At 39.2% G+C, this 144,179-nt stretch overlaps 1 protein-coding gene and 1 non-coding gene across 3 annotated transcripts; both read left to right on the top strand.

Annotated features, from left to right (window-relative positions):
* Nucleotides 1-36,021: 36,021 nt before the first annotated feature.
* On the top strand, nt 36,022-78,887 carry PCSK1 (proprotein convertase subtilisin/kexin type 1). 2 transcript variants are annotated; one of them, XM_058276446.2, is made up of 14 exons: nt 36,022-36,473; nt 40,140-40,244; nt 44,205-44,315; nt 44,926-45,072; nt 46,362-46,438; nt 51,105-51,193; nt 53,613-53,785; nt 54,733-54,945; nt 57,361-57,461; nt 67,806-68,039; nt 68,941-69,098; nt 70,467-70,600; nt 73,123-73,284; nt 74,782-78,887. In XM_058276446.2, exons 1-14 carry the CDS (start codon nt 36,294-36,296, stop codon nt 75,157-75,159), a joined length of 2,262 nt encoding a protein of 753 aa, XP_058132429.1. In that variant the 5' UTR covers nt 36,022-36,293; the 3' UTR covers nt 75,160-78,887. The 2 variants fall into 2 exon arrangements, with proteins under 2 accessions (XP_058132429.1, XP_071065222.1); XM_071209121.1 differs by lacking the exon at nt 36,022-36,473 and adding an exon at nt 36,675-37,089.
* Nucleotides 40,466-40,572, top strand: LOC111763576 (U6 spliceosomal RNA). The gene has a single exon (XR_002796418.1). It is a non-coding gene; the product is annotated as a U6 spliceosomal RNA (small nuclear RNA).
* Nucleotides 78,888-144,179: the final 65,292 nt, after the last annotated feature.

Raw genomic sequence — 144,179 nt, 5'->3', positions numbered from 1 at the left:
TCCACCTGTTATTAATATCCAGCTTCATTCCATTATGATCAGAGACAGTGCTTTGTATAATTTCAATCTTTTAAAATTTGTTGAGACTTATTTTGTGATCCAAAATATCATCAGTCCTGGAGAGAGGTCCATTAGCACTTGGGAAAAATGTACATTCTACTGTTTTGGGGTGCAATGTTCTATTTAGGTCTGTTTAGTCTAGTTCATTTATCACATTATTCGCACTTTGTTTCTTTATTGATCTTCTGTCCAGATGTTCTATTCAGTGATGAGAGTGGTATATTGAAGTCTGTAACTATTATTGCAGGCATCTATTTCTGCTTTCAGTTTTGCCAGAGTTTGCCTTATGGTTTGGGGGAACACTGGTAAGGTTCATAAATATTACTGTTATTTCTTCTTGGTGAATTGCCCTTTTTATTAATTTATAATGTCCCTCTTTGTCTATATAACAGTTTTGCATTTAAAATCTATAAAATCTGATATGAGTGTAGCTGTTCCAGCTCTTTCCTGGCTACTGTTTGCATGGAATATCTTTTCCAACCCTTTCACTTTCAGTTTATTTGTGTCCTTGCATCTAAGTTGAGTACCTTGTAGAGAGCATATAGATGATTCATGTATTTTTAATCCATTTTGCCAGTCTTTTGACTGGGAAGTTTAATCCATTAACATTCATTGTTATTATTGTAAAGGCATTACTTGCTTTGACCATTTTATTCTTACTATTGTAAGACATGACATAGGATATGTCTCTTTCCTATTGCTCTTTTTACCCTTTTAGTTACCCTTACTAATAATCTTCATTTCTATGCTCTTCACCAAGCCTCTCTCTTCTGCCATTTCCTTTCATGCTGCAGCATTCTTTTTAGAATTTCTTATGAGTCTGGTCTTTTGGTGACAAACTCTCTCAGTTTTGTTTATCTGTGAGAACTTTAAACTCATATATTTGTTTCATAAGGGTTGGGAAATTTTAGGCCATTATTTCTTCAAATAGTCCACTCTTGTCCTTTTCCACTCTTTTCTCCTTCTAGGACACCCATTACACTTATGTTTGTGCATTTCATCCTTTCATTCAATTCCCTGATAACCTGTTCAATTTTTTCCCATTCTTTTCTGTTTGTTCTTCTATCTTTACAAATTCAGATATGCTGTCGTCTAATTTGCTTATCCATTCTTCCCCATTTCAAATCTACTGTTGTACACTGTAGCAGTTTGATATGGTTATGAATTCCAAAAATTGAAATTGGATTATGTTTGCAATCTGGTCTGTACCTGAGCATGATTGAGTTATGATTGGGACATTTTTTTTTTAAGATTTATTTTTATGTATTTCTCTCCCCTATCCCCCACCCCAATTGTCTGCCCTCTGTATCCATTTGCTGTGTGTTCTTCTGTGACCAATTCTATCCTTATCAGCAGCACTGGGAATCTGTGTTTCTTTTGTTGTGTCATCTTGTTGTATCAGCTCTCTGTGTGTGCGGTGCCATTCTTGGGCAGGTTGTACTTTCTTTCACACCGGGTGGCTCTCCTTACAGGGTGTACACCTTGTGTGTGGGGCTCCCCTACATGGGGGACACCCCTGTGTGGCAGGGCACTCCTTGCATGCATCAGCACTGAGCATGGGCCAGCTCCACAGGGGTCAAGGTTGCCTGCGGTTTGAACCGCAGACCTCCCATGTGGTAGGCAGATGCCCCATCCATTGGGCCAAGTCCGCTTTCGTGATTGGGACTTTGATTGGGCCACATTATTAGGGCATTGAGTCCCAATCCATTGGTATGCCAGGTAAAAGGCATGGCAAAGGACAAAGTTGAGGGTTTTTTGATGTTGGAGTTTTGATGTTGGCAAAGCCTTAAGCTGGGAAGTAAGCACACAGAGGAAAGAGAAGCAAGCCTCAGGAAGCGAGGAACCCTGAGCCCAGGAAGGAGCAATCTCTGGGAAGAGAGGAACCCTGAACCCAGGAAAAAGCAAGACCTTGGAAAGGAGGAACCCAGGAAGCCTGAACCCTGACAGACATCAGCAACCATCTTGCTCCAACATGTGAAAGTAGACTTTGGTGAGAGAAGTAACTTATGCTTTATGGCCTTGTATCTGTAAGCTCCTATCCCAAATAAATACTCTTTATAAAATCCAACCAATTTCTGGTATTGTGCATCAGCACCCCTTTGGCTGACTAATACATATGCCTCTAACTTATTTTTTTTAAGGAAGTGCCAGGGATTGAACCCAGGACCTCACACATGGGAAGCAGGTGCTCAGCCACTGAGCTACATCTGCTCCCTAATGAGAGTGAGAATTGTTCTTTTGTTTGTTTGTTTTTAGGAGGTACTGGGCATTGAAACTGGGACCTCATACATGGGAAGCAGGCACTCAACCATTTGAGCTACATCTGCTCCCTCTAATGTATTTTTAATCTCATCCATTTTGTCTTTCATTCCCATAATATCATTACTTTTCTTTGGAAGCTTGCAAATAATTCTTTATGCTCACCCAGTGTCTTCTTAATATCCCTTATCTTTTTAGCCATATTTTCCTTCAATGCCTTGAATTGTTAAGAGATTTGTTTCTATTTCATTGATTATTTGTTTTAAAACCTGTATTTTGCCAGGATTTTCAATTTACTCCTTTAGCTGGCCATATCTTCCTGTTTCTTAGTATGGCTTGTAATTTTTTGCTGATATCTAGGTATCACATTATGTTGGTGAGTTTACCCTGATGGTCAATTTCTCTCTCTTGCCTAGGATTTTACAGTTGAGTGGTTTTGTTTCACTGCTTTTCTTTGATTTTTGTTTCAATTTATTAAAATCTTTAAAATTGCCATAATTAAGTTATCAAAACAGGGCCAAGGACACACTAATGCGATATAGACCATATCCAAGGGAGTCTGGGGATAAGGGCAGGAAACACTCCCAAAAGTCTTTTTTCACCTTCATTTTCCTGGCCTGCCATCAGATGGGTGCTTTGGTGAATCTTTCCATGGTGGTGTCTCCTCTAAACTCCTCTGGCTGGTGTTTCTGCACCAATTAGAGCCTGGATTCAAAATCTGACCCTGTTGTTTAAATTCACTGAAAAGAAACCACATTCAGCGCTCCCCCACATCCTCCCTTTTCCCAGGGAAAAAATATCCACTCACCGTTCAGTCAGCAGCAGTCAGCCCCAGGTTTTGCTGAGGCTGTTCACCTTGAAGGTGGGAGGTGGATGCTGTTCTCTGCTACAGAGGTAACACAGTTTTTTTTTTTTTTTGTCTCTTCATCTCTCTGTCCCACTCCCTCCTGAATGATGTACAGCACTCCTCTGGTCTGCATATTTCAAAAGCAGCTACTTTGGACAGTTTATGCCATTCCTCCACTGTTTTTGAAAGAGAAGTGAGCCCTGACTATCTACTCCAATGCCATCTTCCTGGAATTCTCCAATGAAGATTTTAAATAAATGGTGATGAGAAAACTGAGTAGTCAGTTTGAAAAATATAAAATTAGATCCATACACCAAAATAAATTCCAAATGCATTAGGGGTCGAAATGTGAGAGATAATACCATACTAATACTAGAAGACAAACGTGGGTGAATTTCTCTTTAATTGCAAGTTAGAAGAAGTCTTTTTTAATTTGCCTCAAAATTCAGAGGCAATAAAAGAAATTATTAGTAAATACGATTATAAAAATTTAAAATATTTTTTCATTGAAAGTCAAATGACAACTGATGCACTGAGAGACAATATTTGCAACACATATCATAGACAAACAACTGATATCCCTAATATACAAAGCCCTCTTAAAATTTGAGATACAAGGAGCCAAACCAGTAGGAAAATGGGGAAAAATGTGAATAGTCATTTCACAAAAGTGACATTAAAATAACCCTTAAAAACATGAAAAGATGTTCAAAATCACTTATAATTACATGAAAATTAAAACAACACTAAAATAACAATTCTTGCCTATCAGATTGACAACTATTAAAATGCATGACAATATATTCTTTTGGCAAGCCTCTGTGGAAAGAGCTTTATACATCGCTGGTACAAATTTAATTTGTACAAGCATTCTAGGGGAACTGGGCAAGTTCTACCAAAGCTATATATGCATTTAAATTTTGACAATCTCCAACAATTCAAAAATACACATATACAAGGTTATTCATTGTTGTGTCATCTGTCATTGCAAAACATTGAAGACAATATAAATCTCCATATAAAGGAGAGTGGTTAAAGAAATTATGGAGTATTATGCAGCAATAATCAAAAGGACAAGGAAAGTATCTATGAACTGATATGGAGAGTTCATGATTTTTCATGATATATTAAAATTTTTAAAAGTAAGAAGAAAATATATCTGTGGTAAGCTACCTTGTAATAGACATGGGGCATGAGACAAAATTTATTTATATGCTCATTTATGCTTATAATACAGAAATTAATGAGAACTGGTCAGCTACAAAAGGTGGGAGAGAATGGGGTGCAAAGAACAGGAGAATGAAACAGGGCAGAGGAAAGAACAAAGACTGACCCCATTCTGAATATATCTTTCTGTATAGTTCTGACTTTTAGAACTGTGGTAATGTTTCCAATCTCAAAAACAATTTAAAAAATTAATCAAATTCAGCTAGGACATAGGGTCAACCCAAAATGAATACAAACAGTAGCAGCTGTACCTAACTATAACACAAACCAGCAGCATAATTACACGGAAAGGGGAGGGGAAGAAAAAAGGAAACAATGAACCATTGTAACTTTCTAGAACCGTATTTTCACTATATACTCTTAGACTTAGGACAAAAAGAACCATAAACAAATTATAGTACTTTAGTTCATTTGTTTTCACATGGGTATGGGTTAGAAATTCTGAAACTACTTTATGCATATTCCAGGGCTGAGTAAATATAATGTGGATAATGAGATTGGGGTTTCTCATGTTGGAAAAAGGAGTTACAAATAAGGAAAGGGGGATGTCTAGAATGAATCCTATGGAGGTGAACTGGAATCAGAAGTATCCTTGTAAAATCCTGGACACACACATACAAACATGAATGTATCTACACCTATATTTCCTAGAAGCAAATTCACTAAAAAGGCATTGAAGCAATAACCCACCAGCAGCAATTAGTTGCCTTGTAGCCAGATCTTGGCAAAATTCAATATCCATCATGATGAAAGAAAAAACAAAACCCCACAGCAAACTGAGGATAAAAGGAAACTTCCTTAATTGGACAAGGATTATCTATAAACCCCTATACTGTATATTATGCTTAATGGTAAAATATTGAAAGTTTTCCCTATCAAGACAGTATGCCTTATGAGGGAAATACAAATAAAACCATTATGAGATTCCATTTCACTTTCACAAGGATAGCTATTTGTGACAGTTTGAAATTATTTTATGAATTGGAAAAAGAGAAAGATTATGTTTGTGCTGTCCACTTCTGCGGATGTGAGACCTTTTTTCAATTGGACTACCCCAGTGAGGTGTGATGCAGGTTGAGTCTCCTCCCTCTTGCTAGGTCTGATAAAAAGTGAAGACAGACACAGGAAAAGAAAGCTATCCTGTTTGATTCTACCATGTAAGAGAGAGGACTATATAGGATTGCTTAAGCACAAAGCCTAAAGAGGCTGGACTATGAAGCAGCTCAAGAGGAGATGGTGAGCCTGGAGGGAAAGGCCGATACCTCAGCAGAGATCGGTGGCCTTCTTGCTTAACCTTGTGACAACATGCCCGCATCAACAGCAGCTGATTTGTTGGGAAAGCATCTCTGATGGTGCCTTGTTTTGGGCTTTGCACGGCCTTGGAACTGTAAGTTTTTATCCCAAATAAATTCCCTTTATAAAAGCCATTCCATTTCTGGTACTTTGCATTATCAGGCCTTCAACAAACTAAAAAACTGTTATTTTAAAAATGAAAAAGAACAAGTGTTGGAAAAGATGCAGAGAAACTGGAACTCTAGTGCATTGTGGGAATGTAAAAAGGTGCTGCCACTGTGGGAAGCAGTATGGCAGTTCCTCAAAAAGTTTTATATAGAATTATCATATGAGCCAATATGTAGAAAGAATGGGAAGGCAGGGTCTCAAACAGATACTTTTACACCAAAGCAGCATTAATCACAGTAGCCAACTCAACTCAAGTGTCCATCAACAAATGAATGGATAAACGAAATGTGATACATACGACACAATGGAATATTATTCCATCATAAGAAAGAATGAAGTTATGAGACATGCTTCAACATGGAATAACCTTGCAAACATTATGCTCAGTGAAATAAGCAAGGGACATAATAAAAAATATTATAGTTATAAGAGATGACTAGAAATAGCAAATTTGCAGAGACAGAAAGTAGATTAGAGGTTACCAGGGGATAAGAAGAAGGGAGATGGGGTATTGTTTGGAATAATAAAAAAATTTTTTAAAGTACTTAAACACAAATTAATATCTGATAGGTTTTATCAAATCTGAGTAATCGATTTCTCTAACAGAGGCTTATTTTTAAGAACATAGTTTCAGAAGTAAAGGAAATAAGATGACATTTTTTTTTCACTGGAAAAAATCAGGAAATCAAGTTTGGAGTTTCAGAGCATAGTTAGAAAACCAGAAAGGACTTGTATCTTTCCTGTAATATGGTTCCTCCAAGAAGCATTATACTCTGAAAATTACATTGGGAATTTGAAATGATCCACAACAATGACCTTTTCTCAATCAAAAAGCAACCAACCCACAGGATTTGATTTCAGCAAAAAGGACACTTGACATTTTCTGAAACTTTTCTAAACCCAACCTAATATTTCACTGTACACTATCAATGTACAAGAGAAAAATAAAAGCTGAGTTTTAAGTCACATATTACCCAAACAAAAATAGCAGTTATCAAGTATAATTTCATCTCCATAAATGAAATTGGACATTCCATTGTTGTCAAGTCCCTAAATACACATTTCCACCGGGGACACTGTCCTACCTTTCTCAGAAGTGGAATATTCATAAAGACCATTGATTTGGGTTTTCATGTTAATAAGCATATTATCAGAATGTAGGACTGTGAGGCATGTCAATGAAAATATCACTCAGACTCTTTTTTATGAAGACACTGATACCTTGGGGTGAGAATGTAAATAATGACGCACATTTGTATATGTTTACTATGCGCCACAAATTTTAGTGTCTTAACTTATCTTTAATGTAGTTCTCATAATAATTCTATGTGATAGGTACTGTTCAAAATCCCTGTTTTACATATTCTAAGAAAACTTCTCTGTAGAGGAAGGTACTATTGGACAAACGATAACATTCCATACTGATGTTAGTTCAAATTGCAATCTAGTGACTTGTAGCTCTTTGACCTTGAGCATTTAATAACCAGCTACATATATATCAGGTACTTGGCTAACGTGCTGAATATGTAATGGCAGGCAAAAGAGATAGTATTACCTAAACTCATGGAGCTTAAAATCTAGGATCTGAAGGTCATCAATTAAGCAAGAAACAATATAAAATCTTTTAACTGCACTGTAAAGGTAAACCCAGGCAGACTATGGTAAGCAAAGAGCAGGCACATCTAACCTGGCTGGAGGGAGGCAGTGCTGGGAAATAGCGTCGGGTATGGTTCATTCACAGAACTGGAATCCAGACCCCTTGATTCTCAGATCCCTTGACATCACAAAATGTGGTGTATCCGTATGGTAGAATAAAGGGCTGGGTTCTTTTGATACCTCACTCTGTACCTCTGTAGGAAAAGGAGCCATTGTTAGGGCTGTCTACCTGTGCTGCTCTGCTTGTTCAGAAAGCAGTTACAGTCAGTGTTGATCACATTGGAGTACTTACCTGTTTCAAGCTAGGGTTTAGTCACTCAGTGCTTACCAGCACTTAACACAAAACTTGACTTTGCAAATAAAAGTGTATATGTATTATGCCCATGATTAGGCTAAAATATATATTCTTAGTTTAATTCATCTAGTCTGCAACCCAAAAAGAAGATGGATGAGAGGATCACTAGATAGTAAAACCAGATGAAGGAGCCGGGTCTTTTTGCTGAGGCCAGGTCACTCTGGAGTCATTCTACCTAGCCGCTTCACACCCACGAGGATGGCAAGAATGAAAAAAAGGATGGAAAATAACAAGTGTTGGTGAAGATGTGGAGAAACTGGAACCCTTATACATTGCTCTTAGAAATGTAAAATGGTATAGCCCCTTTCAAAAACAGTTCTGGCAGCTCCTCAAAAAGTTAACTATAGAGTCATTACATGATGCCGCAGTCCCACTCCTAGGAATATACCCAAGAGACCTGAAAACATACATCCGCACAAAAACTTGTACATGAATGTTCCTAGCAGCTTCATTATAGCCAAAATACCCAAGGGCTGATAAATGGATTTAAAAAGTGAGGGGTATCCTTATGATAGAACATTATTCGACAACAAAATGAAGTATTGGTATATGCTACAATATGGAGAAAACTTGAAAACATTATGCTAAGTGAAAGGAGGAAGACGTAAAAGGCCACTGTTGCATGATTCCATTTACATGAAATGTCCAGAATAGGCAAACCCTTAGATACAGAACGTAGATTGGTAGTTAGAGGGATAGTGGGGAGAGACTACTAATGGGTATGGGGTTTCTTTTGGGATGAAGAATGTTCTAAAATTAGAAAGTGGTGATGTTTGCATAACTGTAAATATATGAAAACCACTGAAGTGTACACATTAGTTAAATTTTACAGTAGGTCAACTATAACTCCATAAAACTATTTTAAAAATTATGTCTGTGGACATTCAACTTACACAGAAATCATGAACATGGTTAATATTTTCAGATATTTCTGCCCCTCCAATTTGAGGAAAATGTGAGATAATTCATCCCTAAAAAATACTTTTCCCATAAATTTGCAGCTACTTTAAGCAAGCCTGACTTTTTCCATTCCATTGTCTCTGTTCTCCACTTCGAGTACTGTATATTGTATATATCAATTTATATATCAAAGAGTTTAAAGGTCACTTTTACTTCTAACCTGGCTCTATTGGACTTGAGTTTGAATCCTCTTCTAATCTTGCTCTCCTCTTCCATTATTTTGTGAATTTTCTGATATACTTCTTCTGGGTTAGGTAATGAAAACGCTTTTCAGAATGCAGCTGACAGACATGATGTTGCAACTCCAGTCACTCGCAGCCTATCCTCCCATTAGGGCAACGCCTCTGGTAGTTCTGACATCAGGGTTACTTGTTAGCACTTTGGTTGTCTAGATGTTGACCTGTGTACTTTCCACCGCTTTTGGCTGAATGAGTCTGGAACTGTTAACCAAACAAAAGAAACCTGGTTGCTAAGCCTAAAAAAGACCAAAGCCGTTCCCGGACTGCTTCCTGTTTACACTGCGTGGTGTGAGCAGAGGGTAGGCCAGGCCTCATTTTGCTTACGTCTGTTTGAACAGAAAATGAGGAAGGTTTTTTTTTTTTGTGTCTTGCTTACCCAGACACACTCACTCAGAACTGCTTTCAGGATCCATCTGTGTTAAAATCTGAAAATGAGCTATGCACAATTACACAAGCAAACACAATGTCCCAAGACAAATATGTCCTATTAGTAAGCAGTCCAGAATTGAAGTAAAAACAGGTGTTTCCTATATTGGGTCTGATTGCCTACATGTGTGGCTACTCTGAAATTATTTCTTAATTACTCTGAAGGGTAGCTCCAGCAGGGAGGGAAAGAGAAAACTCTGCAGGAGTTCTAAGGACTCTCTGGTCCTTTGCTGAATTAAAGCTTAAGCAGCTGAATCTTGTAATTGCTTAAATTTTTTTTTTAAAAGAGCCTTCATAGGCCATTTTCCCTATGTTGGCAAAATATATACTTCAAGTGTTATATTAGTTTTCCTCTCTTGATATTATTTATGGAATATCACAAGCTTTATTAACCTGGCTCACCATTTTGAAGGAATCCTCATTGACTTTGTGCCATATGATTAGTATGTAAAATGCTCCCAAAATTGTAACCATTAAATCACAATAAGAGAAATGAATTATATAAAAAGATATGTAATTTCCTCAACATAAGGAGGGATTCTGTCTGTCATGTTTGTATTGCCAAAACTGTACCAATCAAATCAGTCCTGAGATATAACCATTCATTTCTAATAAGTAGAAAAGATTGATAATTGTATTTATTTCTCAACCTCAGTATTTAACATTCATAGGGCAGAAGGGACAATGTTGAAAGCAAGGATAATGCTCAGTCAAGGGAGCTATATATAATATAGGGACTTTAATTATATTTTTGGCATCATATTAGGTGCTAATAAGGTGAAAAAATGACAAATTGTAGTCACTACCTTCAATGATATTAAAATCAATTTGTAAAATGTGATGCCTAAATAAAGGTGATAAAATATATAAAGTAATGTATGCTGAATGCCAAAAAAATGATACCTTCCCCTGTTGCAGATGTTTCTTCATAGGACTGGGTAACAAATGACATGGGAGAATGAAGTAACCTAGAAACTTGTCAATTTATTGAAATACTAGAAAAGGGAAGAGTCTGGGAGTTCTTATGACAGCTGTGACGAGGAAATTAAGGACTAAAAGGGTTAAAAAATGTGGCCAATTTCCTACATGGAGAAAACTGGAGTCTGGACTTAAACCTAGATTTAACTCTAAAGTCAGTTTTCTTAACTGTACAATATTCCCTTTATTCTGAGATTACACCCCTTCTTACATCTTTGTGCTATAGTACACTTCCTTTCATTAAAGTCTGGTGATAAAAGGTAGCAGGATTAAGTATCTTTATTTGGGAAAAATAAAACAAAAGCAAACGGAACTGGCAACGCAGTTTGTCATCTTCCCTACCCCTTTAACTGTACTGATCCACAAAACTCCCAAATCTTGTAAACACTGCTCTAGATCAGGGATCAGCAAATTTTTTTTCTGTGAAGGGCCAGATATTTTAGGTTCTGTGACTGTTAGAGATTGACTGAGTCCCCCGTAAAGATCTGTTGAAGTCCTACCCTCTGGTACTTGTGAATGTGACCTAATTTGAGAATAGGGTCATTGCATATGGAATTATTTAAGTTAAAATAAGGTGACACTGGTATAGGTTGAGCCTTTAATCCGATATCACTGGTGTCTTTATAAGGAGAAAGGTGACACAGACAGACACAGAGGGAAAAGATGGCAAGAAACGCCAAAGCTTGCCAACCACCTCCAGAAGCCAGGAGAGAAGCATGGAAGGGCCTCCTCCCTGCAGACTGCAGAGGGAGCAGGGCCCTCCCAACACCTATTCACACGTCCAGCCTCCAAATGTACAGCGAGACAGTGTAGTTCTCTTGTTTTAAGCCATCTAGTTTGTGGTACTTTGTTAAGGCAGCCCTGAGAAGCTCAGATGGTATCTGTTGGAACTACTTAATTCACTTACTGTAGTGCAAATGCACCCATAGACAAATAAGTAAATGAGTCTGGTTGTGGTCCAACAAAATTTTATTTATGGATACTAACATTTGAATTTCAAAAATGTTCACACGTCACAAAGTAATATTCTTTTGATGTTTCTCTAACCATTTCTAAATGTAACAACCATTCTTAGTTCTCAGATGAGTTTGACCTTCAGGCCATAGTTTGGCAACCCATGCTCTAGATGGCAATAGTCTGGGCAAGCATTAACCCCTCAAACAGCTTTATGAGGCTCATCAGCACCTGAGTATGTCGGTATTTGTATAACTGTGGCTTATTTATTTAATTTTCGTCATGATGACTCTGACTCAAGGGGATAAGTTTGAGTAATGCTACAGACCATCTTTTAGAAATTGGAGAGGGGAGCCTCAAATGTGGGGTGGCTGCTTTATGTGGAATGTCCATTCTCAGCTGATGCTGGGCAGGAAGGTGTTTACCCATCATCATCCTAATAGAGCCACCTGTGTTTACATCATAAGGAGAAAGGGAATGCAGGAAGCAGGACCCTAAGCCTAAGTAGGAAATGTGTTACCTGCTTATTCTGGTTTTATCTTCTCAAGTGAAGTCCCTTTACTTCCTAGAACCAGGGTGTCAAGATCTATCACCCATATCTTTTTATAAACAACTCAGTCTTCTTTGCAGTCTCCCTGGAATAAAAGTCACCTATTGTTAACTCTATTTATGAGAGCTTCTAATTACTGAGAATGAGGCTTCCATGACTGACATTTTAACACACAATATCTCTTCCATAGAGAAGAAGTTTCCATTTTTGTTCATTCTTCACAGAGGCTGGGGACAGCTTTTCCCAGCAAATGAGCAGCGGCAGAGCCTAGTTCAGGATAGGCTTCCTAAGACTCTGCCTATTCTCTTTTGGCAGTCTGCCATTCATTCATAATCCAGGTTTGCTATTTTGTCACATCCTTTTACCATGTGTATTATTTTAAAAATAGCTATTTCAATTGACTCATTTTTAAATTTAAATTCATTTAGAAGGTACACTTTATATCACTACCATAAAAGGAAAATTAGCATCACTTGTAATAGAAGATACCAATAAAATAAATGCTCTACTGCTTGCCAAAGGCTCTGAGTCAAATGCTTACTTTCATTTTATTCGCAAAAGAGATTAAGAGGGGTTTTAAAAAGCGTTCCAAGGGAGTGGTTGTAACTCAGGCTTGAGCACTGCTTCCCATGTACAAGATCCTGGGTTCAATCTCTGGTACCTTCTTTTTAAAAAAAAGCATACCAGCACCAAACTAAGCCACCAATAGTTATTGAAAGGATAAGAAAGGAAATACATTTTTCTTTGAGATTCAATATTATTTAATTCAGGGTTTGGTGAGCCACCTGAAGTTATTTCAATTGCCACTGGTGTTTTGCTTGGGAAATACCAGAAAAATAAATTCTGAACAGAAACAATCTCTGGTTTATCAACTTCCAGAGTTGTGTATGTCTTTTGGCTCAGCACAGAGCTGGGTGCAGGACAGATGCTCAGCTAATGATTGCCCACTTGATTTCTACAGCCATGTTTGCACACCTGCCTCTGCCTGATACCCATAAAATTGCTTCTTTCGGTTACAAAGAAGAATAGGGCAGGGTGGGATGGCTGAATCATAAAATAAACACATAGTGCTCAGACTATTGACAGTGAATCACCAACACCTCTTTTATATTAATATGACATGAAAGGGGAATTGACTTTGGACCTAGGCTTAGGAACTCATTAGTTTCAGACCTTGGAAGGGTTATTTTCTCTCTCTGGCTTGGGTGCCCTTGTCTGGAATATGAGTCTGATAATCTATTTCTCATAGAAATATTGTGAATACTAATGAGGTAACATACATAAGATAACTGTCACATAGTAAGATCTCAACAATTTGGATCTGTTTTTGAGAACAACATATAGATAGATTACAGTAGTTCTAAAACCATGTCTTACAGTTGAGAGAGAAAAAAATATATTTGGAAAATTAGGCAAGGTCAAAAAATCATTTATAGGATATAAATTCGATGGTATCTTTGAGAAAATTATGTGGGCAATCCAGATGAAAAATCAGTCTCATAAGTACTATCCAAGGCTGGTTTGTATTGATTTGTTTTTATCTTGATTCATCTGGATGATTTCCTAAATTTTTCTCTTTTTGCCAATGTGGATACAGCTTTAGTATGATAGAACAGATGAAATGCTGTGTGATCCTTGTTTCAAGGATGTTATTGCTGCATATTAAAGGATTAATTTTAGATTTAAAGTTTCACTAGATGTCAAAGCATTTCTTCTGATTCAATCAAAATACCATTTTTTTAATTGAGTCTAGTTTCCTGAAAAGCCATAGAATCATATTCCATGTATACTTTGGAAACCATGTTTCCAAAGACTCAGCTAAACATTGCCCACTGAGAACAGCTCAGACTGTCCTAGTCAATAGGAAAAACCACACTTGGATCTCCTTCCACAGTGCTTCATGGTGATGCCCAGTATCTCTCCTGTAGCTACATTATCACATTATTGTGATATACCAGGATTACTGTGGTCAATTGAATGATGTGCCCCAACAATTACGTGTTCTTAATCTGTGTCCCTGTGGGTGTGAACCCACTGTAAATAGGACCTTTGGAAGATGTAATCTTTAGTTAAGGTGTAGCCAACTGAATCGGGTGGGTCTTAATTCAGATGACTAGAGGCTTTATGAAGAGAAAACCACAGGGAGGAACCAGGGCTAAAGTCTGCAGAAATGGGGAAAGCAGACATGAGAAAGGAGAGGACTTCTCCATGTGACAGAGGCAGAGATGCATGCAAGCCAAGGAACCCCAAGGACTGCAGCAAACCAGCCCCAGAAGGCGACACGGCAGGAAGCAATTCTTCCAGCCTCTGAAACTGTGAGACAATAAATTGTTGAAGTCAATCCATTGTGGAGTATTAGTCATAAGAGCCTAGCAGACTAAGACAATTACCATTTTTCATGAAGAAATTCTATTCCCTTAAAATTCAGAGTTCTCTTTCCTCCCAAGAAGCATTATATTAAGCTTCATTACATGTAGGTAATGGCAAAAGAAAGATAATCTAGAAAATAATTTTGTAGAGCAATTACAAATCTAATCACTTATATAATTCCCTTAAATACAACTAATGACTCTACCTAAATGAATGACAAGAGGGCTCAAAATTAGTTTAATGTGAACACATAGTGGGGAACAAAGCATTCAACCGGCATTTCTGAATAGTTGTTTTTCCTGTGTTTTGAGACTCAGAAGCATGACCAGAGGCCCTGCTTCTCATCATACCACTTGGACCTGCTTTTCTGTATGTATTCTTGACTGAAATAAAGTCTTTTTTTTTTTCTCTTCTACATGGTGGGGATTGTGTGTGTTCATTGGTGAAAAGTCATTTTTTAACTATTTGAAATTTCTGTGACAGAACTTTTTAGGAGGCATGTCAAGTTCCTCTCATTTCATTTATTAGTTATTCAATAGACATTTAATAAGGACTGGGTAGTGGTAAGCACTGCGTTAGATTATTGAAGGCAGATGAGGGGCGGTAGATGGTCCTCAAAGTTGTGTAATACCTGATCCCTTCCTCTAAGGTTTACCTAATACATTAGAATACAGTAGGAGAATATTTAGACTAACAGTTGATAATTTAGAGATGAACTGGTGATAAGTAAATACAAATGAACAAACACACACAGCAATTATTAAGTCCCCAGAAAACAAGAAGTGTGTAAGAAAAGGAAGTAATCATAATAGAAAATACAGCTTTTCCTCTTGTCTGTTTTGTCCCCAACTAACATTTCAAACCTAAAGAGGGCTTCTGTGTGTCTCATGTCTGCTCAGACCTTGGCTCATTTTATTTTACTGCTCCCTTGCCATGGTGCTGTGATGCACATCTGTAAGGCTGCTGCCATCTGGAATTCTCAAATGGGAGTCAGACATTACCCTTCTCCCTCCAAGTCTTTCATTTAGCAAGCATGTACTCATGTACTAGAATAGTCGTTTGGATTGACTGGCCATCTCTTTTAATTGGTCATTGTCTGTGCTTTGGTTATCAAATAATTAGAATCCTGCCTCTACTTTCAAGTTCCTCAAATTATGGAATAGTAAATTCAGTCATTCCAACCTGGTCTTATGGGAACAGGAGCTGAAGTTCCACACCTGTATTCCATGGTTGCTTCAAAGTAACTCTTTTCTCCCTTAGCCTAGGCAACCTTTATCTTGTGTCCAGGATATAGAAGCTTGACTCTTCATTTATTTTCTTTCCAATCTATCGTTATGGCACAGATTTCATGCCTGGCTTCTTTTGGGGCTTGGTTTCTTGCAGCTTGAAAGAATCTGGATCTTGAATCTTAATGCCCTTGGCTTTAGAGTGTACCAAGTCTACACTGAGGTTCAAATTTTTATTTTTAGATTCAAATGCTGAAAATAGACTGCTTATTTTCTTTTTTGTGCTCCTGGCATAAAAACCTGCAGCCTTCCTGAAGCAATGCTTGTTCCTGACTAAATAGGAATGGAGGTTGGAGAACCCCAGTTAATTTCACAAAATTTTATCCAGCCACACACACATATGAATGGTAGACCATCTTTCCTTCTGCAGACCCAGATAAAGCCCAGCAATTAAGGAGAAGCAATTGGCCACGGTATCCTTCAAAGTCACGTTAATGGAAGAGCAGTTTGTAATGTAACTCAGGGTTATGAGAAAATGTTTTTCAGCAAAATAAAATCAATTTATTTAAACTACAGGAATATGAACTTCTTATACAGAGCCAATGTAATCTTTGGGATGAGCCATGTGTCTAAAGTTCTTTTGGACACTTAAAATTATTGTGATAGGAGTGTAATAAAATTATTGTGATAGAGTGTGTCCTAATCTAAACTATGAACTTCAGTTAATGCTAATTATGTCAATCCATCAATTGTTACAAATGTGCTACATTAATGCAAGATGTTAGTAATAAGGAAAACTGTGAGCAGTGGAGAGGAGTGTATATGGGTACACTTTTCTATCTGCTCAATTTTCTGTAAACCTAAAACTGCTAAAAAATTAAAGTCGATTAATTAAAAACATTCCAGCTAGAAGACTCCCCCTCCCTCACCCCAACATACACACCAAGGGTACCTGGAGCTCATCCTTCCTCAGGAGCCAGGATGAAAAGAAGGTAGAAAAGAGAATGTCATGGATCTGAGTACAGGGCCAAGGAAATTTAAAAAAAAAACTGGCTGGACTAGGAATTAGAGGATCCCACAGTAAAAGCTAGCATGTTCCACCAAATAGAGAGAAAAGTGGAACTTTGGGTGAGGAGCTGGAGTTTTTAAAAAAAGAAGGACTTTAAGAAGAGAAAAGAGATAAAGTTGGAAAACCAGTTTCTATTGGAAGTGACAGTCCCTAGAGGCCCAGCAAGCATTCAGAAGGGAATCATTGGGCATAAGGCAATGAGACCAGTTGTCTTCTCCAGGGAAAGTAGATGAGGTAGTTACAAGCCTTAGTTGAGCCTCCACCAACCTCACTCTGCATAGTTTGGACTTATCACCAGAAGTGTATATGTATGCTCAGTCTGGGGACCAGTGGAACTTTGGGTGAGGACGTTGAGTGTTTTACTTTAAAAGGCTTCCTTTCTTTAAAAAGGAAGGAAAGGGAAGCAGATTTGCCTCAACTGATAGAGTGTCTGCCTACCATATGGGAGGTCCAGGGTTCAAACCCAGGGCCTCCTCACCCATGTGGTGAGCTGACCCACATGCAGTGCTGATATGTACAAGGAGTGCCATGCCACGCAGGGGTGTCCCCTGCATAGGGAAGCCCCACGTGGAAAGAGTGCACTTCTCAAGGAGAGCTGCCCTGTGCAAAAAAAATGTGCAGCCTGCCCAGGAGTGGTGCCACACACATGGAGAGCTGACTCAGCAAGATGACACAACAAAAAGAGACACGGAGTCCTGGTGATGCTGACAAGAATGCAAGTGAACACAGAAAAACACACAGTGAATGGACACAGAGAGAAGACAGTGGGGGTGAAGGGGAGATAAATAAATAAAATAAATCTTTGAAAAAAAAAAAGGGAGGGAAGTGGCTGTGGCTCAATCAATTGGGCTCCTGTCTACCATATAGGAGACTTGGGTTCGTGTTCCAGGGCCTCCTTGTAAAGGCAGGCTTGCCTGCATGCTGCAGAGTGCCACTGGCCCGCAAGCACTGCAGAGAGCCAACTCAGCAAGGTGACGCAACAAGAAAAGGGAGACAAGCAAAAATGCAGAAGAGCATACAGCAAATGGACAAAGAGAGCAGACAGCAAGCAAGCCACAAGGGGGGGAGGATAAATAAAAAATAATAATAAATACAGACACAGAAGAACGCAGAGCAAATGGACACAGAGAGCAGAAAGCAAGCAAGCCAAAAAAAAAAAAAAAAAGACTGCAAGGGGGGCTGTAGCAGTTTGATATGCTTATGAATTCCAAAACTAGATATTGGATTATGTTTGTAATCTTATTTGTACCTGGGCCTGACTGAGTTATGATTAGGGCTTTAATTGGGTCACATCATTAGGGCATTGAGTCCCCACTGCTTGGTAGGTGGGGATTCACAGATAAAAGTCATGGCAAAGGACAGAGTTGCGGGTTCTTAATGTTGGAGTTTTGGTGTTGGAATTTGATGCTGAAGCCTTAGGCAGGAGTAAGCTCACAGAGGAAAGAGAACCAAGCCCCAAGAAGAGAGGAATGCTGAACCCAGGCAGAAGCAAGCCCAGGGAAGAGAAGAACCCTGAACCCAGAGAGAAGCAAGACCCTAGAAGAGAGGAACCCAGGAAACCTGAACCCTCTCAGATATCAGCAGCCATCTTGCTCCAACATATGGAAATAGACTTTGGTGAGGGAAGTAACTTATGCTTTATGGCCTGGTAACTGTAAGCTCTTAAGCCAAATAAATAAACCTTTATAATGCACAGCAGATTTCTGGTGTTTTGTATCAGCACCCCTTTGGCTGACTAATACAGGGAGGGATTAAAAAGAAAAAAAGGAAGGGAAGCAGAAAGCGAACGTGGCTCAAGTGATAAGGCCTCCACCTAACATATGGGAGGACCCAGGTTTGATCCCTAGGGCCTTCTGGTAAAAAAGGAGAAGAGAAAGCATGCCTGTGCGGTAAGCCAGTGCCTGTGTGGTGAGCTGAGTGCCCGCAGGGTGAGCCGAGTGCCCACGCGGTGAGCCAAGTGCCCGCGCGAGTGCCCGCATGGTGAGCCGGCACCCACGTAGCAAGTGGAGTGTCCATGTGGTGAGCCACAGCCCACGCAAGTGAGTCACGCAGCAAGACGATGACACAACAAAAGAGAGACGGAGGAGAGAGTCAAGGTGAAGCACAGCAGAGACCAGGAACCGAGGTGGCACAACTGACCACAATTGACTCTCAGAGGTCCCCAGGATCGAATCCTGGTGAATCCTAGAGGAGAAAGATGAGAAGAGAAAACAAAAAAAAGAGATAGATAGAGAAGATCATACAGTGAATGGACACAGACAGCAAAAATAGCAGGGTGGGGGAGGAGAAAGGGGAAGGAAAAAGAAAAGAAAATAAATCTTTAAAAATGAAAGGAAGGAAGCGGGTCTTTCTCCTAGGACCTTGGTGGTGTCTTCCTCGCGGTCTGCAGGCCAATGGAGGACAGTATTCAGGAATGGCGACACGGACACACTGTCTTCGGTGTCCCAAACTCCCACCAAGGATCACTAGAGACATACACCTTGGGATTTCATGAAAAAGCATCCATTTCATGGGTTACAGATATATGTTTCCTTTCATTTTGCAGAAATTGAATCTTATAAATAAATCTTGCTTATTAGTTGTATAAAACAGACTGTGGCCACACCTAAGTGTGCTTACTGGGAAAATTCCTGCAATTAGAGCACAGATTAAAGCAAATCACCTACATGTTTCAAGATAAAAATCTCTGGGCCCAGAATCTGGACAATAGGCTCAAATGCTAGAGTTGCTGAGTGACAGAATTATTCCCTTACATTTGTTTGGGACAATGCAACAGCCTGGGTAACAGAAAAAAGACAAGCCTGACCACATTTTGCCCTGGGACTCTGCGACCTGTCAGATATATCACCTTCTCAGACTGCTGACCATCATGTTCTCCCTGGAGATGTCCCCCTTGGGAGAAGAAGAAGGAGAACACCTGAGCGCCTGCTTGATCAGAAGCCTTCTTGTCAACATTGTTGTCATACCCTTCTGATGCTTGATAAGATTGTGGCTAAAACTGGTAAGTTTCTGTGAGATCTATTTCTGTCATTTTTGAAATTAGTTCCAGTCTTCTCAAATCTGGGCCAAAGACACTGCGAGCTTAGACACATTGCTAAATTTCTCTAAGTCTCAGCTTCCTCATCTATGAAATGGATAATAAATGTGACTTCCTTAAAGAAATTTTTATGAGCATTAAGTAAAATCCATTTAAAGAATTTACCAAAAGGATGAGGACAGAGAAAACCCTTATAAGGACATGGATGGAAGCCCTTACAGTTTACTCAACTAATCAGATATTGGGGGTCATTTTAGTCTGTGTCTATTTTTGGCTATTAGGTAAAGTTAGCTAATTAAATATTCACTCCTTTCCAAAGCCCCTCAAACTACTGTGCAGGGATTTTTGAAAGGCATAATCTCATGAATGGGGAAAACAGGAGGGGAAGCAATAGCAACAAAATTCTAGATGAAAAACAAAAAAATTAACCAACCCAAGAAAATTAAATCTTAAGCCAGCAGTAGGGAAATAAAAGAATTAGCCCTTTCTATACCTCAGAACTCCCCAAACACAAAGGCAAAACCAAATACCTCTGGAAGTTGGGGTTAAATTATATAAAGCTACCAGCAACATGACATAAAATCAGAAAAGAATTCAATTTCTAAAAGGTCTTTACTTTAAACATTAAAACATAAAAAGCAGTAAAAGTCTATTGCCAAATGCCAGAACATCATGGCACAGACACCAAGTCCTAGAACATAATTAGTGATCTTTCTAAATTAAACAAGTCTTGTGCCTAGCACCAACAAAGTGAAAAATCTGTTACATTAGGTTAATTTAGCAAATCATGATCTCAATGCACCTGTTTTCAAAGAGCACTGAAAGGGTATAAGCCAGAAATACAACCCAGTGCAAAAAGCACCTCTCTCCAGCTGGTCTTTACCAGCACCAGAGAAGATGAGGAAGGGTGAATGTTCCAACCTTGCGACTACCTCTATGACTACTCTGATTCAGCCAAGAGAAACTGCTGACCAGCAGGCTTAGCTTTTTTTGAGAAAAGAAGAAATCGTAGACCTAATAGTTCACTACTAGGGACCTAAGTGTTCTTAAAAGTATCTGCATTGTTTTACTAGTCTTAAACAACGTCTATGCCTTTCAGAGGGATGCAGAGGGCAGGAAATTTTCAAGTGAATTTGATTTACGTATTTCAACAATCATCCCTTGATGCCCAATAGAATCACTTAGTAGACTTTTAAAACATGATCATGCTGCAGCTCCATGCCACACCAACTAAATTAAAACTTCTGCGTCTAGGACCAGGCCATCAGCATTGTTTAAAAGCTACTCAGTTGATTTTAATGTGCAACAGGAATTGACAGCCACTGATAAAAATAATCAAATACATAATTCAGGGTAAAAATACTTTGAAGCCTGTACTTTGGATTTGCTATTTACAAGTTATCTTTAAAAGCTGATAACTAAAAAATATCTACTTGGTACTAAACTATATAGGTGCAGTGTAAAAATAGGTGACCACACCTGGCTAATTTAAATGGTTTCATTCTCAGCAGTTAGCTTTCTTATTTACTTTGCCAGCACTTGGGTGCAACAATTTGAAGGTTGAGGTGGGGAGTGGGGAAGGATAATATCTTTCTTGGAGTACCTGACTGGTCTTCAAGCAAAAGATGAATATAAGTAAGATTTCTCTTGCAAGGATAATGATCCTATATCTAGTTCTACATCTTTGGATGAAAAACTTTAAACTTACTGTCAGGGCTTTCAATTTGTGTCTATCATTAATAAGCTCTGGAAGCAAGCATGGGTTCTTTTACTCTGACAGCAATGCATGAGCAAATGAGCACTTCAGCCTAATGATTATCTTCCTAACTGGCTCCACGGAAGTTATTTTTTTTTCTTTGAGTAATTAATTACTGTTTTTTTTTCCCCCAGGTTTAGTGGCATTTTCCCTAAGAGATAAGAATAAAGCCAGCCTAATAGTGGAAAATAACCACAGGCAATCTATTTGAAATGCTTAAAAACAACAGAATGCAAGGAGAAGAGGATGCAAAGGAAAAGGAAGAGGAAGAAGAGGAAGAGGAGGAGAGGGAAGTGGGAGACAAAGAGGCAGAAGAAGAGGTAGAGGAGTAGTAGCAAAAGGAAGAGGAAGATGATGAGGAAGCCACAGAAGCAGCAGGAGGGTAGGAGCCTCCATTAGTTAAGGGCTTTCCACAGTGCTTCTTACAACCTCAACAAGCATTTGTTCAACTCCAGAGATCCGTAGGCCCCACAGCACCCCAGAATCAGAATGGGGATGATGGTGGTGGTGCTCAGGAATCTGCATGTTAAAAAAGCACCCAGTGGTGTATTATGCACAAAAAGAATTTAAAACTTACTAGCCTACAAAATGCTGGGCACTGTTCCAGGGATGCTACCCATTTTAATGCAAACTGTTAATGGAAGGTAGACGCACTACAGACCTGAGTGAGTTCTAGTTTGGCTCTGTCAGGTTAACTATATGAACTGTAGTGGTTTATGTGTCTGTGACTTAGATACTTGCCTGTGAAATGGGAATGGTAATAATGGTGTAGCAAGAGACCTGCATGCCAGTAGACGTGAAGTCCCTGTGAAAAATACAAAGTACTATATAAATGTCAGTTAATATACTTCTGCAATCATGGCTTATGTGAACTGGATTCAGACCTTTTCACATGAAGTTACAAAATGCAAATGAAATAATTGTTTTACTATTCAATCACATCAGGCAGAATTACAGGTTGGTTCTATCAGTTGGGCAGCTGAAGGAATAAGCATGTCAAAGCTGTTCCCTTTGACTGTTTTTGCAGTGTGCCTCCATCTAAACACTACAGATGTTGAATATTGAACACACTGACTCTGCTTTCACACTTAATATCTTTCCAGCATACTCAACAATATTGAGTCAACATAGTATCTTTTTTTTTAACTAGAGAACAATGTGCTTTTTAAAATATAATAAACTTTATTTTTAAAGAGGTTTTAGATTACAGGAAAGTTACATGGAAAGTATAAGGTGTTCCCATAAATTCCACCCCCTCACCCTCCCACATCTTCCCCTATTAATAACATCTTACAATAGTGTGGTACATTTGTTACAATGGATGAACAAATAATGAAACATTACTACTAACCAAGGTCTATAGTTTGTATTGTGGTTTACACTTAACTCCAATACCCTAAAACGGCCCTATGTTCCTCCTATTATTCTCTCTCCCTCCCCTCAGAACCTCTGGTAACTACTATCTTTATATCAATGTCACATGTTCTTCCATTACTACAATATTAATAAGCTTACTTTGTCCATGGCATTTTTTTTTTCATGCGCCTGTTTCAGAGAATGTGTTTCAAGGGAACAACTCTGGAGCTCTCCACCCTCTCCTTAGCCAGTCACTGCTTTTTGTCCACTATGAAATCATGAAGTCAAATGCAAAGTGCTCCAAAAAGGAAGTGTCTGGTAACCAAATCAGATGTTTGAAATCAGTTGTGTGAGTCGTGGGTAAATTACTTCGCATCTCTGCATTTTGGGGAGCAGGGACTAATGAAATCTGTCCTGCCTCTCTCAGCAGGCTTATGGGAAAAATCAACTGAGAACGTGTATGACGATGGCAGAAAGAAAGAAAAGAAGGAGGGGAGCACAGTGGAAATTAGTGAGTAGGAAAAGAGGAGAGACAGATGTGGGCAGTAGGCACCTGAGCAGGGCAATTTTAGGTTCTGAAATCATCTCCCTGTCCAGCTTGCCTCCATAGCCACACAGGCTCCTCCCCATTCCAGGATTCGAAATACTCTTTTAAAACAAACTCTGATGTAATCAGGGTGCTATTTTCTCAATAAAATTAACTATTTACTTGTTCCAAAAAATGTTGCAAATATGTTACATATAATAAGTCCATGAGGTAAGTCACTATTATATCCCCATTTTATAAATGCGGAAACTAAAGCAAGGTGTATAGAAAATGTGCCCCAAAGTCCCCAGCTAACAATAGGCAGAGCTGGGATTCAAACCCAGGCAGTCTGGCTCCAAAGTCTGCTCTTATCTCTGTGCTTACTACCTTTTTTTTTTCCCGTATAATAAACTTTATCTTTAAAAAAGATTTAGATTACAGAGAAGTTACATTGAAGGTAGAGGGGATTCCCATATACCCTATCCTCTCCCCTCTCATACTTTCCCTATTAATAAATCTTACATTAGTGTGGCACATTTGTTATAATTTATGAACAAATATTGAAGCATTGCTACTAACCAAGGTCTATAATTTATGTTATGTACATTTGCACAGTACAATTTTATAAGTTTTGACAAAATGTGTAATGGCCTGTGTCTATCATTGCAACATCATGCAGAGCAATTCCAACGCCCTCAAAATGCCCTATGTTTTCCCATTCTTCCCTTCCCCTCTCCTCAGAACTTCCGGTAACCACTATATTTACATCAGCATTACAAGTTCTTCTGTTTCTGCAATAATAAGAAGTCTGCTTTGGTCCACAGTTGCATCATCTTCCCGCCCCCCCATTATGTGTTCATTCCTCAAGCTTGAGGATTTTGGAATGGTGATACCCACTCGGCTTCAGATTGAGAGGGAGCTTAGATCTTATGGAGCATTTGGAAGGATTATTTTGCTTGCAGTAATACATACTCTTTGTTTTTTGGGATGTGGGTTGTGGGTTATATAACCTTAGTGCTTTTTTAAAAAGTGTCCATCTAGAGTTTATGCCCAGTTTGGCAAATGGTGTCAGTATTTTGGGTCAACTCTTTTTTTTTGTCTTTATTTATTTTTTTAATGTTACATTAAAAATATATGAGGTACCCATATACCCCCCACCACCCTCACCCCACTCCGCACCCCATAACAACTTCTTCCATCATCATGAGACATTCATTGCACTTGGTGAATACATCTCTGAGCACCGCTGCACCTCATGGTCAATGATCCATACCATAGGCCACACTCTCCCACAGTCCTCCCAGTGGGCCATGGGAGGACATAAAATGTCCAGTAACTGTCCCTGCAGCACCATCCAGGACAACTCCAACCCCCAAAAATGCCCCCACATGACATCTCTTCCTCCCATTCCCTACCTCCAGCAGCCACCATAGCCACTTTCTCCACACCAATGTCACATTTTCTTTGATTACTAATCACAATAGTTCATGAATAGAATATCAGTAAGTCCACTCTAATCCATACTCTATTCCTCCATCCTGTGGACCTTAGAATGGTTGTGTCCCTCCACATCTATATCAAGAGGTGGCTTAGATTTCACATGGATGCTGGATGCAATTCTCCTGCTTTCAGTTGTAGGCACTCTTGGCTCCATGGTGTGGTGGTTGACCTTCTTCACCTCCATGTTAACTGAGTGGGGTAAGTCCAATAAACCAGAATGTAGGAGTTGCAAGTCTGTTGAGGTTCAGGGCCTGGCTATCACATGGTCAGTCCAGAGATTCAGGTCCCCTGGGTATACACTAAACTCCAGCACCAACTACAGATCTGGTAGAAGTAACAGGAGAGGCTTGTGGACAAAGATCACATCTGAGTCCAGCTCCATCACACAGAAACACAAACTCCAAAGTAGGGCCAACTGACATGACACTGAACTCCATCTGCCATGACCATAGAACCTGTGGATCTCTGTAGCCCTCAGAAGAACCAATACCTGGGGTTGTATCTACTTTATCTGTCTCTAGGACTCTGCTCAGGTGTGCATAAGGGCAATCCCTCTGATAACCTCCCAGCTCTTTTTGGAGACTCATAGCCATATAAACTCATTTGTCCTTTCCATTTTCCCCTTTTATTCAGGTCAAAAAGCATTTTCAACTCTTGGTATTAAATGTAGACTGAGATATTCTGCTGGTCCAAGTTGACCCTTTTATTCAAGGCCATTTTCTAATTACATCATCAGGTGGTACTTGGTAGTAATCCCTCGGCACCAGGGAGGCTCATGCCTGGGAGTCATGTTCCATGCTGGGGGGAAGGCAACACATTTACATGCTGAGTTTGGCTTTGAGACTAGCCACATTTGAGCTACACAGAGGCTTTCAGGAGGTAACTCTTAGGTACCCTGCTGCTCTAGGCCTTGTTCTTATTTCAGGTGCACAGGCTTACAAGCATAGTCATTGGTATCAAGGGCTCATTGTTGGACCTTCCTTCTTTTTTGGTCTTTGCTGTTGCACTTGGGGGATTGTTGCTGTTCCTTTAGGGACTGTGATAGAGCTCCCCTGGCTAGGAACCCAGCATTCCCTCAGTTGTTGTTTTTAATTGTAACCACTATGAAAATATCCAAACATTTTTATGTACCCTGGATATATGCCCTGGAGAACTCCCTGCCAACCATGTGTCCCCTGTCAATAACATCCCACACCAGTATTCCTCCCCTGCCATTGTTGAACCTCTCTGTGATCCAAAACTTCCTGAAAAGTGAAGCCCAATATATTGTAAGGTTCCATTAATAGTAAAATGGAATATAGAGATGAGTTTAAAGGTTAGATATAGAATACATATTAGTTTAGAAAAATTAAGGTAAAAATAAATTGGGGTATCAGAAAATTAAAAATGCAAAAGCTTTGTTTTTTATGTTTTGCCTTCCATCACTGCAATAAGTGTTGCCCTGGATGCAATTTCACAAGACAACTTCTTCCGTCTTTTCCTCAGTGTCTACATCCTTTCTTTTTCTTTTTTCTTTTCCTAATTATTAAGCTTATTTTCACAAAAGTTTTAGATCACAGTAATTCATATATACAATATACAGTACTCACACATATCCAACGTAAAACCCTTTTCCCTTCCACAGCAATAATCTTTTTACATATCATACTATATTTACTGAAACTGATGTATAGATATTGAGACAATAGCTTTCAAACAAGGTAACATTTGAGTTTACATTGTGGTTTTTATTTTAGACTATACAATTTTCTAAATTTTTAGTTATCTTATGTTTTACATTATGATTTACATTTTAGCCTATCAGCCCCTATATATTTCTGGTGTAATTTAACATGTTTTATATCCATCCTTGTGCAATCTTTTGGAACACTTCTATTGCTCACACAGTTACATTGATTTCATTTATTCAATACCTCTTTCCCCCTTCCCTTAGGGCCCACAGTGACAGTCAATCTTCATTGCCTGAAGGGCCATGTTCAGAGATACTTGCAACAGTGTTGAGGGCTTGATATGCTCAACTGCCCTAATGCATTGGGAGCCACGATTTCTCTTGAGAGATACAATTCCCTCTATTTGAGAGCATCAGTCCTCCCCAGGATGTGGGTATACCTTCACTCTCATTATATGGGTCTCTATCCAATGATATAACCTACTATTGCAAAATGAGCATTCACATATTCCCTAGGAGCCTGTCCTGCATCAGATTATCCCCTTTAAGCATCTTAAATAGGTAACCTTCCTTATTAAATTTAGAAAAAGTTTTCTCAGCATTGTACTCTCAACCAAATACCTAACAATCTCCTATGTTCGTATGTTCCCCCACCCTCCCCCCAATTTCTTGGGCAATATTACCCATCCTCCCATCCCTAGCCCCCCTCAAGCCTGCAAAGCCCCACCCAAAGGTAACCCTATGGTGTCATTTTATCCCTTCCTTGTACAAATAATTATCTCCAGCTTATCATAGATTTTATCCATGTAGGTGTCAGCTTACATCCTTCCTCTACCTCCCAATTTCCTTTAAGCCTATCATCCAGTCTCTAGCTCTCTGAGGCAGCTTGGTTTACTTATTTCATATCATTGAGGTCATGTAGTATTTGTCCTTCAATGCCTAGGTTGCTTCATTCAACATAAGGTTCTCAAGATTCATCCATGTTATCACATGTGTTTGTAGTGTATTCGTTCTTAAAGCTGTGTAGTATTCCATTGTATGTATATACCATATTTTATTTATCCATTCATCTGTTGATGGGCATTTGAGTCAACTCTTAACTAGCCCTGCAAATAAAATGGAAACTACTGCCCTCAGTTGCTTCTGTTTTGTCCATCAACAGAAGCTCTAAGAAAGGAAAAGCTGGGTTGTCAGCTACAGCCTGTGTTAAAATCTGACACACAGTCAGATTGCCAAACTTCCACATTACCCTCTCTGTAGGTGTGGTCTCACATTCCTGATTAAGCCAGACTGGAGTGTCAGAACTTGAGTAGCCTTAAATTGACTCCCTCACCCTGCTGCCATTCTCACCTTCTCCTTCCCCCGCAACTCCACCTCCGTGGCACCCACTAATTCATCTCTCTCTCTCTCTCTGTTTCATGGGCTTGGAATGAACTCTTGCTACTTGTTTGTTTCCTCCTAGGATGTAACAACCCAGACCGGGCCAATGTATTATGTTTGCCTGAGATGGGGGACCCATTGGTCTTTGCCTCTCTTTCTTGTTGAGAGTAAACAGCTATTACCATAGCACATACAGTGTATGAAAGAGTCTGCAGGAGGCTCTGGAGAAAGGGTTGCAGAAAGGTTGCAGAGGGGACAAGCAGATGATACAATTGAATAGAATAAGTCAGGGTTAAGAGAAAATTTTCTTTAAACACTTGATCATCTCTGCTGTATGTTGTTTTTCCATTTTGGATAGAGTTAAAGATTCTTGAATTCTGCTAAAAGGGGAAAAAAAAAAAAGGAAAGGGTAACAAAGGTGTAGAAATTGCCACTCTGTCTCAGTGTCTGAGAGTGGCAGGGACAACTGTTGCCTTAAGGGAATTCAGACCCATTATTTCCAGTATTTCAAGAGAAGCCAGAAAACCAGATTTTTATATGACATCTGAGTTTGCTGTAAACTAATATAGAATTTTTTAACTAGTGGACTGGATCCTTCTTTAGCAAATGTGTTTTCTCTTCCCATTCTTGGTAGCCAACAGGAACCAGGTGGGCAGAACAGAGATAAGCAGCTAAGAACTGAGTTGTCTCTGCTACAGTGGGAAGTAGCTTAATTTGCTACCTCAGCCTCAATGTAGGATCAGATTTTCTTTCTAGAACATGCCACCGAGGGATGAACACTGAACTGAACCTAAATTCAATTTGCTTCTCATCTCTCTCCAGTGAATGTGGAATTAATCTGTTTATTGTTTAAATAAATGTAATCCTTGAAGGAATGCATTGAAGCTGTTGTAAATAGGGAAAATAGATCTTCCACAATTGTCTCTAATTGCACCAGAAAATAATATTCAACTACGTTTTTTGGCCTTTAATTTAATGGTAGATATCAGTTGATATGATCTGCTTTATTCAACAATTTATGTGCTGCCATTCAATGGTCTGCACTGGTTGAGTGGGGCCTGGGAAGTCATGTTCTCAGTTCCACCCTTTGCCATACAGCAGTTTCTAATATGTGGCTAAAAGAATGCGCCAAACTTGATTCCAGATGTGACCAAAAAGAAATATACCCAGTAAGACTGAAAAGCAATCTCCTGACATGTGGACAAATAAGTAGTGAGGGTCACAAACACCAATGTCCCTGGAGGTGAAATTATATTTTCATTTTCTCCCCCAAAATGTGATTGTGGAGAATATTAATATATAACAGTTCTTCTTATCAAGTTTCAACATTTTTTTTGCATTGAAAGTATTTTTTCAAATAGTAACTTTATAGTGGAGAAATGTGGCAGATACCACCTTGATTAATCAAGTGATCAGAGATAACATCATCAATAATTAGCCATATTGACATCATGTACCACTTGATAACAATGCACTAAAACATAATATCTTTTCTTGCTAAAAAAAGGCATAAGTCCAATCTAAGCATGAGAAAACACCAGATAAAGCAAAATTGAGGAACGTTCTAGAAAATAAATGGCCAGTACTCCTCAAAAGTATCAAGTCATAAAAGACAAGAAAGACTGAGAAAATGTCCCAGATTGGAAGGGAAAAAAGGAGATGCAATAACTAATTATAATGGGGAGTCTCAGTTGAATCCTGGGCCATTAAAATAATATATTAGTGGGACAGTTTGAAAATGTGAAGGTCTGTAGATTAGTTAATAATATTGTATCAATTAATGATTTGGTTTAGATAATGTAGTTATTAAACATAAGATGAAGGAATGGTAGATAAGAGCTCTGTGTGTTATTATTACAACTCTTTAAAAATCTAAAATTTTCAAAATAATAAGGTAAAACATTTTTTCATAACCCTATCTTTAAATTTATTTGAAAGAATTTAAAAGTATTTAAATCTTTTACATGCTGTATTTATATTAGTTTTGTCTAAGTTAACTAGTTTACATTGATATTTACTCTTAAATGATGAATGATGCTTGAATTCATGAACTTCAGGAGGGCTAATGTTCAGAACGGGAAAATATGGACTGTCAATACCTAATCTTTGCTTGCTTTCTATCAGCTAAAGGGCATGGTGATTGTTTATGTTTCTCAACATATTTTTTCTTCCCTTGTTATGGTAATAGACCTCCATCCCATCCTTCCTTTGGGAAATTCCTCTTTCCTTACCGAAAACACTGAAATAATGACGTGGCTGCAAGTCACAGTAAAGCCAATACCCTCCTCCCACTTTCAACCCTATGGTTGGCCACATGACCTAAGCCTGGCCAATCACAATACTAAAATTCCCTGGCTACAGTGATTGGTCCAGGGTGAACAAATGGCCCAAGCCCAGCACTTATATTTCTTTTCTGGGATTTTTCATCCTGAGGATGGAAAGGAGGGACTCTCTTTTTCCTTGTATCGTGATCTGTAAAGCTGTGGTCCCAGAGGTGCCAATAGTCATATACTTTACAATGTAGAAAAGCCTGAATAATGAAATCTACAAATGTGTAGACATTGACAAATAAGGATGGGGGAGTTCGGAGAGGGATGGAGAAGGAAAGGAAGAGAAAGAGAACATTGTTAATATTGTATTTAAATATCTGGATCCAGTCTCCTTGGTCAGTACTACGTTTCTTTTTCCATGTTTTAATTTTATGAGTCAATAAATTCCCATGACCCTCCTTTCTTGCTTAAGCTAGTTTTAGTTAGGATATAGCTATAAGTGGAAGAAGGCTAGTTTCTGGAAAGAGGTAAAATTCCTGCTCTAATCAGCACAGGTTTAACCAACTATACTGCATTTAATTCTGAGTATCCTATTTTTAAAAAGTATGTTAAAAAAAAGATCCAGTTCAGATAATAGGAACAATAATGCAAAATCATTAAAAGTACTGGGGACCTTTAGCCTAGAGTAGAAAATGACAGAGACAACATAATAATCAGTTTTCAAAGCCTGAAGAGCTGTCATATAGCAAGAAGACTGAGACTTGTCAGTGTGGTGTCATTGGGAAAAATTAGCATGCTTGCCTGGTGACAGTTAATGAAGGAGGATTTCTGTCATTATAAAAAGGGACTTGGTAACCATTCGAGCCAATCCAAACTAAAGAACAGTTGCATTGACAGCATTATGAATTAACAAACCACTTGATAGGAATATCATAGAGGAGTGTCATATGCATGAAAGGATGTTGACTAGATCCATGTTTCTGAAATTTTAATTGCATATGAATAATCAGGGAATCTTATAAAAATGCAGCTTCTGAATCAGTAGGTGTTGGGAATTTAATCATGTTCCCCACAAGGCCTGTTCAAGTCCTAACACCAGGTCCTGTGGGTGTGAACTCATTTATAAATAAGATTTTCAAAGATCCTATTATGATGAGGCCAAATTGAATCTAGGTGGGCCTTAATCCAAGATGACTAGATTCCTTATAAGCAAAGGAAATTTAGACACAGAAGTCACAGAAGGAGGTAGAAGGAGACAGATCTCCATGAGAAGGAGGATTTCCAGCAAGCTTCCATCAGAATGCTACAGCTTTGGAGAAACCATGACTTTCCAATATCTTGATTTTGGACTGCTAGCCACCGAAGCTTTAAGACAAATTGCTTTTATTTAAGCCAAGCAGCTCTGTGGTATTTGTTATAGCAGCTCTGGCAAACTAAGACAGTAGGTTTATGATGGGGGTTGAGTCTGCATTTCTAACAAGTTTCCAAGTGATACCCATGATGCTGATCTGTGAACCACAGTTTAAGAAATAAGGTACCACATGACTTCTAAGGTTCCTTTCAGTACTAAAATGCTATAATTCTCATACTAAAATACTCATCAGATATAAAGAAAGCAATTATGTATAATGAAATTTCCATATGAAAATGACAGTGTGAGCAAAGAGGAAGAAGAATTGTCTGGAAGCAGAAACAGGAATACTGTAAAATTCCCCTAGTAGATGCATATTTGAAAAGCTTCTACTGTAAAGAAAGAAAAATTGCTAATAAATATTTGTAAATAACAACAGTTAATTATTCATTTTCATCAGAAATGACCAATCATTTCCAACAATTGAAACTAAGAGCACTCATTCCTTCAATTCTAATAATTCAGCTCAATTCTATATTAAATTCAAGATTTTAAGTGTCTAATTCACTCAACAGAAGTTCTCCATAATTTTTCATAATGTCAGAGCCTCCCAGTATAGATTTTGCTTTGTTAGTCTCTTACATCTCTTTCTACAGATTAGAGCTTTCTCACTGCTGTAGTAATACACGTTCCTCAAAATACTTGATCTTTTTCCTCAGGAAGGCAGGCAAACAGCTAGATCCTGGGTTCCTAAAACAAAGACTCAGCCAGATTGGTGACTATTCTATCATGATTAGTGGAAATAGATACTCATGGCTCTGGACTCAAGGCAGTGAGTTCACCCACCAGAATCCCCATCACTAGATATCACTCCAGCAACCTGCTGAAACATGTCATTTCCATAATGGAGCTGCTGGAGGAGTTCATTTTCTAGCATAGTATGTTTAGCCATGGGAGGAGGAATAATGAAGAAGCTAGTCAGGGGCTCTTGACAGATGTATCTTTAAGTGATGGTCCCAATATCGTTTTTATGTAAGGAGGTAATGGGGATTAAACACGGGACCTCGTATATGCAAAGAAAGTGCTCAACCACTGAGTTACACCCACTCCACTGGTCCCAATATCAATCTTCCATATATTTGATGTTTTTATCTATTTGTGGCAAAGTAGGTGTATGGTAACTTCTCTAAAAGGCATTGCATTCTCCAATTTAGAATTTCAATAGTTTGTAATTCTTGATATATAAAATTTACATGGATTCTAAATTTATTTGCATCATCGTATGAAATATCAATGGTAAATTTGGCAAGGAAACAGAAAGCTGTTAGATTATTTAAAATAATGTTGCAAGTTTTTAATGGTTGTAAAAGTGTTTTCAAATTCATTATTCCTTACTTCTGCAAATAAAATTTATCACAATGAGTAATTATCAAAAAGTTGAAAGGTTCTTTAAAATGTCTTGATCAGAAATGGTATACAGTCTTTGAAGCATACAACTTGAAATTAAAAATTTATGTTGATGGAAGCATGTTCACATTTCTAAATTTAAAATTATCCATACTCAATTTTAATATATTGCCCCAAATTTTGTTTTTTTTATCATAATTGTATAAATAAAATATAAATTTCATCACTAAGCCCATAAGGATGTCTCCAAATCCCCTTCAATTTAGGCCAGTGTTCCATATAAAAAGTATGATTTTCTCTGTTGGGAAACACAGCTATAGAGAGGCTTGCCTCTTTAATATGTTCTGCTACCCAATTTCTTCCTAGCTTAGTTACATATTGACTAATTACAGATTTGGCTTAATATATGGTCTTTTAGTTCTGCTCCCTACAGGAAAGTGATAAGTCTACATGATAACTGGAAAACCTAAGTTATTTCCTCACCCTGTATCATATGCCTCTTGAAAATCTTGGAATGTTATTAGGAGGGCTAGCAATGTTCTTTTGCTTGACCTGAGTGGTTACACAGTGTTCACAGTGTGATAAATCATTGAGAACATAGTTTAGTGCACTTGAATATATGTGTCTTACTTCACAGTAACCACATTTTAAACAATATGCTTCTAAGACTAAAAAGATATGGTGGTCTGTAGGTTTCCTATAAACATATTCTTACTTCCTGATCATTCTATCCTTGCTCGTACTTCTCTCCAAGAAAAATAAATCATTAAATATATCACTGGGAAATTGCAAACAATTATGAAAGGCGGGATTCTCTTTTGATAATCTATAGTAGAAACACAGTCCTCTGGTTCCTGATTTACCCTGTTTTCTATATAAGTTAATCAGATAAATCAAATACCACTAAAACCAGCTAAATAGTAATAATTGGTTCTTTTGATTCACAATATAAAGTATGACTTTGCTGGGCCTAGAGGTTATTACTATGATCCATATAGCAGGATGGGTATGAAGCCAAAGCCTCTGTTATGAAGCCCCGTGATATGAACCAGACCTTAATATGAAAAGTTAAAATAGATTCCATATCTATTTGCACCCCTAGCCATGGCAAACATTCATTTTTTTCTGCATCCTAGAAAGATCCATAGTATAAAACTCAGACAATTTCAGAATAAATTACTGATATATATTGGGTGTGTATAGAGATTATCTTCTTACTATTAGAATTTAATTGGCTCTATTAAGTATATCACCCAAATGTTTATTCTAGCTCTCTGTGTTGTTCCATTTAAGACAAATGTATTATTAACGAGACACTGGCCTTATTGCCAATACTCTGCTAAACTGATTTTCTTGGACAATATTAATAAAGGACAAACATGTTCCTATTCTAACTTTACCTACCATTAAGGATTTGCCATGGGTTTCCCTCACCTTGATGGTGCAGCTGGCATCTGTCTGCTATGAGAATGAAACACCCAAGAGAGCTTAAGGCCACACCTCAGGCTAAGAAATGAAGTGAAAAGAAGACAGCTCACTGAGCCATCAACACATACATTTGGATTTACAGAGCAGATAGCAGAGCAATCAATCTGAACCCACTCCACAACTTATCAACGAGATTTTCTCACATTATTGTAAAACACAACTGTGCATGGCTTAGTAACATTGGTATTTGTTTCTTTTACAAAGCTTTAAGTTTAAAGTAATTTTCCACGCAGCTCACATTTCGGTAAACATAGAGGTGAGTGGGAAATTATTACCACTGAGTCCCATACTCTGGGAAGTCCTGTCTCTTTTACTTCCTGTAAAGAACATCTCTTGCTTCCTTTCTCCACATCCTCAACCTGTCTTCTTCCCAATCTCTTTCCTTCTCTTTTTCTCTAGAGTAGATGTACCCTCTCTCTGCCCCCTCCACCCGGTAGTTAGGAGCTTTAAAAAGGAGAAGAGAAGAAGAAATCTTCCTCAGACGAGACACACTCTCTCACTCTTACCCAGCTGCAGTTTCACTTCTGGGCTAAGTCCAGTGTGTTCCCGTGAGCTCAACAGAAGACCCCGAGTCTAACCACGTTTTATCCCTCAAGGTCAATTTCTTACTTTGAAATTCAAAAGAGAGGGAAGGCACGGGTCAAAAAGAAAATAGCTTGGTTCTGGCGAGCAGCAGAAGGGCGGCATTCCTTGGTGTTCAGAAGGGAGAGCAGCTTGGGCTGCTGACCCGCGTGTGTCGCTGTCCAGTCCTCGGTGCTGAAGCCTAGACTCTCAGGGTCAATGCCCATCAGGCTGAATCCCTCAAAATCCGCATAGCTTCCGCCATGGTAGACAACTCATTCGGTTTGATTCAGAGGTTTGCCTTTTCTCTTTGCACGGGATGAAAGTCTTCCACAAAGAGACATCTTGCGTCCTATAGAAAAGTAATGGCACAGCCTCAGTTCAACGCCAAAGTAAAAAGCTCTTTCCCGTCCTGAGTCAAGCCAACAGAACCTGGGACCCCCGTACCCCTAGTTGTTTAATTATAGCACTGTAAAGGTGGTGGAGGCACAGTGCTCTGCTATACCAAGGATCAAATTTATTACTGTTTTACTGAGGGTGGGCAATAGAGAAGTAAACGTGTAAACTAAGGTGGTTGCAATGATTACAAAATAAATTTTAAGGAGGATTGCTTTAACCTTGTCTTTGAGATATGCTCATTTTCTTAGGCAGTGTACAGCAGAATCTGAACAGAGTATCTTCCTTCCTTCTCTGCTCTCCCAATCTCTGTCCGATTTGAAAGATCCGAAAGCCCAGTTCTTCATAGCTGGTGCTGATATCCACAGTGTATTATAAGAATCGTTTCTTCCCTCCCCGCACGAATGAGCACCAAATAAATATAAAGAAAACGTACAGAAGGAAGGGGAGATTACCCCATGGCCGCAGCCTTTGCTTCTCGATAGTTATATTCAACTGGGCACTTCTTCTTGAAAAGTAAAGATGTATCTCATGGCGACAGAATTTACGGGTAGACAGGGACCAGACTTAAAGGGTCCCAGCGAACGTTTCCTTCCTTTTCTTAATCTCTCCTCATTTATTTTAGCCGCTTCTCCACCCCGCCGGGAATACCATTCAGATCTCAGTCCAGGTAGATCTGACGTCAACAGATGGCTTTCGTCGATTTGACGTGTAAACACTCATTTCCATTCCAGCTTGAAAGTGCTGGGGCTCCACTCAGCCGGCAGACCGAAGCGCTGCTCCGAGCGCTCGCCGCTGCCCAGCATCTGCTGCGCGCCTCCTATCTCCTCCCAGAGCAACCGGGAGCTAGAAGCGGTTAAGAGCTCGAGGGTGGGAAGGGCGAGTCTTTCTGGCTTTTCTCCTATCCTGTCTTTCTTCCCTTTCTCATTCCTACTTGTGTGCTAGCGAGTGTGTGTGCTATGGAGCGGAAAGCCTGGACTCTACCGTGTACTGTGTTCGCCCTCTTTTGCGCTTGGTGTGCACTGAACAGTGTGGGAGCGAAAAGGCAGTTTGTCAATGAATGGGCGGCGGAGATCCCCGGGGGACCAAAGGCAGCCTCGGCCATCGCAGAGGAGCTAGGCTATGACCTTTTGGGTCAGGTAAGAGTTTGCACTTTCAAGAAACTTTCTGGGGCTCGAGAGGACTGGCGGAACTGGAGTGCGGTCGTGGAAGCAAGCCCCAGGTGCACTCCCCTGCGCGCAGGGTGGCAAAGAGCAAGGAGCTTTTCCAGCTTTTGTCCCTGTGCGTTTGGAAAGAGAGACGGCTTGAAAATTTTATTGCTTAGGCTGGGCGCAGCCAGGCAGACAGAAGCAGCTGCAGCTGGGTCGAGCTTATTCTAGCCGCTGTTCGCTTTAGAATTAAATTCATTCCCGCGCGATTTGAAAGAAAGATCCCTCCACGCTTGTTCAGGGAACTTGAAGTGCACGCAGGCTCTAGCCACCTAAGCGCCTCCCACCCCCCACCCCCCAGGAGAGGCGGTGCGTTCTGTCCTTCGGGACCCAGCCGGTCTGCGTCAGGAGCCGGCTATTTCCTTCTTCTCAATATGGCAGCATCCGATTCAAGTACTGTGCAAGGGGCCAAGCAGGCTTGGTTGTGGGTGTCGGTCAGCAAGCCTTAGCGGGCACGCCCAGGATGTTGGGAGAGCGCCAGCGGTCAGGACTCGCGGCTGAGAAGCTGGGGGTCAGCTGAAGGCTTGGGGAGCCGGCACGAGGAAAGGTGGGTGAATCACACCGGGACCGACTCTCCACGCCTCTCCGTGGAGTTCTGGGATTTCACCGAGAACTTGCAAAGTCCAAGGCTCGCAACTCCCTCGACCAGTCCCAATGTAGAGCCCAACTCCCGAGTTGACTGTGGGAAAATCATCTATTTCTTTCTTGTTCCTTAGCTAAGTGCGTAATCGCTTCCCCTAGGGTTTCAGCTTGAGATGGTAACTGTTGCCTGTCCAAGTGGAGTCTGCGTTAATAGGTCGCTGGACGGGGAATCCGGGGACGCGAGAGGGCAGGATGAGCGGGCTGCTTTGCTGCGCAACCCCTAGGAAATCCAGGGGGTTCGAGTTTTAATCTAGTGCTTTCCTTTTCCTTGGAAATTGGTTTACCTCTAACCACAGCCGGAGGGAGGTGTAAAACATTTTGGCGCGTTTTTATTTTTCTGGAGGTTGTGATGGATATGCAGCTAAAGTCACTGATGAGTAATCGTGTGGGCGTTGGCTATTCCATAGATCGAATTCACTGGGGAATACGCCTTCCCCTGCCAGAGGCTTAATTCTCCAATTTTATGAGCCAAACTGTCTTTGAAATGCCTGGCAGGAAAGCCAGCACACACACGGAATTTCCTGTGTCCCTCTTGCAGAAGGTGCGGTTTGCTTTTGCCCAGCCACGGATCCTTTCCAGGTTTGCTGTTAGGGGCTGAGGAATAGGAAAAGGGAAAGAAACATTCTCAAGGAGTCATGTCTCTAGAGGAGACTGTTTAGAAACAAATGATTGCAATTGAATGTCATTTGTGTAGAAATAAAAAATGTGCCTGACATCTCAGTATTTGTTGATTGAAGAAATCAAGATTGAAGGGGATTGGAGAGGTGTGAAAGAAAACTGCCCAAAGGAGGAAACGTTTGTGGAAAGTTTAGGAAGAAGAGTATGGTGAAATTGGGGAAGGCACTCCAGGGATAGGAAATAACTCGTGGGAAGAAGGGAGACACAAAGCAGCTTAGTACTAAATTTAGTAACTGCAAGTAATTTGTTAGGAATTGTTGGTACCTAAAGAGAGAGTAAATAGCAGATGGAGCTGTATGGGTGAATACTATAGGCATATGTGTGTCTATAGAATAAAACCCCGGGGATATAATCAGATACCCCTGGGCAACTATTGAAAGGCTAAATATCACCATTGGTAACTGTTTGGGTGGAGATTGGGAAAGAGAACAAATCACAAATCCCTCATCCCTTGCTCACCTATTAGCCCCAGACATGCATCCAATGATGGACAATTCAATGTGGGAATTGCCCTTTAAAATAAACAAATATAATTCCCTAAACTGAAAATGAATAGCTCAATATTCTTCCTGGGATTTTGGGAGGGGATGGCATAGTCATACGAAACTTAAAAAATAGTGGGAAAAATCAATATTTCATGTAATTTTAATATGTTATATTTTCTCTATTCCCAGTTAAAATGGTATTACTAACAAAAATTTTAAAATAATAATTCTTTCTGTTATCACTTCCTTGGCTCTCTTTATTTCCTCCTTTTTTGCATTAATTTAGCATCATTCTTAGAATGTCTTATGGCCTAAATTTAAAGCTAAGATTAAGAGAGTGACCAGTGACTGGAAGCAAAACTGGTTGGCAGCAGAGACAGAACTATGCATTGGTGACCATTTCATATGGCTACTGACCTCCTTTCCCAACTCTGCCTACAGCTTATAGCACATCATTCACTTCCTTGGGCTTAGCAGACTGAGGGTAGGGTCTAATCATCTCTATTATGAAAATTCTTCAAACGATAAGAACCAACAATGTAAAGAACATGATTGTTCTAAAAGAACACATTGTCAATTGTCTCTTAATTAAAGAAATACAGGGCATCTAGAGTACTTGGCAGTTTTTTGTTTGTTTGTTTTTTGCATTTGATGCATACATTTTGGAGCACTGCTACACCACATGGATTATAGTTTATTGTAGTTTACAGTCTCCCCCAGTCCATTCAGTGGGTTATGGCAGGATATATAATGTCCTGCATCTGTCCCTGCAGTATCATTCAGGACAACTCCAAGTCCCGAAGATGGCCCTATATCACACCTCTTCTTCCTTCTCCCTGCCCTCAGCAACTCCCATGGCCACTGTCTCCACATCAATGATACAATTTCTTCCATTGCTAGAGTCACAATAGTTCTATAGCAGAATACCAGTAAGTCCACTCTAATCCATATTTTATTCCTCCATCTGGCAGACCCTTGGATGGCTATGTCCACTCCACTTCTAAATCGAGAGGGGACTTTTATCCCACGTGGCTGATGGATGCAATTCTCCTGCTTGCAGTTGTAGACTCTCTCGGTTCCCTGGTGTGGTGGTTAAGTACTTGGTAGTTTTGAACTAACAGCTATTTTGAGTAAAGGAAACCTGTCTTAAGAGAATAATGAAGATGGTTCTAAATGGACCAAATGGTGTTGATAGTCCCCCACCCCGCCCCAAGAGGTCTGTACACACTAAACTGGAACACCTGTCCTAAATATTGCATGCTCTTTCCCAAAATCCTTGAACTAGTGGAAAATCACATGGTCACTACTAGTAGTTGATAATAATTATCACCAAGGATTTGATGGTATATTTTATAACAGCAATGAATTAATGAATTGCTTTAGCTGAATGTGGCATTAATCATATATAGTGCTCCAGGAATTTGCTTGCTTTTATAAATTCTTTTTCTCTCACAGAATAAATTTGATTAAATGGATTTTTAAAAGAAATGTCTACGTACACTACACTAATACATAGATAAATAAATGTAGTTCCTGTAAAAGGTGTGAAACAGAAGCATCATGAGCCCCTCAAATATGCTGTGAGCCCAAATGGCAATATTCTTAGAGACATCTCACTCAACACACTGGCAAGAGACAGAAGGTCTCTATCAATGCCTTCCTCATGAAGAAAAAAGTTAAAATTTGAATTCATATAATGGGCTTAATGAAAGTCATCTGTCTCTAAGTTAGTTGGGTTTCAAACCAGCCCACTTTTAGAAAGTGGATTTTAATTTTAATTTTTCTTTTATAGATTGGATCACTTGAAAATCACTACTTATTCAAACATAAAAACCATCCCCGAAGGTCTCGAAGGAGTGCCCTTCATATCACTAAAAGATTATCGGATGATGATCGTGTAAGTGCTGTACAGTTGTCTTTGATCCAGTACCTGACTTATCTGCCTTCTCTAGGATTTCCAAAAAGAGCAAAAACATTTTGCAAATATAGTCCTTTTTTATTATGGTTATGATTATTTATCTGTAGTGTTTTTCTCCATAGGGCTATCATTTCACATAATAATGAAGTTTGACTAAATAGATAAGAGTATGAAAGTGAATATTAAAAACCAAGTGGCATGTACTCATTTTGGCAGCACATATACTAGAATTAGAACAGTATAGAGAAGATTAGCATGGCCCCTGTGCAAGGATGACAGGCAAATCTGTGAAGTGTTCCATATTTTAAAGGAAAAAAACCATGTGCCAGCACTAATGAAAATGTTAACTATACACTCAATCAACAATCATTTATAATGTACCTATTATTTGCCAAACACTTCAATATCCAATGTGAGGATGCCAAAGAAGTATAATATATGAACCTTGTGTTCAATAATATTTCAGTGGAACTGAAAAAACTCTTCTGCCATTTCTATTTGGTTTGGTTAAAGAGAGGACTAGTATTTATGTAAGAGCTCTAAATCCATGTCTTTAAGAGGTGAATATTAATTATTGTACTGTTTAATAAAAACATTTGATACCTTTTCACCCTGATTTGTGTATGGAATAAAGGATTAAGCAAAAGCAGGAAATTTCTAGAACAAATACAGTATGTAAGAAGTGTGGGGACACTTTTAATCTATGTATTGGTGTATGTATACATTTTAATAGAAAATGCTGTTTGTGTTAAGAGATTGCAATTTGCAGACACAATATTGGTTTTTTTTTTTGGAGGACATGCCAACAATCATAATGTGGAAGTTTCTCCTAGTTGGCCTGATATCTGTACACATGGTTCTGTTGCTTAGGCCACCTTAGGGAATTATGAAAGTGTAGAGGGAGAGAGCACATATCCTCTCAACTTCCAGAACAAAGGGTGAGGACAGAAGGGTGGTAGAACTGTTGACAGTACATGCAATTCATGAAGCTTGTGAAATAGTTTGCTGTTTTACTTGTTCTTCAACTGATAGAATTGTTTTAAAATAAAGGAGAAATTATAAGAATGGGGAAAGATTGGGACTGGTTCATTAATATTCTTAGGTAAAAGAGGCAATCGCACCTGAACAAATAGTGCTATATCAGAACCACGGATAGCGAATCAAAGCGCACATGAGCCCTTGCTATAATTTTTTAAATTACATTAAAAAATTTTTTTTTTTACAAATACTTTAGAATACATAAGTGTACATAAAAATGTAGGGAATTCCCATATGCCCTGCTCCCTACCCCTCCCACACTTTCCCATATTAAAAACATCCTTCATTAGTGTGGTACATTTGTTACTATTGATGAACATATTTTGAAGCATTGCCACTAACCAGGGATTATAGTTTACACTCTGTCTCACACAATTTTGTAAGTTATGACAAAATATGTAATGGCCTGTATCCATCATTGCATCATCATTCAGGACATTTTGAGCCAGATTATTGCTAGATGTGGGAGACCTAGTCGGAGGTCCTGACCTTTACGTTATAAGTTTCTTGTCTGATGAGGTCTTGCCTGCCCCTTCTCTCCAAGGCAGATGGCTCATTGTATGTGGGCTCTGAAAAGTAAGATGACTTCCAGCACTCTGGCTAGGTTTAGTCCTTGGGCAAAGCAGGAAAGAAATTTCCTACTCTACCTAAATAAATGCATGTTGGTCATCGATGGACAAGAAACCAGACTGACCTCCCCTTTTGTTGCCATAGGAGAAAATTTAGATGTAATGGAGCAGACATATCAGTTGTTCTTACTCAAAGTATCTCACTAAAAAGAACAGATGGCTCAGTTTTATTCTTTGGATATCTCATTGAAAGTAAATTAATTTGGGGAAAAGGGGTGATCACAAGGCATAATAAAGAAGTTCTAAGAATTTCCTTTCCAACATCATTTCCTACAAAAAGGAATCTATGTAATTCTAAGAAATATTATCCTCAGAATAATTTATTTTAGGGAAACTCCTGGAACCCATGAAAGTTTGCAGTGGAATGTTGGAGTAGATGTGTTTTTTTTTCTCAAGATTTATTTATTTATCCCCCCCCCACCGTTGTCTGTTCTCTGTGTCTATTTGCTGAGTCGTCTTCTTTGTCTGCTTCTGTTGTCAGCGGCATGGGAATCTGTGTTTCTTTTTGTTGTGTCATCTTGTTGTGTCAGCTCTCCATGTGGGCAGCGCCATTCTTAGGCAGGCTGCACTTTCTTTTGCACTGGGTGGCTCTCCTTATGGGACGCACTCCTTGCGCGTGGGGCTCCCCTACGCGTGGGACACCCCTGTGTGGCAGGGCACTCCTTGCGCGCATCAGTACTACACATGGGCCAGCTCCACAGGGGTCAAGGAGGCCTGGGGTTTGAACCACGGACCTCCCATGTGGTAGATGGATGCCCTATCCACTGGGCCAAGTCCGCTTCCTGGAGTAGATGATTTTTAATGCTCTCCTCAGATCAAAAGGATTATTTACAATTAAGAACATGATACCTATTGCATACACAATAGAGAGACTAACAATTTGCTCTGTTCCATTTGGTCTGCTTTTATAGAGATTAATATGAGCTTCTGGGTTAATGACATTAATCATAACACTGTTTCTACAAAATTGGATGTTTATCTGATCAAATGGCAGAGTGCCTCTTCTAATATTCCATTTTTTAAAATTACCCTTGATCTTCATTTTATTGCTCTTTTTTTTTGTGGGGAATAGTATTCTTTCAAATTAGCCCTCAGAAATAGGCTATCTTTACAAATCTGTTAATGAAATCTTCAAATGTAAGTGACCCACTCCTCCAAAGATTAGTACTTGTTTTCTAGCAGCTGGTTTCCAAAAGACCAACCCAGATGACAGTGTATTCCAAGCATTGGGATATTTTAAGCCAAAACAATTAAGCTTGAAAATACAGGCACTTTAAAAATAAATTATAGTGACTAATTTCTAGCTCTCAAGTCCCTCCCAATGTTTATAATAGGTTTGCAGTATATTTTCTAATTGAAAATTCAGGACAGTCTTAGTGGCTGGCTTTATTCTTTAGTTACTAATTATTTTTCAGTTTTTATTTTTGGATCTGACTCACGAAAACTCTCCTGTTAACAATATCTCACCGCACACTGGACTGTGATCATGTATACAACAGAGAGGATGCATATGAGTAGGGAATAGTCATGTTGCCCAGCAAAATAAGAGCTTGTCATTATCTCATAATAGCTATAACCACAAGGTAGCTCCTCACCCTCCCTGGGCCTCTTGTATAATAGGATTATGCCATAAATGCAGGCAGGTAATTTTCAGACTGTCAGATCTCTTTGCATAATACATGAGGCTGAATTAATGGTAAGTGTGCATGGCCAGTAGTGCTCATTCATCACCCTGGCTCTGTTTCTCGTATTAATACCCCTAAGAACAAGGCAGCCAGAGTTTCATGTCTGCAGAAACACAGCACCTTTGTCATCTTGTGCAACATTTACAGTTTCTACCTTTTCCATGTAAAGCCACAAGATCACCATAAAAGCAGTCTGGGATCCCTTAGCTTGTTGACTCATTCGATAAAAACGGACAAATTTTCAACTACAGAGCCCTGAAATGTCAACATAAAAATAGGTATTATGGTCCATTTGCTGATAAAAGCAGGATGAACTTTTACTTCCACTATAACCACAGTGTAAATAATTTGAGAGAATCGTCACTTCACTGACTGCTTCTCCTCCCCCTTTACTCCCACACTTTACGCTAATAGAGGAAATGTCTGTCCAGCAGGCCATCCCTTCTTCTCAGTGAGCTACCAGTTTGATCTGTAGTCAAACGAAAACACTGTGGAGCTGCCTGAACTCTGACGGTGGTTAGAGAGAGGGTGATTACATAGAGGTGGCTATTTGACTGTTGATTTTCCTGCTGTAAAAATCCTTGCAGGTGATATGGGCTGAGCAACAGTATGAAAAAGAGAGAAGTAAACGCTCAGCTCTGAGAGATTCAGCACTAAATCTCTTCAATGATCCAATGTGGAATCAGCAGTGGTACTTGGTAAGTAACTACAGAAGAACTATATGGGACCTAGGTTTTATCTGAAAAAGAAAATCCCAAACCTCCTGACACATCCATATCCTCTAAATCACTGATAATTGGAAATAGGCAATTAAACTGTAAGTCCTGGTGAGACCACAGTCACTTGGGCATTCCAGGTTCTGCTTTTTGAAAAATGTGAATGACTGTGTACCAGACAATATAAAGTGAGCTCACCATGGCAATGGAGGCTCAGGGTTTTTGAGGAGTTGGAAACATGGAACATCAAATAAAGCCTCGAAAGATGAAAAGCTTACGTATGCCATTACAAATAAAAGAAAATAGGGACAAACTTCTTCTTCAAAGCCATGTAGTTCCAAGAAGGGACTCAGGGCGATTCATCTTTTCAAGTGATTTTCCATTGGGTCATTTGGGAAAAGAGCAATACTCTGTTGATTCACATGGCTCTACCCTTAACTTTTTTTTTTTTAATCTCACCTTAATTGTCTTCTTCTAAAGAGTTGCATGACCCAGGAAAGGAAACATGTGTCTCCAGGTCAGAGCTTAAGTTCTAATTTTGCAGCAAGCAAATCATGATTTTACCAATGCTTCTTTGTTTTTCCTCTACCAGCAAGATACAAGGATGACCGCAGTTCTGCCCAAGCTGGATCTCCATGTGATACCTGTTTGGCAAAAAGGCATCACAGGCAAAGGAGTCGTTATCACTGTATTGGATGACGGCTTGGAGTGGAATCACACAGATATCTATGCCAATTATGTGAGTCGGAGAGCTCTCTACAAAGACACACAGTTAAGGTTTTCCTTCCCTTCAAGCAGGAAGCTCTCTGACCTCAGCCCCAGTGATAACCAGCCAAGGCTTTGCCCCTTCTCTCACCCTCCCACCAGCACAGATGAACTTGTTTTGTACCCAGTGGGCATTGAAAGAATTCAATGGAGCTAAGGGTTTCACAAAAGCATGTGTGTTGGGGGAGGGAGAGAGGGAAGGCAACTACACCCACTAAATTTATAAAGTCATTCAGGCCCATAGCCACTCCTTCTTTGAGGGAAGTCAAATCAAGCCCAATACCTGAAACCATTTTCACAGCCCTCGTCCTCAAACCCCTTATTGCGGGCTTTGTAAAGTTGTGTGACTATGATTCTGTCCATGTAAATTCAATGTGTACACCTCACAGTGCAAACCTGCCAAGCTAAAAGGGAAATTTACTAGAAATGTGAAAATAAATAAATGAAAACTATTTGTGTGTTTATGAAATTACTCATAATTTCTCTTAGGTCTTTAGATCAGGGTGGTGGATGTTTCTTTTCTAAGATTTTTCCCATGTCTTTCTCTTACCCTTTCCACCCATCTACATGCCCCAGTTGTAGTGTAAAGCTAAGGATCAAAGGGACAGGAGAGATGAAAAAGATTAGCAAAGAGTACAAAGTAGGAATTATTGAAAAACATGGAAAACGCTGAGAAGTAGCAGAAGTGGTGACAGAATTCTTATGTGGGAAATATTTTAGTGTAGCTATCTGGTGGGAGAAAGGGATGGGATCTGGAAGATATTTTAGGATTTCAAGCATTTCTTTTTACTGAAATTACATGTTTATTTAGGGTACCTGGGGAGGCTGAGGGAGATCATGGTGAACCTGAGCCCTGACTCACAGTCACATCTTTGCTCCTATAAGACAGATGAGTGTTAAAGAGTCACTAACAAGCTCTTTGGCCTTAGTTAAGTCATTTAAATTCTCTGGGGGTCTCAGTTTTCCATCCAAAAAATGAGGTGATTGAACAAAGTAAATTCTGATTCCTTCCAGCTCTAATACCCTGTGAGCTTCTGTGAACTGTAGATTTGTTAACATTCCCTAAGAATTGGATGCTGTCTCACCTTGCTGTTTTTATCATCTCTGCCTAGTTTATGGGTGTAATAAAATCAGAGATTGGGCAGAAACCTTGAGATGCAGACTTTGAGCTATCATCCAGAATGGGAATGGAGTAGGACTAGAAGACTTGAGAAGTGCTACTTCTATTATGATGCTACTGTATAATTTCTGTTATCTCTTTAGGATCCAGAAGCTAGCTATGACTTTAATGATAATGACCATGATCCATTTCCCCGATATGATCCCACAAATGAGAACAAGTGAGTAAATGTGCATTTTTTTCAGAATAAAGTACTTTAAAATGCTTCTATCTTATTTGAGAAAATTATACTATAAATATGATCCACATTTCACCTCAGAAAAATGTTAATACCATCCATACCACAATATGTAGTTGTTTTTGAAACAGAAACCAAAGCTTTTATTTTTATACTTCCTTATTGCAATTAAAATTTCTCCCTTTAAGTATTACTGAAATAGTTGCAGCATTAGAAAGAATGTTTGCAGCACAAAGCATAAAAACCTTGAGCGACTCACCTCCCTGAAATTTCTCAATGAATCTTTCACTTTAACAACAATTAGATGTTAGTCATGAAAATAAATACAGATGACCAAGATAACAAATCCTCCACAACTTCCCATGGTGGTCACCATCACACTTACCATTCACCCCCTCCAAAAGCATGCACAGACACCATACAAATGAAATGCACCTTGAGATCTGGCCCTGAAATCCGACCCAGTCTCTAGGGCTTTGGATGAGTTGCAAGCCTGCTCCAGAGTTCTTGCTGGGTATTTTAGAACAAAAAGAAGAGAAAGGGCACCTGATTCCTAAGTTAGTTATCTCTCCTTACAGCCACAGGGTGGTGAGGGAGGCCAAGAACCAGACATTCCAAAGCAAGAACCAAAGAAAGGTCCAGAGACAAGAGACTATTTCTAACCCTCTTGAAACTCTAACCCAATAAAACTGTACCCTCTAATCATGTGGCCTCAAAGTGTCCATGCCCACGTAAGAGCTCATCTTTGCTCATAATGGTAGCCCTCATGGACTTCTCTTCATTTGCCCCATTCAGAGAAGAGATTTGCACCAAAATCGATCAAAACCAAGGCCAAAATTAGGGGTGATAGGTGTGGGGGTAAAAAGATCAAAGCAATTAAAAGTTCTTCATGTTCAACATAAATTGCTTCCCTTTTCTCTGTGGATGGCTTTCTGATTTTACCTATTAAAACAACTTGGTTCAATCAAGTGGTCTTTCTCTTTTTCTCTCAAAATTTCCATGTGACTGGTACTGTAATTATGACCTATACTTATTTCTCTCTTTGGATGGCCAAGCAGAATTCAAGAAGGGAGGCTAAGGCACATTGACTCAGCCTCATCTTCTGGGTGTATATGTCTTCCCTCAGGAAAGGGGAAGTTTGTGGAGGGTTCAGAGATACTGCTTCCTTCAGGGCCATGTAGTTCTTGAAAGGATTCAAGTAAAGGCCTTAACTTTCAGTGCCCCTTAGAGGTTGGAACGTTCCAGTATCGATACAACAGGAAATGCTGGAGGGTACCCCCTCTGCAGAAAATAGGACTGTCTCAGGAACTTATAGCAGAATCCAGACAAACTTTCAGCCATATTTCTGAGTCAGGGCACTGCAGGACCAGCAAGAACATCTGCTCTTTGGAGTACTTGCCTTGTCAAAATGTGGCTATTATTTTCCCTCCCCTCAAAAGGAGAATCTCAGGGCACTTGTAATAGCCACATTTTTCCTAAATAAAGGAGCTCCAACAGCACTAAGGAAGCAGCCCTGTAATAATACTTATTTCATGCTTGAAAATTCTGAGCTTTCAGAGCCTACCACGGACCTTCCACATAGCGTAGAGTTAGTGTGATCTAGTCAAAGAGTTAAGAGCACAGACTTTGGAGCCAGATTTAGATCAAATCTTATATCTGCCACTTAATAGCTGGGTGACTTTGAGTAAGTTACTTAACTCTTTTGTGCCTTGGTTTTACCATCTATTAAAAAGGAAAAATAGTAGTATCTGTTTCATTGGGTTATTATGAGGATTAAAGGAGTTTGTATATGTAAATGGTTTGGACAGAATCTGGTACATAGAAAAGATTAAATTAGTGTTTGCTGTGATGATGATGACAACGGTGAAGGTGAAGATGAACAAGGCTTCCATTTAGCAACTAAGGCATATTGTTAATTCAGTGAGAAATCCAGTATGACAAGAATATCTGATAGGAGCAGAAGCAGAGACACTCAATTCTCTGATCCAATTCAGAATCTGCTATTTGAAAATGACACAAGAACAACTATCACTCAGAGGTCTTTGACAATCAACCAAAAAAAGACATCCCTATCATTTATCAGAAAATAGAGCTAACATTCTAATATGTTGTCAGATATAAATAGCTTAGCTTGGACAAGGAAAGCCCCTGTTTTGTCTTGGCCTTTATAGAACTGAAGACCTAGTATCTCCTAATTTCAAGAGCATTATCTTTCCAAACTATCTGTGTTGCTGCTGTACTGTATTGCTATGTAAATGAGATTAATGGGAGCAGCATTTGCATGTTCTGCAAATCAAAGAAGAAATACTAAATTATAAAATTTTGAAAGTGCAGGTAACTTGCTATTAAGCTGACATGAATCTGTATTCAGTATTTCAATACCAATTATAGATTATTTTTCTAGTTAAATAACATGTGTGACAAGGATATTTTAGCAAGAATAATAGTAATCTTTAAACTATCTTGTGGAATAATTTTTTAAAAAATCAATTTGTTTAAATGCCATTTACTACAATTGTTCTAAAATAATAGAGGGTTATTTTAGCTCAGGGCCTGACTTAAGGAGAGAAAAAGACTTCAGGTTTATAAAAAATAACAAAGAACCACTTTGATAGTCTTCCCTTTTTCTCAAGGTGTCAAAATGGAAAGTGCAGATGAGGAGGAAAAATTATCAATCCATATTTGTACCATGAACTACCATAACTTTCAGTAGAAAATAGTCCCATGCACATATTGGAGAGATCAGTAAGGGGTGGTGTCACTTTGTATCATATTGTATCATTTTTAGGACAGAGGTACTAGCTGGGAGTATCTACCAAAAGGATTCTTGGCTCAGGCTGAAAATTTAGCACTGGATTCTTTTGCTATCCTGGGTCTTGTCTTCCATCTTGTGTAAATGGGAATATAGGCAGTCATGACTTCTGGGAGCACATTTCCCAGTTTCTTCTGACAAAGGCAAAGAAGGTTAATCCATTAACGAAGATGCTTCTATATGTTCAAATGTGCACACATTTCTCAGAAAATGGCTTTTGGACAGCTTCATTTACAAGTAAGAGAATCCCAGCTCAAAGATTAGGTATGATGGGTTTTGTTGTTTTTTGTTGTTTTTAAATTTCACCTAAGGAATGATGTAGCTTCAGGCATTGCAAGATCCAGGAGCTCAAACAATCACCCCTCTCTTGCCATGTCCTAGTGCTGTTCACTCCACTAAACTTCATTCTCAAATAGAATGCTGCCTGGCAGTACATTCACATGACTTACATGGTACTTTAAGCTAAGATTACAGGGAACGGGTATAATTCTCTTCTCCAGAATCTGCATCAGTTCTTGAAAGCACTCTGGGAGGAGGGCCCTGACCCCCTTATTGAAAGAATCAAGAGTGAGGAAGAGCTATTACCCATAAGGGGAAAATTCTAGCAGACAAAAGGAAGCAGATGTCTTCCACATCAAGGAAGACCTTGAATTAATAATAATTACATTGTTCTGACTTAGAACTTCTCATCAACATTAGCATGAAGGAACAGGGACAACATTTAGAGGAAGGAGACCACGAATTTAACTTTTGTGCTTTAGGTAAAAAGATTAGTGTTTTGGATGGCCCAGCCAATTGAGGACTTTTATATTCCATGCAAGACTAAATTAATAGATGGCCAGTGTGTCAGTGTCTAAAAGGAGCTGGCTGATAGAGTTGCTCAGAGCTGACCCTTCAGCACTTTTCTTCCATGTTACCACATCTGGTGAATGATTTCAACAAGCCAGCAATAGTCTATCTGCGCCCAGATGTTCCCACAATGGGATAAAGTTATGGAATACTTTCAAGTCCTTAAATCCACCTTAAAGTTCTCTTGACTTCTTGGCCTTCCTGAAGTCAGAGTGGTGATGGGAAAAGACAATTATTAGCCCCCAAATTCCATAAATAATGCTTGAATCTTGGGTTTTGGTGCATTTTAGAGATGGATTTTCCCCCAATACACTGAAATAAAAAATTACCCTCTTTGCCTGATTGCAAAGCCAGTCTTGTTCAGGCTTCAAGAACATAGTGCTCTCCCAATAGACTGCAGTGCCTTGTTAAAATCTCAGACTTTTCTTGGTATCAGGAAATCCCCAGATGTTTTAGTCTGGTATATGGTTGGAGGAAGGAAGAAGGTCTTGAGGGAGAGACTCTATTCAATCGTATCCTACTAGGGCTGGTAGAGGATAACTCAATTCAAGGAAGTCAGTAGGGCAGAAGTGAAGAACCACTTCGGTACCAAAAAGTATGGCACAGAAGTCATTTCTTTGAAACGGTGTCTGAAAGTATCAAAATGCTCTTAATAGTATCAATAGATGACACTGAGTTCTTACCATATGCACTGTGTTAATGCTCGGCACGCAAGAAGTCATGTGATCTTCACAACAACCCTCCAAAGCTAAACTTATCCGCAATTATACTAGTTAGAGTCAGGAGCTAGAATGTGAACTCTCATAGTTTGGCTCCAGTACTTTTGCCCTTAATCTGAACAAACACTTCATTGAATATCAAGATGAAGAAAACCAGCAACGAGCTGCCGACAAAAAGCTAATATATCTGTGTACCCAAGATTCAAAGTGCAAAATAAGTGTTTGGTCCTTATTTCTGTTTTATAATTCTTATTTTTTTAATCCTCAGACATGGGACCAGATGTGCAGGAGAAATTGCCATGCAAGCAAATAATCGCAAGTGTGGGGTCGGAGTTGCATACAATTCTAAAGTTGGAGGTAAAGCAGAGGGCTGATTTTGTTGTTTCTTAAACTTGAGGCTTGCATGATACAGTCTGAATAGGGTGGGATTTTTCTTTTCAACGGCCAGGGTCGAAGAAACAAACTCCAGGTAAAATTTGCTTCAGGACCTTGAGTGTGATTTGCAAGCAAATCAATAGATCTGTATTCCTAGAAAATGGATGGCTGAATATAACTCACACATCTTTGTAGGAATAAATGGAAATGTTGCTTAGCTTTTGAACCAAATCTAATTTTCTCTATGTTCAGATTTAGAAGGGTTTGTTTTTTAGTGCTTGCTAAAGGAACAGAAAGGGAGGTAAATTTAGACAGAGACTTTCCCTGCCTCTCAATTTTGTAGAAACCCTTTATTTTATAGCAAAAAACTGTTTAAAGAATGAAAAAGAATACATACTTGTTATATTAAAATCAAAGGCTGTATTTGATAATAAGAATTTAGACTCTCTGGTTGATTTAGCCAGATTCCTTATATGGTAAGCTCCACCAGGGTAATAAATTGAGGGCAAATTAATAAAGGAACTGTGTATAAGGCTGAAGAAAACCATCAAGAGGTTAGTAAATGTGGTGGATGTCACACCTTCAGCCTAAGGAACAAGGGAAAGGAGATTCAGTGGAATCCAGAGAAAGCTGTGGCCATAGGAGAGGGCCCGTGGACAGCAGCTGGGGCCTGGAGTACAAGGGAGCTATTTGTAGGCAAGGAGGGGTCCAGGGGAACAAGTGCTTCTCTCTGCTTTCATGCCTCAACCTCCTGCTAGTGTCTTCAGTTGACTGAACCCAGCGGGAGGGCAGGGGTTAAGGCAGTATATTGATAAGGTCCATATCCTGATAGAGAAGGGTAGAAAGAGGATCTTCAAGGACTGACAGAGAATATAATAATGGTCTCTCCTCTTTATACTATCCCCACTTCGGGATTTCATAGTTATGCTATTAACTTTTAAATTATTTTAGTTTCCAAAACCGTGCCACCCACAACAAAAAAGATAAACTGCAGAGCATGTCAATTACACTAAAATCCTCTTAAACTATACATGAGTTCATAATCAATTTGGTTATGCATTCCTTTTGAGAAACCAAATAAATACACGCTCTGACATTTCTAATACATTCTTAACTAATACAGCACACTCTTAGAATTTTAAGTCTCATTCCTGGCCCTTTGATGCTATCATCTTCAAAATGCAATGCTGAAGAATACAAAGGCAGAAGAGCAAAAAATGCAATCACCTAGAAGAGGAATACACTTTTTAAATCATGATGAATTAAGTAACTATAGACAGTGAGGGAAAACATCTGATCTTTTCATTTTATAGAGGGATCAGAAGCAAGTTTCTCCTCAATGTAACAAAAGCTAGTTTGTGGCAGTGTAGAACTAAAACTCAAGACTTATGGTTCCAAGGCCAGTGATTTCTTTTAATTTCACCCTTTGATGTTCTAGCCCCAAATGAATTTTTAAACACTTATGACAGATATGACTACAACTTATCATGTCAATTATATAGTGTCAAAATCCAAGGCTCCATTGTGCTCCATTGCATTATCATCCTAAAGCCAGGAATTGCCAGGTAGCTGCCTATATCTGTCTAAAATTGCTTTTGCCTTCCAGGCTCTTTTCTTCCTGAATTCATGAGTCTGATGATGGGCGACAGCCAGTTGGAAAGCACAAAGAGATACTGCACCTACCTTCCCTGATGAAAAATGATTCCCCCTCAGGAGTAAAATCCACGGCAATGATTTCATCCTTGAGATTATTTAGAAGAAAAGGAAGCATGTTCCTTGGCAATGTTTCTTAGCAAACATATAAAAGAATGGCCTCCAGGCTATTTTTAATCAGTGCTTAGAAACAAGCATTCTTTCTCTATTTGTTAGCCTCCTATTGTGTGGAGCTCTTTTCAAGCTGCACATTTGCTGTATAGGGTCCTTTTTATGGCACAGCCCGGGCCCCAGCCATTCGTGGTACAGTCCTGAGTAGGCATGTGGAAGGAAGACTGATGGAACTTTCTGAAAGCTATCCTGTTAGTTTCAGCTTGTCAGGGTGGTGGATGGAGGGGAGACTTGAGACATTCTGTAGTGGACAACAACCACAGGCATTTCCTTTCATATAAGGATGCTATTCCTCCTCATCCTCATCAATAATTCTGGGAACAGAGCCTTGGGTGGGACAAAACTTATGGCTGCCTGCACAGTGCTTTTGTTGCCTCTACAGGGCAGAGAAGAAAGCTTATAGAGGCAGTGATGTGTTCCTTCTTTGCTGCTAACTGTTTGGTAACGGGCATTTGGGGTATACACTGGTTGCTCTATTTTTTATTCTTTCCAGAGTCCTTTAAAATGGGAATATTAAGACCATTGTGCCTCCCTACATGCACACTGACATCAACTTACCTGTTTTATTGCTGCTCAGGCATAAGAATGCTGGACGGCATCGTAACTGATGCTATTGAAGCCAGTTCAATTGGATTCAATCCTGGACATGTGGATATTTACAGTGCAAGCTGGGGTCCGAATGATGACGGGAAAACTGTGGAAGGGCCTGGAAGGCTAGCCCAGAAGGCTTTTGAATATGGTGTCAAGCAGGTGAGATAACACCTGGCCTTTGGACATGAGGAGAAGGGAAGAGCACCTAGGTTATATGGAAAGAAATGGTTCTGGGTTACTGGTCAATGTCCTTTACAAGTTTACATGTTAAGGGTGAAGAGAGTTTCCTAGTTTGGGTCTGACATTGAGTAGAGATTCCTTGCTTTTAGTACATTCACTTTTAAAAAACCTTACACTTCTGGGCATCTCTTTCTCCTTTCTCACTTTCCTGCTGCTTTGGGGTATTTACACTAGGTCAACTACTATCCAGACTTCTTCAGGATGCTCTGAAATGCATTCCTAAAGATAGTCCTGTGCTCCCTTCCACTGTGCAAGTGCCCTTTGAATACTTGTGCCTCAGTTATGCTCTTCTGTCACTTAGGTGTATTGCATTCTTGCATAGATTCTAAGGCCTTATACTCCACAGGATGAAACAAAAGCAGACACGTTGGAAAGCACACATTGAAAAATCATAGAAAAGGTGGCCTTGATGAATTCCATTCAACTGAATGGTCTTTTTTAATGTAGCTGCAAGGCAGATCTGAATTATTCCTGATTTTGGCATTCTAAGTCAGTCAGAAGATTAAAGCAGAAAGAAAGACAGGATGTTCAAAATTCGAGCATAAGCCAAGGGAAGAGTGAAAAAGTGTGAATAAGTGCTAAAGGCCAGATTAGGAATCCTCCTAATAAAAAATGAAAAAAAGCCCTTGCTCTGCCCTCCGGAGAGGACCCAGGTGAAGAGGACTGGTGGGGCGAGAACCTGATGGTTCTAATATGCCTTCTTGTGAGAACGCCAGCGTTGATGTTGGAAGACCTAGAGTTGAAACTAGACTCCTAAGTAATGGTCTCTGGGAACTCCATGCAGGTGTTTGTTTGTTAGTTTACTGGGATATGAGGGTGGTCCAGCAGATGATAACAGTTGTTTTATATTTTGGCTCTTCCTCTAGGGGAGACAAGGAAAGGGTTCCATCTTTGTCTGGGCTTCTGGGAATGGGGGCCGTCAGGGAGATAACTGTGACTGCGACGGGTACACGGACAGCATCTACACCATCTCCATCAGCAGTGCTTCCCAGCAGGGCCTGTCGCCCTGGTATGCTGAGAAGTGCTCCTCGACACTCGCCACCTCTTACAGCAGCGGGGATTACACCGACCAGCGAATTGTACGTTGTCTCTAATTCTTTCTGCTTAGGTGGGAGAGCCTGGCTTGCATTCAGAATGATTCTCCTAACTGACCTGTGGTAAAATTGATTTGCTTAAGCTTGATGTCTCAGTTGAGGAGACATTGAGAGGCTGGCATATATTGGAAAGTTTTCTTGCTCAGGGATAATGACACTTCTGCGAGGAGGATCCTGTCGGTCACTTTTAAACGCAATCCTAAGAAGCCACCAAATCTCTCATGACATAGTCTGTCTCCCTAAAAACAGCCTTAAAGGAGATTTCAGGTTTGCAGGGGCTTTATCACCTTTGTACTTGTTGATCTGTCAATAGCAGGGATATGGTCTGACTTGCCCTTTAGCAGATCGTGGAAATACCTACTTACACCAGCTATATCTCCTGAGAATGGACCAAATTTCCCCCGAAGCGAACTTTTCAGCATCGGAATAAGCAACTCAGGGAAGTTATATGCTCAGGGAGAGCTCCTCCAGCCCATGCTTGGCTGTGCCTTTGCTTGCCTGAGTCAGACTGCCAAGGGCAATTATTGGATTTCCCTTCAAGGGCACAATGATGGAGGGCCATTTGGGAGCTTTGAGAACAAAGAGAGACACTTTTAATTTAAAAGTGTAAAGCCCCAAGTTTAACTTGACACAAGAAGAACCAAATAGCTGAAGTATGTACATCTCAATGAAATAACAGGACATGATCCAATTAGATTATGGGTGAATCCCATAATAATTAGACCTTGGAATGTGTGTGAAATTCTTATTGTTGACATCTCAATGTGATTGTCCGTGCTACCTGCTTTGTGCAGGACAACTAGCCTAGTACTCTGCCTGTTTCTGCAACCTACTCTAGACAGTAGGGCTGGTCTCAGCTTAAAAAGCCTTGGCCTTCCTCACATGCCCATATATCTTCAATTACTCAAATAATACACAGTGGCATTCTACTGTGTATTCTTTATGGCAGGCATATTTTGCATTGTCTTTGAAAGGAGCATATCTGATATATGCCCCATGCACTTTCCTGTGTGTTCAGAGATGCTGACAGGTTATTGTCCCTGTGGGTGTCCAGGGCTGCTTTAAGAAAATGACTTGTTGTGCATTGCAGAGCCACCATTTCAGACCCTGTCCTTCATCTGAGCTACCCTGTACTGAAACAGGAGGAATTTCAGTCTTTGTAAAGCTCTCTCTGTAGGTAAACCAGCCATAGGAGAGTTAGCTGGTGGATTCTGCTTGAGACCATTGCAGCAACACAGGTTTTGTTGTATGCAAACCTCTTCCTCAGCACAGTCATCTCTGGGGGCTTACTTGTGTCAACAGGTAAAAAGGGCAACCTTGCTTTCACAGCCCTCCAAGGAGCAGAGATCCATAACCTGAGAAATTCAGCTATTCCAAGAGGGAAGTCAAAGGAGGTGATAATAGAACAAATTATTTTTTTACACCTCCCTCCCACACATTGACATCTCTAACTAAAAATCATGTTGCTGGAAGCTGGGTGGGTGTCTCGTTAGTAATCCTTTGGCTCAACTACTTGTTAAACCAGCCACACTATGGTTCTTAAAGGCAGACTACTGGAAGTCTTTTTGTTGTTTTTTTCTTACTCATCTTGAACCCACTTTTTTATCCTAAAGTTAGCCTGGATAATTCCGTACACTCAATAATATTGTGTAAGAATTTACAGATAAGATCTAATTTAATCCTCAGAATATGAGCCAGGAAATGTCAACCTTATTTTACAGATGGGGAAAACCAAGTTATTTGCCCATAGTGTACATTTTATAAACAGCAGTTCTAGAATTTGAATCCAGATCCAAATCCAATACACTTTCCATTTGAAAAACTCACCATTTTCATCAAAGTGCAAATGTGGACACTAACACAGGCGCGTCAAGTCAACAGTGAGATTAGCCTACACACAGCACATATTTGCTCAAGTATTTCAAATCACCAAGATCAGGATGGCGTTATGTCCTTTTGTGGAAGAGCAGCCAAATGTCAATCTTAAGGCAAAAGGGAATTTTGCATAAAGCAGAATTTCTAAATATGCCAGACCAAACACAATGGACCTGATGATTAATGGGCCAGCATGATTCACAGTGATTTTGAAACTATCCCCTTTTTATAGACAGCACTTTGCTTGGGAATCTCAGAAGGGAAAATATTCATAGTGGGAGTACTTCATCCCCAGAAAAGGCATCTTGATGCCAGAATTATAGACAAGTTGCACGGAGAGGAAAGTGAACAAAAATATCAGCAGATGGCAAACATCCGCCCTGTAGTTTTGAGGAGGAAGTGGGGAATCGAATCAGCCGAGTTTCCTGATGGTAGCAGATATGGCCCTTGGTCGGGTCAACCCGAGGAGAGAGGATCATGCTCCTCACTTGTTCTCCCTGCGTTGTCTTCCTCTGATCCCACCAGACAAGTGCCGACCTGCACAACGACTGCACAGAGACGCACACGGGCACCTCCGCCTCCGCACCCCTGGCTGCCGGCATCTTTGCTTTGGCCCTGGAAGCAAAGTAAGGGCCAGACGGCTTCTAATCACCTTTACCAAACTTCATTCACCTTCTTCTTTTTAAATGACGTGTACTTTTTGTGTGTATGTGTTTTTTGTTTTGTTTTTGCTTAAAAGGGTACAGGAAAAAAAAATTGGAAAATGTAGAAAACTAGGAAAAAAGGATACAAGTAAATTCTTCCTGCTTCTTTGAGATAACCATAGTTATCTTGATTTAGATTTCATACAGACACATATCTTACCAAATTGGGGTTATAATACACACATGCTTTTGTAACCTGTTTCATTAATCCACCCAATAATATATTAAGAGCATTTTCTCATGCCAGAAAGGTGCTTGATCTTCCAAAACCTGTCGTCTTATATGCGCAGCACCCACCTCCTTCACCCGCCTCAAGGCTTTCTCACTTCTCTTTATTCCTAAGAGGCATGGAGATTTGTCCAATGTAATTTCTTGTGCATCATTTTAGAAACAATAAGTATATAAATGTTGGAGAAAAACAGTGCTCACTGGGACACGGAAAATGATATGACCATAGGCAGAGAAAGAATTTATTGAGAAGCTCTCCCAACGGAGGGGGTCTGAAGAACAGACTTCAGCTCTCCCACCAGCATGGTGGGGGTCTGAAGAGAGACTTCAGCCCACTTCTGGAAGGGGGGGATTTGAATTTATACAGAACTTTCTCAGGAGGGGGAATGATAGTTGGCGGCAGGGTGTTGAGGGTCCAAGTGAGGGGCAGGGACCAATAGGAAGCCCTAGAGGTGACAATTTTCCCCGATTATGACTAGAGGATAGTGGGTTAGGGACATACGGTTTCTTGGAATGCCGCAGGAGCAGATGATTCTTTGATCTGTAGGGATTAAAGGGTTTCTTTATCTCCCTCTGATATGCAGGTAGGGAAGGTCTCCATCTCCCTTTACTCCCATCTCTAAGGGTTTCTTTGTTTAACCTGTGGGGAAATGCTGTGCCCTTAGGCACAAGGCTTATGGGGGATGGGGTTAGCCTTTCCCCATTGCACATTAGGAGAAATTGAGCTACAGCTTGTTAATTATTGCAAACCTCTAACACTCCTGACTCTTTATATATATATATATATATATATATATATATATATATATATATATATATACGGGGGACCTCGGTATTGGGGTATATACTACCGGACAGGATGGGAGGGTGAGGGGATTTGGGACATGGGCTTGATCTGGCTACTTCCTGCTGTCAAGGGGCAGAGAAAAGAAGTTCCCTTCCATCCTGTACAGTGGGCTGTGGTTTCAGGTCCCGCAGGGGTTGATATCATTCATGCAGTGGAAGGACACCGTTTACATATTCCTGGGTTGTTGACTGAATGATTTGGTGTATGAATCAGACAAGAAGATGATCATGGGTGACATCTTGGACAGCTGTCTGGATAAACTGAGTTATTGCATGGAAGATGTGTGGACCTCCTGATAGGAGGAGAATGAAAGTTATAATTGTGGTAAGGATAGAAATTAACCATGAAATTTAGGATGGGCTATGAGGTGATCACATCCAGGAGTTTGAGGAGAAGGAATAATAAGATTATACATTCAGCATTGAACATTAATGGCATTAATAGTTGTCAGTGAAATTACATGATTTGATGGGTTTATACACATAGAGTTTTAGCTGGAATAAAAGACTTTAGATTATTAACTGTGGTTTCATAACATTATTTTTGAGTGATTTTGTTATGGATTTACGAGTCCCAACCAGCAGAGCTGCATAGACCAGTATGGTGATCAAAATGACCACATTTTCCCAGTTTATATAGTTTGAAGCATAGGCAACAGCAAATTATTATTACTTCCCTTTTTGGGCTTGGAGCAGCTGGCACTTTAACTTGTAATTTAGACTTAGTCCATTGTAGTAAGGATTTGGTTACAAGAGTCCCATTGCAGTGTCTGCAGCACTGAAAGCATACCCTGCCCCTTCTGAGAGAGGGAGGGGACCGATGTAACCCACTTGCCATCGCGCTGCTGGAGTCTGTGCTCGGCCGGTATGCTTCATCCACTGAGGTAACAGTCACAGTCATTGGAGTGAGCACAGTGGACACTGGTGGGTGTTGTTCATGAGCTGCTGGTGACTGACAGGCGATTGGAACTGCTGGCCTAGGCGCTACAAGGTCTGGTATCCACGGTATTTGCTTTTTTGATGGAGCCATTCTGCTGCTTTTTGGGTTTCAATGGTATAGCTCTGAATTTTCACAAGGGCATCTGCCTTAACAGTCCCAAGAGAGATGTTAGAGGAGGGAGTAGGGACATGATAGATGGTCACCTGTTACTGCTGGCAAGCGTTCCAGATTTTTTTCTCCACAAAGGGTGTTTTATGGCAGTTCCTTGTTTTTGTCTTGTTTTTTCTATCTGCAATTCACCTTTAGACAGAGGTGGCAGTCCTCAGAGTGACCTGACACTAATGGGTTAAGCCTTTTACTTAAAAAGGAGTGTGGGATGCTGCACAAAGTTTTTAAAATTTTTGTTTTATTAAGGGCTATACTGTAATTTGGTTTCTTTTACAATTGTGATTACAAACTGAAAAGTATTTGTTTAGAATGTTGCCTCTGCCTCAAACTCCACCCAAAGCCAATATTGGTACTGGCTACATCCAATTTACAGGGTAAGTTAAGATCCACCCCCTTACTGCTTGGACCTGTGTTATTGTTTTAAAAGCAGCCTGCTTGGGGGGCTTTCATTTCCATGCACAACTTTTTCTGATTAACACATATAATGGTTTTAATATCTGAGCTAAATGAAGGAAGAAGGGATTTTAGTATTTCAAAAATATGAGAAAGCATTACACTTTATCAGTTACAACAGAGGGTACAGTTTTTGTTTTACTTAACTATACACCATTTTAAGACTGTGATAGACAATTAGGACTTTGTAGCTTGTTTTAATTGTTTACCTATCTCAGCTTTTTAAGATAAGATACTATTGTTTCAGATACTTTTCCAAATTCTGTAAAAAGAATTACAGGTTAACACAATATTATCAATATAATGAAATAGGGTTATAGCTACAGGTTTTTCACACAGTCAGATTCTTGTCACCAGGCCAGAATAGATGATTTGATTATGCACACTGCTTTGGGAAAGCACTACAAAATTTACTGTTGACTTTTTCACATGAAGGGTGAATGCAGGCTGACTTGATTTGCCTAAGGAGATACTAGAGAAAGCTTTAGCAAGTTTGAAACAAAGCGATAGTGACATAATTGGATATTAATTTCTGTAATTAACAATATTTAGGGTTGCTGCATACAGTAGTGGTGTTACTTTAATTTATGATAGCTTACTGTAATATATCACCCAATGGCAGCTTTTAATGTGAACTGAACAAGTATGAGTTAAAGCACCTGCTCTGCAGCAGGTTTCAGTGTAAAAATATTTTTATTAGTAATCAGCAACCAGTTAGGAATACTTGAGCAGTATAAATGCAGTTAAGCTTTAACTTAGTAGTGTAGATAGACAAACATTTTTTTAAAAATTTCTCTCCCTTTCTCCCCCACCCCAGTTGTCTGTTCTCTGTGTCCATTTGCTGCGTGTTCTTCTTTGTCTGCTTCTGTTGTCGTCAGCGGCACGGGAATCTGTGTTTCTTTTTGTTATGTCATCTTGTTGTGTCAGCTCTCTGTGTGTGTGGCACCATTCTCGGGCAGGCTGCACTTTTTTTCCTGCTGGGCGGCTCTCCTTACGGGACATACTCCTTGTGCGTGGGGCTCCCCTACGTGGGGGACACCCCTGCATGGCAGGGCACTCCTTGAGCGCATCAGCACTGCGCATGGGCCAGCTCCACACGGGTCAAGGAGGCCCGGGGTTTGAACCTCGGACCTCCCATGTGGTAGACGGATGCCCTAACCACTGGGACAAGTCCGATTCCTAGATAGACAAACATTTAACACATGTATTTTGAATTGTTACTTTTTTAGGAGTATACTTAGACAGATTTAAAGTTCAGGAGTAAACTAAAGGTTTATTTGTAAGAGGTAAGTAATTGTAGGGTATCAAGAGGGACAGAATATTGGGGTTTGAATGGGATATGGGTAGGATTTTTTTGAGTTGAACTGTGACTGGTTTGTGATGGGCAGCAATGATAGAAACTTTAGTATTTTAGATTTTAGGACTGACAGAGTTTGACAGAAAAAGGGGGAGCAGAGGAGAGGTGAGTGGGTGAACAGGTGGCTTTTTACTGGGTACAGTAAAAGATGGGTTGTGAAACTATTGACTTTCACCATTGAGATTGAGGAGTGAGTTAAGGGTTTAGGGATTTTGGAAAGGGTAGAGTAAGTGGTTTTCATATTAATAAGAAACAAAATTGGCTTACCTGCTACCATCAGAATTACTTGAGATTCTGCTTTGGAGATGAGTGTGAGGGTCTGCACAGTTTCTGGGGTACCTTTAATCATCTGTTGCTGGTTCCAGAAGGTCTGGGAGGTGAAGCCAGGGGTTGGGTTTGACTGTGTAACTGATGCCCTTTTGCCTTGAGAGGCCTGGGGACAGTCAGACTTTCAGTGGATTTCTTGCTTGCATAGCAGGAACAGCCTTGGAGGAGGTTGTGGGTTTGGGCACTGCTTGGCTCAGTGCCCAGGCTTTTAGCCTTTGAAACGTGGCCTTGGTGGGGTTCTTTTGTACTTGCCTGGAGTGGAGAGTCTGTCGGGAACTCTGGAGGGTGGAGCATTTACAGCTAGGTTTTTTTGGGGGGACTGCTGTGGCTCTGACAGGGCTGTTGGCAGCGTTTTGTTGGTTTAGGGTATTTGCAAGGGTTTGGGCTGCAAACCAAATACATTCTTTTTCTTCTGGGGATAGACAGGTGGAAAGAATGATGTAGAGGTTGCAGAAGAAAGATATTAGCCAGTTCTCTATCTGGCTTAAATTTGACAGTGAGAAAGGAGCGTGTACTCCGGCTATTCTTTCAGCTCCCAGAGGGGTGAGAGAGGAGCTGGCGTCTGTATGGAGTCAGGAGCCTGTGTGCCGATGGAAGTGGAGGGCTGCGGTGCAGGAGGCGGGGTAGTCACTGCAAGTGCCTATGAGGAGGGGAGAAGGAAGCAGCGATGAAGTGGGGTAGGAAGAAGGGGTGCAGGATGAGTCCAGAGAAAACCCTGGAGGAGGTATGGGGGGGGGGGAGCAGGTGTGATCTGAGGGATCAAAGTTGGAGTTTTCATAAGTTTTAGGGGTGGAAGTGATGAGGAGGAAGATTTCTGAGGAGGTTTCTGGTATAAAAGAAGAATTTGGTAGGAAGAACAGGATTGGCAGAGGAAGGGAAAGAAGGAAAAGGAATGCCTGAATGTAAGGGATCTCTGACCATCTGCCATTGCACTGGAAAAAGTTCTCTAAGTCTTGGAGAACTTGTAAATTGAAAGTGCCATTTTTCAGCCATTGACTTTCATTGTCCAATTTGCATTGCAGCCACACAGAGGTTGAATAGAAAATGAGGTTTTTTTTGGTTCTGATGTTTCCTTTCAGGTACAGAGTTTAAGGTTGTGAAGAACAGCCTAGAGGTGTGGTTTTGGGGTGGGTGGGGCAAAATTGAATTCCCCATTTTAGGTGGCTGGGATGAAAGTAAGGATCTTTAGGACGGGGGAGATTCTGAGTGAGACAGATGTCCCTGAATCAGTCAGATATCTCCAAGGAAACGGGAAACCGCACTTGGACCCAGACGTCTCTGGAGCCAAGGGGTTTCTTTCCACAAGGACTCAGGCATACTGCCTGCCATGGCCCTCGGGGAATGGTGAGGACCCTGACCTAGTGGTAGGTTTTCCCAGTGGGTTGTCCTGGACAACAGAAAAGAGGAGAGAGAGAGACAGCAAGATCCTCAGGGAGAGAAACCATTAACTCACCCAGCTGAGATTCAATGTCTGGTGTTGGATGGGCATTCATCCATGGCAGAGGGGAGATTCCTCACTAGCCAATCAGTCTCAACATGACCCCAGTCCTGGGTTTTCGGCACCATATGTTGGAGAAAAATGGCGCTTACTGGGACATGGAGACTAATATGACCATGGGCAGAGAAAGAATTTATTAAGAAGCTCTCCCAAAGAAGGGGGTCTGAAGAACAGACTTTAGCTCCCTGATCAGCATGGTGGGGGTTTGAAGAGACTGAAGAGAGACTTCAGCCCCCTCCTGGAAGGGGGGAATTTGAATTTATACAGAACTTTCCCAGGAGGGGAAATGATAGTTGGTGGGAGGAGGTTGAGGGTTCGAGTGAGGGGCAGGGACCATAGGAAGCCCTAGAGGTGAAAATTTTCCCAGATAATGATAGTGGGTTAGGGAGTTATGGTTTCTTGGAATGCTGCAGAAGCAGATGTTTCTTTGATCTGTAGGGATTAAAGGGTTTCTTTATCTCCCTCTGATATGCAGGTAGGGAAGGTCTCCATTTCCCTTTACTCCCGTCTCTACGTAGTTTCTTTGTTTAGCCTGTGGGGAAATGCTGTGTATATAAATGTGTATATAAGTCATATAGGCTTATGGGGGATGGGGTTAGACTTTTCCCAGTGTATAGCAGGGGAAACTGAGCTATAGCTTGTTAATTATTGCAAACCTCTAACAATAAAACATCCTTTTCTTTTCAGATTATGTAAGCCCAGTCCTGGAGCTGATATATCCAGGTCATGGGACATGAGAATTAAAAACAGGATTTCTATCATTTCATGGTGTTCTACTTTAAAAATGCAAATTTTATCAAGGTCATCTAATCATGCTTTGATAAATACCCTTATCCATTAATATTGGTTGTCTCTGCTGATAAGTTTCTCAGGATAAACACTCAGAATTGAAATTTCTGGGTAAATGGTAGGCATGTTTTAATAATTTTGATATATATTGACAAATTGCTGCCTAGATACACTGTGCCACTTTATATTCCCACCAGCAGTGTATGTGTGGAAGTGCCAGTTCCTAAACCCTTGACAAAGCTACTTTTATTATCTTTTGAAATGTTTGCTATTTTGATCAGTGAAAATGGTATCTCATTTTAATATGCTTTTATTTTATTACCGATGAATCAATATTTTATATCCTTTGGTCATTTATCTTCTATGATTGCTTGTTTATAGTCTTAATTTTGTTTTATGGTGTTGGTTTAGAAAAGCTATTAATTCTTTGCCAGTTTGACATTTACCTTTTAATTTGTTCATATGTCATTTTTAATGAATACTGTTAACACGTGTATGGTTATTTTGGTCAGTGTGTTTCTTTAAGGTTTCCTCCTTTGTTTTTATGTTCAGAAAAACCTTCACAGCCCAAAATTGGATAAACTTTTATTTACGTCTTTTTAAAAAAAAAAAAAAGTTCTTTTACCATATTTAAATATTAAACCCCTGGAATTTATTTTAGTATATAATGTTAAAAAGGGATTTAGCAATATTTTTAGTAATAGTCCAATAGTTAATACAGAGGAAAAAATTTAACTATCTCACATTCCATATCCACAGCATAGTTTTATTTGTCCTCATTCCTGCTTTCCACTGTTGTGTGGTGACAGCAAATCTTTAAATGTCGAGATGTGCTATGGTTGCATGTTGAAAGAAGTGATTAAACATGTAAGTTACTATTACCCTTTCCTAATTAAGGAGGTTATCCTACACCATATGTATTCTCTAGAAGGAGGATAAGCAATCCCCTCTGTAGAACCAGCTACAGAGATTAAAGAAGTGCTCTTAGTTATGCAGATTGAAGAGAAACTCTTGGCAAAATTTAGCAAGAATAATAACACCCAGTATAAATCAGATTCTTACTATGGGCCAGATACATGCAAACCTCTTAATAGACAATATTAATTCTATTCCTTACAACATCCTTATGAGTTAAATATTATTTGCATGTTATAAATGAAGAAATAGAGGCTTAGGGGATTGAGAAATGTTAACTAAGATCCCACAAAGAGATTGAAACTCAGGTCTGTCTGACCCCAAAGCCTGTGCTATCAACAACTACACTAAACTGCAACCCCCAGCCCTGTAAAGAAGAGGAAATGTTGAATGGCAGCCTAGCATACCCTCAGAGAAAGGGAGGTTAAGAAGGTTGAAGCTAATAAAGGAATATCATACCGCTCTTACGTTTTAATGAATCCCTTGCCACAAGCAGACTACTTACTATACCACATTATATGTGATACAAATGGAGAATGGGGAATGGAAGAGGAGAGAGAGGGTGTAAGAATGGTTCCTGTCTGAGGTATATACAGAGGAATATTACCTTTCTTAGAAAAGTTTTTCTCAAACATCAGCAGCCATAAAAATCACCTGGGAAGTTTATTAAAATACAAATTCCTGGGACCTATTACCAACAACTCAGATTCAGAAGTTCTGGGATGTAGCCAAGAAATCCACATTTTTATGCTCATGGTATATTAACCAAACTTTGAGAAAGAACTGCTATAAAAGATTTCCCCACCCAGCTCTGACTGTGCAGATGACCATCAGGGTACTTAATAGGCATATCCTGGAGATTCATATACTAAGACAGGAATTCCTTGGATAAATGCCTTTTGGCACCATTATTATGCAGTGAGGATACCTCAGAAAGAGGATACCTCAGAAAGAAGACAGACAATAGACTTGGTCTTCTGTGGAGACAGCAAAGAGGATATTTTTTCATAGAGAAGGAAAATTCTGAGGGGGTACATTGCATCCTTTCAACCTTTGGAGATACAAATCTTCTGTTTTTATTAAAGACTGGAAAAGGGAAATGGACTTTCAATGTATCAGGAAAACTTGGGGTAAGATCACATCAAAGAAATCCTTGACTCAGTGCAATGTGAAATGTCAGGAAAAGTTTCCAAGTCAGAAAACCTCCAACATCTGGGATCACTAGGTTTAATTAAAGACTGAATCAGTAAACTTTTACATTCTAGAATTTTGTCTCCAGGTGACTTTGCCTACATCTCTTCTAATTAGAAGCAATGATTAATTTCAGTATTTTATTCCACAACCCTTATTTTCTATAAACATATCTTTGACTAGCCACCCAAGACAATTTTTTTTTTTCACATTTAATTATTGTGGATGCTGGTGAACACTAATGAACAAAGGAAGGCTGTCAGGAATGAGATGTGCTATTGTTAGCAGCTCCTTTTCATTTGTGGAAAGTAATCACACAAAGGATAGCTCTGATAGAAAAATAGGTTTAATTTTCTTAATTGCATGACAAATGAAGCCCCCTTGAATATTTTGCAAAGAATAGATAAAATAAAATAAAATAAAAAAAAACAACAACAATGAAACATGCAACTTCATAGAAAATAAATGCCTGCTACAGCCATCTGGAAAGCTTATGCTCTGTCTATGATTCTTACGATTATAGGACCTACCTAATGTCTTCTCAATAAAAACCTGTATTGTGCTTTGTGGGCCAGAGAGAGGCCTTTCTCACCCCAACCTCCACGTGATCCAAAGGGGGAACTTGTGTGATGACCATTGACAACCTGGATAAGAGGCTTTTCCCCTTTGAAAGAGTGGAAGGGAGTAAATATTTCAGTAAAACGTTTTATGGAAAATTACTTCCTAAGATAAGAAAATAACCACTTACGGTCAGTTACTTCTTCCCTCAGTGTGGAATGGCTAACATGGAAACAAGACCTACAAAGAGATATTTATAATATTAGGCGTATAGAAGGTCTGAAAAGTAAGGAATTCTGGAGTTTGTCTATTTTGATCTTCTCATCTTATAGATGAGTCAACTCAGGCTCAGGGAGATGAAGTGACTTGCTTAAGGACACACAGCTCTTTGGTGATAGGAAACAGTCTAAAGTGTTTTCTGTTGCTCTATTCTTCCCCCATGAATATCTCCACAGCATTTAGCCAAGTGTTTTGCAAAAGCATCCCAAGTAACTAAGTTTTTTGACACTTCTGATATATGAAGAAAAAAGGCAAAAATGTTTAAGAGCAGGAAGCAGGCCTGTGTTTTTAAAACCTGACTCATCTCAAGAAGAAAGTCATCTGTTGGTTCATGATACTGAAAATGTTGAAGCTGTAAATGGACAACAGAAGACTGGAAGATCCAAAGGAAGTATTGCTGTCGTTTACTGTTTGCTCCAGTTAAATATAAGTAATTAGAAACTGGATCCCAAGTCCTACACCACTTTGTGTCTTCTACAATGCTGAAGACTAAGTTTTTCTCATAGTAGTGCTTATCTTATAGGGGAGAAGTTTTCAGAACTCTGTTTTGAATTTGAATGACAAGGCATGCCAATAGTAATACACACTAGATTTATAAGTACAATTGTAAAAGGCACTTCATAATCTCTGAATGGAGATACTTGTTTTTAGTATTTGTTTTTTCAAGGCAACTTCATTGTTGTCCCTAAAAGATACTTTGGGTAACTTTCCCTACAGCCCAAATCTTACCTGGCGAGATATGCAACACTTAGTTGTCTGGACCTCTGAATATGACCCACTGGCTAATAACCCTGGATGGAAAAAGAACGGAGCAGGCCTGATGGTGAATAGTCGATTTGGATTTGGGCTGCTGAATGCCAAAGCGTTGGTGGATTTAGCTGATCCTGGGACCTGGACCAGTGTGCCTGAAAAGAAAGAGTGTGTTGTCAAGGACAATAACTTTGAGCCCAGGTAAGTGTCTCCAGGAACTTTTAAACAAACACTATTTGATTATGGTGTTTAACACTCTGGTTGTTTGTTTTCCCACCTACAATTCTGATGTAGAAGATAAAGTTTACCAGTGTTCTCTCTGGGTCTCCATAGGGAATTTCTGAGAGATCAAATATCTACAGATCATGCTAGCATATCTGCATTTTTCTCTCATATTCCTCCTACGGTATAGTATTAAGTCTAAGGTGCACCATCATTTTATGTACCACTAAGAAAAATCATTGAGAAATTTTGACCAACTATCAATTTTATGATTTCTCTCAAATTCAATGATTTTAAAATATTTTTAAAATTTGCATCTTAGAGTTGATCAAATACAGTACTGGTCTCACTTCATGCCATAGTGCTATGGGATTCATGATTTTTCTTCCATGAGGGATCCTTTATCATAATGCTTTTATGATTTTATGACATTTTTGATCTTCCCACCATATTTCAACACAGAAGCACAGTCTAGCATGTCTGTTTTGTTATTTCTATCAAGGCAACCATGATTATAGTGGATACCTGCTCACATGAAATAATCAAGAGTGGGAGGCTTGAGGGGCATGCATGAGGAAGGTCTTATAGATGAAACCATTTCTTGAGATGCTCTTTTTGATACTGTAGCAATGAACCACTTTTCAATGTGTTCAAGGCAAAGCTGCCTGAATTCCATTCCAAAGACAAAGAGCATTGGATTGAAGTATCTAGGTATCTTAATGCTTTAATACCCATTAAAATTCATTTATAACTAATCCCAAATTGGGTTCTACTCATAACAATTAGAGACAACAAGCCTAGCTGAGCATCTAGTCATAGTTGATATGTTCAAATATGTATAAAATGCATGAAATTAATCATGATTCTTCAATGTGTTTAGAGCCCTGAAAGCTAATGGAGAAGTTATCATAGAAATTCCAACAAGAGCTTGTGAAGGACAAGAAAATGCTATCAAGTCCCTGGAGCATGTGCAATTTGAAGCAACAATTGAATATTCTCGCAGAGGAGACCTTCATGTCACACTTACCTCTGCTGCTGGTAAAAAACAAAATTTTTCAAAATTTTTTCTAAGCCATTTGTTTACGTGCTGATTGAATGGTTTTGAATCAAAGATTGTTTTCATTTATTCATAGGACTGTCTCCAAATTGATTTTCTCAGGTCTTAGAAATATGCATAGTTCTCATTTTTCCTGGTGTCGCTGCCAGATCTCCTTCTGCCCTGATCATTCCCACTTGGTCTTAGATAAGCAGAGAATGAGGCCTACTGAAATAATACCAATTGACAAACTTCTCTGGAGTCAGTCGGACAGATTTTCAAACTGTATTCACTTTCCTAAGCCATTGGCTTATCATTCACAGTTATAAGTTAACACATTAGTGAAAGGTACTCTGATACTTACAATAATTAATGAGGCTTAAAGATATATCTGACATACACAAGGAATCAATTAAAAAACTGGAAATTCTGATCCATGAAAGAGGGTGGATTTTCCATAATGGTATGATTAAGGGCAAGAGTTGACTATCTGGACATTTGCTCTTTCTTGCAAAGGTCCTAATTCAGATGAGACAGTGCATGGGTAAAAGGTCTGTGAGTCATAAGCCACAATCCAACCAGGAGGAGTTGTCCCAGTATTCTTCCATATGTTAGTAGGGCTCCACTGTCTAAATTCAGTTTCTACAGGTGCCATATGAGTAAGATGAGCTCTCTCTCTAATGTTCTTTTAGGATATGAATTTCCTAGAGGTTTGAAGTAGGTTCTATTTAACACTGTAGCCATTTTTCTGAGAAGTCTTAGAATTGGCCTGATATGTTGAGAGAATACTTTTTCCTTTGGTGGGTCTAGTCATGTGTGTCTTTCACTTAGAAAGCAACATTATTTCTTGATCTATAAAGGGCTTGAACTTTAGCATTTAGAGTTGCCCCTACCATTAATTTTTATGTGACAAGAGACTACTGAATTAATATACCTTCCTTTTTTAATGTCTACACTAGAGTATAGTCTTAGGTCTCTATGAAACATTCAAGATTCCTTTTTAAATTTCAAATGATAGTTCTACTATAATGTATTTTAAATCTTAGCATTTCTTCTTTAATCCAGTTTGTAAAGGTGATTCTCTGAGTTCTCCTTATTCAAATAAACCTTAATATATCTCTTCATTGTTTCATAAATATTAATTGGGAATGTATTGAGGCACTGCGTACAGGCAGTGTGCTTAGTACTGTGGATAGAAACATCATGTTTCTTCTGAATGTCTTTTCCCTGGTCTTATACTAAAAGAGAACACTGAGACTGAGAGGACTAATCTTTCCTAGCTTTCGTTTTCAGTTATCAGGTGCTAAAGAGTATCCTGCTATCAGAATTGTCAGGTCATTCATTAACTTGTGCTTTTTGCACATTAATAGGAACCAGTACTGTACTTTTGGCTGAAAGAGAGCGGGATACTTCTCCTAATGGCTTTAAGAATTGGGACTTCATGTCTGTTCACACATGGGGAGAAAACCCCATAGGTACCTGGACATTGCAAATTACAGACATGGTAAGTATTACTGAGAGGATGACCAAACACAAGCTTACTTTTAAACACTTAAAAAAAAAATTCTTAAGGTTGATGTCATCATTAATAAGATTTTGACTCTTCCTTAGCAGAAGTAAGGAAAAAATACATTGTTTCAAGGCCCATTCATTTGGTTGTATAAATAATAATTAAAAAACAATAATTAGATCCCACCAACCATACTAGAAGAGGGGGGAAAATGTACTGCTACACAACATGAAGATGAGGGGACAAATCCAGTTGTTCTCATTTCTTTTTTTTTTTTTGTGGTGGGGTAATGCATGTACACCTTTATTAGCACATTAAATAATGAGATTGAGCAGCTGTCTTATAACAACAGTCATTTCTAATGGTGTAAATTATATTTTGAGAGATCTGTAACAACTGTAATGTAACAAGAAAATATCTACAATTTCTGTTGGTGGCCAAGTCACAGATACTGCTAACAATACTGTAGTTTGTTCCTGCATTCATAATATTTGTGAATATGACATTTTGGGCTGAGCACGGATTCTCAAGAGTTTGGTGCCAGCCACAGTAGCAGCAGCAGCAGCATCTGGAGCTATGAGAAATGAAAATTCTCAGATCCCAGCCCAGATCAACTGAATCAGAAATTCTGGGGTTTGGCTTAGGGCTGGAGACCAGCTCATTCTGAATTGTCCAGGATGCTTTTAATTTTGGCATTGAAAATCTCATGTCCAAGGAATCTCTGAGTTCCAGATAAACTGGATGGCTGATCTTCCTAGAAGCAGCCCAGCAAGCAGTGTTTTAAGAAGCCCTCCAGGTCATTCTGAAAATTGGAGGGCCACTAATTTAGAAGTTAGTTAAAAAAAGAAGTAATTTTCCCACCAAATTCAAGAAACCCCTGAATTCCATGGACCCAGGATAAGAACCTTAGTTTAGAAAATACTCTACCCTCAAGGAATGCACTTTTCAGAATATGAAGCAACAATTAGGCAGAGGACTGCATTTCAGTGGGAAAGAGGTGAGAAGGAAAAACATATGCCCCAAAGGAGCTTGGAGCAGGAGCATCTTACAATAAGTTAGCTCTGCCTAGGGAGTAGAGAGATTGGCTTTGGGTGTTGATGATGGTGATGATGATGATGAAGAAGAAGTTTATCTAGATTGAGTGCTTAACTCCATCCAAGGTTCTATACTTAGGTCTTTTTTTTTTTGTCTTTATTTATGTTCTCATGTCTTAATGCAGTCAGTAACATGACCTTTTCAGCTGTATTAAATTTCACATAGATAGTCAAATGCTCAGACCAACTTTGCAATGACACTTTCCTGGGGTCACCTGAAGACACCTTTACTGTCATTTACTACAGTAAGCAGCTTTTGGAAGTAGCTTATTTCTTAGGTAAAATGTATTATTTGATATGACTTTTTAAAGTTTCAGCCAGGAAACAAACAGAAAAGCATTTCTCGTTTCTCTTTTCTCTTTCATTGTGCTTATTAATGATTTCTGACATCCTTCTGAAATTGTAACACACAGTCACAAAAATGAAAGGAGAAAGCAAAGAGTGTTTGAGCCAAATACAATAGAATTATTTATTTTTGCATTATTCCTCCAGCATTTTCTGTATGTGAGAAAATAAACGAATGCTTTGGCTCTGAATTCCCAAGCAAAAAGATTTATATGCATCAGTAGCAGTGCATTTCAGTTTCTAGATAATTTTTTAAAAAGAAACTATTTCAAATTCCTGGATATGGATTAAATTAATATAAATTTGTAGTCATACTTACTTTTATTCTCTGAGAATAGCCTTCTCCTGAAGATTGCTGAAGTTGTGATTTCGAAATTAAAATTATAAAAATTTCTACTCTCATGGAAAAAACCAGAACATGTTCTTAATAGGTGGTTCTGTTTTTGACCTTAGTCTTTATTTATTTGTTCTTTAATTCTATTTTACCATTAGGAAACTAAGTATATCCATTTACCAAGATGTGACTATTTTATATCAGGTCTGCAAACTCTGACTTTATACTTACAGATTTTTAAAGAATTTTTACATTTCAGCATATTGTTTATAACATAATGGTTGTGCTTCAAAAAATTATGACTGTTTCCATAAATATCAATTTTTAAGGTCTGATTAATGCTGAAGGTTGATTCTAAGGGTTGTGTAGTGGCTGAATTTTTTCCTATTGGAATGTTTCTATAAGTTGATATTTGGGAAATAAAGATCTATTTATTAAAGCTCCAGTTAACTTTTCAAAAACATAGACAATATGGAAAAGAATGTTCATATAGAGATTCTTCTTTTTTGACTTAAATCTTTGATTATCACACAATCAAGTTTTACATCCTTGAATCAGTAAACCCCTGATTTTCATAGCAAGAGTGAGTCCACTGATTTACCTCTTTGTACACAGAGCTCTTCACAAGGAGTGCATATACTTTTTAAATTAGATTTTAACTATGAAATTTCCTTTGGATACTTTGAATGCACTTTATGTATTCAAAACACACACACTAAAATATTTGTGTGCTTATTCATTAGTCTGGAAGAATGCAAAATGAAGGGAGAATCGTGAACTGGAAGCTGATTTTGCACGGGACCTCATCTCAGCCAGAACACATGAAAAAGCCTCGTGTATACACATCCTACAACACTGTTCAGAATGACAGAAGAGGGGTGGAGAAGGTGGTGGACTCAGTGGAGGTGTGTGTGGCTCTCTTCTTGGCATGCTCACCTTTGAATTGTTGCAGGCAGTGTAGTTAGTGACGCTGCACCTGACTTTTAAGCAGGGTGAAAATCAGGTGTGGGGGGTGAGGGGAGAGGGAAGGGACAGGTGGCAGCAAACTGTTTTGCACAGGATGAAATTATTATTTTTTCCTTTATTCTTCCATTGAAAGTTTAAACATTAAAATGAATACATTCAAAGTTATTACATTCCCTAATATGAATTTTCTCCATTTATGATAGATATCAGATTATAAAGAAAGTTATCTATGCTTGATCATATCTATACCTAGCATTCATGTTATATTCAGTTTAAGAATTTTCACATTGTCTCATTTAACCCTGTCACTTCAGAAGGACAGATGTCCTACATCCATTTTGAAGAAAGTAAACCAAGGTTCAGGAGGCCAAATCATGTATGTAGGTTTCTCTTCACCAGTTCCTTAACTAACACTTCCTGGCAACATCAAAGAGACCTATAAAATGCTAATTTCTCTCAGAAAATTTAGAAAGAAAGCTTAAAGTAAGTTATCCAAGTTCCTGGGTCTCAGTCTACTGAGGCTGCAGGCTTCCCAAAAAGTGGACAGAGAGTACATTTTCTTTACATCTGCCTCCCCCGCATGTAGATACAATAGGTAGGTCCTCAGAATTTCTGGAACGGTCTACCCTGAATGGTCTGGCTCAGTGCTGGGCAGTTTTGGAAAATACAAAGATATAGAATTTGCCCTCAAGAAAGTTATAAACGGTGCGAAGGTCTCAGCTTAGATTCTGTCCCCATTTACCTTCTGTCAAGCAGCCCCCCTCCAGCACCACGCTCCGGGGGTTGTCTTCACCGTCCTGAAGGTGGGTTAACCTCCTGGGTGTTTCTCCCTGCTGATTCTTCCAGCGGCATTACCAGGGCTCCTTTGGCTGTGCAAGTACTGAAATCCTTCCACAGCCGTAGCCAGCGAGCCACTTCTCAGATCCCTCCAGTGCGCTCCCACCCAGCCCCACCTCGACCTCTCCCTGACCCCTCCTTACAAGTCAGCAGCTAAAAGCATTGCTCCCGCCAGGGCAAGGGGCGTCCGGGACCCTGTTCTGACACAACAGCATCCGGGAGGTGCCTTTTGTATGAGTCGCTGGCTATTTTAATATCGTCTCCTTCACAAAATGGACTCTAACACAGCAGCGCTCACCAGTGGAGACTGGCATGTACTGAGCACTTACGTTATCAAGTTTCCTCTTCAAAGTCACCAGGAAATGGAGGTATTCTTATTCCCATTCGACACGTAAGGTTCAGGGAGATTAAAAAGTTGTCAAGGATACATCAGTAAGCGGAAGGATGAGGACTTAAACCCAAGGATGTGCACCTCTGAACCTTGGGCTCTTTCCATTGCCCCCACTGCCTCTCAAGGGACAGGCTTGCACAAATGCCAGGGCTGCACTTCTTTATTTCCATAAATAACAAGCCTTTGTGGTTGGCATTCTGTGTTTTAGGAGCAGCCCACACTTGCGAGCCAGAACGAGAACCCCCTGGCCTCCAAAAGCCCCAGCAGCGGCAGTGTAGGGGGCAGAAGGGATGAGGCGGCAGAGGGAGCTCCTTCCGAGGCCCTGCTGCGGCTCCTTCAAAGTGCTTTCAGCAAAAACTTGCCTCCAAAGCCATCACCAAAGAAGTCTCCAAGTGCAAAGCTAAACATACCTGACAAAAATTTCTATGAAGCCCTGGAAAAGCTGAACAGACCTTCTCAGCTTAAAGATTCTGAGGACAGCCTGTATAACGACTATGTCGACATTTTTTATAACACAAAACCGTACAAACATAGAGATGACCGGCTGCTTCAAGCTCTGGTAGACATTCTGAATGAGGAAAAGTAAAATAAGGTTGTGAGTTGGAAATATTCATGCTTCTTTCTGCCCTGTAGATTTTGCCTGTGTCTGAAGTGGTTGTTTTGTCATTGATCCTTAATGGTTATTATATTTATCCTTTGGCATACTTTTTCTTTTCCTCCCCAAACTGTACATTTGAAGGGGGTGAGCTCAAGAGGAGAATCCATCTTCCTGAATTGTTCATAGCGCTTTCAAAACACGTCTTCACTGCCTGCACAAGTAAAGAGTTTGTTCTTCTTGGAGTCGTAATTCACATGTGTTCCTCACACTACCCGAGAATACCTCCTTGGGCCCACTCCTTTCATTTCTCAAAACAAAAGGCAAAATCTGGGCAATGGATTAATTTGGAAAACTAAAATGCAAAGCATAAGAGAGAAAGAAACCTGCTCTAATAGCTTGTTCCCTATCTTTGCCTTTCTTCAAATATTGATGCCGAGGAAGCTTTTGGAAAGCATCTAATGACAGAATTCACAATTAGACCCGTGGTCTTTCTCCTTCAAAGCACCACTCATTCAGGGAGTAACAATCTGGTCATTTTGGGGAAAAGATGGATAATTTAGACCTTGAAATCCATGTGACCTGATTTGAGCAGCTTCAGATGGTTCCTATTCCTTTGCTGTACCATGCAGGGGTCTCTGTGGACCCAGAGGTGGTTTTGACTCATGCTGAGTGCTCTGATCTAGCTCTCATTTTCCTTCTTGTGACATTTCTTTATCTGCCTCCTTTCTCAGTCACAGACTAAATAGTGAGAGAAGTAATTTCCACCACTTTCTCAGAACAAATTACAGGTGGGACTTGGAAAATTCCTGATCATACTTTTTTTTTTTTAAACAATAATAACAGGAAACTATAGTGAGGAGAAGCAGCATAATAACATGAACATACTCAGAATGTGGAGACCAAAAGGCTCTTCTCCAATCTGAACAGCCCAAATTCTCATCAAATTGCTTCCAATCTTAAAATCAGAGGACACAGACTGGCAATCCATAGGCCCAATTTGTCTTTCTGATAGATTTTGTGTTGTAGGCACAATGTTTTAAAAAATTTGAGTGAATATCGATAAAATGCGACTTTGCATAAACACCTGTTCTCAGGCCCATCTTTCCTCATGCCGCTGGTTAGCTGGAGCTGAGTAGCAGCTGCCAGATTAGAGTAGAGAACACCTGCTCCATGCTCGCTTAGGCAGCCACTTTACTTGTTACTTGTCAGGACCCCATAAGCATTTGATTTTGTGCATCCCTGTCTAAATGAATATGTGCAAAGTTGAAATGCATTAGGGAAAAAACCACCCTCAGTTCTTTCAGGCAGAACCTGTACAATGATCGATAATTATGGGAATTTATCAGAATCTAGTTCAGTTAGGATGCATTTACAGGGAAACAAAAAGGTATTTTAGACCCCTGAAAGTAGCTCTGAAATCTAGTTTTACATATTCATTAATCTCAACTTGATGGTGGTTTCTAATAATCCATTCATTGCCAACTTCTTAGTCTCCTACTTTCTATATTCTCACAAAGGCTCATTCACTTTTAATACTGGCATTCTCCCATTGAGTCTGCAGTTTGCAATTCTTCCATGAAGTCTGAGCTACGTAAGGCCACACTTGACATTACTGGTCCAGGAAGAAGGCACTAGAGACTGTACCACCCTTTGGCTAGAGGACGTTTTATAAAATGTTCACCTAAAGAAAAATCACAGTATCACTTATCCTTGGAAATTCCACATATTGTTTGGTGTAAAGTATCGGTTAGAATTTTGAATATTGCAGTACATCAAAAAGTTTTAAAGCTGAAAGAGACCAGTTATGAGCTTTATTTTCAAGTAAAAAACAAAAACTGAGCCCAAAGGCATCAATAAATATTAATAAGTGAAAGAATTGGGCCTAAAACTCATCCTTTGCCCATTCCCAATCTAGTGCTAAATGTACGAAGCTTCCTTGTTACTCCTTTCTAACAGTATCTTTTCCTGGTTAAACCCTGACTAACTCATTGGGTTGTAGCCAACATTTTACTCTAGAGAAGCTTTAATATTGAAATAGAAATTGTGTTTGTTTCTAGTCTGGAGTATATTGTTCAGACGCAAAATATTTTTGTCAGTCTTTCTTAGTGCCTGTGTGACTTTTTGTGAAAATGTATAAGAAAAAATATCAAATACTTCCCTTGGAATTTTAAACTATATTTTCTTTACAGGTATTTATAATATACCAATGCTTTTATCAAACAGAATTTTAAAAGGCATATTAAATTATATTAAAGAACCAAGACTTTTCCCAAGAATAAGAAAGTTTGATCTAATAAAATATTTTTTGAAAGGCATATTCCTTTGTCAATGAAAAAAAAGTGTAATATGTATGTGTTGAGATATTAAAAGTGACATTTGTCTAATAGCCTAATACAATGTGTTAGCTGAGTTTAACATGCATGGTCTTAAGGGAACTCCCACGTTATACACTCAATGTATTAACCAGAAAATGTAAAAAATGCTCATAAATCCAAAGAATAAATGGTTTCTCACTAAGTAAAAGAGAGAAAAAAAAGCTTATGTTTCCAACAAAAATAGGTTCTCCCCTCTTACTTATTATGCTTCCCAAATGGATTGTAAAAAAGAAAAGCTGAAGGTCTACGTTAAGAAGTAAATTCCTTTCAAGAAAAATGATTTTTGGAGGAAATATAAGAATCTACTTGAATAGGTACATTTCATTTTCTTTTATAGTCCAGTCTTTCATGTTCTTAACAACACAGCTGTATGACTGAGCCTTAACTGGAAGTATTGAGAAAAACAACAATGACAACAATAACAAAAATGACTAAAGGGATGCAGTATATGTGAGAAAAGTGATTTTCAGTAATTTACTAAACATGACTTTGTTTATTGACCATGGAAAGGCAGCTACGCATTAAAGCTTCCCAGAGTTCTGCTTATCTGAACCCCCCAATTCCCAGATCTCCTGTCCTCAGGCCCTCTTCTCTCCTGGAGTCAAATGGACATCATGCTTTTCTCCTAAGTTTTTATTATTTGGCCAAACTAGAATAATCTTCCAGGTATTGCAGAACTGCTGTTCTAACCAGGTTTTTTTTCCTTCAAGTCCGCCTTCTTCAAATTCTTCTCACCAAGATGAAGTGAACATATGTCTGTTCCTGTCTGAATTTTCATTCAGCAGCTATTGGATTAACCATGTGCAAGCTATGGGTACAAACAGAAATACACACACATACATCCCAAGAATAAACATTAATTTTTAAATATAAATTTTTACCCATAAGTGAGAAGAGAAAAGTTTTCCTAACTTCCTCTTAATTTGCAATGCTATGACATTAATATATGTGATAGTTTGTATTGTTTACTGCCTTCGCCCCTTTGGACAGAGAATACTTTCCTGATTCATTCAAGTTGAGCTTGACCATGTGATTTGCTTTGGCCAAGGGAATATTAGTGGACATGATACAAGCAAGGGCCTTAAGTGTGCTTGCACAGTTTGACTTGACTCTTTCTTTTCTATGATCTCTTGCCATAAAAGGACAGTGAGCCACTGTCCTTTCAGCCTGATTTCCAGAATAAATATATGTGAAACAGATCTACATCAAATCCCGTTTCTATAACCAAGTCTAGCTGACTCATACATAAAGTAGAGACCATCCGAATGAGTGCAGACCAAAAAATTTGAATTTGTTAACATGCCAACTTGTGAGTGTGAGAATAAATGCCTGTTGCTGTAAGCCAAGGAGTTTTGGGGTAGTTTGTTATATGGCCTTACTGTGGCAACAAAACTGACTAATGAAAGATCCATTTGTTTATTCTACCACCAATACCATCTCTTTCAAATTATGCCTTCTTAGAACTGTAAGAAAGAGAGCCAATATTTAACCATATGTATCTCTTAATGTTTGCTCCCATAGCTAAACAAACACCCTGCCCAAGTTCTAAATTCTCAATTTTAAAGGCCTGTCCTAGATTAGTCACTCATGAAAGCAAAGCCTCAGATAATGACTTGTGTGCACATAGGTTACTTAGGAAGCAATAGCAGGGAGCAGACGTGAATCACACACACACCCATGAGTAGCATGGAACTGGTGATCTGTGGCCATCAGTAGTCACAAAGAGAGGAGTGGGGCACATGGATTCTCCTATGTTTTTTAATGTAACATTTTGTGTGATCTATATAGCTTTTAAAAACAAATAAAAAATATATTTAAAAAAATAGTCACACAGAGTTTCCCAAAAGTTGGAATGGATATTGAAGTGATACTGGCATTGTTAGAGGACAACTCCCAACAGATACCTATTGGCGTCCTCCATCCTTTCAAATGCCTTTCCTTTAGCCTCCATCCGTACATAAATGCAATTTTGGGTGAAGGGAGATTAGCTAAGTTTAAGTTCACACTGCCAATTGTAAAGGCAACTCTTAGAAATAAAGTTCTGTTATAAAAAATGAAGCAATTCTTGCCCACCTTTGGCTTGCAATTTGTACACAATGCCTGTCTATTGCTGTGTGTAGATACTTTATAAGCACTACTCTATTGTCAGTGACAAGGAGGCGACTACAGTCTATGTATCTATCATTGTCACAACGTGTGAGAATGAGGCAGAGATCACGTTCCTGGGTCCTTTACTGGGTTTCTACCATGTGTGCTTTTTGCCTGAAACTCTTCAAAACACCTCCCTCCTCCTCCATATACACATCTCCTCCACCTCTGCATATCCCCATACTCACTGAATGTATCCTCACTGAATGTTTACCTGAAGAGGGGCCATAAGCTCAAAATAAATTCTTGTTCTTAGAAATGGTTAGGGAAAAACACTCTCAGATTTGTTCTTGCAGGGGTGGCATGATTTTCCTTCCTACTGCCACTTCTTCTATCCCTGTCCCTAATAGCCTCAGAGGCAGGTGTTTTATAAGCAGGGATGCTCTTTTGATGTGAGGATAGAGGCCTCTAGGCTCGATTATGTCTTAAATACTTTACAGTTACTTCTTCCACCATTACTTCTCCAGGTGCAGATATTACCAGGGTCCATCCCAAAACTCATTTTTGGGGAAGGCCCAGTGCTCCCCCACCATTTTTGGTTCCCAGGCACATTCACAGGAAAGTGCTTCTTAAGGACTCCAGCATAGTGCACTTGATGCCAGTCTGTTTGGGTGAGGAAACAGTTCCTGGATAGGATAAATTTCATACAGAAAATTTTAAGATAAGAAAGACTTGAAACAAAAGAGAAGCTTATGAGTTGTTTCAAGTTTTCTGGCCAAAGAGAATCAGAATGAAGAAAGCCCACATATGAGATCTTATCCATCCCCAAAGACCTCTCATAGGTGGATCAAACCCACCTGGTTTATTTATCTACCACCTGGGCTCTGGGCTTTCTTTACCAGCATTTACTAAGCTTTCATGACATAAAGTAATGACCCAACCCTGCTTCTACCTTGTCATGATGATATTTTTGCTTATAGAAGCCAAAAATCCATATGCCTTAAATTTATCAATTAGCTGCTATAAATTATAGTGTTGTATTCATTAAAGGGCAAAAGAAAAACGTAACAACACCACCAAGTGGCTAGAGATCACTTATCCAAAGGCACACAGCTAAACTTAAAAGGATCTCTTCAACCTCATCTTTTCACTGTGCCACTCTGTTTCACTTCTTAGCTACTTCCAAATTTTGCAAACTGGTGCCTTCCAGGAATACCTAGATAGATTTATACTGAGTCATTACTTTAAATTTTGGAAATGCCAATAAATTCAAAATTGATAGAAGCAATTTTCATTGTCAATCAGCACTTTGTGATGTATTTGAAATGAACCAAAACACTTAGGGAAGGAACAAATTGACTCTTTGGTTCAAGAAGCAACCCTGTTAGTTGAAGAATAGTTCAGACCCAAGGACTGCCAAAACATATTGAGAACCAAGATATCACTAGTCTGGGCATCCACTCAAGGAGCATTCTATTTTGTTGGGTCATTTTATTTCTCTCCCTTGCTTGGCCTTTCTACCTTGATTTTTTTAATTTAATTTTTGTGTCTTTTTAAATTTAATTTTAAAAATTTCTACCAGTGTATTCTTTGGCATATTGATCAGTCATGCATGTATTTGTGTGTTTAAAAAGGATTCCCTGGTCATATACATTTGTGAAACACTGAAGGAAAACTGAATTTTCTTATTTCTTCATTGATGTGCCTTGGAATTGGTAAAAATGTCATTTCTAAAATTTGTAAATGAATAGAAATGGTGAAAGCATATTACGGTGTTTGTAACTAGCAGTGCTATTGTATGGGTATGAAGTGTTGAAAGGGAAATCTAAGGTCATGTATACTACTAGAAGGAAAGCTAAAAACTGTAACATGGGACTGTAAAAGATAGTAAAACCTCATGTAAAACATGAATATGGGTGATATTGCATATATAAGACTGTTTTTACAAAATATAAAAACACTAGGGAGAAGGAAAAAGAATAGCAGCTATATACAGCAGGGGAAGCATAGAGAGAGTGAGAGATGATGAACTTTTTTTGTTTGTTGTTTTATTATGATTATTGAAATAATGAAAGTGCTCTAAGAATGATTGAAATGATGAATGCACAAATATGTGATTACATCAAATACCATTGATTGTACACTTTGGATGGATTTATGCTTTATTAATATGTATCAATAAAATAGATTTGTTAAAAAAATGTGTGCATTGTGACTCTTCAAGGTAGGAGTACATTTCTCCAGATGGAATCACTTTTTCTGGGAAGATCATTCAGGACCAATATCTCGCAGATCCCTTGGGGAAATATTATTTTCCCCAATTATCTCTAGGTAGTAAATTCCCAGCTTGGGTTCTATCAGAAGTAAGATCACCATGTGCCTGATTATTACTGACAGCTTATAGCTCATGCCTTCTTGCCTTGGTACAAAATGCTGCATAGCAAGTCAGCTGAAAGAAAACAGGTGCTAGGTTATCAATGAGGAGGACAAGTCAGAGCCCACCAGCAGTGATACAAGGGAAGAAGCTGAAACTCATTTTCATGAGGGGAGACAACTTAGATAAGGGACAAGTCACTTATGCCCTTAATGGATAGAATGACCATTGTCCTAACTTACTGCAAACTGCTGCTTCAGTTTATCCCTGTTTTCCCAGCATAATTATTATTTCAAAAGTGTCTCGTAGGACAATAATTATATGCTGTTCCTAGAGCACAGATGTGGATAGCCTTTGTGGCTTGCAGATGATAATGCATTTTCCTAAGTTGTTTTCTTCCAGTCACAATCAGAGAATCTTAGTATTGGAAGGCTCTTCTATTTTTCTACCCAATTTCCTAGACTTGAGACTAAACTGGGAAGGATGTTTGGAAAGATGTTGCTCCCTAATAAAAAGTCACCCCTACTAATCTTTGTCTATACCTAATGGTGTCTGTATAGGAAGCCTGGATTTGGGCAGTCATTTTAGGATTCTCCTTTACACGTTAAATCAATTTCTGAAAGAGCTCCCCAAATTTTATAAACTTTAGGCCCCATAAAACTTGGATCTGCCTTGCTCATCTCCCAGATCTAAGTCACAAAGTGTACGAACTCTACCTGCTAAATGTCTTTCAAAACCTACCTACTTCTTTCCATCTTCAATGGCACCATCCTGGTCTACACTGCCATCATCTTTCATGAGAACTATTGCAACAGAGTTCTCCCTGGTCACCCCTTTCATACTGAGATGCTACTAAATTGTGTATCTTACGTCATTCTCTTCTTTAAAACCCATGGTACTTAGGATAAGATCGAATGGCATAACCTGGGTTAGAGGTCCTGGATTATCAGACACTAACCTGTCCTAGGCTTTGTGCCATCTTACTGCTTTGCTTACTCTCTGGGTTTAACACTCTGGCCTTATTTCTGTTACTACAATGCCCCCAAGCTATTCTCTGGGACAAGCTATTTGCTTAGGATTGCTCTTTCTCCACCTCTTTTCTACTTAATTCTTTCCTACTCACCCTTTAAAGCTCATAAACTGAGGTTTAAAGCTCTTCCTTAAGGTATCCTTCCCTAACTACTGTACAAGATTAAGTCAGAACCTCTGAAATATGCTTCCTTATAACTTTTATCACAAGGGTAACCTAATAACTAATTAATCGTTTCGTGTCTGTCTCCCTGTATGGAACATTAGCTCCACTAACATCTCTCACATTAACTGCTTTATCCCCATCAATTAGCACAGTGCCTTGATCAATAGGATGGATGCTCAATAAAGAAGGACTATTTCGATATACATATCTTTATTCTGCAGGACTATGATATGCCTTGGAAATTTATAACTGAGAAGCCAAATTTGCTCTTCTTGAGCTGCATGAATCAGTAGTTTTATTTTCTCCTACAGATGCTATGTAGGTATGGACTCTGAGCACAGACTCTAGCATCAAGCTGAGGTGGGTTTCAGTTCTGACTCTATTACTGACTAGCTGGGTGATATTGGATGAATTATTCTTCCTTTCTAAGTCTTGGTGTCTTCAGCTGTAAAATGGTAATAGTGATTATACTTACCTCATAATGTTGGGTTTTTGCTTATTCAGCAAATATTTATTAAATACCTACTATGTGTCTGACTTTCTGATAAAGGCCAGAAAGAGATTAAAGTGCAATATGGACATGGTCCCTGCTCTCACAGGAACTGCTTTTATTCATCTTTGTATCCCCAGCCCCTAGTACAATGGCTGGTATGTAATAGGTGTTTAATACGTATTTGCTAAATTAAATAATATTGACCCTTATTATTTCACCCATCTAATGCCCAGATCAGATGAAAGTGACAATGAGAAAAAGTAGAGAAGAATAATTATAGCTGGTCTTCATGGAGGACTCACTGTGTGGCATATAGAGTGCTAAGTATGATACATGGATTGTTTCACTTTATCTTCATTCAACGATGTAGATCCATTTATTATCCCCATTTTACAGATGGTAAAATGGCAGCACAAACAGCTAAAGTCACTTGCTCAAGGTCACTTAGCTAGTAAGTGATAAAGACATATTTGAGCACAAATAACTTCACTACATTGACAGCACCCTGAATTTGTATCAAACTCGAGCTGAGAATCCAGAGTCCCACGGAGAGAGGAAATGAGGAGAGAAATTGAATGTTTAGAAAGGGAAATACTGACATCAGGAAAGCAGCAGGAAAATATCTTTCTTTCTCTGGCTCTTTTCATCCTGCTGCTTAGTTATCTATGAAGACTTTGTACACCTTTGCTTGTCTTCTATATTTATGTTCCATGCCAGATAATAAAAGACTTACTTAACTTATGAGACTGTATAGTTTTATTCAACTTATACTGTGTCATTGGTTGAAGCACTGACTCATAAGAATGCCATATAATTCTAGTATTTTGATAAGGAAATGTACTTAAAACTGAGTTATAGTCTGCTGATTATTCCTATACTAATTTCAAAGTACGCTGATGCAATAATATAATAAAAGGTAGACAAAGAAAGAAGCCATATGTCCGATGTATTAAGCACAAGGAACCATACAGAAGGCTAGTATTTAAGATCAAAAAAGGATTTGTGTGACATTGCAAAGCAAATAGCTTTCCTAGGAGACCAAAGGCTGCACCCACTGTCACTCATCAGTATCCAAGTCCAACAGCTTTGGTGCTTGTAAACAAAGTACTAAAGGGCCTTTTTAAGGCATTCTTTTGTTCTTTTCTGACTTCTTTTAATCAATTATTTGTGTGACTGTTATTGCCTATTTACACAATTTTGCATTCAAATCAGGAGGTCATTCTAATCCATTGCCAAATACATTAACTTGCTTGGTATAGTCTCATGATATTCACATGCAAATTCTAAATAATTTATTAGGGCAGCAGTTCTTAAACTTTTTGGACTTATGCCTCCTTTATACTCTTAATATTACTGAGGACCCCGAAGAGCTTTTTTTTTTAATGTGGGTTGTATCTACTGAAACTTTCTGTATCAAAATTAGAATAAAAAAGGTTTAAATATCTATTTATTAATTATTCCAAAATTATAAAAATAAACTCATTGACTATTAACATAAATAACATATATTTATGAAAAATAACTATTTTTACAAAACAAAAAAGTTAGGGAGAAGAATAGCATTGTTTCAAATTTTTGCAAATCTCTTTGATGACTGGATTAATGGAAGAAAGCTGGATTCTGCTATCTACTCTAGCAGTCAACCTGCTACAATATGATGTTTTGGCTAAAATATATGAAGAAGGCTATGGACTATAGTTAGTAGTTATATCATGGCAAAGTTCTTTCATCCCTTGTAACAAGTGAGTCACAAAAGTGTAAGGTGTTGGTGAAGGGGCAATGTATGGGGATAGTATATGGTATGCATGATTGTTTTGTGAACTCACAATTGCCCTAATAAAATTTTTTAAAAAATGAATGTATCTTTGTAGTGGAAGATTAAAGGAAATAAAAATCATTTGCTGCAGCTGCTTTTTAAAGTAAGAAGCTATATTGTAAATAAAACAGTACAAACTATAGGCTCCAATTTGGAAGGGCTAAAGAAGAGAGAAAAGCAGGAAGCTTTGAAAGGTCTTGTGTTTCTGCTAGTCAATGGTATCAATTGAGGACTTTAAAATAGTCACCTGAAAAAAATATATATGAAGAAAATGCAGCTTCACATAGATATAGTTAAAAAAGGGAGTGGTGTAATTTTTGATATTCTTCAACACTCTTACACCAAGACTCAACAAGTAGTTTCTTAAAGAGTAGATACAATGTAGAATCTGAAATCATATCAATGAACTTTTTGTACTTTCTGAAATCCATTGGGCTATTTTGAAATTTGAATGGATCTTTTACCCACACATAATTTTGTAACCTCATGCAGACTTCTTTAGAAAATAAGGACTCTGAATTATGCAGATTTCCAAATATTGACACATTTCACCATGCAATATTAAAAAAAAAAGCACACTAATTTCACCACCAATTTCATTAAAAAGTCTTTAAATATTAAGAAACTCTTCAGCTCATGGTGGTAGATACAAGTTTTCCAAAAGTTTAATTTCATTTGAAAGCTTGGATTTTATTATTGGCAACAAATACTATCAGTTGTTTCCTTGAAGTGACAGGCTCACTTTATTCAGTTTCAAGAAAATTTTTGCCAAATACCAAGTCAGAATAATATAGTTTGTTTATCAGTCATTCTTTCATGACTTTCATGGTGTCAAGGAAAAAAAAAAAAAAGAAAGAATAAAAACACACCTCACTTATCTTCTAAGTCAAATGATTGCACAAATGCTTTTCCTTAAAGCAACCATGATCATTTGACATGAAGGAAAAGTGCTTTCTATGAACTTGCCATTTTGTCACACACAAAAAAGACACTTACTCAATGGTCAATATTTAATTTTAAATGAAATTTAATTTAATAATAGGGGTACTTTTTTTTATTGACTTTGTAATAATATTACATTAAAAATATATATGTGAGGTCCCATTCAACCCCACCCCCCCACCCGACCTCTCCCCCCCCCCCCCCCAGCAACACTCCCTCCCATCATCATGACACATCCATTGCATTTGGTAAGTACATCTTTGGGCACCTCTGCACCTCATAGTCAATGGTCCACATCATGGCCCATACTCTCCCCCATTCCATCCAGTGGGCCCCGTGAGGATTTACAATGTCTGGTGATTGCCTCTGAAGCACCATCCAGGGCAGCTCCATGTCCCAAAGACGCCTCCACCTCTCATCTCTTCCTGCCTTTCCCATACCCATCAGCCACCATGTCCACTTTTCCCAATCCAATGCCACCTCTTCTATGTGGACATTGGATTGGTTGTGTCCATTGCACCTCTATGTCAAGAGGAGGCTCAGATTCCACATGGATGCTGGATGCAATCCTCCCACTTTCAGTTGTAATCACTCTAGGCTCCATGGTGTGGTGGTTGTCCTTCTTCAACTCCATCTTAGCTGAGTGTGGTAAGTCCAATAAAACAGATTGTAGGTGCTGGAGTCTGTTGAGGCTCAGGACCTGGCTATCACATTGTCAGTCCAGAGATTCAAATCCCCTAAATATATCTTAAACCCCAACATTAACTGCACCTCCAGCACATTAGCATGAAAGTCTTATGAAGGGAGATAATAGGGGTACTTTTAACAATTTAAAGAAATACCGGTTATTAAACAAATGAATTTGGTGAGAAAATATGAATTTCTATTTGTACAGCAGTCCTAAAAACATGAATTTAAGCTGGAACAAAGTTTTAACAAACCTGTGACTAGGCATCACCAAGATGGAAGAGTGTGATGCTCTTGGCAAATGCCACCCCACAGAAAATTCTTTGAATTTTTACTTTTTTTTTTCATTTTAAAAACAATTTATTGAAGAATATCATTCATTTATACATAAAGTGTACATTAAAATTGTGAACTTACAAAAAACCATGCATCATATCATGTAATGCTCCCATATATTATCCTACCACAAATATCTTGCATTGTTGTGAAGCATTTGTAACAAATTATGAAAGAGCATCATCAAAGTATTCCTACTGACTATAGTTCATATCTTACTTTTGGTGTATTTCCCCCTCTCCCCAATAAACCATACAATTTATCTAAAGTGTACAATCAATATTTAATTTTTACTACTTCAGCAAAAGTATTCTTTTTTTCCCTCTTACTGTGAGTACATAATGGTGAGGAATATGATGACTAATGAATAGAAGTATTGTTTGGTACCATCCTCTTGATTCTTACTAATGTGCCACCACTGTTTTTGCACCACTGGCACAAATATCAACAACATGAAAAAGGCAAATAGTGTAGTAGAATTGTTATGAAAAAAGTTTTGGCTTTGCAGAGCCTCTTAAAGTGTCAGGACTCCTGAGAATCTGTGAGTTATACTTTGAGAACTATTATATTAAAGAATTTTAAATATTTAGGGTTACTGTTCCATTTAGACCCATGAGATTGTGACACAAGCTGAAGTCAAGGGAGTGCATATTGAAACAGAAATTGGCCTGTTCAAGAATCATTTAGGAGCTGATCTGCCCAATGACTGCTACCATTGGGAGGGTTCACCCAGATTCAGATTTTTCTTAACAAGGTGTATATACCTTCGTTCTTTGAAAGAATGTCACAGGGCTAGTTGAGAAGAATTGAAGTTAAGCTATGGAATAAAACATGTAAATACATATATTTTATGTGGGAGAAGGAGAAAAATGTATTTAAAAAGTAATGTAAACAAATATAAACAGCTAACTTCACCTTACTATTGTTCTATTACCTCCTAACTTTTCACAATAGGAAACTGATATCTAGGATAGTATCTGGGTAGTATCTATTTTGGTCTTAAAAGTCTTATCTTCCTGTTTCCTTATGATGATTCTGCATTGCCTACTGACCTGCCTTCATGAACCATGACATCACTATTACCATGGAGCACTCCAGCATGAATTACAGGCAATCATTACTGCACTATTGCATTATATCTTGTCAAGGCAAAATTTGGGAAACTATCAAGACATAAGAGAGTGTTTTTAAAACATGTTGAGCAACCACAGGTGCCTACTGTACCCATTAATACAGGGATTATTCAGATCGAAGTAGAGAGGATGGTGAGCTAAGAGGGAGACTTGGATCTTGGCAGAGTTTTCTTTGTGTACCATACCTATTCTTTCACCTGAACCTGGTAAAATTATTTTAGTCCGAGATGCTTTTCATTATACTTTCTCTGTCTGTATAAAAAATTCCAGAATATTCAATGCGGATCAGCAGAATATCCCTGTCTACATAAAATAACATGACTTTAAAATGCTGTTTGACCTAATGTAAGGGGGAAATGGAAAGGAGAAATGAGTTTATATGGCTACGAGTCTCTAAAAAAGAGTCTGGAGGCTGTCAGAAGGATTGCCCTTATGCACAACTGAGCAGAGTCTGAGAGACAGATAAAGCAGATACAACCCCCAGGTTTTGGTTCCTTTGAGGGCTAAAGAGACCCATGGGAGTTATGGTTATGGCAGATGGGGTTAACTACCAGGTCAGATGGCCCCTCTTTGGAACTGGTGTGTATGTGTGATGAATCTGGACTCAGATGGGATCTCTCTTCATAAGACTTTCATGCTAATGTGCTGGAGTTGCAGTTAGTGTTGGGGTTTAAGATATATTTAGGGGATTTGAATCTCTGGACTGACAATGTGATAGCCAGGTCCTGATCCTCAACAGACTCCAGCACCTACAATCTGATTTATTGGACTCACCACACTCAGCTAAGATGGAGTTGAAGAAGGACAACCACCACACCATGGAGCCTAGAGTGATTACAACTGAAAGTGGGAGGATTGCATCCAGCATCCATGTGGAATCTGAGCCTCCTCTTGACATAGAGGTGCAATGGACACAACCAATCCAATGTCCACATAGAAAAGGTGGCATTGGATTGGGAAAAGTGGACATGGTGGCTGATGGGTATGGGGAAAGGCAGGAAGAGATGAGAGGTGGAGGCGTCTTTGGGACATGGAGCTGCCCTGGATGGTGCTTCAGGGGCACTCACCGGACATTGTAAATCCTCACGGGGCCCACTGGATGGAATGGGGGAGAGTATGGGCCATGATGTGGACCATTGACCATGAGGTGCAGAGGTGCCCAAAGATGTACTTACCAAATGCAATGGATGTGTCATGATGATGGGAATGAGTGTTGCTGGGGGGGGGGAGAGGTGGGGTGGGGGTGGTGGGGTTGAATGGGACCTCATATATATATATATTTTTAATGTAATATTATTACAAAGTCAATAAAAAAAAAACAAAAAACTCCAATTAAAAAAAAAATTCCGGAATAAAACAAATATTCATGGGTATACAATGACTTTTTCTAGGATGCCCTTTTCTAAAGAACTTGCTTATTTTCTGTAAATGATTTTGAATTATTTGGTCCTAAACATTTCCTGCTAAATATTTTCTCACTTGTCATATCAATAACAATCAGCTAATGAAAGGGTGGAAACATTCTCAATGCAAAAAAAAAAAAACAAACCCGTGTTTGGATTGGAAAACATATGGTGCTGGTAGACATAGCTTTGGTGCAATGGAAACTCATCTTTTCTTCACCAAGAATATTTGAATAGCTGGCAATTAACCAATTTTGAATGTGCAGAACAGGTTCTCTACATAAGATGTGCTATCTTAATGTTTTTGCCCATGTTTATATCAACTTTCTATGCTAAATGCAGCAAATCCTGTTGCCCACACTCAGAACAGGTAAAATATCAACTCTTTTCATAAAATAACTAGTTCAAGAAAATAGGCCAAAGATAGGATCTAGCCAAGATTTCTGGTATCCTGGTATATTGAAATTTCTTGGTCTGACTTCTTTGCACCCCTCAAATAGGTGGGGAAATTATCTGTTATGGTCCTTCCTCAAGTGATTCAAAGAATGTCAAGTCTTCCATTGTTCCAATAACTCAGACTCCACAAATATGAAATCTCATGCTCTGTGTCCAGCACAACTAGTTTCACAGATGACAAAACTGCTTATGTCATGCTGTTAACCATTATGATTCCATTCCTAGATGTCAAATAATTCACAAGTTTGTCTTCAAAGACAGTAGCAGCTTTTATTGAATATGGAAATGTCTACAGAGCTGCAGTGCTTCCAGGACACTAGGCAATTTGCTGCAAGTCCCACACCTTAGCTACAGAGGAAAATCTGTTATTCCTAAAAAAAGACAAATGGCTACATTCTCTGTGGAATATTTTTGGCAAAAGCATAAAAGATTAAGCTGATCTACTGGCATTAGAGAGTTCTATTGCATTTGTCTACCCATTATGGCAGAGAAAAATATCACATTGTTACAGAATCTAAGATATTTCATGTCCTACCCGGCATGTTACACAAAGAGCCTTTTATCCATTATAAACAGTCTCTTGGTGCTCTCTGACATCTCATTTCCAGCTCACAAGTAGAAATGATCCTGAAGCCTTAATTGCTTTTCATAGGTCATCGGCACTGTCATCCAGTGCTCTTTGAAGAACGAAATTAAAAAAAAGCATGTAATGTAATCAGCTGTCAGGGTGCTCAGTTTTTCCTTGTAAGACAATCCTGCCTGTCAAATCGAAAGAAAATGTTACAGCAGGAAGAGATGCAGGAGAGTCTTTTATGAGAAAGAAAGCAAAGAAAATGAAGGAGCAGCTCAAAAGAGAAAGGGATGTCCTAATTAGCAAACAATTTCTTTTTCTTTTTTTTTTTTTTTAATTAATTTTTTTTTATTGACTTTGTAATAATGTTACATTAAAAATATATATGTGAGGTCCCATTCATCCCCACCCCCCCCACCCCCCTCTCCCCCCCCAACAACACTCGTTTCCATCATCATGACACATCCATTGGATTTGGTAAGTACATCTTTGGGCACCTCTGCACCTTATAGACAATAGTCCACATCATGGCCCCCACTCTCCTCCATTCCATCTAGTGGGCCCTATGAGGATTTACAATGTCCGGTGATTACCTCTGAGGCACCATCCAGGGCAGCTCCATGTCCCAAAGATGCCTCCATCTCTCATCTCCTCCTGCCCTTCCCCATACCCATCGTCCACCATGTCCACTTTTCCCAATTCCATGCCACCTCTTCTATGTGGACATTGGATTGGTTGTGTCCATTGCACCTCTATGTCAAGAGGAGGCTCAGATTCCACATGGATGCTGGATGCAGTCCTCCCATTTTCAGTTGTAATCACTCTAGGCTCCACGGTGTGGTGATTGTCCTTCTTCAACTCCATCTTAGCTGAGTGTGGTAAGTCCAATAAATCAGATTGTAGGTGCTGGAGTCTGTTGAGGCTCAGGACCTGGCTATCACATTGTCGGTCCAGAGATTCAAATCCCCTAAATATATCTTAAACCCCAACGTTAACTGCACCTCCGGCACATTAGCATGAAAGACTTATGAAGGGAGATCCCATCTGAGTCCAGATTCATCACACATACACACCATTTCCAAAGAGGGGCCATCTGCCCTGATAGTTAACCCCATCGGCCATGACCATAACTCTCATGGGTCTCTTTAGCCTTCAAAGGAACCATTATCTGGGGGTTGTATCTGCTTTATCTGTCTCTCTGACTCTGCTCAGTTGTGCATGAGGGCAATCCTTCTGCCAGCCTCCAGACTCTTTTTTAGAAACTCGTAGCCATATAAACTCATTTCTCCTTTCCTTCTCCCCCTTACTTTAGGTCAAACAGCATTTTAAAGTCATGGTATTTTATGTAGACATGGATATTCTGCTGATCCGCATTGAACCTTCCGTATAAGGTCCTTTTCCAGTTGCATCATCAGTTGGTATTTGATAGTGGTCCCTCGTTGCCAGGGAGGCTCATCCCCGGGTGTCATGTCCCACGCTGGAGGGAAGGCATTGCATTTACATGCTGAGTTTGGCTTCGAGACTGGCCACATTTGAGTAACATGAAGGCTGACAGGAGGAAATTCCCAGGCACAATGTTACTCTAGGCCTTGTTCTTATTTTAGGTTTATCAGCTCACAAGCATAGTCATTAGCATCAGGGGCTCACCGTTGAACCCTCACTCCCTCCCGGTCCCCGCCGCTGTACCTGGGAGACTGTCGCTGCTCCCCTAGGGACCACGACAGAGCACCACTGGCCAGGAACCCAGTACCCCCCCTGCTGTGGTTTCCAATTGTTGCCACCATGAGTATATCCAATCATTACCATGCACCCTGGACATATGTTCTGTATAGCTCCCTGTCAGCCATATATCACCTGTCATTGGTATCCCATACCAGTATTCCTCCTTTGCCATTGTTGAAACACTCTGTGATCCAGAACTCCCCGAAATTTGAGGCCCAATATAATGTCATGGTCCCTTACTAGGGAATGGCATATAGCGATGGGTTTAAAGGATAGATAAAGAACTTGGATAAAGTTAAATAAAGAACTTAGATAAAGAATGTTGACTTGAAAAAATTTCCACATCCTATCCTTTTTTTTTTCCCCCCCCCCCCCCTAATTATTCAGCATTTCTTCATAGGAGTCCTAGACCACAGCAATGCATATATACAATATACAGCACTCCCATACATCCATCACAAAACCTTTTCCCTTCCACAGCGATACTCTTACACCCTATTCACATCATATTTACTTAAAGTGATGTACAGAGTCTGAGACATTAGCTTTCTAACAAGGTAATATCTGTGCTTACATTATGGTGCATACTTTAGGATACACAGTTCTTTACATTTTTAGTTATCCTATGTTTTACATTATGGTTTACATTATCAGTCTATCATCTCCTATATGTTATGGTGTAATATTACATGTTTTATATCCATCCTTGTGTACTCTCAAGAAACTCCTCTCTTGCCCCCCATTTACTTTGGTTCCACACATTTAGCGTCCATTTTCCCTTCCACCTTGGTGCCCACAGTGACAGCCAACCTCCGTTTCCTGAGGAGCCACTTCCAGAGATAGATGGAATAGTGTTCAGGGCCTAACCTGCTCAACTGCCCCAATGCCCTGGGGGCCACCCTTTCTCTCGAGGGATAGAGTTCCCTCTATTTGGTGGCATCAGTCCTCCCCAGGATGTGGGTCCACCCCCACTCTCACTACTTGGGATTCTACCCCATGGTGTCACCCACTCTGGCAGAATGAGCATTTAGACATTCCCCAGGAGCCCGTCCTGCTTCAGACCCTCCCCTCCGAGCATTCTAAACAGGTAACCCTCTTTATTATATTTTGTTATGATTTTCTCGGCATTTTACTCTCCACCACCTCCTGTCCCTCTCCTGTGTTCGTATGCTACCCCTCCCTCCCCCCACTTTTGGGCACCGTTACCCAACCGTCCCTCCCCAGCCACCCTCAAACCCGTAAAGCCCCAACAAAAGGTAACCCCTTGCCCCCATTTTATCTCTTCTTTGTGTTCATACTTACCACCCTCTCGTCTTAAATTGCACCCCTGCAGACATCGGCTCATATCCTTCCTCCACCCTCCGATTTCCTGTAAGCCTATCGTTCAGTCTCTTGCTATCTAGGGCAGCTTGGTTATTTCATATCATTGAGGTCATGTAGTATTTGTCCTTCAATGTCTGGGTTGCTTCACTCAACATAAGGTTCTCAAGATTCATCCATGTTATCACATGTGTTTGTAGTGTGTTTGTTCTTACAGCCGAGTAGTATTCCATTGTGTGTATATACCACATTTTATTGATCCACTCATCTGTTGATGGGCATTTGGGTTGATTCCAACTTTTGGCAATAGTGAACAATGCTGCTATGAACATTGGTGTACATATATCGGTTTGTGTCCTTGTTTTCAGTTCTGCTGGGTATATACCCAGTAGTGGTATTGCTGGGTCATATGGCAAATCTATGGCTAGTTTTTTGAGAAACCGCCATACTGTCCTCCAGAATGGTTGGATCCTTCTGCATTCCCACCAGCAGTGGATGAGTGTTCCCCTTCCTTCACATCCTCTCCAGCACTTGTATTCTTCTGTTTTTTTCATAGCTGCCAATCTTATGGGTGTAAGATGGTATCTCATTGTAGTTTTGATTTGCATTTCCCTGATAGCTAGAGATTTGGAACATTTTTTCATGTGACAATTTCTTTTTCTATCTGTGCCTAGACATCCCTCTAGACATCAAAATTTAATGCTGAAGCCAAGGAGGAAAGAATTGCTGAGTTCAGCTTGGAAGCCTGATCATGAAGAGCAAACAGAAGGATTTAGCCATGAGCTGAAAATGGGATTTCAGTGATGGTGAAGAACTGAAAATAATCATGAGCTTACAAGAGACATCAGGTGGTAGCTCCACCTTGTTTCTCAAAAGCTGGGCAGGGACAGAGAGTGGCAAAGGAAATCTGTTAAGCTCTCTTTCATTGGGTTGTGTATGAGTTGGTGAAAGACATCCAAGACCTCATTTTCTAAGATGATGATGCAGAAGATTGTCTCTTCACTCTGCACAGAAGGGCCAGGACTGAACATGAAAAGGAAATAAGACATCAGCGTGTAAAACAGTTGGCTCTGTGAAGGAAAATCCCAGCAAGGTTTATTACCCTTGTAGAGACTGAGATAACATTTTAATCTGTAAATAGCCAGGTTCCTTGTGGCAGTTTGAGATTATTTTACGAGTCCCCCAAAGAGAAAGATGATGTTTTTAAACTAATTTATTTCTGTGGGTGTTATACCTTTTGATTGCATTAAATTCAATTGAGGGTCCTTTGATTAGATTACTTGATAAAATTTCTTTAGGACTTTTGATTGAGTGAAGCAAAAGCCAGCTTGGGTCTCCACCCTCTTGCTGGGTCTGATATAAATGGAGACACACAGAGAGACAGAAGCAGAAACAGATAAAGGAAGCTGTCATATTTGATCTGGTCATATGAGAGAAAGGACAACAGTTTTGCCCATAACTGAGTTGCAAGGAGAGACACCCTGAAAGACTCAAAGAGCTGAGGAGTAATGAGCCATATGCCTGAGTGCTTATAGCTGAACTTGGGAGTGGAACTGTCAGGTCTGAGAAAGGAGGCCAAGTAAGAGACAAGCCCTATGCTAGATTTGCTCACAGCTAGAGAAAGGCAAGACCTCATCAGAGATTGGTGGCCATCTTGCTTTCCCACGTGGCAGGTGACTTTGGTGAGAAAGCACCTCTTTTGGTGCTTTGAGTTGGACTTTTCATGGCCTTGGAACTATAAACTTTTACCCCAAATAAGTCCCCTTTATAAAAGCCAACACATTTCTGGTACTTTGGCAAACAAAAATCCCCTCCATCCAACCCCCTTTGCTACCTCCACGCGGGCACCAGACTTGCTCAACCTCTGTTCAGACCCCATGATATTCACATCTGTGGTAAATGCAGCACTCCTGAGTGGCTCTGGTCTCTCTAGGAGGCTTCAGCAGTTCCCTTGGGCCCAAAGGGTCTCGTTATCCCTAAGTTCTCCTGTCTGTCCACCTGTCTCCTGGGGATAGCCACCACAGTGTTCATCAGCTAGAAGAGTTGACTCTGGTCAAGGTCTGCTCAAATTCTGAAGGCACAACTTATTCATTATTAAATTTAGGGGCAAAGAGAAAATAAATGTAAGGGATCAAAGAACAAAACTCTCAGGAAAACCTATCCTAAAGGAACACAAGAGGATGTGGCATGTCCTTCGGGCACTGGTCGCTGAAGGAACCATTTGATGTTTGATAGTGTGTTATAGCAGTTAACTAAATCTGGGCACATATCCTAGCCATTCCATATATTGCTTGTGAGAAAACTTTAATAGCCTCCATGTTTCCTCATCTCCAAAGTAGGAATAATCTGTGCTTCAGAAAGTTATGTGAAAAAACAAGTGCAAAACATCTCAGCACAATCTTGTTACTTGATAAACATTACTTTTTTTAAAAAAAGAAACTTAGACAAGGACAATTTATTGGAGGGAAAAATCAGAAAATGAACTAAAGAAGTTTATAATAATGAAAACAAAGGCAGCTTCAATAGAGCTTTAGTATTAGAATACAAACTGCCATTTAGTTCTATATCCATTATAAATCCTGCTTTAAATTTCCTATCTTTGTTTCTTTTTTAATCAGAATTTTAGCCTGTAGTTATGGATTGCTTTTTAAAATAGTATGGTTAAGACTAGTGTAGACTGGCCACCTAGGCCTATGACCAAAATTCCTTCCAATGTAGTACTTTCAGCCAACAGGTATTTATTGAGCAACGTACTGGTTTGAAGCTGTATGTACCCCAGAAAAACATGTGCTTAAATCTAACCCATTCCATGGGTGTGAATCGGTTGTAAGTAGGAACATTTAATGAGGTTACTTCAATTAAGAATGTACAGCCCCTCATTTAGGTTGGGTCTTAATCCAATTACTGGAGTCCTGTACAAGTGGAGTGAAATTCAGACAGAGAGAAAGCCTCAAAGAGAGCAGCCAGAAACTGGACATCAATGGGATCTGAAAGGGAAGGGAGGGACCCAGAAATGCCATCATGTGCCTTGCCATATGACAAACTAAAAACCAAGGATCACTGGCAGCCAGCCCCAGAACACCAGTCTTCGGAAAAAAACATTGCCATGATTTGGACTTCTTCCCATCTCAAACCATGAGCATTTATATTCTCATTTTTTAACCCAACCCACTTCATGGTATTTGTTTAAGCATCTCTGAAACTAAAACATGCACATACTGTGTGCCAGAGACTATACTAGTGAATGAGGAACCAATACTCAGAATGGGTCCTTCCTTCCCGGAAATTAGAGTTGAATGAGTGAAAGAGACACAAAGATTCTTACTGAAAAATGGCTGATAACGGAAGGGAAATGCTATTTTGTACCTTTAGAATACTTAGTCACTTTAAAGAATACTTCATTTTCATGTCACTGGCAATAACTGTATCTGCATATCTGTAAGGAAGAAGGAATAAATGAAGGGAGAAAGGGAGACAGGGAAGACGTGTGGCTATCAAAAAATAAAGAAAATTTAAACACACTAATCCTCTGCCCTTTATCTTTATGATTTTTGACACAGGAATCCAAGTAGACTTACTATGGCAGTTTGATAGTATTTATGAATATCAAAAAGAGATATTGATTATGTTTGTAAACTGGTCTGTTCCTGAGACCCCTTCCCTTTGATTGTATTAAATTCAGAGGTTTCACTTTTACTTTATTAAATCAAGATTAGGGCTTTGATTCAACCACATCATTATGGCATGCAGGGTTAAGTCCCTGTCCCCTTTGTGAGCTATATAAATGGATGCTCAATCAAGAACAGGAAAGTAGGTACACAGAGAAGAACAAAGAGGAAGAGAGACAGCTCCATTGATATGGTAGAGGCCCCAGGAAGAGAGATGAACCTGAGAGTTTGCAGCTGAAGAGAACAGAACCGCTGAGAAGCCCTGAGAGAATAGGCTTGTGCCAGCCTACAGCTGAGATTGGAAGGAGCTGGGATCATGGAGGCTTAAGAGGAAGAAGGAATGCTGTTCCCTTGCAGACATCACCCCCCCATTTTGCTTCAACATGTGGCAAATGACTTTGAGAGAGAAAGTACCTCTTATGGTACCTTGAGTTGGACTCTTCAGGGTCTTGTGTCTGTAAGCTTCTATCTCAAATAAATACCTTTTATAAAAGCCAACAGAGTTCTGGAACTTTGCATCAACATCCCTTTAGTTGACTAATACACCTAGCCTATCTTATAGGTAGCCATGGTACCTATAGGTGATGGGAAGTTTATTGAATAGACTTGCTAAATGTTGACCTTCCTGGAAACTTTGCCAGAACCTTTGAAGGTTTTTTGTTGTTTTTCTGTTTTCCTTTGGCGCAATCAAGCTTTATTAGCTTTTCTACATAACTACCTATGGAAATAAGCCAACTATGGAAAGTGACTCTGTTTGCTTAGCTGTGAGCTATAAATGGCCTGGTGAACACTGTGAGCTAATGGAAAATTAATGCACGCTGGTACAGGTCAACAGCTGTTTTCATTTTTATCTGTGGCCTGCAAGACACAGGTGTGTGTCATGGGCCATGATATAGACTGCCATCTGCTCCATGGATGTTCTTTCCTTTCCTTTAAATATGAAGATAGAAACCAGAATTGGAAATGCGAGTGGAAGTGTCATGGAAATTAACTCTGCTTCTTTTGGCCTCCCTGGCTGAAGAACCCTACAATTCATTTGTATGATGAACACGTGAATCTATAAGACATCATTTCAAGCTTTCTCACAGCTCTTCTATGGGAAAATAGGAATGATATGTGCTTTCTTCAGATTTGTTATTTCATGTACTCTCATAATTCCACCGCATTAAATCTCTTGAGTAACAGTTGCAGCAAGTAGCAGAGGGAGTCATGATGGGCATTTACAATCTAAACTCTTTACCATGCCTCCATCCTGAATATGGAGAAGTCAGGGTAAAGCAACAGTGTGCTTTAACTGTGAAGCAGTGGTCCTTTCCCTATGAACATCAATATTCTGCTTATATTGACTGGATGCAGTTGTGGGGGTGATAGGTGAAGAATCAGTCTATGGGGCCAGGGAATGGCAGGTCCTTTGGCAGACTCTTTAGTTTATAAAGGTTGATAATGGCTCTTGTCCTCAGCTTGCAGTGGTTAGCTGAAATCTCAAGAAATTAAGAACAATCCCATTCAATGCCCTGTTCTACAGGTTTGCTTTTTTTTTGTCTTTCGCAATTTTTGTCTTTCTCTCTCTTAGCTCACCATCCTCTCTACTTCAATCTGAATAATCCCTCTGTTAATGGGTACAGTAGGCACCTGTGGTTGCTCAACATGTTTTCTCAATTTTGCTAAGTAGGTCTATTTTGTCCTAAGTGACTTGAATAGTGCCTGATACCTAAAAGTTTCTGGTTCTGGTTCTAATACTGCTTTACGTGGTGTGATCTTGGATGAGTCATTTAACTTCTTTGAACTAAAGTTTCCTCACTTACCATTTATTATTTATTATATTTTCTAATATACAATAAACTATAAAATATATTCGATACCTCCTATAATCAGTCAGCAGTTCTTCCATAGCACTAAGAAGATGGTGATGATCCTTAGCTGTTTGGATTCTCCATTATTTAGCTTAAATCATATGAAATTGCCATTTTAAATGTTAAAAAAAATACTTGAATAGCAGCAATTTCATATGATTTAACCTGATTCATTATTCAAAATTTTATTGAGCACCTGCAAGGTAGTATTGCCAGGCATTTGGAATACAGCAGTGAACAAAAAGATGAACTTAAGTTCTGATTGGTGAAGACAAAGAATAAACAAATTAACAGATGAAAATATAATGGGTCATGCAGTGACGAGCTCTAAGAAGGTAAATAAAACAGAATAAAAGGACAGAGAATGACTTTTTTAGAGGGCAGGGATGTCATACTAAAATAGGAGGATTGAGTGAAATTTTACTTACTGAATATTGAGATTCAGCCATCTCCCTTTCCTTGATTCCCCGATTTCTGGCAGCTGGGTGATTACACATCAGAAAGGAGATTGGGGGACTCTTCTCTGTGGAATAAGAGCATCCCAAGAGAAAGGATCTAAAGATGCTTATGTTTTCTGCTTATTAACAAAATGGCTCAGCCAGATCAAGACAGAGAGAAGCCCAACCACACAGTTCCCAAGTAAATGAATATGTGTGTGTGCGCGTGTGTGTGTTGGGAGGTGGGAGGTGTCATCAGTTATTAGATAATTGAAGGAATAATTGATGTATCAATTGTACATTGTTGGAACACTGGCCATAAAGGAAAGAGCATTTCCAAAGCGGCAAAAACAGGTTTCACACTAGAGTAATACGTCAGGGAAAAAGTAGAGGTCTATCTTCTAAACACTAGAAGAAATTCTTTCCAGTTTGAAATGTCATACCCAGTCAATTAAGTGTGAGTGTAGAATAAAATTCTTTTTAGAAAAGCAAGGTTACAAAAGCATTACTCTGCAAACTTAACTCAGAAAAGTACTGGGAGACATAATCTTTTAATACACGGAAGAGCAAGTCGAGAAAGAAGACAAAATATCTAAGCCTCTTAGATTCTAAGGGTTAGGCAGTGGTTGGGTGCAGAAACAAGAATCTGGAAGGATGGTAAAGAGAAATGCCAAGCTCCAGGCAGTGCAGTAGCCTTAGAGATTTGCCACTCCCGATCTTCTGATTCTAAAAGGAAAAACCAAATGTGTTTGAATACAACAAGAAGAAGTTTATCCAAAGGGAGGTGAGTTTGAGAATAATTATATAGAAAATTTAACATATTTCTTAAAAGACAATAACTCCAGGGAAAAGCAAAGTTGTGCAGGAGAGGAAAAATAATCAAAGAATACTGTACATTTAACTGTGAAAGTGTTTGCATGGTCATGCTAATGCAAATATTCAATATTAATATAATCAAAATTACATTATATATAGGTGAGAGTAACGATGGAGGAAGGAGTATAAAAGACACTAGACCTTCATCTTCCATAGTTGGAAGTCCATATTTCATGTCTAAACTAAAAAAATTAAGACTGCATATATGTATGAAAATATACACTGATGCAGTATTTATATTAATATGTAAGCATGTTATTCAAACAAATAAAAGCACCGTATCTCCTCAGCTCTAAGACATATTTTTTTACATTTCAACATCTTCGTAATCAGAATGTGTCTCAACCTATGGTGGGTTGTAGCTTAGTTGGCAGCATTTGATGCCTCATATAATCAAGGGCGTTATTGATTTAACGCAATGTGGTCAATACCAAAAGAATCAGTTAAAAGGAGTTGAAAGTGGCTGCCTGTGGAAAGCAGTAAATGGAAGGGGAGGGGAGGAGGCACTTCTGTTTTGGTAACAATTTTGTGGAGATATTTGACTCTTTGTATGTCCTGGCTTGTCTTTTGTGGATCCCAGAAAATTATGTTCTTAAATTAACCCATTCCTGTGCCTATAAATGCAGTGTAGATGGGGCTTTTTAAAATTAAATTCAGTTAAGGGACCTTTAATTAGATCATTTTTAATAGATCGCTTTAGGGCCTTTGATTGGACTAATCACTGTAGTGGGGCCCAGATTAGGTCTCCACCCTCTTGCTGGGGTCTTTTAAGTAGAGAACTGAAAGCACAAACACACACAGAGAAAGACAGCTGTCATTTTTACCCTGCCACATGAGAGAGGACTCGAGGATCATGAGCAACTGAAGCTGAAGAAAGGAGGCACCCAAGAGGCTAATTCCATGGAGAAGCTCAGAGCTGAAGAGATGAGCCCTGCCATGTGCTTGATCGCCTACAGCTGAGCTCAAGATGAAAGTGGCCTGGAGGAAAAAGCAGAGGCCTGCCACCCTTTTGTCTTGCCATATGGCAGGACACCAGGATCTGCTAGCAGCTGACCTTTGGTGAGAAAGCATCTGTGATGATGCCTTGATTTGGGCATTTTTGCAGCCTCAGAACTGTAAGCTATTACTCTAATAAATTTCTCTTACAAAAGCCAACCCATTTCTGGTATTTTGTACCAGCAGCCTTAGCAGACTAAAACAGAAATTGGTACCAGGAGAGTGGGGTGCTGCAAATGCAAATACCAAAAATACTGGAACAGGTTTGTAAATGGATAAGGGGAAGATTCTGGAGAAACTGTGAAATGCTTGATAGAAAAGGCTAAATTGCTTTGAAGAGTGATGGTAAGAAGATGGGTAGTAAAGATACTTCTGATAAGATCTTAGAAATGATGGCTTGAAGGAAGGTATGCCTTACTTTAAAGTGTCAGAGAACTTGGCAAAATTGACTCCTGATGCTAGATGGAAGGCAGAATTTAAGTGATAAGCCTGGGCATTTAGCTAAAGAGATTTCCAAACTAAATGTGGAAAATGTGGCCTAGCTTCTCCTCACAACTTACAGTAAAATGAGAGAGGAAAGGGATAACTCCTGGGCACACACACACACAAACAGAAATTGATGGTTTGGGTAATTCTGAGTTTTTGGAAAGTAAGTCCCCAGAGAATAGTGCCCCATGTAGGGACTTAACTGAACTTGGAACTAGGCAGCCATTTTCTTGCAAGTCAGGATTGGTAACGCAGTTACCCGGGAAGGACTTGAGAAAAGCCTTACCGTCTGATGGCTTGGACTGCACACAAACCAATGAGCTACTTGCAATGTCTGTATGAAAGAAACCACTGTCAGTCTGGAGTACAAGGGATGGGGAGGGATGGATGGAAGGAAAAATGACTTCCAGAGCAAAACCATGGAAACCGAGGTTTGGACTTAAGTCACCTTCTTGGGCCAAGAGAGGGATCCCACTCATGTGTGTGGAGGGGGCGAGCAGACCCTAGGGCTTGGGGAAAGGGGGACTTCCATCCTGTTACTCAGGAAGAATTGAATACATTTTAAAAATTAATGTTAAAAAAATTGCTCTTGACTGCTTTGTGGAGAAGTGTCTTGAGGGAGACAAGACTGGAAGGAGGTAGATGAGGAGTGCTCTTGCTTAGTCCCAGGGACTGATAATGGCCTGAACTAGATGGAAAGCAACAGAGGTAGTGAAAAGTGGTTAGATTTTGGATACATATTTAAAATAAAGCTGCCCAGATATACAGATGTATTGAATGTAGAAGATGGGAGAAAGAGCAGAGTCAAATATGACTCCAAGGTTTTTGACCTGAGCAACTAAAAGAATGAAGTAATTTCCTGAGTGGAGGACATTACAAGAAGAGAAAGTTTAGGAAGGGGAAGGATCAGGAGTTCACTTGGGACGTATTAGGAATATTTGACCATCAAACATCTATGTGGAAGTGATGAGTCGGGAGCATATATATACAAGTCTGGAGCTCCATCCTAGGTAGTCTGAAGATAGAATTTGGCCTGTTCCTATGCTTCCTTACCTTCCTGCTCTAAATGGTGCCAGCATTTTTTTTTTTTTTGCTAGCTTTCCTGCATAGTCATAGACTAAGACTTAGTCTTTGTATATGTGCTTGCTCAAAGAGAAGTCTTTAAGTATTGATTTTTTTATCAATTGATATCTGCAAGTGTTTGCTTCCCTTTAGTATTGTCAGCAAACCTAAGCATTCCTTACCTAGGTTTTGGTTCTATTAGTTCACTCTCCTTTGATTCTCAGAAAATCAGAGAACTCTCCATTTTTTAAGTACATTTATTATTTTGTGGTTCCAATTCCTCCACCTCCTTTTCTATTCCTAAATACTTAAAACAAAATATTTGACTTTTTATAGCAGTGTATAGTTAAACATAAAAGAACAAGTAGGCTATTTTCACGAATTTCTAGTGACAATTTAAAGACTGTTTTCTACCATTTTTTGCTTATTACACCCACACTACATTCTCCCCGTAATGTTCCTTTCCTGTAAAAATGACTCCAGATATATTATACAGATGTGCACTAGACATATACACTCTCTGTTAGGATAAGTTGATTATCCTGTGGTAACTGTCCAGCCCAAATCCCAGTGACTTGAAGTCCATAAAAGTTTATTTCTTGCTCATAATACAGGTCTCTCATGTACCAGTTAGGAGTCCACTCTATGTCACTTTGTCTTCACTCAGGACTCCAGCCTGACGGAGCAGCCACTGTTTACATTGCTAGCTACCACGACAGAAGGCAGAGGCAGCGTGGCAAAAAAACAAAACAAAACAAAAACAACCACTGATTCTAAAACTTCCACCTGGAAGGTACACACACATGACATGACATTTTTTTGGCAAAGCAAGGCACATGGCCAAATTTAATTTCAAAGGAGCAGGGAAGTAAAATTTACTTGCATATGGGACACTGAATTAATAGTAAACAGGTATACAGTATTACACATATTCAACTACAGGATTATAATGCTTCTGCTGTTTTTATAGAAATCCCTGCTAATAGGGGAAATTTCTGTTCATTTCCCCCTCTGTATAGAAAAACTAAATTTTGACATCTAAACAAGGCATTGCTTCAACTTCACTCAGTGTATTTGATTAGCAGCTAATGGTGTCACATTTTGTAGATAAAGAAAGGTCATCATCTCATTAAGTGAATATATTTCAGACCAAAGGAAAATGTGTGACATGGTTACCAGGGTTCTTCATTTATAACCAAGGTCTGTAAATGTCACCAGAGGAAACCAAGAGCCAATTTCAGGCTAGGAGAATCAGTTCCAATTGCGATTGTGCAACGCTAATTATGTGATTTTTTTCGCAACTTTCCTCCCTGATATGTCAGAAAACATGCTGTACCTTTTAACACAAATTCTACATGGTTAAGAAAGATATTTGGGGGCATATAGGGAAGGATGAAGTTGGAGTGGGAGTAAAGAAAAATCATGAGGTCAGGACTCAATGCCTTTCCATTATAATTTGACAAATTAAGCAGTCAGTTCCCAATAAATTGTGAGTTTTATCTTCATAGTTTACTTCATGCTCACCTTTCCATTACTGGTCACTTAGGTAGATTAGACTTGCCTTATTTCTTGCTTGGACTATTGCAATAGCACCTTACTTTTCTTCTTGCTGTCAATCTCTCCCTCTCTACTCCAACTTGCATGTGGTAGCCAGAGTTATCTAACTAAAACCTAGTTCTGATAGTGAAAGTTACACCATCAGAAAGGAGTTTACTGGCTTCCTGCTGCTTATAGAATGAAGCCCAGTCCCTTAGCACATCTTTCACCCACCAACTTGAGACCAATCTCCTTTTCAGGATTTATCTACCAATCCACCTCATGGGTTTAATGAAATATGTAAATGACAATAGTGAAAATTTCTCAGTTGCCAACATACTCTTATTTGTTTTTATTTTATTGAAGTATATCATTCATACATGAACATACATAAATAATAAGTGTATAGTAAAACTTGTGAATTTATGAAACAAACATGCATATTATCACACAAGGTTCCCATTCATTTCCCCACCACCAACACCTCGCATCGTTGTGAAACATTTGTACCAACTATGAAAGAGCATCGTTAAAACATTACTTCTGTCTTACGTATTTACATTTGGTTATTTTTATATCTTTACATTTACATATCTTACATTTGGTGTATTTTTCTCTTAACCCACCGAATTATTAACACCCTATAATAGTATTATATATTTGTTGTCATTCAGGAGAAAACATTCTCATATTTGTCCTGTTAACCACAGTCCATCTTCCTCCACTGCAGTTCCTGTTATACGGTCCCATGCTTTGTATGGTACATTCTTTTTTTTTTAAAGATTTATTTATTTATTTATTTATTTATTTATTTATTTATTTATTTATTTATTTATTTATCTCCCCTCCCCCCCGGTTGTCTGCTCTCTATGCCCATTCACTGCATGCTCTTCTGTGACCGCTTCTATCCAGCGGCACCAGGAATCTGTGTTTCTTTTTGTTGCAGCATCTTGTTGCGTCAGCTCTCTGTGCGTGCGGCACCATTCCTGGGCAGGCTGCACTTTCTTTCGCGCTGGGCAACTCTCCTTATGGGGTACACTCCTTGTGCGTGGGGCTCCCCCACGCAGGGGACACCCCTGCGTGTCACGGCACTCCTTGCGCACATTAGCGCTGCACATGGGCCAGCTCCACATGGGTCAAGGGGGCCCGGGGTTTGAACCACAAACCTCCCGTGTGGTAGGTGGACGCCCTATCCATTGGGCCAAGTCCACGTCCCATGTAGTAAATTTTTGATGAATAGTTATAAATGTTGCATTCAAAGACAAAAAAAAATAGATCATTTAAAAATTACAGCAAAACATTAAATCATATCAGAGTGAGATCAAGGAAAGAGGAGATGATAATATTTAGTTATGTCCATGGAAAAACAAGTCAACTATTTTAATGCCCAGATTTGAACATATCCTTTAAAGCAATACCTCAGTTTAGATCAGAGTAACAAATCAAGTTCAATTCTAGCTGGAATTTACTTTAATTAAATTTTACAAATCTTCCAGTTGACTTTCTTTGAGTAAGGAATGGTTATACTGAATATTGTTCTCATTGGCTGAATTAAAAAAAGAGAGAGAGAGAGACCAAAAAAAAAGTTTGTGGCAGAGTTTGTATGTGTAATTCTCTGTTTCATCCTTCCTGACCCCTACCCTGCTTCAATCCTTGCCCTTAAACTCTTCATTTTATCCTCCAGGAACTCCAGCTCCATGATCAACAATTCTTCTATGTTCTGAAACCATAAAGCATCTCTCCACCTTCTGTTCATAACTAAACCTGACTTGCAGGGGAACACGACTTCCCTTACCTTCCTTTCTAAGAGGAGCTGTGGATTTACTAATTTCTCAAATATCTCACCTTGGAGGTGAGTTCATTCCAGATGAATATTCTTCCCCCTCTGCAAATCTTAAACATGTTTAGTCTCACATTGTCTAGCCTCACCACTCTCTACCCTCATCATTGTTGTCATCTGTCCATCTCAGGACACTATCTGTCCTTGCTTTCAGACATTGTCCACCTCCTCAGACCTCTTACCTTTTCCAACCCATAATTCTACAGATGATCCTGCCTCCTACTCAGGGAAAATATGCCATCGGATTGGAAGTAATAACCTCAGCTTCCACAACACATCTCTAACTTAGCCCTTTCTCCTCTCTCCTGTTTCAACGTGGAGATTTTCTCTTACCATCAAAAGCGTTCTCTCCAAAAGGACTGATTTCTCTTCTCCTGTCTTCTCAGGAATATTGCCCCATGGAATCTCTCTCTCTTTCTCTTTGCTAGCTTATTCTAACCAGCCTTTCTTTAGCCATGCTCATGTCCCTTTCAAGTTAATAGAATAAAACCCTCCTTTTACCCCATAGTCCTTTCCCTCCACCATCCTATTTCTTTCCTTCCTTCTACTGTTAAATTTCTTTAATTGGCTTTGTTTCCTTCCCTTCCACAATTCGTTCTAAATCTGGCCCTTGGGCCTACCACTCTACTGATATTGCTCTTGTCAAGGTCTTCAATGACCTTCATGATTCTACATTCAATTAATACATTTGAGATGTTAGTTTGCTTAATGACTTAGCACCTGTCAATTCAGTAGAACAATCCTTTTCCTAAAATCATTGGCTAGCATCATCTCTTTTGTAACTTCTTTTCTGTTTCATTTACTGTTAATCCCTCCTCTGTTTTTTTAATGCTTTTAAAGTTTTTATTAGAGAAGTTGTAAGCTTACAAAATAAGCATGCATAATGTGTAGAATTCCCATTCATCATCCCTCCACAAACACCTAACATTGTCATGGAACATTTGTTACAGATTATGAAAAATCATGATCAGCCTATACGACTAACTATGGTCCATAGCCTACACTTGATGTATTTTTCCATACAGCCCCCCATTATCAACACCATGTATCACTATTGTACATTTTTTATAGTTCCTGGGAGAACATTCTCTTATTTGTACTGTTAACCATAGTCCATTTTCCACCACATAGTTACACAGTCCCATATCTTGTAAATTCTATCCAAAGTGTACACTCAGTGCCTTTCACTTTTAACACAGTTGTGCAATCATTGCCCTAATAAATCTTTGAACATTTTCCTTAGTCCAAAAGAAAAAAATACTGTACCCCCTATTATTGACCCTTAGTGTTGATACAGTACCTTCTATAAAATCAATGCAAGAATATTACAATATTGCTATTAACTGTAGTCCGTAAGTTACATTAATTATATTTTTCCCATGCAACACAATATTCTTACCACCTTGTAATAGTGACGTAAATTTGTTCCAGTTCATAGAAGTACATTCTTGTATTTGTAATATTAACCACAATCCTCATCCACCTCCGGGTTCACTATGTGCTTCAAGCCTTAGCTTATTCTCTAGCTTTCTTTCAGTTGACATTCATATCCCTAGACTATGCCTTTCAGCCACAGTCCCACTTATAAACCAGCTGTTATTTATACTCACTATAACATATTATCATCAATTCTATCCATTTCCACACTTTTACAATCAACCTTATTAAAATTTTTATGTACATTAGGCATCAGATCCCTCTTCTCAACCCATATTCTATATTCTATCTCTTAGCAACCTATACCCTAGAGTTTGCTCATCATACTTAGGTCATATTAATGAGACCATACAATATTTGTCCTTTTGTGTCTGGCTTATTTTACTCCATATATATCCATCGAGGTTCATCCATGTTGTCAAATGAATCCCAACCTCATTTCTTCTTATAGCAGCACCGTATTCCATTGTATGTTTATACCACATTTTGTTTATTCATTCTTCAGTTGATGGGCAATTGGGTTGTTTCCATCTTTTGGCAACTGTGAATAAACCCACTATGAACATTAGTGTGTAAATGTCTGTTCACATCAATGTTTTAAGTTCTCCTTGATATAGTCCTGGTAGAAGGATTGCTGGATCATAGAGCAATTCTATATTTAGCTTCCTGAGGAACTGCCAAACTGTCTTCTACAGAGGCTGCACCATTCTATGTTCCCATCAACCTTGAAAGAGTGTTCTTATTTCTCGATATCCTCTCCGGCACTTGTTGTTTTATATTTAAAAAATAATAATGGGAGGCGGGGTGAGATGGTGTCCAAGTAAGTACACCATCATCATCCTACAAAGGACGGGCTGTGTGGTGATGGACTTCTGCCAGAGTGGGCTGTTTCAGGAACCTACAGGGCAGGAGGTGTCTGGAAGTTGATCTGGAGAGACTGCAGCAGAATTAGTGTTTACTCAAGGTAGAACTGCAGTTTTCTAATACTGAACTCAGAAACCATGGGAAGGTAAATCCCTTTCCCCTAGGACTGAGGGCATACCACTCCCGGAGAGTTGCTGGTCATGCGGCAGCCTTCCCAAGTCCCATGTTTCCTAAATGCATGAACCCCAAGCCCATGTTCCCTGAATCCCTGCAACCCACACTTCACAGACCTACATACCCTGAGTCTACATTCTCCCGGGCCTCTGTTTCCCAAGCCCAATACTCCTGGAATTCTGGCATTGCCCTAGCCCTCCAGTCTTGGACTAACTCTAAGAGTGGGAGGGTTTAGGTGGGAGGTGCAGAGGGGCCCAAGGAGTGCAGATTCAATGTTCTGGTCCCCCCCCTTTTATTGAGTTTGGTGTAGCATATCAGCTGTCTTGGGGAGAGCCTGGGAAGAGAGGAGAGGTGAATCTGCTGAGAGAGCCAGATTTACCTAAATTCTGTGGGGTAGGAAACTTGATCTGGGAGAAGGTGGAGTCAGAAAATTAACTAGCCCCCCTGTAGCACACCTAAGGGAGAGGGACAGTAAGAAGTGCTTTGCAGGCTTTCAATAGCATATTTAGGATTCCTGGCAAGGGGTGAGTGCTCTCTCTCAAGAAATTAAGAGGCATTATTTTCTGAGGTGAGATGGTTCACCAGGGACCCATTTGAATTTCCTACAGGAACTCTTTTCAGCCTTCCTGCTGTGCTGGGAGAGAGGGAAGTGAAGTAGGTCAGACTCCTAAGCAGTTTACTCAATTGCAAAGAGGATCCCTTGCCTGAGACCTTAACTGGTCTTTTTTGTTAGTTTGTTTTCTTGTTTTTCTTTCCTCTTTATCCCCCCATAGCACCCCCTTTTTCTCTTTTCTTTTCCCTTTCTCTTTTTCTTGCTTGCTTTAAAAAATTGTTTTTTCTTTTTCCTTTTTTTTTTTCTTCTTTTTTCTTTTTTATATTAGGTGCTGCAGGCAACATTTCTTATTGGCTGTGCTTCCTCATCCTCAATTTCCTCTTTTCTGTGCGTACTTATTTTGGCTACCCACACTATCCCTTTTCCTTTACATAATTCTATCCTCTATCATTTATTGTTTCTCTTATATTCCACCTCTTTGTTTAGCCCCTAATACTTCTGATTTTTTATCTCCAATACCTCTAATCTATCTGTTTTCTATCCTTTATTCACTCTTTATATTACTGTCTTTTCTTTTCTCTTTCCCTCTCTCTTGACCACACTGGCCTTTTAATTCATTCTATATTCTTCCCCATATTCAGTTTACTATCTCATTATAGGTACTTCACTTTTTTACGGTTATAACTATGCACAACTTACGTGAGTTCAATATCCATTCTCCTAGATTTCACATGGTTCTTCTGCTAACATTTGTTATCAATACTACTATTATATTTTATTTTCTTACCCCTTTTACTTTCTCTGGCCCTAATATTTTACTTCAAAGGAACTTAGCCAACAACAAGGAAATAGAATAAGGAAAACAAAGTGACAAAGAGAAGACTTAACATGCACATAAAAACAACAACTAATTAAACACTGAGACCAAGAAACCAGTCAACTCAATAAACCCAACAAGGTAAAATGATGACCAGACTGCAACAAAAAACTACAGACCAGATCAATAATCAGGAAAAAAATGACCCAATCCAATGAACAAACTAAAAACCAGGAAGAGAAGTAGAACACAGAACAAATAATTAAAGCTCTCAAAACATGTATCATGGAACAATTCAATGAAGTGAAGGAAGAGATTAAGCATATTAAGAAAACACTTGGAGAGCATAGAGAAGAAATTGTAGTCATGCACAAAAAGATAACAGATATGATGGGGATTAACAGCACAATCCAATAAATCAAATATACACTCTCAGCAAACACCAGTAGATTTGAAGAGGCATGGGTAAGAATTAGTGATGTGGAAGACAGTACATCTGAAATCAAACAGATAGTAGAATTGATGGATAAAAAGATAGAAAAAATCCAGCAGGGACTTAGGGACCTGAATGACAAATGAGGAATCACAAAATAAGGAAATAATGGCTGAAAACTTCCCAAAACTATTGAGGGAGATGCATGTACATGTCCAGGAAGCACAACACGCCCCAAACAGCATAAATCCCAACAGGCCTATTGCAAGACATGTACTTGTCAAATGCACTAGACAAAGAGAAAATACTAAAAGCAGCCAGAGAAAAGAGAACCATCACATACAAGGGAGGCTCCATAAGATTAAGTGCTGATTTCTCATCTGAAACCATGGAGGCAAGAAGGTGGTGGTATGATATAATCAAGATACTAAAAGAAAAGAATTTCCAACCAAGAATACTCTATCCAGAAAAGCTAGCATTCAAAAATGATGGAGAGTTCAAAATATTCACAGATAAACAGAAACTAAGAAAGTATGCCAACAAGAAACCTGCCCTTCAGGAAATACTAAAGGGAGTTCTGCAGAAGGAAAGAAAAAAAGAGGAGAGACAGAGTTGGAGGAGAATGTAAGATCAACTAAAACAACAAAAAGAGAAAAAAAAATCGAACAACATATTACAAATGCAAATCCAAAGAAAATATGGCTAATATAAGTAATTCCTTGAAAGTGATAACACTGAATGTCAATGGATTAAACTCACCTGTTAAAGAGACACATATTGAAAGATTAGATAAGGAAGTATGACCCATCTATATGCTGTCTACAAGAAACACACCTTAGATCCAGAGATTCAAGGATTGAAAGTGAATGGCTAGGTAACAATCTTACAGGAAAACAATAACCAAAAAAGGGCAGGTGTAGCTATATTAATGTTGGACAAAATAGACTTTAAATGCAAAACTATTATGAGAGATAAAGATGGACACTACATATTAGTGAAAGGGATAATCTTTCAAGAAGAAAGAACAATTATAAACATGTATACCCCTAACAAAGGTGCATCCAAATACATGAGGCAAACACTGGAGAAACTAAGGGAAGGAATAGATGCCTCTATAATTATAGTGGGGGACTTTAACACACACTATCACCATTGGACAGAACATCCCAAAGAGAATCAATAAAGAAACAAAGACTTTGAACAATACATTAGAGGATCCGAACCTAAAAGATATATATAGAACATTACACTTCAATACAGCAGGATATACATTCTTCTCAAGTGCACATGGATCATTCTCCAAGGTAGACCACATGCTATGCCACAAAGAGAGTCTCAGTAAATTCAGAAAGATTGAAATCATACAAAATAATTTCTCTGACCACAGTGGAATGAAGCTGGAAATCTGCAAGGACCAGAGACCCAGATTTGGTACCAAGATATGGAAGGTAAACAACACACTCTTAGAACAGTGGGCCAAGGAGGAAATCTCAACAGAAATCAATAAATACCTTGAAACTAATGAAAATGATAACACAACATATCAAAACTTATGAGATGCAGCAAAAGCTGTACTGAGAGGGAAATTCATAGCCATAAAATTCATACCTCAAAAAAGCAGAAAGAGCTAAAATTGAAGAACTAACTGCACAATTGGAGGAATTAGTTAAAAAAACAACAACAAACTAACCCCAAAGAAAGAAGAAAGAAAGAAATAACAAAGATCAGAGCAGAAATAAATGAAATAGAAAATAAGAAATCACTTGAAAAAATAAACAAAGAGCTGGTTCTTTGAGAAGATTAATAAAATTGACAAACCCTTAGCTAGACTAACAAAGAAAAAAAGAGAGATGTAAATATACAAAATTAGAAATGAGAAAGGGGATATCACCACTGACCCCACAGAAATAAAAACTATCATAAGAAGATATTTTGAAAAACTATATTCCAACAAGACAGACAATTTAGAGGAAATGGACAAATTTCTAGAAACACATAAACAGCCTACATAACAAAAGAAGAAATTGATGACCTCAACAAACTATTTACAAGTAAAGAGATTGAATCAGTCATTAAAAATGTTCCAACTAAGAAGAGCACTGGGCCAGATGGCTTCACAGTTGAATTCTATCAAACATTCCAGAAAGAACTAACACCAATCTTGCTTAAACTCTTCCAAAAATTCAAAAGAGAAGGAACATTGTCTAACTCATTTTGTGATGTCAACATTACCCTCGTACCAAAGCCAAACAAAGACACCACAAGAAAGGAAAATTACAGACCAATCTCTCTAATGAATCTAGATGCAAAAATTCTCAACAAATTCTTGCTAATCATATTGAGCAACACATTAAATGAATTATACACCATGGCCAAGTGGGTTTCATTCTTGGAATGCAAGGATGGTTCAACATAAGAAAATCAATTAATGTAATACACCACATAAACTGATTGAAAGAAAAAAATCACATGATCATATCTATAGATGCAGAAAAAGCATTTGACAAAATACAGCATGCCTTCTTGATGAAAACACTGCAAAAATTAGGAATAGAAGGAAACTTTCTGAACATGATAAAGGGTGTATATGAAGAACCCACAGCTAACATCATTTACAATGGTGAAATTCTAAAATCTTTCCCTCTAAGATCAGGAACAAGACAAGGATGCCCACTATCACCCCTTCTATTTGACATTGTGTTAGAAGTACTTGCTCAAGTACTGAGTCAAGACCCAGATATAAAAGGGATCCAAATAGGAAAGGAAAAAGTCAAAATTTCACTATTTGCAGATGACATGATCCTATTCATAGAAAGCCCTGAGAAATCTACAACAAAGTTTCTAGAACTTATAAATGAGTTCATTAAAGTCATAGGGTATAAGATCAATGCACAAAAGTGAGTAGCATTTCTGTATACCAATGACGAGCAATCTGAGGAGGAAATCAAGAATCAAATACCATTTAAAATAGTAAATAAAAAAACAAATACCTAGGAATAAATTTAACTAAACATGTAAAAGACTTATACACAGAAAACTACACAACAGTTCAAGGAAATTAAAGAAGGCCTAAACAAATGAAAGAATATCCCCTGTTCACGGATAGGAAGACTAAATATTATTAAGATGTCTATTCTACCAAAACTGATCTACAGATTCAATGCAATCCCAATAAAAATCAACACGGCATTTTTTAATGAACTAGAAAAACTAACTATGAAATTTATTTGGAAGGGAAAGAGACTCCAAATAGCCAAAGACATTGAAAAAGAAAAATGAAACTGGAGGAATCACACTACCAGACTTCAAAACATACTTCAAAGCTACATAAGTGAAAACGGTATGGTAGTGGCACAAGGATAGACATAATGACCAATGGAACCGAATTGAGAGTTCTGATATAGATCCTCATATATACACTCATCTGATATTCAAGAAGGCCACCAAGCCCACTCAACTGGCAGAGAATGACCTCTTCAACAAATGGTGCCTATGATGTGGACTATGGGTGGGAGGCTCTTTGTCTCTTCAGAGATAACCTAAGCTCTCTGACTTGTGGGTGTGACGGTAAGAGGCTGCAGTCCTGTCCTTGGTAACAATGGCAAGGACTCCAGTCCCAGGAAACAGTTTAACAATGCAAGGTCTATAAACTTTAAGTATTTAGGGGAAATGCAAACTAAATATGCTAAAAGCTTACCTAGAATGTCTGAAGTCCATGCTAAAAGCTTACCTAAGATGTGGAAGATATATATGCTAATTGAAGCCTATTGAGAACTGAAACGAAGGGACCATTTGGCCTTTCCTCTCTGTATAAAAGGGATTCAAAAATCTTGTTCAGGGCTCGGGATTCAAACAGAAAGCTCCCGAGTCCGGCTGGCCGTCAATAAACCATTTTTCCTTCTCAAAATCATTCCTGAGTCCTGGCCTCTCTATACGCAAATAATTGAACCTCTCTCAAATTCTACAACACCTAGAGAATTGGATATCCATATGCAAAAGAAGGAAAGAGGATTACCATCTCATGCCTTATACAAAAATCAACTCAAGATGGATCAGAGACCTAAATATAAGAGCCAAGACCATGAAGGTCTTGGAAAACAATGTAGAGAAGCATCTACAGGACCTTGTAATAGGAAATGGCTTCATGAACTTCACACCCAAAGCATCAGCAGCAAAAGAACAAATAGATAAATGGGACTTCCTCAAAATTAAAGCCTTTTGCACCTCAAAGGAGTTTGTCAAGAAAGCGAAAAGAGAGCCTAGACAATGGAAGAAAGTATTTGGTAACCATATATCTAATAGGAGACTTATATCCTGTATATATAAAGAACTCCTGTATCTCAAAAATAAAAAGACACACAACTCATTTTAAAAATGGGAAAAAGATTTAAACAGATGCTTCTCCAAAGAAGAAATACAAATGGCTAAAAAGCACATGAAAAAATGTTCAAAATCACTAGCTATTAGGGAAATACAAACCAAAACAACAATAAGATACCATCTTACTCCCATAAGACTGGCAGCTATCAAAAAACAGAAGATTATAAGTGCTGGAGAGGATGTGCAGGAATGGGAACACTCATCCACTGCTGGTGGGAATGCAGAAGGATCCAGTCATTCTGGAGGACAGTTTGGCAGTTTCTCAAAAAGTTAGCTATAAATTTGCCATATGACCCAGAAATTCCACAGCTGGGTATATACCCAGAAGAACTGAAAATAAGGACACAAACTGATATATGCACACCAATTTCATAGCAGCATTATTCACTATTGCCAAAAGTCAGAATCAACCCAAATGCCCATCAACCGATGAATGGATAAATAAAATGTGTTATATCATACAATGGAATACTCTTAGCTATAAGAAGGAATACAGTACAAACACATGTGATAACATGAATGAATCTTGAGGACCTTATGCTGAGTGAAACAAGCCAGGCATTGAAGGACAAGTACTACATGGCCTCTCTGGTATGAAACAAGCAACCTGAGCAGACTAAGAGATCTAGAAACTGGAAGATAGGCTTAAAGAATTTGGCAGGGAGAGGAAGGTTGTTAGCTGATGCTCACAAGGGTGAAGTCTATGATAAGCTGGAAGTAAGTATTTGTACAGGGAAGGGATAAGATGGGAGCATGGGGATACCTTTGGGTGGGGCTTTGTGGGCTTGAGGGGGGCTAGGGTTGAGAGAATGGGTCAGATGCCTGAGGAAATGGGGGGAGAGATGGAGGGAATAGTTGAATATGGGAGAATGTCAGGTATATGTTTGAAGCTATAATGTTGAGAAAACTCTTCAGAAAATATAATAAGGAAGGATTGTGTGCTTAAAGTGCTTGGGGGGGGGGGCATCTGGTACAGGGGCAAGCTTCCAGGGAGTGTGAGTGCTCATTTTGTCATAGTGTGTTATATCATTGGGTGGAGACCCATACAATGAGTGTGAAGGTGTACTCACATCCTGGGGAGACCTGATGTTCCCAAATAGAGGAAATTATGTCTCTCAAGAGAATTGGTGGCTCCCAATTAGTTAAGGCAGTCTAGCATGTTATGCCCTCAGCATTGTTGCAGTATCTATAAATCTGGTCCCCCAAGTAGTAAAGATTGCTTGTCACTGTGAGCCTTGAGGGGAAGGGGAGAAAATATAGAAGGAAGCAGGGCAAATGAGGGGCAATAGAAGTGCTCCACAAGATCATGCAATGATGGATTCAGGACATGTTAACTTACACCAAAACTGTATAAAAGTCTATAAGCTAAAATATAAACCATAATGTAAAACATAAGGAAACTAAAAATTTAGAAATTTGTACAGTCTAAAATATAAACCATAATGTAAACCAAAATGGGACCATGTTTGATAACTATGTTTCAAAATTTGTACATCAGCTGCAGCAAATATAACATGAACATGTAAAAAGATCATTGCTGGGGAAAGGGGAAAAGGATTTGATGTTGGATATATGGGAGTCCCCTATATTGTGTATGAGAATTACTGTGATCTAAAACTTTCTTGAAGACATAATTAAAAATTAGAAAAAAAAAAGAAAGGATGTAGACACTGAGGAAGAAATGAAAGTGCCTTGTCACTGTAAATACAGGGCAACACCTATTACAGTGATGAAAGGCAAAATGTTAAAAACAAAGCTTTATAATATTTTTCATTTTATTAACACAACAATTTATTTTTACTTTATTTTAGCATTTCTAAATTATTATGTGTTCTATTTCTTACCTTTAAACCCATCACCATATTTCAATTTCCTATTAACTGAATTTGGCAATATATTAGGCTTCATTGTTAAAGAAGTTTTGGACAACAGAGAGGTTCAACTATGGCAGAGGAGGAACACTGGTGTGGGGTGTTATTGATGTGGGGCACATGAGTGCAGGGAGTTCTCCAGGGCATGTATATAGGGGCATAAAAATGTTCTGATATATGTTGGGTAATTTTATAGTAGTTACAGTTACAAATGTCAACTGAGGGAGTGCTGAGTTCCTACCCAGGAGAGCTCTGTCACAATCCCCAATGGAACAACAATAATCCCCCAAGTGCAATGGCAAAGACCAACAAGGAAGGATGGTCCAATATGAGCCTTTGGTACTGATAACTATGCTTATGAGCCTGAGTACCTGAGATATGAACTAGGCCTAAAGCTGCAGGGTTCCTAAGAGTTACCTCCTGAGAGCTTCCATGTTGCTCAAATGTGGCCACTCTCTAAGCCAAACTCAGCATGTAAATGCATTACCTTCCCCCCAGTGTGGGACATGACTCCTGGGGATGAGCCTCTCTGGTGCCCAGGGATTACAACCAATTGCTAACTGGTGAAGCAACTAGAAAGAGACCTTGAATAAAGGATCAAGTCAGGCCCACAGAAAATCTCAGCCTACATGTTGGATCAAGTGTTAAAAACTGCTTTTTGACCATGAATAAAAGGGGGAAATGGCAAAGACAAATGAGTTTATATGACTGAGAATCTTCCAAAAAGCATTGGGAGGTCATCAGAGGGGTCATGCTTATGCACACCTCAGCAGGACGCCAGAGAGAGCCAAAGTAGTTACAACCCTAGGTACTGGTTCCCCTGAAGGCTATGGAGATCCACAAGGTCATGGCACATGGATTTGGAGTTCTGTGCCATGTCAGAGGGCCCTACTTTGGAATTTGTGCTCCTGAGTGTGATGGAGCTGGACTCAGATGTGACATTCCCACACATGCCTCTTCTGTTACTTTTCCTGAACCTGTGGTTGGTGCTAGGGATGGTGCATACTCAGGGGACTTGAACCTCTGGACTGCGCATGTGCCAGCTGGGCCCAGAGCCTCAGCAGAGTTGTAATTCCTACTCTCTGGTTCATTGGACTTACCAAGGTCAGCCAACAGGGAGGTGAAGAAGGTCAACCACTGCACCAGGGAATCAAGAGTGCCAACAACTGCAAGCAGAGGAATTACATCCATCACCCATGTGGAATCTAAGCCCCCTCTCAGTATAGAGGTGGAGTGGACATCACCATCCCAGGGTCCACAGAATGGTGGAATAAAATATGGATTAGAGTGGACTTACTGATATTCTACCTGAAACTATTGTGACTAGAAATAGAAGAAATTGTAGCATTGAGGTGGAGAAAGTGGCCACAGTAGTTGCTGAGGGCAGGGAGAGGGAAGAAGAGATGTGATGTGGGGGCATTTTTGGGACTTTGAGTTGTCCTAAATGTTATTGCAGGGTCAGATGCTGGACTTTATATATCCTGCCATAACCCACTGAATGTACTGGAGGAGAGTGTGAACTACAGGGTAAACAATTATCTATGTGGTGCAGCAGTGCTCCAAAATGTGTTCACCAAGTGCAATGAGTGTGCCACAATGATGAAGGGGGTAGTTGGTGTGGGAGGAGTCGGGTGGGGGGGTGAGGGGTATGCAGAAACCTCTTATGTTTTCTAATGTAACATTTTTTGAGATGTATATATCTTCAAAAAATACAATTTACAAAAATGATGGGGTGAGGTGTGGGGAGTGGGGTATATGGGAACCTCTTATGCTTTTTATGTTTTTTCTTTTAATGTAATGTTCTTTGTGATCTATTAACTTTAATACAAAAGTGTAAAAAATGATCATTCTATGAGTTATGAGATGATATAACATTGTACTTTTGATTTGCATTTCGCTAATAGCTAGTGATATTGAACATTTATTCATGTGCTTTTTTGCCATTTGTATTTTCTCTTGGGACAAATGTTTATTAAATCTTTTGCCCATTTTAAAATTGGATTGCTCTTTTAGTGTTGATTTGTATGATATCTTTAAATAGCATGGAAATCAAACCTTTATTACATATATGGTTTCCAAATATTTTCTCCCATTGAGTGGGTTGCATTTTCACCTTCTTGACAGAGTCTTTTGAAGCACAGAAGTGTTTAAGTTTGAAGATTCCCCATTTATCCATTTTTACGTCCATTGCTCATGCTTTGGGTGTAATGTTTAAGAAACCATTGCCTACCACCAGGTCTTGAAGATGTTTCTCTACATTTTCTTCTAGGTATTTTATGGTTCTAGTTTTTATATTTAGGTCATTGATTCATTTTAAGTTAATTTTTATATAATATATGAGGTAGAGGTATTCTTTCTTTCTTTTGCATATGAATATCCAATTCTCCCAGCACCATTTGTTGAATAGACTGTTCTGACACACCTGGGTGACCTTGACAGCCTTGTGAAAAATCGCTTGACCTTAGATATGAGGGTCTGTTTCTGAACCATAAGTTCAGTTCCATTGGTGTATATATTTATCTTTATGCCAGTACCATATTGTTTTTACCACCGTAGCTAGGTAATAAGATTTAAAGTCTGGAAGTGAGAGCCTCCAACTTCATTTTTAAGATGATTTTGGCTATTCAGGGCCACTTACCCTTCCAAATAAATTTGATAATTGGGTTTTCCATTTCTTTAAGAAAGGCTGTTGGCATTTTTATTGGGATTACATTTAATCTGTGTATCAATTTGAATAGAATGGACACCTTAACCATATTTAGTCTTCCCATCTATGAACATGGAATATTCTTCCATTTATTTAGGTCTTCTTTGATTTCTTTTAGCAATACACTGTAGTTTTTTGAATACAAGTGCTTTATGTCCTTGGTTAAGTTTATTCCTAAATATTTGATTCTTTTTGTCACTATTGTAAATGGAATTTTTTCCTGACTTCCTCCTCAGATTGTTTATTATTAATGTATACTAATGTTCATTACTAATGTATAGTGATTTTTGTATATTAATCTTGTATCTTGCCTCTCTGTTGAATTAGTTTATTAGGTCTAGTAGTTTTGTTGTGGAATTTTTAGGATTTTCTAGGTATAGGATCTTAATATCTGCAAATAGTGAAAGTTTTATTTCTTCCTTTACAATTTGGATGCCTTTTTTCTTTTTCTTGCCTGGTTGCTCTAGCCAGCCCCTCTAACTCTCTATTGAATAACAGTAGTGACAATGGGCATCCTTGTCTTCTTCCTGATCTCAGTGGGAAAGCTTTCAGTCTTTCACCATTGAGTACAATGTTAGCTGTAGATTTTTCTTTTATAGAAGTTATCATATTGAGAAAGTTTTCTTTGATTCCCAACTTTTGGTGTGTTTTTATCAAGAAAGAATGCTGGATTTTATCAAATGCCTTTTCTGTATCAATAGAGATGATCATGTAATTTTTTTTCTTTGATTTTTTTTTAATGTGATGTATTATGCTGATTGAGTTTCTTGTGTTGAACCACCTTTGCATGCCTGGGATAAAATCCAATTGATCATAATGAATAAATTTTTTAAATATACTGTTGGATTCAATTAGTGAGTATTTCGTTGAGGATTTTGCATCCATATTCATTAGGGAAATGGGTCTGAAATTTTCTTTTTTCAGAATATGTTTATCTGATTTTGTTACTAGGGTGAAATTCCTTCATAAAATGTGTTTGATAGTGTTCCTGTTCAATTTTTTGGAAGAGTTTGAGTAATATTGGTGTTAAATCTTCTTTGAAACCTTGGTAGAATTCATGGGCCTTGTTGGGGAGTTGTTTGGTGACTTTTTCAAACTTTTTTTTGTGATTAGTTTTGTTTTGAGGTCTTCTATTTCTCCTAGGGTCAGTGTAGGTTGTTCATATATTCCTAGGAATGTTAACATTTCATTTACATTGTCTAGTTTGTTGGTGTACAGTTGTTCATAACATCCACTTATGATCTCTTTTATTTCTGTGGGGTCAGTAGTAATGTCCTCAATTTCATTTCTGCTTTTATTTATTTACATCTTCTCTTTTTTTTTCAGTCTAGTACAGGTTTGTCAATTTCGTCAATCTTCTCAAAGAACCAAATTTTAGCTTTGTTAATTCTTTCTTTTATTTTATTTTTGTTCTCAATTTCATTTATTTCTGCTCTACTCTTTGTTATTTCATTCCTTCTCCTTGCTTTGGGCATAGTTTGCTCTTGTTTTTCTAGTTCCTCCAACTGTGTAGTTAGATCGTTATTTTAGCTTTTCTTTTTTAATGTAAGTTTTGAGGGCTATAAATTTCCCTCTGAGCACTGTTTTTGTTGCAGTCTATAGGTTCTTTTTTTAAAAATTTCATAAGTGTAATTTAATTTGCAAATAGAATTTGAATTGAAATGTAACAAAATCTTGCTTTAAGATTTAATTTTTTTTTATTTTTAAAAGATACTTAGATTACATAAATGTTACATTAAAAAATTAGGAATTCCCAAATGCCCTGCTTTCCATACCTCCCACATTTTCCCATATAAACAACATCCTTCATTAGTGTGGTACATTCATTGCAATTGATAAACACATTTTGGGACATTGCTAATGAGCATGGATTATAGTTTACATTATAGCTTTCTCTCTCTCCCACACAATTCTGTAGGTTGTGGGAAGATATATAATGGCCTGTATCTTTTGTTGCAAGGTCACTCAGGATGTCATAGGTTCTTATATGTGTGTTCTTGTTTTCATTTGTCTTGGGATATTTATTAATTTCTCTTGCAATTTGTTCTTTGACTACTGATTTTTTAGTAGTGTTTTGTAACTCTCCATATATGTGTGAATTTTCCCTTTTTCTGACTGTTTTTGATTTCCAGCTTTATTCCATTATGATCAGAGAAGGTGTTTTAAATAATTTCTATCTTTTAAAATGTATTGCAACTTGTTTTGTGACCCAACATATGGTCTATCCTGGAGAATGATGCATTAGCACTTGAGAAGAATATATATACTGCTGCTTTGGGGCACAATGTTCTCTATATGTCTCCTAGGTTTAGTTCTTTTATTGTATTATTCAAGATCTCTGTTTCTTTCTTGATTCTCTGCCTGATGAGCTATCCAATGATAAGAGTGGCATATTAAAGTCTCCAAAAATTATTGTAAAGACATCTATTTCTCCTTTTAGATTTGCTTGTGTTTTCCTCCTATGATTTGGGGCATCCTGGTAGGTGCATATACATTTAAAATTGTTATTTCCTCCTGGTGAATTGCCCCTTTTATTAGTATATCTTGCCTTTCCTTGTCTCTTTGCTTTTGAAGTCTACTTATCCAAAATAAGTATAGTTACTTCAGCTTTTTTCTGGTTACTGCATTCATGGAATATCTTTTTCCAGCCTTTCTCTTTCAATCTAGTTGTATCCTTGGGTCTAAAATGAGTCTTTGCTAGACAGCATATAGATGGCTTATATTTTCTTACCCATTCTGGCAGTTTGTGTCTTTTTATTGGGGGGTTTAGTCCTTTAACATTCAATGGTATTAATATAAAGGCAATTCTTCACCCATTTTGATCTTTGAGTTTGAGCTGTCATATCATGCTTTTACCACTATTTTTACACTTTTAGTTCCTTTTATTGATATAATCTTCATTTCTAGACTCTCTTCCAAGCCTCACTCTCCTATCTTTTCTTTTCAGGCTATGGCACTCCCTTTAGTACATCCTGCAAAGTTTATCTCTTTGTTAAAAACTCTCTCAATTTCCATTTATCTGTGAATATACTAAACTCACTCTCATTTTTGAAACACATTCTTCCTGGATATAAGTTTCTTGGTTGGAAGTTTTTCTATTTCTGCATCTTAAATACATTGTACCACTGCCTTCTTGCCACCATGGTTTCTGATGAGAAATCAGCACTTTAATATTATTGAACATCCTTGTACGTGATGAAATGCTTTTCTCTTGCTACTCTTAAGATTCTCTCTTTATCTTTGTCATTTGTCATTCTGATTAGTATGTGTCTTGAAGTAGGTTTATTTAGATTTATTTAGATAGGAGTACATTGTGATTCTTGGCCATGGATATCTATGTCCTTCAGTAGTGTTGGGGAATTTCATACCCTTATTTCCTCAAATATTCCTTCTTCCCCTTTTCCCTTTTTTTCTCCTTCTGGGACACCCATGACATGTATGTTTGCAAATTAATTGCCATCATATAGTCCCATGAGACCCTTTCAATTTTTTCAATTCTATTCCTTTTCTGTTCTTTTGTACACTTGCTTTCAGAGGCACTCTCTTCACACTCATTGATCCTTTCTTCTCTCTCTTCAAATCTGCTGTTATATGCCTCCAGTGTATTTTTAATTTCATTTACTATGCCTCCTATTTCCATGAGATCTGCTATTTTTCTATTTATGCTTTCAAATTCTATGTGCTCACCCAGTGTCTTCTTCATGTCCTTAATCTCTTTAGCCATCTCATTGAATATATTAAGAAGATATGTTTGAACATCTATGATTATCTGTCTCATCTCCTTTATGTCATTTTGTTCCTTTGACTGGGCCATATCTTCCTTTTTCTTAGTGTGAATTGTATTTTTTTAGTGTCTTGGCATACAATTTACTGGATGTATTTATTCTTTGCCCCTTTTCTCTCTTTAGTCTAGGGCTTTCTATTTGATTGGCTTTGTCTATAGCTCCATTTGATACTTGGTTCGATGTAATTTACAAGTTTACAGTTGTTGTGTTTAGCCAATCTGAATTTTTCAGTTCTTTTCCATCTGTTTCTTGCCATTTCTCCCTTGCTAGGTGCAGAATAAGAGCCAAGGGTGCAGGTGGTACTATAAGTCATGGAGGCTGAAGCTTCCTGCTTTGTCCCAGGAACTGATGAAGCTTCTCCCACCTTTCTACCTTGCCAGGGATAGGGAAGGAGCCATAAGTGTGTGCAGTAATCTAATCTGTGCAGGCCAAGACCCTCTGTAGTTGCCCAGAGAGACTGATGAAAAGCTCCATGCCCCTTCTTCCTCTGCCTAGGGTAGGAATGGAGCCATAGGTGTGGACAATAAACTAAGCCTTGTGGGTCAAAACTGACTGCAGTTACCCAGGTAAGCTGATGAAGCAGCAGCTCCCCTCCTCCCCTCCCAACGGTGGGGATGGAGCCTCCAGTGTGACCAGAAATCTAGTCTATGCAAGCCAAAAGTGACCACTTCATAGTAGCCTGTTGATGCTCTGCCCAGATCCCCTCAGATCAATGTTACCAGTTTTCTAAACCCCTTCCCTGATCTAGTTTTGCTTCCAATGGCCCTTCAGAGGACTTCCCTTGGGCTTTGAACTGGTCATAATGCACTTTTAGGATGGCTTTTTGGACCTTAAGGGAGAAAATTTGGCCTACATTAAATGGAGATGCCAAATGCATTAGCAGAGTGCTAAGGAGGGTATCTCAAGGCTCAGAGATGTGGGCATTCTAGAACAGTCTTACTATATTACACCCAAGACCTGCGGCGGCTTGCTCGGTCGGTAGAGGTGGGGTTGCTTAGCCCCACGTTGGGCGCCAACTGCGGCGGCTTGCTCGGTCGGTAGAGGTGGGGTCTGGCTGCGGACGAGGGGTCGGTCCAGCTCTGGACGAGGGGTCGGTCCCGCTTGGGACGAGGGGTCGGTCCCACCTGGGACGAGGGGTCGGTCCGGCAGCAGACGAGGGATCGGTCTCACAAGGGGTTGCGCGGTTCGGCTGACGGGGTCGCCCGGCGAAGCCAGAGACGAAGGGGTCGCCCAGAGAAGCAGGCGACGAAGGGGTCACCCGGAGAAGCAGGCGACGAACTGGGGACAAGGGAGGCCAGGCCCTTGTCGGGGGCTCTCAGGACTGGAGGGCGCACGGCAGAAGAACTACCGCGGAGACAAGGTAAACACGCAAGTCCACTTTATTGAAGGAGAGGCAACAGTTTTATAGGGGCTGGGGAAGGTTGATTGGTCGAAGCCACGCCCTGTTCTGATTGGTTGCCGGCGAAAGGTCAGTGGGCGGTACTGGATGGGGGAGGGGTGGTGGTTAGGGATTGGCTGTCGCTGTTGCTGGGGGAAGGGGCAGGGTTTAGGGATTGGTGGCTGCTGTTGCTGGGGTGGAGGGCAGACTTGAGTTTCCCGCCCACGCCTGGCTGTTGCTGCTGTCGGGGGAAGGGAAGAGGGCAGACTGGATTTTTCCGCCCTGCGCCTGCGCAGGGAGAAAGAAGGCATCATGTGGCGCTATCTGGGAGGAGGGGCGGCCGCGGAAGCATGGCTGCCGAGAAGGGGAGACCCGAGGGCACTCTGCTCCCATGCCGAGCTCCCTTCAGGGGTGGCGGTGAGTCCGACCAGCCACCCTATTATGGGGGCAGCAGCTTGGCCTGCCGCAGCCGCTCCCCCGCCAGGCCAGCAAACCACACTTCAGCCTGAAGGGTGACCGCAAGACCCACCCAATGATGGTGGAAGGAAATACTCAGACCTTGTTCACAGATGAATTAATATGTTGATATGAGCTAAAAATGGACTGCTTTTGCACTAAAGCCTCATTTACAGGGGGTCCAGCTTTGAACTGTGTGCGTCATTCATTTTGTGTGAAGAGAGTAGTCCACAGGCCTTCTTCCAGGTTTTTTTGGTGGTGATTGTTGGTTGTTTTCAATGTGCTTTACTTCTTCCTACCTCACACTCTCTGTTCCCTCTGCCTGGAATGTGTATTCCCTAGCTCTTCACTTAGCTCATCACTAACCTTCCTTTAGATCTCCCCTCAGATGTCAGTCCCATCAGCAGGCTTTGTGATCCCAACCCAGACTAGGATGAGTCCACCTGCTACATACTCTCATAACATATAACACTAACATTACAAGGACACTTGTCATTATTTGCTCTCTTTGATTCTCCTGCTGACCTGCAAACTCCTGGAGACCAGGAAACCTAGTGGTGTCTCTGAGGCCTATGAGAGCTGTATAAATATTTGTTGAAGAAAGGGAAGAAATTAACAGAATCCCTGATAAAAATATTATATTTCATATTGTACTATGAAATATGGCCAACTACTATAAGCCACTTTAAAAATTAGGAAGCACATCAAAGGCATCCAATGTTTTATATTCCAACTTTGAAAAGATGGATTGTTCATGTGAAAGCCTTTCCAACCCATGACCTGAAAACAGTTTGAATTACACTGGATTTTAGATATTCAAGTGCAGATATTTGCTCAATCGCTCCTTCTCTCAACAGATATTTTTTGAATGCCTGCTCTGCGACAAGGGCTTTCTAGGCCCTGAATAACAAGGATAATGAGGTTTCTGGATTGAGTAACTGGGTGGATGGGTGGCGATGCTAACTGGGATGGTAAGGACTAGGAAGGAACAGGCCTATGAACAATGAGGAAATAGTTTTGATAAATTAAAACCTTATGAATGTGTACATTATTGTTTAACAATAATTCTTGTTGCTTTTATTATTGGATCAATATCGTCACTTACTAAATGATAAGAAAACTAGAGGGAATATTCCTGGATACAAAGTCAAAAGACCAGAAATCTAGTTCTAACAGGTCAGCAGAACGAACTTGAGCAAACTTCTTCCCTTCTCTTGGCCTCATATTGCTCATGTGTAAAATAAAAGGTTTGGTCTAACTGTCATATTAAATCTCTTCTGGTTTTGAAATGCTATTACTCTTTCACTCTAAATTTTATAAATGCATGAATGTTCTCTGAATGCAGGAATACAGATTCTATAAATGTAGTCAATTTTCATGAGTTCGGAGAGCTTTGAGAATGATTAAGCAGTTGTAAATATAGTGTGCCCATGACCCAGCAATTCTACTCATCTAAGAGAAATGAAAATTTATGTTCAAGCAAAAACCTGTATGCGAATTTTTATAGCAGCTTTATTCATAACCACCCAAAACTGGAAACAACCCAAGTGGCCTTCAACTGGTGAAAGAATAAATGGATTGTGGTATATCTATTTGATGGAACACTACCCGATAATAAAAAAGAACAAATTACTGATCATGCAACAACATGAATGAATTGCAAATGCGCTATGCTAAGTGAAAGAATCCAAACTGAAAAGGCTGCATACTGTATAATTTTATTTATATGATGTTCTGGAAAAGGAAAAACTATAGGGACAGTGAGATGAGCAGTGGTTGCCAGAGGTTAGTGTGTGGGTGATTGACTAAAAAGGGATTTGGGGGGTGATGGAAATACTCTTTATCCTGACTGTAGTAGTTTTACATGACTATGCATTTGTCAGAGTTCATAGAACTATGCACCAAAAGGAGTGAATTTTACCGTATATAATTTTGTTATAATTATGGAAAAAATGGTGTCTCAAGAGATATGATAGCATGCATGTCCACTGACAAGTGAAAAGGGCATATCAAAGATACAGCAATTATAATGGAGCCCAACCCTAAGACAAAAGCCCCAGGTTTCTCTATTGACAACCACAAATAGCCAAGAAGGAACATAAAATTCTCATTACATTCCATCATCCCTTTCACTAGCAGATTTGCATCAATAAAATAGTATAATCCAGGAACTCATCCAATGCATTTATTTAAGAATCATAGATTAAAGACTCTGTTGGTTAAGAACCTTTTTGGAGGAAAGCAAAATTAATGCCAGTCAGGAGTTCACTAATTGCTAAAACATTCTGCCAGCAAGACTGGGAAGACCCCTGTTAGATATCATCTCCCATGGCAATGGCAGACTGAGTAAATCTGAAAGGGAGAAGTGAAAATATAAACTGGAAAAGAAAGTGAATTCCAAATAGAATTTCATTTCCCTCCTCACCCTCATACACATAAACACAGCACCAAGCCAGCCTAGAATAGCAGAACAGATCGACGGGCTCACTCAGGGCTAACTGAACCGTCTCTGTTGAAATGCTGACCCCTGGTGTCTAGAAGACGTTAAATCATGTGATTTACCACAATCTGGTTTTTCAGCTGTTTGGTTAAGTGATAAAGAAAGAACCAATACAAACAAATTTCAAATATAATTCAGCCTGGGAAATTGTAATTGGCACAGAACATATATGTCGCCTCTGCCTCGTTCATTACTACCTGCCATTCACTTTCTAGTTGTTTGCTTGTTGCATTTCTCTCTGGAAGAAATATGAGCACTAGAAGCAAATTAAGCCAGCACATCCCTACAAAAAGAGATGTCATTTTACCTTGACTCCTGTGGCCTCAACAGGACTAGTAATCCAGCCTATGTGGGGGGGTGGTAACTTGAAGGCAAACAAAAAGTTAATGATTACGGAAAGGAAAAGTAGAACATATTTTATTTGCTATCAAGTTGCAATCCAATTGTTAGATTTTTTATTTGGGCTACTACCTGATTTACATTGGTTCTAGTCTGACTTCTTTTCGTGGGCATATGAGTCAGTGCTTGCTTTCATGGTTAACTCCTGAATTGGCTTCTCAGACCACTTGATTGTACCCTTGTCACTGGAAGGGTAATGAGATTAACATTCAAACAAGGTAATTATTAGTTAATGAGAAAAAATTCTTATTAGAGGAAATTGTCAAATTTTGCATTTGCTCTTGTATTCATTCAACAAACATTTAAGTACTGACAGTATGCCAGGCTCTAAGAAAAAATTCTTATTAGAGGAAATTGTCAAATTTTGCATTTGCTCTTGTATTCATTCAACAAACATTTAAGTACTGACAGTATGCCAGGCTCTAAGGGAATAATCCCCTATTGCCTTCCAATCCCAACACCCCTTCCCTCCCATGCACACTGCCTCGCCAGTGGAAATTATGTGAATATTTTTATTGCTTTAGGGCCTATTGTATTGTCCTTTACTATTGTTCCCTTCCAACGTACCTGATGAGGGTCTGCCTTCAAGTTACCACCCCCCACATAGGCTGGATTATTAGTCCTGTTGAGGCCACAGGAGTCAAGGTAAAATGACATCTCTTTAAGTAGGGCTTTCAGTCCAAATCCTTCAGTCTTATTTCATTCACTCATTAGTTTAACCAACAAATATGTATTGAGCATTGGTCTATCTAGGTACAGAGATGCCTGCCTTCATGGAGCTCACCTTCCAGCTGGTAGATACAGATGATACACTTAGGGTAAATTAGTAAATTATATAATGTAATAGAGCAGGATAAGGGAGATCAGCAGAAAGGGCTGCAGTTTTAAATACAGTGTTCGGTCAAATCCAAGCCAGTATCAACTGTAAACCACACCATTACTTTCTGGACCACCAAAAAAAAAAGGCCAATTAATATGAATTGCATTGCCTAAAATGATAGCATTGTGGCTTTCAATTTTCTTTTCTATATTCCAAAGGATTTGACAGTTTCTCCTGGCTTCAACTACAATGTTCAGCCAATGATAGGCTACCCTTGTGTATGCATCTCAGTAGCAAAATGAAACTCAGCTTCATCTACTTGCAGATAGCCTTCTTTGTAGGCCCTGTAAAGCGCATGTGGCTCCATTTATGTAATCTAAATCTTCTATAAAATTAAAATAAAATAAAAATGGAAAAGAAAAAAATCTTTCATGTATTAACATCATGATTTGGAAACTTAGAGGATATTTTAACTTTCACCCAAAAGTAGAAAGGACCTAATTCAGAATACAGGGCAAAACTTTAAATTGAAAACATTTAGCTTCACTTTAAAAATATTAATAAAGTGTTCTTATTTTTTCACTTTGCCATGGAGATTTGAAGAGTTTATTTCAATTAGGTGCCAGTACTGTGGTGGTGGTCCATTTGGGAAATTGTAGTCTAGAGCTGAGGTCTTTAAATTTGTTACTTATACACCCCCTAAAAGATTTTTAAAATCTACAGAGATCTAATTTTTAAGGTAATGTTAAAATTTCTCATTGTCATTTAAATAATTGTAAAAATGCATAAGAGTTTTGTAAATATTGCTATTTTAGTTTAAGACTGCTATATTTCTTGGGTTTTTGTTGTTGTTTTTGCAGGCAGGAAGTTTATCGGGAAGCTCTCCCAATGGAGGGGTTCCGAAGAATAGACTTCCTCCCCCCTCTGCCAGCATGGTGGGGGTCTGAAGAGAGACTTCAGTCCCTATTTCTCTTTTTAAAATATGGAATTGTGATCATTTTTCTATGCATCAACCCTGAATGTAAGCCCAATTGCCCTATTCCTATGCCTTTATTTATACACAACAAATTTTCATCTCAATGCTCAAACACAGTATCATATTTTTAAAGACATTTTATTTTTTATTACAATTTTTTTCTTTTTATAGAAGTTTTAGATTATGTAGCTGTTACATAAAAATATAGGGGATTCCCATATATATGCCTTTCCCCCTCCCCCTCCCACACTTTCCCACATTGACATCCTTCATTAGTGTCGTACATTTGTTACAGTTGATGAACACATATTAAAACATTGCTACTGACTGTGGATTATAGTTTCCATTATGTTTTATACTCTGCTCCACACCATTTTATAGATTATGACAAAATAAATAATGGCCTGTATCTGTCACTGCAATGTCATGCAGGACAATTCCAATGTCCCGAAAATGCCTCCATGTTACACCTATTCTTCCCTCACCCTCCCCTCAGAACCTCTGGTGCCCACTGCCTTTATATCAGTGATAAAAGTTCTTCCATTACTAGAATAATAATAAGCCTATAATGGAATAATAATAAGTCTAATTTAGTCTATTGGTCATTATCCAATCTTGAGGATTTTGCAATGATGATGCCCACTCTGTTTCTTAGTGAGAGTAGGGCTTAGATCCCATGGGCCAGATGGATGGAGCTATCTTGCTTGCAGTTGCAGACATTCTCTGTTCCTTTGGATAATCGTTGTCCATCATCACCTCCTTCTAGACATTTTAAATGGCAATGAAATCAATTCAGTGGTACAAAAGATGCACAGACCTAAATGAAGCAATGGTAATACGAACGACACCCAGGTTCCTGTAGGCGTGGGCAGTTGTGGTGTAGCCAACAGCGATTATGAAATAGTCCCAATTTCCGATGTGAAAATGTGCAAAATGTGCACCTTAGTACTGATGAAATACAGTAGGCAGTCAGGGAAACCTCAATGAGAGGGAAACATGAGGGTAGTTATGAGGGAAGAGCTGATATGTGTGAACTTGTCTGAAAAAGGGAGAGGAGAGAAGGGGAGAGAGCTAGCCAAGAGAGAGAGGGAAAGAAAATTCAATTCAGTGTTACCTATGGGACTAGCTTCCCTTTATGTTTTAGAATTAAGGATCTGTCCCTTGATGAGTCTTCCAACTTGAAATGTGGACCTGGCTTAAAGGCAGGCAGGTGGGAGAAACCAAGCAGCAAGGCCTCTCCTCAGGACAGCAGTTTTCAAAGTGTGGTTCCCAGACAGATCCTGAGCCTTACCTGGCCATGCCCCAGACTTGCTGAATCAGAAAATTGGGGGTGATCCCAACAATGTGGTGGTTTTAAAATTTTGTTTGTTTTGAGGTACTGGGGCTGGGGATTGAATCTGGGACCCCATATGTAGGAAGCTTGTGCTCCAACCACTGAGCCACATTGGCAGCCCTGAGTTGATTTTCTCATTTGTTTGCTTGTGGTTTGTCTTTTTAGTTTTTAGGAGGCACCAGGAACTGAACCCCAGACCTCCCATGTGGAAAACAGGTGCTCAACTGCTTGAGCCACATCCACTCCCCAAAAATGTGTGTTTTAACAAGCCCACCAAGTGGCTTTGATGCCCACTAAAGTTTGAGAACCACTGCTTCAGGGGAAAGCCAAATCAAACATGAAAAAAGCTGTTTGTTATTCTGTTTATTTTGTTTATGTAAACCTATTTTTTTTAAAAGTCTTATTTAAACTTCCAGTCTCATCTCAGGTGTCCTCAGAGGAACTGAGGAGAGAAACCTGTGTTCACGCTTGAGTCCTCCTGCCCAGGAGGACACACCAGAGGCCATGGTGGTGGCAGGAGCACCTCTAATGAGTTGGTAAGATCCCCAAGAAGAGGGCGTCTCTTGGGTAATAAGAGCTTAGAATGAACTAGGCCTCAAACGGAGAGTTGCACACCTCCACCCCCAGTGGTTAAATTTAGAAGCGTTAAGTTGGTTATGGTGGCATTGTTTTCTAAATTGAAGATGATATGGTATTGGGGAGAAAATTAATATTACCGTGAGATATTATTATGAGAAGTTCTTCCCTTTTCAATTTCTCTACACTCTTTATGTCTAGAGAAAGTCTCTACTTAGTGTCTTTAACACACCTTTCAACACTTGCTAATCTTCCCTTTTAATAGAAAGAGAGAAAACCTTAGCCTCAGAGCCTTGACATTCTAGCTAGAATTCAATATTTTCTTGTAATTACAATGATTTTTTTTTTTGTGGTTCCCATCAATTGTGGCAGGGGATACAGGTTTTCCATTTGAAGTCGACCTAAAAGTTCCAATTAAACAAAGTTTATTTAAATGAAAGATGTCCAGTTTTAAAGAAAAACATTAAGAAAGTTATGGTAGAGTTGAACTGAGGATATGGTATGTAAATTGGAAACACTGTATTCAGGAAGACTGGGGGTTGTTACCCTAGCAATTATGCTAGTGACACTTCAAATTCAGCTCCTCACTTCAAAGAGAAAATTGTTCTTCCAAATTCAACCTTCAGGCCAGCTTTCAGGGAAATGTACACATACTTCCTTGAGCCTTGCTCAATCAGTTATAATAGTTGATTTAAGACTCACACGCACATACCAAAAACCAATCAAACAAAACCGTGTGGAGCAGAGAGAAGGATGCAAAACAAAAGGAGAATGTGACCAAGGAGATACTTAGAAATTATTTTTAAGGTAAAAACTTTGGTAAATCATTCTTTCTGATGACAAGGGGGGAAATAAGAAGAAAGCAACCCTCTTTCTCCATTACTAGTAGCAATTAAAATGTAAGTAATTCCCACTGAGAATCATGATTATTTACATGCATAAATTACCCTTCTGTATATAATCTTCCAGGTATTTGTATTTAACAAAATATAATTTTTATTATTCTCAGGGTCAGGATTTTATTCGAAATTTTTCATTTCAAATTCATCTCAAGTATGTGTAAATGTATGTAGCTTCCCTGGATGTAGATGGCAATGGTAGATTTCAGATATAAATTACTAAATATTCAGTTAATTTCCCACTAGTAATGGGCATCATAAGTTCAGCAAATAGAATGATAGCTGTAATATAAGTTAATTTCTATTTAAAAAATCATTTTAACTTAAACTTTGTAGAACTTGGAGCACATTTTGCATGCTTACTAGTTTGCATGAAAGTTTCTTAAAAAGCTATGTAAGTGGTAATAGAAGGAGGTAGTGATAGCTTCCTGTGAAGGGTGATGCTTTGATGAGTGCAGAGATTTCACAAGTAGGGCAGACAACTAGAGCTCTTGTGGCAACTAAAGGGACTTTGACTAGATTGTGCTCTGTTAGCCGTTTCTCCTACTGGGACCCAATAGTCACTTGAACGAATAAACACATCCTGCATGTTCCTGGATTTCAGAGTCTATTAGGAGTTAATGAACTGATTCAATCCTTACTAACAACCCATAGCTCTCAGGATTTGTAGCCAGAACAATTGTGCTACCCACTCATTAACTCATTAAATATTAACAGAAAAAAATTAACAGAAATAAAAATTGAACCAGACTGGTGCCACTCAGAGCAAAGGTGAAAACTGTGTTAACCATCAGGGGTGGCAGGGCGGGGACGGTTGAGGGTAGCGGGAACCAGCTGATTTCAGCATCAAGCTGCTTCTACAAAAGGGCCTAGGCTGAAATGGAACTATTTGCCAGAGGCTCCTAGAGATAAAGATAGGCCCCTGCAGAAAATGTTCCAGGTCCTGGGAAGACAACAGCACAAAAGAGATAATACTGTGTCTTTGTTTAATTATTGCCATTACATGTTGCAAAATATCACCTTGAGGCAAATAGCAAAGGCAGAACTTGGCTGAATTTCCTTCTTTCTCTTAACACTGACGCTTAAAAAGCATTGCCCAGTCATCTTCTTCTGTTTCATAACTGATGGCCATAGAGTTCTATGATGCTTTCCCCATTGAAAGGCAATAAATTTGGGGAAGACTTTAAGTGTTCGGGGTTTGAAGATAGGATCCCATACCACAGACCTCAAGAAATTTGTCCTTTTCTGCTTATAGCTTTTGCACTTATCTCCAAGGGGAACCTGAGGGGAGTTCCCAGAGGGTCACCCTGAGGAGATGGGCTCACAAGTTTACTGAGTTTCCTGTGTTCCTTGCAGCTCGGGGACTCCAGACAGTCACCTACTGGCTGCACTTGCAAGTCAAACACACACAAGTGCCTGTCTCTGAGCGGCATTCACCTCAGTTCTCCTCCAAGGAGAAGGACTGATATGAATCTGCCTGCATTTAGCAGAGGTATCAGTATTATTTATCTACATGCCTGTGATTTCAGGTTCTGTTAAATGCCCTTGTCCCCTAAACTCTGAGGCTTTGCCCAAGACTGTTTCTGATGAAACAAATCAGGATCTCTCTATACTTGTGGGTTTTATCTTAGTCACTTTACACCTCTGTTTTTCCATTTCCTATCTATAGTGTGCAATGGTAAGACCAATAATTAGTGAATAGTAATAACCTGAATTTACAAAGGGCTCTTCTTCTAGGAAATGTAAAATACTTCATGGGGACCAGCCAATATCGTCACAAAACCCTGGTGAGGAAGGTTTTCCTATTCATACTGTTTTTACATTTTGGCCCCATTTCATAGATTGGGATGCCAAGGCACCAAGATGTTTAGATGATTGGCTTAGCATCATGATATTAAATTTTCTTGGTACTATGTTATCGAAAGCTTCGGACTGTGATCAGATGGCATATGCTATACCAATCAAGTTGCATGGCTAAAGTATTTGGCATGGTATCTGGCAATTGTCAAAACTTCAATAATTACCATTAAAGTCAGGCACCTGGTCCCCTCACTATTTTAGCATGTATTAGAAAAGACACTTTGTTCCTTTTTCACTCAAGTGATTTAATTTCTAAGTTAAATGAAGGTTCTTTTTCTCTTGTAGAAACTTAGCACGGTGTCTATGGACAAGCACCTGGCATGGTACTCAGAGCAGGTGCCACGGCCACAGCCACACACAAAACAAAACCACCTAATGAGCAGAAGTGGCATATCCATCAAGACAGAAACATGAGAAGTGGTCTTGCCAACGTCCAAAGGTCTGAGCAAGAACGCCAGGAGCCAAGTGTCTAGAGCACAATCAGGCAGAAGGCCTCCCAGGAACAGGATGTTCTGCCACATTTTCAGTGACCGCAGCCGTCCGACAGTGCATTTCACTGCTCGCCATTCGCCCTCTTCCAGAATAGCAGTAAGAGCAGCCACCAAGTCACACCTCTACACATTGACAATTGAATCCCTTGAGACAGAATCTCAGAGCAATTTTCTTTGTGGAAGTAATAGCGACAACTTTTTACCCTCCAGATTCAGAGTTCAGTGCTTTTTATTGTCTAAATACACCTGCTAGGCCTCATGAGTTGCTTATACTATGACTACACCCAGTGGAATTTACAAGTTATATTATTAGAGTAAACAAAGATTAGGAAGGAAAAAAAAAGGGAAGAAGAAGATAGTCAAGGAAGCAAGCAAGAAGAGGGCAGAAGTAAAGCAGCATAATGTGGCCTATAGATTGTCATAAAGCAAAGAACCATGTGAAAACAACAAGATGTTTACCATATCAATGATAGTTGAAACTGAACTTTGAGATATATTTGAAAGGTGAGAGCAGGATAAAAACAAGTCCTGTTTTGTTGTTTTCAGCTTAATTAACACTTGGAGATAATGCTGAGAATCTCTTAATGATTGTGTTCTAAGAATTGTTGGGCTACAACTTTCAAGAATAAAAATATGGACACTGGTAGTAAATTCTATTTGCTCCCTTCATTTCTCATTTTGAAACTTATTTCCTGGTTGTGACTCCAGCAAGGACTTCTGAGAGAAAAGGCTGAGCAAAAAAGAAGTGGGTGGTGGGGGCAGGAATGCTACTTTCCTATAGAATCCTAAGAAAAAAAATTTCAAGTAATAATGTCTTACACATATTCAAAATGTTGGGAGTACACTCTTCTGTACATCTCTCTGATCATGCCCATGGAACTTTGTAAAGTTATAGAAAGGAAACATGAAAAGAAAGGTAAAATGGCTGGATTGATGTCAGATACCAGGTTCAACGATATCTGTAAGTGAGCAAAAGGTTCACTCCATTCAGTTTTCTGGTTTCATAACATAAGCAGGCCAGCTTTGGGCTTGGCAGTATCTTTCCACTAAGGCGGCAGATGCCAATGAGGACATCAACATTACCCTCCACAGAAGTAGGCATTGTGAGCACAGCACACACCTGTGGCGACCTGCATGACAGAAGGTTCACATGGTGTCCCCAGGATCCTCCAAGTACAATGGAGCCATAGGAATGCAGACCTTTTATCTCTCAGCTACCAGGTTCTGGGCTTTGTGGCTCCTTCCTGCCAGAATGATTGAAGATATAAACCATGCCATAATAATTTTCCCTTTCTTTTGAATACTAGGAAATTCTCAAGAGTCGACTGACATAGTAAGATTATAATGTCTGCAAGATATAATTTTACCTGCCATCAACCACTATTACATAGACATGGTGCTTACATATTACCATATAATATATAAATTATTATACTCTATAATATAGTAGTTGGGCCTTAGCATTAAAAAAAAGACTTCCTTTTTCTCCTCTAGATTGAACGTCGGGGTAGGGAAAGCAGGTTAAAGGGGATTTGCATCAGAATTGAATGGCAAATTAAATTCTGCCTAAGGTGTATGAACGTGTGTGTGCAGGGTGTTAAGTGATTCATTTCTCATTTCTGCTTTCATTTTGAGCCAGATGCATGGAAACCCCAGAGTGAGTTTTACTTTTGTTTTAGCTCAGTTTCATTTTCAGATTTTCATGGTATCAGGGTTAAATTAAATTGAAGTTCAAATTGGAATGCAAAATGCTTTACAAATGCTTTTTTTCAAATACGTTTCATTTAAGTTTGTAAAGAACAATCGTAAAACTGTAACTTCTAACAAACAGCTTTTAGGCTCAAGTATAATAAACGCTTACTGAATTAATGAAATTTTTCCCTGTTTTACTCTCAACATATACTTTCTAATGATTCACAAGAATTTGGATGGAACCTCCCACCCATTGATTAGTAGGTAGGAGAACTAAATCCTCAGATGTTAATGGGAGACCAAGGACCAGAACTCAGGCCTCCTAACTCCAAATCCACTATGCTTTGGGGTATATCATGGGTTTTCTTCCCCAACACTATTCTTGAGATGAATTGAAAACTTGTGAATCATAAATTGTTACCTGGCCAAGTATATTTTGGACACATAACAGTAAGACTAAATGGTCTTGTAAAATTTACTTCATGTGAGAAACTACAGAGTGCCTTAATATTATGAATTTTATGTGTTCTTTATAATCAAAGCCAACTCTAGAGGGCAGTGCACACTTTGTAACTGATACATTCTCCTGTGTTTAGGACTCCCTGGCATGAAAAAAAATGTTTGACACAGTTAAGAGCTTTAAATCAAACAGGGCACTCACAAATATCTCAGACTGTGGGGGAGAAAGAGGCTGAAAGGAGTATTTAGCTATGGGTCTCTTCTTCCTGCCCTCTCTCTCCTTAAGCACTAAGGTTCTGAAATTTAATAAAAAATGAACTTGAAACTTCCCTTACAATAGCAATCTAACACTCTGAAGCAAAGCATATTAATTAGTAAACACAGAAATAAAGAATAGGAGAAGAACAGGGTGCTCGTAGAGAAGTGTTACCTGTTGAGTGCTGCTCAAATAAAAGTGGGAGGCAGGGAGTGGCTCGAGGCCAGGCTTAAGAGAGAGGCAAGAAACTGCCCAGAGGACCTTGCATGACCTGAAGGGAGGCTGGACTTCCTCATGCGGATTTGAGGAAGTCATGGAATGGCTTTGGCAGGGAGGAACAGAGTCAGATTTATGTTTTATGTGATCTCTGCTCTGGAAAGGGCAGAACGGAGCGAGCAAATTTGGAAACCAGGAGAACAGTTAGGAAGCCGTTGGGTTAGTCCAGGCAAGAGAGAGTGCATTTGAGATGAGGCAGTGGTAGTAGGAGTGGAGTAAAGAGGAGGGATTTGAGAAAAACATGGGAGAGGAGGTCCTAAGGATCTAATGGTCAGCTGGATGAAGGGAGTGTGTGAGAGAGAAAAGAAAAGGTTGGAATTTTGTAACTGGTCACTGGGTAAAGAGAAGGTGATACAACAAACTTGAGAGATTGAGTTTGGAGGGAAGTGATATATTTAGTTTTTGAGGAACTGAATCAGAGGAGTACCAATAAAGATGTCTAGCAGGTGGTGGAATTTGTGAGTCTGAAGCTTGAAGAAGAAATCTGAGTTGCAGACTGAATTAGAGTCATTAGTGTGCAGGTGGTAGTTGAAACCCTGATTGAGTACTGATATGAGAAGAGCACTGGGCTGAAAACTGACACTTGAGAACACCGCTCTTTAAGCAGTGAGTGGACGGAGAGGAGCCCACAGTTAAGAAGGAACTGTATAAGGAAATGAGGCAAATTGGGAGAGTGGAATACTACTTTTGGGGGAAGTGGTGCATATAATCAAAGTTTTCAAATTCCCCAGAAATGTATAGGAAGACAAATATTGGAAAATGTCGATTGGACTATGTAATTAGAATACTGGTAGCTTTAGCAAGAACAGTAGCCAGATGACAGGGACTGCAGAGTGAATGGCACATGAAGGCATCACATGGAGTACAGGTTATTCTTTTAAGAAGTTTGGATGAGAGGGCAGTAGAGATGGAGTGTGCTCCAGGGGATGTGGGGTCAATGGTAGAATGATTTTTTAATGAATGTGAGGGAAATGAATAAGCTTATAGTGTGAAGAGAAGATGGAGGATGGCTGTGGAGCCTGGTAGGCACATAGAGCTGCATGCGCCTTGGACAAGAAGGCCACAGCATCCTGTGAAATAGAAAGAAAAGAGAGACATGGGGTAGAGATTCAGCTAAGTTTGTAGGTTTGGGGTAGGCAAGAAATTGAGGGAACCCATGCTCCACTGCAGCTCTGTATCATGGTAATTTATTAAGATATCATTTTTATAGATATAAAATTCACAATATTAAGGCATTCTGTAGTTTCTCATATGAAGTAAATTTTGCAATAAGACCATTTGCTCTTATTACTGCAGTAGGGTCTCCAATGAATGAACACGTCAGTCAGTGTCGGAAGCTCTGGGTCTTGCCTCTAAGGGCTGGAATGGCTTTTGTGCTTTGGGAATAGAAAGCAATTTTCTGGGATACCAGGATGGCAGCAGCTACCCAGGCTTTTGTTTGAAGTTGTCATTTAATCAGGATGCTATAAATAGTCATTAAACTGCCTACTCTGTGACTCTGTTCATTTCTGAGAAAGAGGGAATGGAGGTGGTATCTGAAGCTAAAGGAAAAGAGTAAAAACAATACCCCAGGGGTGACTTTTCTGGGACAGAAAAAGGGGTCAGTGGCAGCAAGTTGTACAAGTGGCTGCAGTCCAGGTTCTTCCAATACAGTATTCTGAAGATGGCAGGCTCTCTGATGGGGTGGCATAAGGATGGGGTGAGGGGTCCCAAGGTCCCCTAGCCATGAATCTGGCTTTCTAGCTAAAGTTGGAACCAGGGGTGGAAAGGGGGAGGGGTGCTTGGGGGATGGAGCCTCCAGCCTTTGAGTGGACCATTCTCACCTAGAGAAACAACTAAGCAGTGATTGATGGGCTGAACAAGGGAGATCTTTCCTCACGTTTTCTGGAATGAGTAATCCTCTGGGGATTCTTGATAGCCCCTGGAAGGAAGAACTCCATTAATGTTTGACACTGAGCGCTGCCACTCTGGAGAGAATTTTAAACTTGAACTAAAAACAAACAAACAAAAAGTAGTGTGATATATATGATATTTCTTGAACCCACGTATTGTGGAGAAACTCCATCAATGGTACATTTCAATTTTCTTGATCAAGTAGGTAGCAAGTTTGCTAATAGAGGCAAAGATATGAGGCTGATGTTGAATTGAGAGTTTTAGATCTATAATATCATTGTTGTTATTTCTTTAACTAGAGAGTCTTAGACTCATGGAATCAAAGGATGTTGAAATGGGAAGGAACCTGCCAGATCATCTGGTGTAGATTCTGCTGCACCCCTTCACATATATATTTTACAGATGATGATAATAAAGCTCAGAGAGACTAAGGGTCACATCGAAGGCTACACAGCTCAGCAGAGTATCTGAAGCCTGTTTTCTCTTATTCCACCCTCAAATAAAATACACACCTTTATAGTAGCCCACCCGGAAGGATCATGGAGATGCGTACACCCATTCACACATGGCTCTTGCACCACACAGAGACTGCCCTGACTTCAGATCACCATAGAAGGCTAGGGAAGTCCTGCTTTGGACCTGGTGCCTGCCTCCAGCTGACACCAGGAAGCTGTCCAGACCAGAACCAGGCAGATGCTGATCTTAGCTATATGTTGCATAGTGAGACAGAAGACTGCAGAATCTAAGAATTGGGAAGACCTCCCAAGCTGGCATCCCGTCCCATCTATGTCATCACACGGAAGGAAATTTGAGGCCTCTAGAGAAGCTTGGGGTCTTGCCCAAAGACCCCTAGTCTAAATCAATGAGAAAAACCTGATCCTTCTGGTTTTTCTTTTTTTCCAAGCCTCTTTTCCAAACACACAGCTCCTCATCTGATTGCGAAGAGAACAGCAACATCTTCCCCATATGAAAACACTCAGCAGAAACACACTGTACGGGCTGCTCTAACTTGGGCACATGCTGGGTCCTGTGCTGACAGAGAAAAAGGAGCCTCTGCTCCTGCCTGCTGTTAACTGGGTCATCACTTCACACTGGGAGAGGGGAAAGAGGAGCAGGGAAAGCGACAATTTGCATTTAGCTGATGGGATATTAATGGAATCAGGGAATGGCAAGGAGAAAGGCTATAAAAAAGACCAGGGCTTCCCCCATAAAATTGGCAGCCCAAGCCCCAAGTCCTTCAGGAGACAATGGCCAAATAACATTGACCAAAGTAAAAATCAACACTATCAGTGATGGTGGCCAAAAGGAAGCCACATGGCTAGAGCCAAAGATGCAGATGGGGCCTGCCCAAGCCAGGAGACCAAGCTACGTGGGGAAAGAGAAAACTGTACCTGGGCAGAGCAGAAGAGGCCCACATCAATCTGGTATTTGGAACTTATAGTGTTAAATTAAAACCTCAGTGGGTGAGGCTGTGGGACAGTTCAGCAGGTCCCTTTGGAGCTGCTAAGGAGCTTAAATACTGTCACGAGTTGGAAGGGTGAGCTAGACACATCAATTTTCTTGATGACCCTTCCCTGATTTGCACTTGAAAATAAAACCACCCTTTACTTTACGTTCCTAGATTTTCAATTTCTGCTCCATCCTTAATCCTGGATTCATACCTCAGTTTCTGGGATCTCTAAGACCAAAATATCTCAGTGGCTTTAGAGGGTACATGATGATTTTTATTGTGATAGCTATATATTTCTTGTCATGGTCACCCACTATTTATGATAAGGAATTCTAATTTTCTGCTTACGATTTTAAAAATTACTGAAGTTAAAAACAAGTGAGTCTACGTTCATTGTAAAGAAAACTATCCTGGCGAAATAATGAAGGTGAAATACAAAAGTCTGAGGTCTGGGAAGCACTTCCTAGGATCCTCCTAGACAAGAAGCAAAGTCAGCTGCACAGTCAGCTCTGTCTCACTGTTAGTAGGAAGGAAAATGTAAGGTGTGAGACAGCATGCTACAGTAAATGGCGGGAATTTTCCTGCCGTGTTGGATACCCTGGAGGTTTGTGTTTGCATTGCATTGTTTGTTTATTGGGGCTCTTCAGTGAGCTCTTTTTCAAACTTGCCAGATGGGCAGACTTTATTTTCCCATTTTACAGTTGGGGCGCTTTGAGGCTTCTTTTATCCCAGATCAAATAGAGGGAAGTAGGGGAAACATGAGGGCCTTCTGATTCCTTCAAGGGCCTCCTACAGAATAAACAGCCAAGCCTGAGGAGCAACTGTTCCATCTTCTGCTGATGGCATGCTGAATGTCAAGGAGGAAGCCAAATTAATTTTTGCACGTGGTACATAAAGACAAACAGCCCTTGGATGGTTATACCCCCATCTTTCCTCATCGTCTCTTCATCACTTAAGGCTGAATAAACAAAACCAGTTAGACAAGGATTTAATCCACAGTAATCTCTTAACTAAGAAGTTTTCCAAATCAGTGACATTTCAGGCTGTAAACTCACTAGGCAGGGAATGTAACTTGGTAGAATGAGGGTATAAAACTGAGAGTCAGTAAATATTTCATGTTGCCAATAAAATAAATTTCCTTAAATTCTGACCTTTGGTTCAGATAGTTTCTTACAGAGAAGATAAATGGAAGCAAGAAAAGTTCAGCCCGTTTTGGCTGAATAGACAGAAAACAAGGAGAATAAGCTCCAGTAGAACCAATTGAGCCAATTGATCAAATTAAAAAATGAAAACATGAATGACATGATAGTCTGTCTAAAAGAACTGAAAAGGTTTTCAACAAACTGGCTAATGCTTTTGGTATAGTCTCTGACTACATCTCCTGGTTCCATGGTTTATAAGTGGGAGTCCCAAAAATCTCCCCTTCTGTCAACTCCTCCTACCTTCTCCCCACAAAGAATGAGCACAAAACTTGACTCTTAGGGGAAAAGAAAAGAGAAGTAGAAGTAGAGTTATAAGAACTAGGCTTGACTCCTTCTCCAATTTACAACTGAAAGTTTTATAATCTGGGGCAAGTCATTTCATCTCCCTGGGCCTCAGTTTCCCCATATGTAAAATAAAAAAGTAGGGACTCCTGAGTTATGGAGTCTTAATCAGGGGTATGTAGATTCAGTAAGGCTTACATAAAACTTCTAAAATTAAATACAAAATGTGTTGAATGTGTCATTTCACTTTTCTAAGGAGTGAATTCACAATTTTCACTGGATATGAAAATGTCAAGAACCATTGTCCTAGATGATACTTAAGGTCACTTTCCGATCTAATATTTTATTATTTTAATAGGCAGAGAATCACTGGAAATAGGCAGGGATCAGAGTGAGAGAAGACAGGTAGGTGTAGAAGTTATCGTTTTCCTTATTCCTCTATGGATGCTGAGCACCCATGGATACCTCACCTCCTTCCAAAGTCACTCTAGTAGGTGTCCACGTACCCATGAATAATGGGCTACCTTCTCAGAAGAAGGGACTCTGTCTGCAGAACTCAAGGCATACCACCACTTTTGCTGTTATTAAACCATAAACAAATTATTGGCCATTGACAAACTAGATTTTCCACTGTCTTTTCTACTCACACCACTTATTATTTCCATTAGCTTTGAGTGAAAGGAAAAATCCTCATGACAGTATCAAGCGAGCTTTAGAAATATAGAGCTGAACATAAAGCTGAAGCTATATGTTGATTGTTAGAGGTTTCTTAAAAACATGAGTCTGCTTGCCCTTGAAGGTACAGAAACCAGTAAAATGAATAGAAACTGGGAGGACAGGAGTGAGAAGGAATAATAAAATGATGGACTATTGAAAAGATGTGACCATAAAGAATGCAAATTTGGCATATTTGTCCACAAAGTGAAGCCTTTGGAAGATAGCACTGTGTTCACATTTTACTTACTATACTGAGTGAGGAGCAAGCTAGTAGCAACCCTCCTTCCTTCCTGGTTGCTACAGAAATGAGGCAAGAGGTTAGGGGAAGCACCTCCCTTCCATCCACATGTTGAAGCCTGGCTAACTCTTATCAGCCATCAGGGAAAAATGGTATATTTGGTTGAGTC

Source organism: Dasypus novemcinctus, chromosome 2 (assembly GCF_030445035.2).
Source record: "Dasypus novemcinctus isolate mDasNov1 chromosome 2, mDasNov1.1.hap2, whole genome shotgun sequence".
Taxonomy (NCBI): domain Eukaryota; kingdom Metazoa; phylum Chordata; class Mammalia; order Cingulata; family Dasypodidae; genus Dasypus; species Dasypus novemcinctus.
This window is presented reverse-complemented; position numbering and strand designations above follow the sequence as displayed.

Bases quoted from the DNA above. Each gene is read 5' to 3' on its own strand.
- PCSK1 (XM_058276446.2), top strand. From the start codon at position 36,294: ATGGAGCGGAAAGCCTGGACTCTACCGTGTACTGTGTTCGCCCTCTTT. The intron at 57,462-67,805 runs GTAAGGGCCAGA...CTTTCCCTACAG, and splicing joins GCTTTGGCCCTGGAAGCAAA to CCCAAATCTTACCTGGCGAG. The intron at 70,601-73,122 runs GTAAGTATTACT...CTTATTCATTAG, and splicing joins CATTGCAAATTACAGACATG to TCTGGAAGAATGCAAAATGA.